Raw genomic sequence first — 144,179 nt, 5'->3', positions numbered from 1 at the left:
AAATCTAGATTCTGAATCTATGATACATACTGACAATTTCAATCAATGAAATTGATTGCCAAATTATGGCAATCCTCATTGTAGTCAAGTTATTTCAAGTTCGCATGTAGGTCCCCTCTTCTAGGAAGCCTTCCCTCATCTCCTCTTGTCTTATTGTTTTTAAAATCCTATTTCTGTAACTAGGGTGGCCAGATGTCCCAGTTTGCCCAGAATGTTACCAGTTTGAACATGCAGCCCTCACATAATCATTAATAGCACATTCTCCTGAGTATCTTGGTTTGGACAATAAATGGTATGGGTCAGCTTCTCATATCTAACACTCTCAACTTCTCCATATCCTAGCACTAGTTCATCTGCATAATATCTGATTTTCCTAAATCCTTCATTAGACTTCACAGTCTTTGAGGGCAGGCTCCTTTCTTGTCTTGGTCACTGTTGGATCCTCAATATCTAGTACAGAGCCAGGCATACTGTTAATGCCCCCAAAATGTTTACTAGGTAGATGGATAAATGCCCGTAATCTAACTCAGATTCCCAGGGCTTGCCTAGCTGGAAATGCTTCATGAATTGTTCTGAGCAAGACAGAAGTCACACAGAGAAGAAAGGAACGGTCCCCATCCCCACTGTTAGGTAAACTGGTTTGTAGCCATTGGCCACGTCCAGTTCCTTCTGCCATCTGGATGTGGTCTGGGTAGCCAGCCCAAGTTACTGTCCTGTGCAGTCCCTGTTGTGTCTCAGAGCTACTGTGGACTCCTGTCTGCATGGATTACTCCCTGGAAGTGATGCTGTCCTAGGAGGCAAGCAGCTGGAGAACAAGCAGGGGGGCAATGATGACAGAATCCAGCTCTGCCACTCAATGATGGCTCTGTGATCTTGGTCACAGCCCTTTACCTCTCTGGCCTTGCAAGAAAAATGTGCCTTCCAGCTATAGCCCTCTCTGATTCAGTGACTGTCCTGGGATTCACACATAAACAGGAACCATGGGCTGTGAGCCAGGATAATAATAAAATGGGCTGCTTGTCAGCATTTCCACAGAGAGGGGGAGATTGCCTCTGAGTTCTCCACCTTAGTTTCCTCTCCCAGCCTAGCCCACCCAGGGCTTAGTGCTCAGACCCCTTAAACAGCCCCCAAAGCTCTGCCTGGTAGGGCTTCTTGCTCAGCAGGGCCCTTCCCACAGTCCTCCACTCTCCCCTCAGAGCCCCACTGGTTAATCCTTAGGCCTTGGCTCTCCTGCTCTGTGAAGGGCCTGGCAAATGTGGAAACATTCAGGAGTGCACGTTCCCAGGTAACCAGCTGGCCTAGAACAGAGCACCTGGGAGAAAATTCCGAACTGTGGTTGACAAAGAAGGCAAAGGGTGAATCAGAGATGTGAGGTAAAGCCGAGAATAGGGAAAGAGTGTCATGAGATCAGAAGCCAGGAGTATTCGGTACAGTCTGGGAAGCAGAAAGCAAAGCTGGTAAAGGTTGAGAGAGCAGCTTGAATGCTGTGAATCAGGGAAATACATGAGTGAGATGTTTCTATGGGGCTGTGGGCAAGTGGGAGCCCCAGCTGATGAGAAGGATGGGAACATGGCTAATAAGGCTTCCCATGGTACCACAGTTGGGGTTATTTACAAATTCACAGAAGATTCCTGGAGATGCAATACTTTCACTGAGAGTGCTAATTCTCAAATGATAGAATCTCAGATGGTGTGGCAGGCCCAGAGGGGGAGATACTTGGAGCCACTGAAACTGGATCAGAAAGCTACCTTCTCCTAAGGTGTGAGCTCCTAAGATAAAGAGGTACCCGGAGGAACTGTTGAATAAGATGGGTGAAAGACTGAGCAGCTTCTCCATCCTGCAATATTACTCGGATGCTGAGGACAAGCTGGCCACTTATAAGGGAAATGGAAGGTCTAGATTTATAATTGTGAAAGTACCCCTAGTAGCAGAGAAGGGGACAGAGGTGCCCCCAGATTCTGGGACATGCTTTGAAGTGGTTCCTCAAGGAATCAGAGATTCTGGTGGTATCCTCCTACTTGGAGTTGACGGGCTGCTACTCAGACACCGTGAAACTGAGGGTGGAGGATGCTTCTGAAAGGGGACCCCGCCTCTCTGCTTCTTGCACACCTTAGAAACAACACAGTCCCTGGGAACTTGCTGAGGAGCCAGGGAAGCCGGGGGTGGCTTCCTCCCTCCACCTCTCAATCCTGGAGTTTTAGAGTCTCCCTGACAGTGTGGCACCATGTTAGATAATAGCGGCACAGCTAATTTGTTAATCTGCCAGAACCGCATCCAACACCCTTTTGTTCACTGACACCACGGTAATAGGAAGGCACTAGCCCGGCCACTGTTTGTCTGCTGAAACTAAGCCACAGCGCTCTCTGCATAATTCATTTGTGCATGAAATGGAAGCTTAATAGCATAAGTAAAGCACTAAGCAGAAATTGGCAGTAAATGTCTTTTTTAAGTCTTAAAGATAGACTCTACTTCACTCGTAAAGCCCAATTTGGTATTACTTAATGGCATAAAACACTTTTCTCTGAAGCCATACTTACTGGGCGATTTTCGGTGCCCCCTACCTTTCCCAGTCGCTGCCTGCTATGATGGCCCATCAGCCTGTTGCTCCTGTCTGCCTACACAGATGTCTCCTTCTATGTGGCACTGAGCCAGGCATCCTATACTCGCAGGACCCCAGTGCCTCCTCCAGGGCTCACTCCAGCACCAAAGGCTAGAGTCACCCAAGGGCCAGGACAGCCAGGCCTGGAGCTTCGAGCATGCTGGTTACAGAGACAAGGGACTGGCGGCTCTGGGTGAGCATGCAGGAGTATTAATGGCCAGGGCAAGCAGGATATGAGTTGGAGGAGTTAGCCTCCTGTTCTTCCAGAACTGGGAATGGCTCTGGTGAAATCGCTTCTCAACAGGAGTCTCAGGCTGAACTGAGTCTGCTCAGAGCTTGCTAAGTGCTCATAGGAGTCAGGACTCTAGAAGAAAGGACCTCCTATTTGTGGGTCTCTTTCTGGTTTTCTATTGCTACACAGCAAATTGCCCTAAACATACTGACTTGAAACAACCATTTTACTTAACCTGGCAATTGTATGGCTTGGGACTTCTGGAATTCTGCACCTTGTGGGTATCATGTGGGGCAGGACCCATGTCTAAGATGGCTTCCTTACTCCCGTGGCTGGTGCCTCCTGACAACCTGACCTCTGTCTCTACATAGCGTGTTTCATCCTCCAAGACCTCTGCACGTGGCTTTGGCTTTTCACTGCATGGCTTTCAAGACTGGTCCTCTTGAGGGGAGGTCCAAAAGTGATCATTCAGAGAGGCACAGCAGAGAGCTGCAAAGCAACTCTGACTCAGCTGAAGCCCCTGACATCATGTGTGTTCCATTCTATCGCTCAAGAAAGTCAGTGAGTCCAGCCAGGTCCAAGGGAGGAGGGGGTATAGACTGCACCTCTGGATGTGCACACAGAGAGGGAGGAAGGCCATCTCGGAGGAAACTACCCCAGTCTCCAAGTCACTCACGTAGGACAAGGCTCCAAGTTCTACTCACTGGTTCTTGCTCACGGAACCAACACATCTCCACATGTGCTAAGATGCATACCGGCACTCCCAAGTACATGTTGTTGAGTAGGTAAACAGTGTTCACTGTGAATGCACACTTCACATGTTTCATGGGTGCTCAGAGAGTTAAATCTTCTTTATATACGGAGAAATATGTTTTGAAATATACTCGAGTACTTCTGTGTCAGCGCAATGGACCAAGACTGGGGTGCCATCCTGAAAACCAAAAGACTAGATCACGCAGTGATGTGGCGTCAGGCCCCAGGTGGCGATGCCCTTCCTGATGCTGAGAATCATCAGGTCCCAGGTTTCTCACTAGTTTCTGTTCTCACTAGTTTCTGTTGCTGGTGAGGTAGGGATGAGGGGGAGGAAATTTTGAGTTGTAAGGTGGGGGATGGGAACAGGATCATGCCCCTAGTTGATGACTCTGGGTGACAACAGGCTCTCCCCTCTGGTTACCCTTTCCTAGGTCACTCTGAGATATAAAAACAAGCAAACACGCAGACATGTCAGAGATCAAGTCCTGTGAGGGTTAACCAGCTAGAGGCCTTCCTGGGTCTACACACAAGTCACAGCCCTTCTGCCAACAAAACTTTTGAACCTTTTCATGCTGGAAGAATGTTCCTTTGTTCTGACCTTGAGCTAGTTCTCAAGCTCCCTGGTAATAACTTGGCCTTGCAAGACACTATGCCTAATTACCTCTAATTTTTCATTCTTCCCCCACTCCCCGCCCTTTTCCTTAGCTATAGTTGGTGGAGAAAGGCAAATCAACCACAGTGCAATGATTGTTTGAGTCATTTCCTCAACTCCTGATTCCTCTGCTGGACTGTAAGCTCCATGGAGGCAGTGGTTTTGTCTGTTATTTTTCGTTTTTACAAAGCAGTGCGTTAGAGAGCACAGTATCTGGCACATGGTAACACTCATTAAATTGTTTTGAATCAATGGGTGAGTGAATTTATTCAATAATATGCATTCAGCAGCTATCATATGCCAGGCACTGTGCTGGGTGCCAGGGATCTATTAATGAATAAGACAACATCCCTGCCTTCCAGGAGCTCAGATCACGCCTGTATGGGTCCATTGACATTTCTTGGCTATTTCTTCCTCAGCCCTCAGATCCACGCACTGCTCATAAACTATCTGGCCATATGGGGACCATCTCTCTGGCACAACAGCCCAGATGGTGGCTTTACCAGGCAGGATTATTTAGGGGTGATCTTCTCCCAACCTCCTCCGTTCCTAGCTCTCACTTAATTACCCAGCATGCCTCATAAATAAAGTGGGGGAGGGAGGGATTGCCTTCGCCTTGTGAGCATAAATGTTTTCTAAATGATATTGTTCCTGCAGCTTCTGAGAGCCTCATAAACATGCCTGGCCCTGGATTTATTATGCGACAATAATCCCGCTTAGCCAGCTGGTGAGATTCATAGTTCTGACCCCTTTCCCCAGTGCCCCCCTCTTCCTTGCCTCATGCAAGCGAACAGGAGGCCAAGGGGGAAAGGTTGCAGGGCCTCAGGGACTACAACTTGGGACAGCCTCCAGCAGACTGATGCTTTCAACCAGCTTCGAGTACTCCTGCCTTTCCTCCTTATGTCCACTCCCAGAGCACTTCCAACCAGCCGGCACGGCCGCCTCCCCCCCCCGGCGCCCTGGCAGTTCTGCAAGTTTCTCCAAGGAGTTCTGTGGCTGCAAGGCAGGCCCAGTGGGAGTGAGGGGGCCATGCACAGCCGTGCCGCTCTCCTCTGTGCGTCTGTCCCTGCAAAGCCTCTTTAAAGGAACCCGGCCCACATGTGTCCACGCTGGGACTGTTCAGAAGATCACCACAGGCATCAGCAGACAGCTCCAGAATCCTTCAAGTACTTCCTGCCCACCGGGTTTGCAGCATTTCTGCTTTCAAGACCCCCCAACCCCACACTCACTTTGGTTCTGTAATTCAGATTTTCTATCCTGGTATTAGCAGCCCAGTCTTGGCCCAGCTTTCCCAGTGGGCCTGAAAACCTCACTGTGACTTCTGTTTCCTATGATTTAGTTTCAGCAATGAAACCGTGGATAAGAGATCCTGTAAGACAGACCCAGAAGCACCCCCTTGCCCTATTGCTTCCCTGACGGAAGAGGGACCTTGGACTTTGGAGACTGATTACTATGACATTGAGGCCAAGCTGTCACCAGTCCTGGAGTGCACATCCTGTTCACTGTGTGCGCAAATGAGTGTCAGCCAAATATATCTGAGCCATACTGCTGCAGCCTTAAGGCCTGGTTTCATACAGTGTCACATTAAAAAGAAAAACAAATCTAACTCCAAACGCTGTGAAAAAGCAGTTTAATTTTTTCCCCCTAAAGGTTCTTGAGGAGATGGTAAAGGGGAACATATATCACATCACACAGAGAAAACCATTCTAAAATCCCTGTTTACTAATCCGTCTCTACAAGGTCCTACAATATTCAAAAGGAGTAGAGCTGCAATATACAGTTATGCAGGTCGTGCACTGCACAACTCTAGGGGGCACCATTCACATTTGCAGCCATAACAGATACAGATTTATTATAGCACTTTTGTGGCAGATGGTTCTAACCTGTCTTGAACAAGGGATGGCTTTTTCTGTTTTTTGGTATCCCTCTTTTTCAACTCTTTCCCCTCAAATCTCCAATCTGGGTCGGCCCTCCTGCTTTACTTCCATCATTGCCCTCACTCAGTGCATCATCTCACCCCTCAGATCTTCTCTTTGGAGTGTGGTCCATGGCCTCCCTGGGTCTGAGTTTAATATCAGCCCCTTCTGGGTCTTGACTGTCGTCTATCATCACTATTGCCCAGGAGCAGGTCGGTGGAAACAAAGTTTCCCCCTTATGAAATGACATTGCTCTCTCTCCCTCACCAGAAAGCCCCCAGGGGCTGATGTTTTCAAGAAGATTTAAGAATCTAGCAGAGACACAAGAACACACCTCACTCCTCCAAGAGGGGACCATTTGGTCCCACCTTCTACCGTCCCTGCAGCCCAGTGTGTACAGCCAGGTGTGCCTGCCTATTCTGAAAAGACCCCATGGAAGTGTTCCCAGGACCCCCCTCATCCCTCCCAGGATCTCACATCATCTCTCTGCAGTGATTTTCTTTTCTTCCACACGAACCTGAGTCCCTCCGCAGGTGACTTAAGACACAGCCTCTGTTTCAGACCCACAGTGGGGATGAAACAGGACACTCGTTTACCCTCACTGTCCTCTAGCAAGACTTTTGTGTCAGCTGCCTCTCTCCAGACAACAGTTCCCCAAGTACGGGTTGGGAGAGGAAGAAATACCCCTAATAAAACTCCTGATCTGGAGCCACACAGAGAATGGGTGTTGATAACCACCTGCCCCTTCCCTTCTTAGGCATCATTCTTCATCGTTGATTTGTTCTCTCTCTCCCTCCCCATCCTCCCTCCTGGCTGAATCCTGACTGGAGCAGTTCCCAAAGGTTCTCGGACAGCCTGACGAAGAGGCTGCATCGTACCTTTGATCAGCTAGTGCTTCCAGGAAGACTTGACTCCCTGTTTCCCACCATGGTTCTCTACTCTGCACGTGCTGTCCTGGTTGCAGGCACCTGCTTTCCTGGCTCGCAGAGAGTGGCTATTGCCCAGACCTCTGCCCCTCCAGGCCAGCCTCTTCTCAGTACACTTGATCTCCCCCTTGACCCTCACTCAATGCATTAATCTTTCACAGTAACAAGTTCCATAGAGAAAGCTCTCTCCACTGGAACTTCCCAGAACAATTACTACTACTCATGAAGGGAGTCAGGTACTCCCTGATCCCCCAAGGTCTCTTGGGACCTGCTGGTTGACCTCATCCCTACCCTCTTGATCAGTTGTAGGAGAGTGAACCCCAACACCACCAGAGCCTGCATTCACATGAGGAGAGGGGGCTCCTCCCTCTACTTCTTTTCCCCATTCTCTTTTCCTCCGTTCTCCCTGTGCCTCTGTCTTCTCCCTAAACAACACATCACAATCTAACCAAATCAATCACCCTCACTCAACATCGTCCCCAGGGGACCTTTTTGGAGAACGTGGTACAATCTTCCTGTCACTTTATCATCTGCTGGAACCCAACAGTGCTGAGCTGCACTTCCTGCCAGCACAACATGATGGAACAATCTATTTGGGATGGGAGGCAGAGAGGGGAGAGGGCAAGGCAAACACAAGCCCACAGGGATGAGCTCAGCTTTCTAGTCTACCCTTTCCATGTAACACACATGCATATGTCCTACATTCCTTTCCCTAGAGGACTCCAGAACCAGAATTTAAGGTCTCATCCCCTGGGGTTGTTGGGTGTCTCTACTCATCTGTCTTAGGTTCAAAGATGAGATCATCATGGACCACCGAGACTGGGGTGGGACAGAAGGCTGGAGGTGCAGTTAGCTCGGAGCACAGAGGTGAGAAAGTACATGCTAGCTCTAAGTGATGTCTGTTGAGGGAACTGTATTGCTGAAACACAAGCATAGAGGGAAGAAGTGGATGGTCAGTTGGAGATGATTGTAGGGGGCTCAGAGAACTGGCTAAGAGACAGACACTTTACACTGCGGGCAGCTGGGATCCTCCAGTTTTTGGAGATGGATGAACATTCTGGTAGCAGCCAAGACTGCCTGCCCTGGGCAGGATACCCAGTGTCCAGCCCCACACCCCGTGTCAGGCTGCCATGACCCCTTTTCTCCCTGCTTCTCTCTTCCCCTTCAAGCCCTCCCAGACCCTCCCATCATGTAATCCCTCCCGAAAGCAAGCTCTACATTGGTCACTCATGTTTAGAATGCTTCAATACCTCCCCACCGCCCAGCAATAAATCCTTATCACGACTTAGCCAGGCATTCAGGGCCGCCAGGCCTTAATTTTCCTCATTCATTCTAGCCTTATTTCTCTTTTATGCAACCTAGGATCCATCCAAACCAAGCCACTCATTGGCCCACCCTATGATATGCTCAAGACCATGATGCCCAAACCATCCTCACCCTTCCAGGCCCCATTCAGAGGACACTGCCAGCAGGAAGCCTCTCTGCTTTTGTTCTTGCCTTTCTGATCACTTACTATCTGGACTCACGTGCATATCTTACCACCCGAAGGGGCCTACATCTGGATCCTCCAACCCAGGACAGAGCCTCCCATGTTCAGACAATCGGTAAATGCCATGAGATCTATTGCCAGCCCAGGTCTCCCTTATGTCAGAGGTTAGTGGGTGTCAGTGGTCACTTCGGCTTCTGTCTTTGGGAAAAAAAATGAAAAAGAGTGGGGACAAGAAAGATGCAGACATGCACAGGTGCCTCTGAGAGACAGAAGAGTGGGTGTTTATTTCTGGCTCCCTGAGTTGTTTATTATCAGCTTCTCTCAGGTACAGCAAGCCCTTCACATCCTCACCGACAATTACCGAGGAAGCATTCAACTAATTTTCTCAACTTCAACTGCCTTTAGTGTGCTCTAATTTTAACATTACTCTCAGCTGTTTTTTTTTTCAGATGCAATTAAGTTGAAATGACAGGTGCCTGCATGCCCACATGCCTGTTTGCCTGTCTGTCTGTCTGTCTGTCTTCCACAGGGTGGGCCAGGAGATGAGCATACCTCAGGGCCTACTCTGCCTCTGTTCTCCAAAAGCTGGACGGACAGAGCCTAGGCTACTCCCTGGCTTAAACAGGAAGTGACCAAAAAATGACTTGTTTAAACTTTTAAAGCCATGAACCATTTGGGTATTTCTCCACAGAGAGCCGAGAGCTCTGATGTCTACCCCGCGTCAAACACTGAGCTGTTTAATTACACTGGTCCTTGGAGAGGAGGGAGTTCGTGCACCAGAACAGTGAACCGGGAAGGAGGGAAGCTTGAACTAAGAAACCAGCTCCCACCACCAGCAGGGTGAATAGCCAGCCCTTTTGTGCGAGAAGCCTGAGGGTAAAGGGGCCCCTGAGGGGACCTCTGGTTCATTCTCCTGCACCCTGGCAGGACTCCTGGAAGTGAGGGAAGAGAGCCAGCAGGCTTCTTTGTCGCCTGCCCCAGGCTCTAGAACATTCATGTCAAGATTTTTTTTTTTTTTTTTTTTTTTTTTTTTGCTCTGCTTCAATCCTCCTTGCTCTAGCTTCAGCCAACTTGTGCTTTTTTTTATTATTATTTTTTTGTCTCAGCGGAGACAAAGAATTGCTCTTTCATTCAATCTTGCTTTCTATGAAAGTAAGCTTCTGTTAAACAGTTATATATCAACATCCTTCTGTGCACCTCAAATAGCACATATGCTTTGAAAACAAAAGGCACACAGTAAGATACACATTTTTGAACAAGATTTTATATATATATATATATGTGTGTGTGTGTGTGTGTGTGTGTGTGTATATATATATATATATATATATATATATAGTGCCTTCCAATTACTAAGTATTTCTTCTACCTACATTGTCTCATTTCCTCTTCACAACCTCACGAGTCTGGTATCTTTGAAATCTCCTTTTTCTCTATGGAAAGAAAAGTTCTGTAAACTCAAGCAACTTTCTGGTGCTGTACAACTTGTAAACCAGCCTGTGACGGGATTTCGGGGTCCAAAGCCAGCATTTCCAGCACACTAGACTATCTCTCATGAAATGTCCTCTAAAGTTTGTATTTCAGTAAGTAGCACTGGCCTCTCACCATTAAGTGCATCCTCCGATCTTTGGAAGTAACTGTTCCTTTGTTCGCTGGACAAACACTCATGGAACACTACCATGTCCTGGGCACTGGATGGACATTAAATGTTGCCATAAGCTAGTTAGTTAGTCAAATACAATTCTGATCAAAGCTGCATTAGAGCATCTCTACCTGCCACTAGTCACCCTCTGATTTCCCTATGCACTGTCTGCGTAGTCCAACTCTACCCTTGGTCCCTGCCCCTCCAAGCCCTTAACCCAAGTCACAGCCATTTGTCCCTGAGAAATAACATGAACCTACAAATCCACACAGGAGGGTTCATGACTGACAGCTGAGCACCCTGTAAGAATTTCTACAGGGTTAGAGACTGCCAACTCTCCAAACTAGGGTATATATACAAGTATATGGAGATCTTCCAAAAGGACTTTGAACATGGGTACTTTGAAGGGAACCCATTTACACCTCTGTGACATATAACACCCTCTTTCCTGGAATGGCCTGCCATGGAACATGGCCCTATTAAGTTGCTGTTTCTACCTTCCCACATCCCCTTTCATAATTACCTTTCTCCCATTTTGCTAAAGAAAAGCATTCACCTCGGTTATTCTAAATCCTACTATAATGCACGATTTGTGCAAAACTAAAAAACAAACAAAGAAACAAAAAAATCCACCAGATTACCAAGAAAAGACACAATTCAACATATCAATACAGAGTCAGGGTTTAGTGCAGGAAACAGACAAGAACCTAGAAAGGTATTTTAAGCAAGAAGGGATTTAGAGCAAGGAACAAGGAGACTTACAGCAAGGCTGCAAGCACAGATTCTAGGCTGGGTCCCTTGGAATGATTTCCAGAGCAGTGGAGAACTTTTCCTCAGGGAACTCCTCTGAGCTGCCCCTGGAGAAAGGCTCATCAAGGACAAGATTGTACCATCCCAGTCTGAGTAGACCTTGCACACTGGGAAATTGGACATGGGACCCCAAAGCTATGACCAAGAATTAGAGTGAGGTCAAAAAGTGAGCCCACCAGCTAAGAGCAGTGAGATCATCAGTAAGAAATATTAAGGCAGCTTTATTTCATCCAGGTTAACAGATTCACGGCAAGGCACTAGAAGGTTTAAAATGTGAATGTTGACAGTTGATAAAAAGCTGGAAGGGAAGCAGGAATCTCCTATGAAGCAGTCTGAATTTCCATACTTGTTAGTGGCGAGAGAGAGAAGTTGGGGAGTGATGCCTATTCACCCATGGCTCATCCATGTCAATTACATACTTTGTATGATTGCAAGAAGGTGATGGTGAAAAGTCCCATGCTTACTCCAATGGCTCAGTTCTACACCTTGAAGTTATAGGAGCATATAGCAGACGTGTGTCCATACTCATTTTTCACTCGGGCACGATCTCCTTCCTGTAATCAGCCTCTTCTCTGCTCATTTATTCCTTCCGACCAAGAGCTTATGAGATTTACATTAATTTAATGAAAATATATTGTGGGTCTTATTGTAAATAATGCTCCTAACAACAATCATTAATAAGTGTGCTATGGGTAAGTCTCCCACTTACTGGTGACCCAACACCTCTCCTTCTGTTATTAGTGTTGGATCATTAATTAGTATTCACCCATGGACACATAAATTAATTGTAAAAAAGGAGCCCTGTGTCTCTCATTAAGTGATAATTTTCTGAAATATTTTGCTTTGTATGTTTAATATATCACTAAAATTTGTATATATGTATGTTGATGGGTTACATAATAATTATTATAATACTATTCAATACAAAGAAAAATACTTTATGACCTAAAGCCTTCTGGTCAAAACAAATTTTTAAAAATTAGTTTGAATGTACATGGGATAGGATAATCAATGAAGGTCTTTAAGGCATAAGAATATAATATTATGGTAAAATTCTATGAGGAAGCAAAACGGAATTTAAGGAGAAAGAAATAAAATAACATTCCTGGCTGTTAAAGAAAGGCTGGACTTTTTGTTGTTGCCGTTGTTTTTTCAGTACATGCGGGTAGATTCAAAGTGCTATGGTGTTTAGTTTCCTTCTGACACACGACAGGGTGAACCAGCCATTTTATTAGAAAACGGCAATACTTGCAACAACCTGGAAACAGCGTCTTAGGAAACTATATAAACTTATAATAAGATGTTAAATGCCAACTTTAAAATATGCAAGACAATACATGCTTTTTCTAATCTCTTTTAAGGAGTCCGTGAGTAAAAATGTTTCAGGAGCCCTATTCCCAAACCAGCAATGGCCAAACCCATAGGGAAGGAAATGTGAGGGGTGCTGGAGGGCAGAGGGGGAAATACTTTGATCAGGGGCAATTCAGGGAGGGGGTATCTGTTCACCGGGCCTCCTGCTTGCAGTGTCGCGTCTCAGTTCAGTCCTCCCTCACCAAGCCCAACAGGGAAAGCACCCTGTGCTACGAGTGCAGGCTCTGGAGCCAGACGGCCCAGATTCCTATCCTGGTGACACTAGACACATGCCTTAAACTCTATGAGACCTGGTCGCTCACAGAGTTTGGGGAGGACTGGCCCCAAGTCCCAGGGCTGCTGTGAGAGCCCAGCGTGATCGCTCATGCAATATCCTTAGAGTGTCACCGGTCCTGGAAAGGACTCAACGAACACTTGCTATTTGTATCACCACCTCTGTTTTCTGGGGAGGAAACTGAGGCCCAGCGAGGCTAAGTAGCTTGAGATGTGCCCCAGTGGTCCCCACCACACTGTGCTGCCTCCCTTCCCAGACCTGACAGTGAGGGCCACGAGGTGGCTGCCTGTTCCGGCCAGCCAGCAGGCTGCTCTTACTCCTCACACCTCCCTGCCTGCCTTGGTTTCTGTCCCACTTTCCCCTCTCCACTGAGGGAGGTGGCACAGGGCAGGGGGATGGCCAGATGCAACGGGGAAGGGAGAAAGGAGGGCAGGTGCATGACACTCCTAGTGTGCCTGGCAGATCTGTCTGCCCATCTGTCAGTTGGGTTCCGTTGTCAAAATTCACAAAACAGGTGCCTCTGATTTGGAAAAATTTTGCCCTTATGGGCACCTAAACATATGAGTTCTTCATATGTCACCAAAGAGGTGACAAGGTGAAGAGTGAAAAGATGGAGGCGTAAGAAGGTGTTTCTTTCTCACACAATTTATCCCCAGCCCCAGACTCTGCTCCTCATAGACAAACAAGGGTAGCAGGAAGCCCACAAACTCTGGAAACCACTGGCTGAGGTCAGGGGCCGCTGTACCTTCTGTCCACAGTATTCCCTACAAAAGGGGCCTGTCAGAGCCAGCTGAGGGGGTACTGCGAGCAGGAGGGAGATCACTGTTCCTCAAGGTACCTTCAACATGGCCCCCAAATGCCTCAGCCAGCAAGGCTCCAAACCCCACACTCCTGAAACAACGTCCTTCAGCCCAGCATCCTATTTTTTTTCTTCGGCATGTTAACTCAAACCCTTGACAATTTTGTTTGCTTGTTCATTATCTGTACCCTTCCTCTAGAAATGAGAATGTAAACTTCAAAGGGCCAGGGACTTTGTGTGTTTCATCCCTGATTGAGTGACCACTGTCTAGTGCAGTCCCACACATATAGTTGGCACTCAATAAATGTTTAAGTACATGAATGGACTACTGCATAACTGAATGGTGACAGGTCTCTACCTCCTCCAAGTACCTGCACTGGTCAGGCCTCTGTCTCCCTAGTACCTGCGGGTCATGGCTAACTTGGCCTCTTCTCGTCACTACAGCTGAAACGATGTATTCATCCATCCATCCAACCATCCATCCATCCATCATGTCCTTAGTGAATCCTGGGTATGTGCCAGACACCATCACAGATGTCAGGTAGACAGGGAGCTCACAGGACAGGGAAAGACTTTAAACAGGTAAACGGGCACATTTCTATTATTCACCTCTCTGATGGTTTGCGAAGGGAAAGAACAGAGTACTAGGAGACAGAAAAAGGGAATGGTGTCTAATTTAGAATGTGGGACCTTCAAAGACCTAAAGGTGAGCCTAGCTGAGAGGGAGGGAGGCTATTTTGCAGGCAGACAGAATAGTATGTGCAAATGGCCAGAGGCAGGAAGGATGCCCCATGTGGTGGGTGCAAGGTGAGTGAGGGGGCGTGGCATGGCCCAAGACTGGAGACGCAGCTAGGGCTGGGGCATGCACAGCCTCATGTGCTTTGTTGAAGAGTTTTGTTTTTATCTTCAGGGCTGTGAAAAGCCTCACAGAGTTCTAAGTAGGGGAGGCACGTGACTCCGTTTATATCTTTCAACGATCTCTCTGACTGTTGAGTAGAGAACAGATTGCAGTCAGGCAGGAGTAGAGATGCAGAGACTAGTCAGGAAACTCTGGAAAAGGACAGGTAGAGATAGGATGGTGGTAGCTTTGACCTGATTTCTGTCCCTCAGAAATGTATACCCCATTGATAAGACCATTCATTCATTCACACATTCGTTCATTCAGAAACTCATTAGAAAGAACTTTATGTGACAGGTGATGGGGACACAGCAGACAAGACAGATGTGGCCTGTGCCTGTGTGGAACTTACAGTCTGGTAAGGGAAACAGACCACTAAACGCAAACTTCCGGCCTTCTAGCTACATGGGATGGGGGAGGCGCTATGGCAGGGGAAGGAGGAAGGTGGGAGAACACCAGGAGAGGCACCTGACCCTGACCTGCTACGTCAGGGACTGTCAAGAAACACCTGGACCAGAATTGCAGATTCGCAAGTACACATGAACTGACTTGGTGTCCGTCTTCTGAAACAATAAGGGGTCTTGCCTTGTATTCATCTAACTACCCACTGACTAACTCCACCAGGCTGGCTACAGGCAGCTCAGTCTTAAGGTGGCCAGAAGTGAAATCACCTGTGACCCACAACCGTCCCCATGCGGAAACCTACCCCACACAATGGTTCTTAACTCAAAGAATGGCATTTCCATCTACAGTCATCCACATCATACACTTGGGCTTCTCTCTCTTACCCCTGATGTCTGGTCACTCACCAAGTCCTACTGGTCCAGCCTCCCGAGGCCTCTCACCTTCCTCTCCTATTGTGGTTCCCAGGCCGTCCACCTGCTTCAGGCCACCACCCTCTCTGGCCAGATTGCGGCCACAGTCCCTGTCTGCTCTCCCAGCCTCACAAGCCAAGCAACCCCACCCCCATGTGTTCAGGGGCTTTTTAAACATTCACTTCCACCTTCTCCTGGCTCCACCCTCCAGCCTCAGCGTGCTTGTCAATTCCTTCAGGCAAACTCCTGTGACCCCCCCTGCCCTGGTTCAGGGCCCTCCACCCTGAGATGCCATAGCACCACGCCCTTCCCTTGGGCACATGTTGCTGTTTGTGCCTGCCTCCCCATCAGACTTTAAGCTCCTTGAAAGCTCATGTCTCTATATACAACTCCCTGCCTATCCAACAGAAATTTCTGTGATCCCGTGCCTGGAAAACCTGGGAGAGGGTCCTGATGCCCTGTGAACGAGGAGCCCACAACAGGCATGAGGTGGCCCCTCACCCAGCTCAGCCCTGCCGCGCCTGTCTGCCTTTCTCCTTTGCTTTCCCTCCTGACAGAGCTGGCTGCTGTGACCACAGATGGTGAGAGGAAACACAATTTGTATTTCGGTATATGGTTTGGAGTGTGCTGTGACAGACGGAGATAGATGATCTCTCTCCTGATCCCACCCCCGAATTTCTCCTCCCCTGGTTTGTGAATGTTAGAAGCCTACTATCTGAGCAGGGCTGACAGGCAGGTGTGGGAGAGACGGAGAGAGCTGGGGAGAGGGGATGTGACTGAGAGAGGGCCGCTAATGCATCTGTGGCTATTACTAACACGATGACAATGGCAGTTATGGAGACACTTTGATTGGGGAGGAAGAAGAAAGGAGGCAGAAGGGAAACCATCTTCTTATCTGTCAGAAGCAACAGCAAGGAGCTGAGGCCTCTCAATGCCTCTGAAAATCTTTAAGGATCAAAAAACCACTCGAAAACCAGATCTCTGCAAACCTGGGGAGCAGCCAATGGCGCTGGACAGTACGACCCAAGGTGCCCCACATTCCTTTCGTTGCTTCCCCGGAGACTGATACCTGCAGATCTCCTGATAGAAATTGCTAGCTGCTCGGCAGGGTGGGTCTGCTCTACGCCTCTGCCCAGGTGCTGGGGGGCTCCCAGGGTTCCTATTTCTACCCTTAAAGCTCAGGGAATGCATAGTGATCCCTGAACCCCACTCCCTAGTCACCTGAGCCTTTATGCAATGTTGATTTTTTTTTTAACCTTCACTTCAGTGGAGAAAGAGAGAGAGAGATCTTAGAACTGAGAACAATCTGGGAATTAAAAGATACTGGTAGAACCAGCAGTTCTGCAAGGAGAGAACAGCACACGCATATCATAGAAAATATTGAGGCACATTTGTCAGGAGCAGCAAATGACGGTGGGGAGGGGAGGGAGGGAGGGAGGGAGGGGAACAATGATTTAGTAGAAGTTCAGCACCAAGTCTTATTGAAAATGAAGCCACAGCTGGAAAATGCCAGCTGGCTTTTGCTTTACCTGCCCAGACATGGGGGCAGCATGGAGTCAGGATGCCCTGTGCCCTCACCCCCTACTTTGCTTTCTGCCCCTCTTTGGTAGTATTCACTCCGTCCTCGGAGTTAGGCAGGGAGAGGGGCCCCAGACAAGCTAGACCATCTCTGTCAGATTCTGGGCAAAGGCAGGCAACATCTGTGTCCCCTCCTTTCCTTAATGGCTGAGTTCTTTTTATCTTATTTTTTTTAGTTTTTAAAATTAATTATTTTATTTTGAGAGAGAGAGAGAGAGAGAGAGAATATGAATGAATGAATATCTCAACCAGGCTCTGGACTGTTAGTGCAGAGTACGACGTGGGGCTCGAATTCATGAACCATGAGATCATGGCCTGAGCTGAAATCAAGAGTTGGATGCTTAACCTACTGAGCCACCCAGGAGCCCCAGGGGTCCTGATACTCCTACAACTGCTTGCAACCCAACGTAAGTGCACACACACATACCCCTCATCACTACCAGCACCACCAGTTTTTGCCCAGCAGCTGTCTCAGATAGTCTACATCCTGCTCACGAACTAACCAAAGGGAAGATGCTAAAATCAAACCCCAAACCTGGTTGTGTCCCAGCCCCATAAAGGTTTCTCATCTCCACAGTTCTTGCCTACCCCAGAGAATAACAATAATGGAGTTTATATGTATTTGGTGCTAACTAGGGGCAGGCACTGTGCTAAGTACTTTGTAAGACTCATTGTGCATAATCCTCACAACCCCCTATGTCAATTTCAGTTATTAGCTCCACTTTTTGGATGAAGAGGCCAAGGTTAGACGTCAAACAAACCAAGCTAACCCCAAATCACATGTGGTTACCAAGGGTCATAGCTTCTAACAGGGTTTCTCTGATTTCCCATATCTTACTTACAGGCTCCTCTTCTGGGTTCAAGTAGGATCATAGCACTTTTCACATATTACTGTAATTGAAGGTTTATGTGCCATGACCAAATTCTCACCAACAAATGTCAGAGGAAGCTGCACGTGTGTTTTTCAGGCTTGTGTGTACCTGTGATCCAGCTCGAACCAAGCAGACAAGAGCAAGGCCCTACAACAGCCATTTGCAAACTTGGATGTCACTGGACTTGATACACAGCCAAGTTTAGGAACTGCTGCTTTAGAAAATACTGGCAAAACAAGACAGAAGGAACCTGGGTCCCTGGATGACCGCACGGAGCAGAACCTCCCTCCCATGGGAACATTCACCTTGAAGAGTTACATGAGAGAGACATCAACCTCTATCTTATTTACCCTTACAAAGGCCATGAAAGAGACATTTAGGGAGTTAAAAGGAAACCCTAATTGCACTTGGATGCCTGTAATATCAGCAAACGCTCATGAAATTCAAGTTACCAGCAATCACTTGCTTGTACACACACACACACACACACACACACACACACACACACACCTCACATACTTTTCTGCATGGCTCTCTCTTTCCCAGTCACTATTAGGGTGGTAATCAGCTAGAACCACAACTTTCCCAGCTTCCCATCAAACTCTGATTAATGGGGAACTTTCTCTACCTGCCTTCCACCACTCCAAGGCAGGTCAAGCTCCAGCTTCCTCCTTTATATTCTCCTCCTGATACTATAAAACAATTAAATAAAATTTCCTATAGACTCTGCCTTTCCTATCTTCTGTTCTAGAACAGGCTCAGATTCTGTCTGGTTCTTGATTCTCAACTTTCTCCTTTGACTTTAGGAGGTGAGGAGATCTCATGATGCCTATGACCAGCTGTGGGCCTGAGGCTCCAGCCAGGATCTCTGGTATAAAACCATGTAGAATCCTGCCCCACCTGCTGCTTGCAAGTGTGAGGCCAGGCCAACTCAGGGACCTTGGAATAGAGCTTCCAGCAAGCAGGGGTCTGGGGGTGATGAATACTTCCTGAGCAGAGGAACAGTGGTAATCCCCTGGGGACCCAAGCTGGCAGAGCCTGAGTCCAGAACAATGTTCTGGCCTGAGGAACACAAGGACAGAAAGGAAGGCCACTCCCTGGGTACTGGGAAGAAGTTATGGCCCCTCTTGGGAAATCAACACTAGGAAAAGACACCTCAGGCACCATATCCATTCACTGAGAAGAGATGGTACCCCTTGGAATCTGGGGTCAAAACCAGAAATGTCATTGCAAACCATGTGTGCAATGATTATAAGCAACACAGGAAAAGGTCCTAGCCATAAAGTGGCTTTGATCCCATAGGACAAGATGCTATAGGGCTCCATGAAGGAGGGGCTATCACCCAAGTCCTAGTACTGAGTCCCTAGGGCTCCCTACGTGGCCTTGGGCAGGTCAGTGGGCCTCTCCGAACTTTAGTTTGTTCACCCACAAAATGAGTATAATAGTAGTGTCTTCCCTGCTGACTCTATGGTGCAGTTAATAAGATTAAATAAGAAGATGTGTGTGAAAGTAAAGAGTAAAACTTAATTGTGATAAATATTTACATGGTCCGATTTTCTATCGGCTTCAGATTAAATTCCAGTGCTGAGAAGACAGACTTCACTATAGAAGCTACTCATTAACTATTTACTGGAGTATTGTTGATTCTGTTGTTAAAAAAGGAATTGAGTGAACTGAGTGGCTTATATTCAGAAGAGAATGGGAAGACCAGGAGAACAGAAAGCCAGGGGACAGGGTCAGAGATTTGGATCTGATGTGGACCACCAATACTCCCCAGGGGTCTCCTCATTGATACCCTGCTTGATACCTTCCTCTCACAGACAGACAGGCATGGGGAGCTGAGTGAGGGAGAAGAGAAGAATCTGCCTTAGAAACCTGTGCTCCCACAGCTACTAAGAAGTCACGGTCTCTAACTGACTATAGCTGAGTGATAGGGCATCTGACCCAAGGTAACCAATCTATAGACTGGTCAATGACCAACTCCTGATTAATTCTCCCCAAAGGTTAATGACTTGCAGCAATATGCAAAGAATTGGGCAGTTAGCAGTGAACACCAAAGCTGAGGGTCGCAAGGTGAAGAGGCCAGCCAGGGGAGCGTGGTCAGCCATGGGTGGGCCAAAGTTCTGAGCAAGCAGCAGCAGTGAAATAGAAGTGAAACACAGCAAAGAGAAGCCTGGCAGTAGCAGGAAAAGAAATGGATGGACATGGAGAGAGGCAAATTCACAGACAGGAGCTGGGACACCCTGTTAACTGTGCCCTGATGCCGCCGATAAGTTCCAGAACTGGTGGTCTCTGACGGGCCTTCTAGATTCAGCCTCCTGCAGGCCTAGCTCACCTTGGAGTCTGCTTTCTCCACAGCTTGGTTGTTTACCTTCCCCAGAGAGAAGATTCTTGAAAGCACCTGGGAGGCCTGGCTCACGGCTGAGGTTCTCATTTTCTTATTTCCATGGGCAATCTTACCATAAGCCCTATATTACTTCAGAAACCCTGACTGATTCTCTGCTTCTTGCAACCCAAAACATTCAATTAACAGGCTGCCTTTTGGGATCTGGAAGCTTGAGTTTCCAAGCCCACGGCCACTGCCAGGTCCCTAGGTAAGGTGTCTGTCTAACAAAGCTGGGGGAGCTGAGTCCAGCCCTGCAGTCTGGAAGAGCTAGCCTGGAGCACCTGTTCCTGGGGCCCAGGTGGGAGTCCTCCCCAGCCAGAACTGTTGAGAAGTGCACACAAGCTGGCTGCTCTGTGGGCCTGGTCCTTGCCTCTATGTGCTAGTTAACTGGGAGCCTCATGCCACTGCCTTTGTCCTGCCTTGACATGAGGACCATAGTCGGTCAGTTGGTAGACGGTAGGCAGCCTGCAGATAGACGCTCAACCCTGTGTCTTTCTGCACTCCCTTCCCTAAAATGCAAAGCCTGAAGCAAAAGTACAGAGGCCCCCTGCCAGCCCCTTTCTCTTTACACCCCTGGCTCCATCTCAGACAAGCAAGAGTTTCATGCACCTAGGGATGGCCTCCCCGGCCCACAAGCTCAAACTCCATCCATGGGCATTCCCAGCCCCTCAACGGCCACCCTTTGATCAACCCTAGGGGTGTAGAGTCTAGTGATGAAGTCTACCTTTGGAAGGATGGACCCAGGAAAGACGCTTCCTTTTCAGGTAAGCCTTGAAACGTAGTTCACATCTCTTTGGTCTAGGGTCCCAAAACCTTGAATATGACCCAGAAGGGGATATGGATGTAGGGTAGGCACTGTCTTTATTCTCCCTCTACAGCACCCAACAACAGCAGCTGCTTTGCTTCCTGGATCATGGATAAGAACAGCTCTTATTTACAGAGAGCTTGCTATATGCCAGGCACATTCTAAGCATGCTTCTCATATTAACTTATTAGATGGTTGAGCAACTCTGAATTATCATTATTCCTATCTTACAGATGAGGAAACCGGGGCAGAGAGAGATTAAGTAACTTTCCCAGGAGGGCACAACAGACAAGTGACAGCAGCAAGGTCTAACCCGGGTGGCCTGATGCCTGAGTCTGCATCTCACTACACGGCTGATGAGGGCAGGGCTTCCACATCACACTCCAGGCTGGGCCCAGGTAAGGCCCAGAGACCACTCTCCTCACATCTCCCTTTCTGTCCATTGCTCTGAACACAACATCCCACTCTCAGCCTTGTCTGTCTGAGAGCCTCTGCAGGCAGCCCATGGGCATGGAGGACAGGCAGCCTGGGAATCCTCTCCCAATCCTCTCCTCAGAGGGGGGACAACGCTAAAGCTAACACCTGCCCTTCCGCACTCAGTAGTTGGCCTACACAGCATTTGAGCCCTGTTCTGTCCGGCTCTAAGCGAACGGCACCTGGCAAGTCCCAAGGTGTCGAGGGGGGCGGGGAGAGGGAGAGAGACAGAGAATGAATGAGAGAGAGAGAGAGAGAGAGAGAGGGAGAGAAAGAGGGAGAGGGACAGAGAATGAATGAGAGAGAGAGAGAGAGAGAGAGAGAGGGAGAGGGAGAGGGGCAGAGAATGAATGAGAGAGAGAGAGAGGGAGGGAGGGAGAGGGAGAGAGACAGAGAATGACAGAGAGAGAGAGAGAGAGAGGGAGAGGGGCAGAGAATGAATGAGAGAGAGAGAGAGGGAGGGAGGGAGAGGGAGAGAGACAGAGAATGACAGAGAGAGAGAGAGAGAGAGGGAGAGAGAAAGAGGGACAGAATGAGAACGAGAACAGACAACCCAGCCGTTGCTGAAGGGGCTTCAGACTGGCACCCTGGCTGTGGCCTCCCAGAACTATGGAGATCAGTTGTGGCTCTCCCTGATTATACCCCCTGCAACAGCTATTTAAGAAAAAAAAAATCTACAAATAAATATTTGCAAAGCAGCTTAGATACAGCCTCCACTCACACAGACACAGCCACCCGGGTGCCCTCACGTGACTCGGAGCTTCAGTGACTCTCTCGCCCCAAAATGCTGAGCCGGTAGAGACTGGGCAGTCACTGTGGAACTAACTGGCCAGAGGCCCGGGAGCCTGAGAGAAAGACCCAGTGGTATTTCCAGGTCCCTCTGAGGGCTTTTTCTAGGGCTGCTGGCTCATTGGTCCCAGGATGAAAGGTGTGGGGCATTTTCTCAACCACATACAAGGAAGCAGCAGGCCACCTCCGAATGTCTGAGCTGAAGACTTTCGTGACTATATCCTGTCACCCCGTATTTTACTAAACCTCCAGAGAGTCTAAAGCCACAGACAGTTCAGATCTCACCGAGGTTTGGCTGAGGGTAAAGGTCAGGGGGTGCTATGGCTCTGGCAAACCACCTCACGCCCCCAGCAGCTTAACACAGTAAGGTACTTCTCCCTCTGGAGCAGTCCTCAGGGTCGGCGCTGGCAGGTGGGAGTGTGCAGGCCCCTGGCCCTCACCGTCCCCAGCAGGGTCATCACGAGATGGAACAGGAGGTGGAAGATCTCGGGGGAGGTTCCGACGTGTGCCCCGCTCCTGCCCGCACCCTGTTGGCCTGGACTCATCCCGTAGTTGCACTGAACTGCCAGGGAGGCCCCAGAGGAAGAGGGGACACAATGCTGGGGAGGAGTCTCCACTGCCCTCTGGAAGGAGGCCTGATTTTCTTTCGTTTCCTTTGGAAGTTCCTGCTCTTACTCTCTCAGACAGGTATTAACAATGAAAACAACAATAAATAAATAAATTAAAAAAACAATAAAAAAACAATAAAAATTTAAAAATAATAATAATTAAACGCAGTCGGTTAAGCGTCCGACTTCAGCCAGGTCACGATCTCGCGGTCCGTGAGTTCGAGCCCCGCGTCAGGCTCTGGGCTGATGGCTCAGAGCCTGGAGCCTGTTTCCGATTCTGTGTCTCCCTCTCTCTCTGCCCCTCCCCCGTTCATGCTCTGTCTCTCTCTGTCCCAAAATAAATAAATAAACGTTGAAAAAAATTTTTTTTCTTTAAAAATAATAAACAATAAAAAAAATAGCAGGCTTAAGCAGTCACTGTGTGTCAGACTGTGTGCAGAGATTTTCACTGAGGCCTTGCAGTAAGTGAATGCCAAGGAACTGGCATTATTTCTACGTTACAGGGAAGGACTAAGGCTAAAAGAGGTTTAGTGACTTCTCTGAGGTCACACAGCCTGTGAATGTTCTGCTGGGGTTTGGGCTCACTAGTTCGTCAGTTGTTGAGCACACCCAAGATGAGGGGCTAAAGACAGCGAGGCTGGTCCCAGCCACAGGTGGGTCATGTCACCCTCTTGTAGACAACAGAGGCTGGACCACTGTCACTGACAGTAGCCCCCTCGTGCCCACCCCAAAGCAGGGGTGGGGAAACACCGGGCAGCTCAATAGCACTCCCCCTACACATCGCAGCTGCTTTTAAAAAGCACTTGCTTCTTAAGATCTACTTCAGGATGACATGCAGTGTTCTCCAGCAGATCCCCTGCCCTTTTCCCATCACCTCCTCCCCTTCTTTGCCCCCCTTCCCTGAAGCTGATGCTTTCCTTGTGGGTGCAAGGCCCCTGCTGGGCTCAGGATCTTCCCCATCACTGGGAGGAAGCTGGCCCCACAAGGGGGGCGGTCGGCCATGCCCGGGCTGTGCTCTGGCTGCCTACCCTTCCGTGTTGCCCCTAGTCCCACAGCCCCGAAGCCTGCCAGGGCCTCTGTTCCAGGCCACCACACACTCTCTGGGATCATGGATGAGGGGGTCAGAGAGGCCCGACTCTCAAGCTGGCACCACAACTTCTATGTTAGCTGTGGCACCTTGGGCAGTAATTAATCTGCCTTGCTTTTTCCATTTGTAAAACGTGGCTAACAACCATCCACAAGACTGTGGCAACGAGGAAGTAAAATAAAGCCAGTCAAATTCTCAGTCCAGCACCTGGCATGCAGAAAGACTGAAAATGCTCATTGCTGTTGTTAGTCCTGGAATAAAATTTCATGGATGAGTAGATTCCCAGTAAATTCCTCCCTCATCACCTGAGTAAGAGGGTGGCCCCATTGCTCAGTTCCCCACTCCTTCTCCTCCCAGAGGGGTCTCCATGTGCCACACTAGTTCCTGAACCCTGGTGATATTCGCTGCTGGGAAAGCCCCAGAAAGGACTCAGCCCTTCCTCAACCCCAGGCAGAGTTGGTCTACAAGATAAATGGAGAGGGGACAGGAGGCTAGTCCAGGTCCTCTGAGAAGCAAACACCAGGGTGGCACTAAATGTGCGTGGATTTTATCAAGGGAAGGCCTGTGGGGAAGGAAACAGGGAGGCTGCTGGATAAGCCAGGGAAAGCAGACTCCATGCAGGTCTGGCCCCAGTGAAAGAAAGGAAGAAAGTGGAAAGCACCTTACTCTAGCTGGCTTTGCTGTCCAAGGAAGGTGTAGCCAAGCCAGCGAGAGTTCTTGAGCTGCAGTGGGCTGACAAAGGGGTTCCCTGTCTTCCAGGCTGGAGTCTGCCTGACTATCCCAGCCATATGCAATCAGCAGTGGGGAGCAGCCCATGGAAGCATAGCCTTGATGCAAAGGTGGCCATGGATTTCAATGTGCAGCAGCCAGGACCCTTGGCCAATGACCGAGGCACGTTCTCCTGGCCACCACAGAAGGAAAGAGTGAGAAAGAGATCCATGGGCAGAGGCTAAGGCGTGAACAGCTGGAGGGCACTATGGTGTGAAAGACTGCAGAGTGCGTGGGGATAAGAGCACTGAGAACATACAAACTGTTGGAAATCACAAATTAATCTCAAAGTCTCTTGGGAGTGAAAAGTTACACATGGGGAATTCTTTTTATTATTTTTGGCTACCTGGGCTGTGCTCTGCCAAAAGTGATGGAGTCTGAGACTAGTTCTAGGATTTACCAAATCATTTTATAAAATATGGTGCCTACGATGTAGAAGACTTGGTTCTCAGGGTTTTATAACTATTAGCTCATTTGATCCTCACAAACTGATGATGTGGTTGGGTGTGACTGTCACGTTCAGTTTACAGGTGAGGAGCTGGAGGCACAGAGTCTTCACAGCCAAGAAGGGGTTGAGCTGGGATTTGAACTCCAGAGTCTGTGCGCCTGCCTGGTATCAGCTTACCCACCCTGGTCACCCCCGTGTCCCTGGTCCCTTCTTCCCACTCCTCACCCATGTATTATAGCCTTGCCTTGGCACACAGCCCCTCCCTTCTCAGATCCCAGATGGGCCCCACTCCCTGGCGCCCTCTGAAGCACTCAGCACAGGCCAGCCCATACATCACTACTATCTGCAATTCCTGGATTTGGATCATCTTCTGGGGCATTTGCACTGCATAAGCCCCAAACTCTGCTTAGGCATTTGGGTTTTGCCTAGCTCAAATCTGGCTCTTTAAAAAAAAAAATAATGTTTATTTATTTTTGAGAGAGAGAGAAACAGATTGTAAGCAGGGGAAGGGCAGAGAGGGAAGGAGACATGGAATCCGAAGCAGGCTCAAGGCTATGACCTGTGAGCACAGAGCCCAATGCAGGGCTCAAACCCATGAAACACAAAATCATGACCTGAGCCGAAGTTGGATGCTTAACCGACTGAGCCACCCAGGCTCCCCTCAAATCTGGCTCTTGAGTAGGATTAAGGTTTGCTCTGGGTGAGGAAGAGGAACATTTCCACACGAGGACATGGCATAACCTTCAGCGGTCACCAAACCAACACCCACAACCTTCTGATGGTCTAACCACTCCTTCATGTTCCCAGATCATTCCTTTTTCTAGCCTCTTAATAAAGTCTTCAGCCTTCTGCTTAAATGTAGGATTGAAGGCTGCACTTATGCCCACATGCCTAGTTGCTACCAGGTGGGGCCCCCAGGCACATGGGAGGGTCTGCAATGGCCAGGAGTGCCCCTGTGCCTGAGGCAGTAGAGCATGAAATAGCAGATAAACGACACCGTGACAGGGTGAGAGAAGTGTTTTCTATTTAAGAATCTTTAAGAGGACCTTCCACCTGGTTTTTGAACAAGGAGCCCCACACTTTGATCTTGCACAGGGCTCCACAAATGATGCAGCTAGCCCTGTGTTCACCTCTCAGGCAGTATGGTACTTATTTTTTTTTTTAAGTTTATTTATTGGGGGTGGGGGGTGGGCAGAGAGAGGGAGAGAAACAGAGTCCCAAGCAAGCTCCTCACTGTAAGTGCAGAGCCTGACGTGGGCCTCAAACTCACAAACCATGAGATCATGACCTAAGCCAAAGTCAGATGCTTAACCTACTGAACCACCCAGCGCCCCGGCAATATGGTACTTCTGCCCACAAGCCATCCCCAAGAGCTTTGAGCAGAGAAGCAGGGCCAGGCCCTTGAGGACAGGCACCTCCAGGATGCAGTGAAAGGGGCAGGTCAGCATCCCACCCTCAGCCTCCAAGCCCCCTGCCTCTCTCTGCCCACTTCTGTGGGCTCCAACAGCATCTGGCCTCCTGCCACATTCTGCCAGCCTTTCTGATTCCATGGCCCTGCCTGCATCTCTGCTTGCTCCTGTGCTCATTTTCTGCCTCTTCATGCTCCCACCCCTGCCATAGGAGGTGCTAGTGCTTCAGTCTCTCCTCTCTCTGTCCCTAACTGACCATGTCCACCCCTCGGCTCTCACCTACCCCTCTGGCACAGGGTGACTCCCAAAGTCCGTCCCCAGCTGCCCTCTTTCGGCACCTCCTGTCCCCTGTTCACAGAGCTAGTCAATTGTGCAAATCTTTCTTAGGTGCAGGTGCGAGGCTCTTGGCTCCTCCCAGGACAGGCTGTCATCTCAGATTCAACATGTGGAAAGTGGAAGTTACTCATTTTCCTCCTCAAGTCAGCTCTTCCTTCTGACTTGTCTATTCCTGGATGTGACGTCCTCATTCTTAAAATTATCCAGGTCTGAAACTTCCTTCAGGCTTTCACTCTTTCCTTTCCTTCACCCTCAACCTCCATCCGAGCTCAAGATCTTGTCATTCCTTCCTTAAAAATGTGTCTTGCATGTGTTTCTTTCCTGTTGATCCCTACTGTTGCCGAGAGTCTAGTTCAGACCTTCATCATCTCATGTCATGATAAGGGCTTCTGGCTGACCTCGCTCCCCACCAATGATTCATGTAATGGCTCTAGGAATAAGTTTATTAAAAATTTCTCTGCTGATGGTATCATTCTGATACTCAAACATTTTCAGTTCATCCCTATCAAAAAGCCTGGCAATCTTCTCTCACTTACCAGTCAAAATAATTGGGCATGTCAGAAATAATCATTCACTGGCCTACTAGAAACTTCCTGGCTTTCCATTGCTCACAATAATCCTTAATATGACTTAGACACACAGACTTACAAACACATACGCACTCTGCCTTGGTAATTCCTACTCATTTTTCTGAGCTCAGCTCACTGATCAGAAAGGGTTATGGTACTGCATACTTGTCTTAAAACCCTTACCATTATTATAATTTAACTGTGTAATCAACAATTTCATGTTACTCTTCCCTACTAGAATACAAATTTCCTAAGGTCAAGACTGGATTGGTCTTGTTCAGACAGACCTCTCTCCTTGCCTGATGTATGGGAGACATTTAGTAAATATTTGTTGGATGGATGAATGAACTACCATTTATTGAGCACCAGGGTCTCTGTCAGGTTCTTCATCTCACAATAGCCTGTTTGATATTATTTCCACTCCAGAGAAACCTACAACATCAAAGGTCATAGCCATTATAGTCAAGAAGCCATCGGCATCCTGACTAAACAGATCTTCCACCACTGGCCAAACACACCTTGTACTTTCTCAATGCCCTGCCTCTCTGGCTTTGCCTCCCCCTGAAGCATCCCTTCTCCCTTAATCTGCTGAAATCCTCGCCACCTGTTAAGGTCCTGTCTCAAAAGAGGCTTCTGCTACCTTCTCATCTGGCATTAAATACTTATACTTGATTGGAACATGGGCCCTGGAATCAGCCACTGGATTTGACACTAGATTTGAATTCTAACTACTCCCCCACTTACAACCTAGTGACTTTGACCAAGTGACTTAAGCTCTGTTTCCTTATGTACAATATCATATTAAGTACCTTCCTTGTGATATTTAAAAATTTTTTTTTCAACTTTTTAATTTATTTTTGGGACAGAGAGAGACAGAGCATGAACGGGGGAGGGGCAGAGAGAGAGGGAGACACAGAATCGGAAACAGGCTCCAGGCTCCGAGCCATCAGCCCAGAGCCCGACGCGGGGCTCGAACTCACGGACTGCGAGATCGTGACCTGGCTAAAGTCGGACGCTTAACCGACTGCGCCACCCAGGCGCCCCAGCTTCCTTGTGATATTTAAATGAGACCAGGTGTTTGGAGGGTTGAAGTCAGAGCCTTGTTTATAGAAGGGGCTAAAGCAAGATTAGGTCTTCTCATTCTACCCTTGTTTCTCCTTCTCCTTGTTCTCTCCTTTTACTTCTCTTCGAAGTCTACTCTGATTCCTATTCCCATTCCATGGACTCATAGTTACCTACCAGGCCTGCCCACACCATCAGGGAACTCACCAAACCTCCTTACAGCATTAATATCAGTGATCATTAGCAACATCTGCCATTAGTCATTGGTAGAACACTCCACATGGCCCATCTGTGTATGCTCCTTCTGTTTGCCATGTGGCAGCAGAAGGGATAAATCATTCTTCACCCACCTCTGCACCTCAAATCTGTGATTCTTCTGCACTAGAACCTTGCAAAAGGTCCTCAGGAACCCAAGTCAGGCCCCAGGTCTCCCGGTAGGAAAATATCGAATGAAAGTTGAGTATGAAGGGATTCAGAGGCTTGGTTTTCAAGGTAGGTAGTGCCCTGCTAATGTTGCACTATCATTCAACTTAGTGGGGATTCTCATTGGGGAAGGTAATGGGAAAGGCAAGTTTACAATGTTGATTATGTGCTCTGTGCCAAGTCCTGTGCTTGACAATTTACATACATCGGCATCCTTAACAAGCCCACTAGGGGAGGTAGACCACATTATCTCCATTTTAGCTCCACTGAGGGGGTAAGAAAGGCTTTCTAGAGGTGGTCACTTCCTTGTTGTCTCCTCATACTTTTAGAAAAGTTTTTAAAAAATCATCACCACTAGATAACTCTCCAAGAGAATCAAGGGTGTAATACTCCCATCTACCCAAGGTAGACCCCATGGGGAGAACCCCCAGAAGGAAAAGAGGCTATTTCTTTTGTTTGGGCAAAGGCATCAAGGCCATTAAGAGGTGGATTTAACATCCAATTTTCCCCAGACCCCTCAGCCCTACACAACACTTTGATCAACCTGACAAAGCTAAGCAGGCCCAGTGCTGAACACCGCAGTCCACATGGTGTAGCAGGTGATGCAGCTAATTCATCAAGGAAGCTGATTGCATTTTTGGCTTCCAACAGATTATTATAAGCAGCCAATAGGAAAAGGAATTTTTTTTAATAATAAAAAATCACTTGGGTCCCAGAACCTGCTGTGTTGTGTGTGCATATTTCCAAAGCACTTAGAATGTATGAGAGGTGTTATTTAAGGCAATAAATAACAACATTTATAGGCTTTCCTGGAGAGTGTGATCATCTTTGTATAATCCCCTGAAACTGTTCTCAGCGTGGATGTCCATGTTGGGGAACAGGTCTCTCAGAGTCTGAAGGTGGGTCCTGATGGAGGGTGGGGCCCATGGTTCGCAGATCTGAGCTCCCCAAACAGGCTCCCTTTGGACCTGCTGCTGGGCTGAAAACCCACTCCCCTCAATGCCTCCCACCAAAGGGGAAATATGTTAGCGCTTCTGTAGTCATTAACACTATAAAGATAAATCAACTAGCTTTTTTCCATGATGGTAAGTTCCTGGGAGGCCCAGAAGCAATGGGAATTTGGACTGGAAGGAGGAGTCTGAAGGACAATGTGGCAGGAGGAGAAGAGGGTCAGATTTGATGGGCACAACAAGGACATGCTTCTATAGACAGAGAACAAGGGAGGAGAGGAGATGAGGGTATAAGCCTGAAATCTTCACACCCTATTACTGGCTTCTGGAATCAGCCCTGTCAGCTTCCTCACCCAGTGGCTGTCTCCTTTCTCACCCCAGCTCAGCCTGGCCCTGGCCTTTCCTCCAACTTCAACTATTTCTTGGCAAGTCCAACCATCAATCTTTTCCTCAATCTCAAAAACCATCCCATATCCTCTCCAGTGAGCATCCTTTCTTGTTAAAGGTTTTTAACAATTAAACAATTAAATATCACATTCAATTATGTTCCACTTAAGATGTGAGCCTATCTAATCATCTTGAAGGATCCTTAGGGCTCTCTGATTATGAGAAACCAAGAGCCTCTTCGGGAAGACTTCATCCTAAAGGAGGTGCAGGAGACATGAAGAGATGACTCTCTTGGAATCAGAAGAGCAGAGTGATTCTGCACCCAGACCTACATCTGTTCCCCAGAATTCATGCCCGAGCTCTGGGGCATGGAGCCTGTTGTAAGAGAGGAAGTCATCATGATGGTGATGATAATGACAATAATGATGGTGGTGGTTATCATGAAACACAGCTTCACTAGTATCTGCACTGGGCTTAGGGAGGTATTAGCGTGGTAGCATGGGACATGGGGCTACTACAACCTTGGGTTGGTGGGAGCCGCATTAGAGGCCTTCATCCTGTGTGGACACAAGTGGACTTCAGCAGCAGCTCTAGATGAAGGCCATGAGGAAAATGTCTGACCCACCTCAGAGGGATCACAAGGTCCAGACTGTGGAAGCCTTGTTATACCTGTGAAACATTCTCTGTGGACTCCCAGAACCATTTAGGAGGTACAGGAAGGAGGTTGGAATTACCAAAGAATCAGAGGGTGCAGTGGTAGAGAAATCCTGATGGTGCTATTTCTGCCCCCCACCCCACAGCGTGCCTTGGCGAGTTAGGTATCTGACTTTTGAAGGTAGAGTGTGCCTTAAGGAATTTTGTAGTTGCTCCTACTCACAACTCTGTCTTTATACAAAGATAATTTTTTTTTTTTTTAAGAAAGCTGTTGGGAAACCCTCGGCAAAGGCTCTAAAGGAAAAATGGGATATGTTTTCCCTTTACCCAAAAGCATCACACAACACTCACCAGCTTCCCGACCCACATTGACACCTTCTTGGCAAAACCCAGAGAAGAGTCAGCTCATGGTACAAATGTTCAAACATTTTCTTTACCATAAAATCATAATGTTTCCCAGATGTGGCGTGGTGGGATTGGGCGCTCAATCAATATAGATGGAATTAGTTCATTACAGGCTCAATGATCTCAGTTCCTAAAATTGTGGGGTAGCTTATAAAAATAAAACTCTTCTCACTAGCTGGTGGTTTCTACGTTTCACCAAGATGATGCTGGTTGTGAGGGATCGGTTTCAGGTTTAGACTCAGGCTCCCATTGTCTAATTAGACACCACCAATCTCAGCATGAAACTCTGCACTATGGTTAGAAAACAAGAATAAAAAGAGTATTTAGCTTCAGTGAGAGGCCTTCCCTCCTCTTACCCTTTGGAATGCCCACAACCCAAATTATCTGTGATGAGGTCAACATAACCTTGTTTCCTCTGCATTTCCTCCCCCTTTCTGGGGGCACTGCTTGCCCACTCTGTGTCGGGGGTGTCTCCCTGAGAGCCGAAGGGAAGGGAACCAAACACCACAAGAAAACTATTCTGCTGTTGTCACCCACGCATCTTCAAAGAGCTCTTACTCTTCCTGCCTCTCCATTTCCTACTGAAACCTCTAGTCAGAAAGGACTCTGGGGCCTTCTCTCCTGTCTTCTGTGCTCCCAGACATGTCATTCACCTGTATTCGGTGACCATGCCAAAGGATAGCTTGGGGGGCCTTCAGCCTCATCTTCCATCAACCTCTCCAAACCCACCTCCGATTTTAAAAGGAGACTATTACTGGCCAAGGACAAGTGTTATTTCATCAATGAGACATAAACAGCATCTTTACCAAATGCTACTACTCTTACTGATCTGATACATATACTGTGAAACAAAACAAAGCAGCGTTCCACACAAATGTTCCTTCAAGACAAGGCCCTGGACCCATTTCTAACCAGATCCTCAGCTCTTGGGCAAATCTCTCATCCTGCACAACAAACATACTTCTGCTCCAGCATAACACTTCACTCCTTTATGTAACTTGACCCTTGGTCTGCCTACTAGTCGAATCCCCAAAGGAGGTGGGAATAATATGTCCTATTTTCTTCAAGCCTTTTCATCGTTATTGCTATTGTCGAAGAGAAGAAAACAGTACCCTCTGTCAACCATTCCAGTGGCATCTCCCACAATTCATTTGACATATACCTTTCAGTTCACTTGTCAAACATATATTGCCATATTTGCAAACATATATTTATATCCATAATAAAAATACTGTTTTATGTGGCTTTAAATTTACCGATATGGGATCATAATGTAAATTTCATGCCACAGCTTGATTTTTTTCTGTCATTATTATACGTTTATATTAATAAAAACGGATGTCTTTCATTCCATTTCACTGAGAGTATAATCCCAACATGCTACATTTCATCTACCCAATTGCATACTGTTGGTTCATTTAAATGGACTACATTTATTTTTCCTATTAAAAGTGGAACAGAGAGACTGGTGCTTCCAGTCAAGCTAACGTGCCATGGACTGGATTTGCATTCCTGCCTGAAACAACTAAATACTAAAAAAATTGTACAAAACAGTAACTTTGAAGACATTAAACATCTGGCAATGAAGGGAGTCATCCCTGGGAGATGGGAAACAATGAAGTGAGCCTGAAGACTGTCCCAGCATACTGCTTTGAAAGCATTCCAAGCACAGAGAACTCTCTGATTTGAGGAGATGAAGCAGGGTCCTGGGTACAAAAGTGGCCAGAGTTCATAGGGCAGAGCCCAGGAGAGGGAACTCTGAAGATCTGCAGAGGGCTCACCTGAGTCCTCAGCAGAGAGGTGATTGGTAAATGCATATAAGGAAACTACCACAGGCCAGGAAAGAACCACCAAGAGGATTAGAAGGAACAGTGCTCAGTGATCATACAGGGCTTATAATAGTATCAGTTCCCCCTAGCCACACTGGAAAATCTTATAATTCATGGGCCATTGGGTTGAATATTCAGAAGAGTCTTGCTGCAGTATTGGGGAGTAACTATCTTTAAATTAAACACTGCCCCAGTCCCATCTAACAAATCTTAAAAGCAAAACGAGAAAGCATTAATCTGTGTCAAAGTAGCTTAACTGCATCCTAGGAAAAAAATCAAGAACATTTAAATAGATCTCAAACTATCTGGCACCCAATAAGGTAAAATTGACAATGTCTGCCTTTCAATAAAAAGTTATCAGGCATCCATATCTTAGGTCATCAGGGAATTGCAATCTACAAGAATGACCAAAATCCAAAACACTGACAACATCAAATGGTGGCAAGAATGTGGAGCAACTGGAATTCTCATTCATTGCTGGTAGGCATGCAGTGTGGTACAGCCACTTTAGAAGACACTTTATTGGTGTCTCACAATCTTAAACACACTCTTACCATATGATCCACCAATTATGCAGCTTGGTATTTACCCAAAGGAGTTGAAAACACGCCCACACAAAAACCTCGGACTTGGGTATTTATAGGAGCTTTACTCATAACTGCCAAAACTTGGAAGCAACCAAGATGTCTTTCAGTAGGTAACCAACAAACCACGGTCTATCCAGACAATGGAATATTAGTCAGTGCTAAAAAGAAATGAGCGATCAAGCCATGAAAAGACATGGAGGAACTGTAAATTCACATTAAAAATCGAGTCTTAAATGACTACATACTGTATGATTTCAAAAATATAATATTCTGGGGGTGGCTGGGTGCTTCAGTTGGTTAAGCATCCAACTTCAGCTCAGGTCCTGATCTCAGGTTCACAAGGAGTTCAAGCCCTGTGTCGGGCTCTGTGCTGACTGCTCAGAGCCTGGAGCTTGCTTCAGATTCTGTGTCTCCATCTCTCTCTGCCCCTCCCCTGCTTGTATCTTTGTCTCTCTCTCTCTCAAAAATAAATAAACATTAAAATAAATAAATAAATAAATAATTAAATAAATAAATGTGTGTACATACACACACACACAGTGTTCTGGAAAAGAGAAAACTATGAAGACAGCAGAAAGATCAGTAGTTGCCAGAGGTTAGGGTCAGAAGAAGGGAAAAATCATCAGTGCACAGAGGATTTTTATGGCAATGAGACTACTCTGTGTGATACCATATGATGGATGTATGCCATTGTACGTTTGTCCAAACCCATATAATGCGTAACAGTAAGAGAGAACCAGCTAAGAGTAAACTATGGACTTCAGGTGATTATGCTGTGTCTGTGCAGGTTCATTAGTTGGAACAAATGTACCCCTCTGGGGGAGGACGCTAATAATGAATGGGGGAGGCTATGCATGCATGAGGGCAGACGGTATAGGGGAAATTTCTGTATTTTCTTCTCAATTTTTTGTTAACATAAAATTGCTCTACAAAATAAAGTCTATCAAAAACAGTTACCAAGCATGAGAAGCAACAGAAAAATCTGGCTTATAATGAGGAGGTAAATCAATCAATTGAAACTGAGCCAGGACTGACATAGATGTTAGAATTAGTAGACAAGAATGTTAAAACAGGCTTTATAATTGTATTCCATATGTTCAAAAAGCCAGAATAAGAAAAAAAAAAGCTATGGGAGATAGTGAATATGTGGAATAAAGACATGGGAAAGGCCCATATCAAACCTTTATAGATGAACACTCCAAGGTATTAGATAAAAATACACCAGATGGGGTTAATATCAAATTAGAAATTGAGAAGTGCCTAGGTGGCTTAGTTGGTTAAGCATCTGACCTCACCTCAGGTCATGATCTCATGGTTCGTGACCTCAAGCCCTGTGTCAGGCTCTGTCCTGATAGCTCAGAGCCTGGAGCCTGCTTTGGATTCTGTGTCTCCCTCTCTATCTACCCCACTCCCACTTTCACTCTGTCTCTCTTTGTCTCTAAAAAAAGAATAAACATTTAAAAATTTTTAATTAGAAATTAAAGAATAAAATATTAGACTAGTGATAAACACTATCAAAATGGAACACAAATAGAAGACTCATAACGTGAATGAGGCATCAGTGAACTGTAGAATTCCAAGTAGCCTAATACACATATAACTGATAGAACTAGATGCTCCAAAGGAGAGCAGTGGGTGTAAAAAATATTTGAAGAAATAATGGTCACAATTTTTCTACATTTGATAAAGAAACTCAGTGAGACCCAAGCATAGGAAACATGAAGACAATAGCACCAAGGCACATCATAACCCAGTTCAAAACTAGTGATAAAAGGAGAATCATAAAAGCAGTCAGAGAAAAAAGATACCTATGTACAAAGGAACAGAAATAGATACTTCAAATGTTTTGAAGAAAACAACGCAAGTAAGAAGACAGTGGAACAACATCTTCAAAGCACTGGGTAAAAATCTCTCTCCAATATGGAGGAAAAATACAAACATTTCCAGTCACTGATAAGCCAAAGGAATTCATCAACAGCTGATATGCACCACAAGAAATGTTAAAGGCCACCTTTCAGGGAGAAGGAAAATGATATCAGATGGAAATCTGTATCAACACAAAGGAATGAAGAACAATGGAAGTAATAACCTTGTGGGTAAAACACATAGGATTTTTTCCTTATGAAAATCTCTTTAAAAGCTAATTAAGTTGCTAATGCATAGAATCGTGGAATCACTATACTGTACCCCTCAAACTAACATTACACTGTATGTTAATTATACCAGAATTAAAGAAAATGTTTTAAAAAAGTAATTGTTTAAATAGTAATGATCATATAACGAGCAGTTTATAATATATACAGAGGTAAAACGTATGACAAAATAGCACACAATATAGAAGGGGAAAATGGAAGTATAGCTGGAAGTCTCTTATACTACATGGGAAGTGGTGTGCTATTACCCACAGGACAGTATGCTAGGTTAGAAATGTGTGCTATTAACTCTAAAGCAACTACTGTAATAACAAAACAAACAGTTATAGCTAAAAAGCCAGTAAAATATATAAAGTAGAATATTAAAAAATAATTAAATCAAAAGAAGTCTTCAAAAGAAGAAAAAGGAAAAATAATGCAATGGATGGGACAAACAGCCATCAGGTTGGTAGATTTAAACTTAACTCTATCAATAATCACATTAAGTAAGGTCTAACAACTCCAGCTGAAAGGCAGAGTACAGCATGGAGAATATAGTCAATGATATTGTAATAGCATTGTATGGTGACACATGGTGGCTACACATGTGGTGAGCACAGCACAATATATAGAAATGTCGAATCACTATATTGTATATGTGCAACTGAAGTAACATTGCGTGTCAACTATACTTCCAAAAAAAAAAAAAAAAGATCTTTAGTGGGATTAAAAAACAAGATCCAACAACATGCTGCTTACTAGAAACTGACTTTAAATACAATGAGAAAAACAGGTTTAAAATAACCTATTATTCCTTCATTATTATTTCATGGAAAAGGTATTATCATGTGAACACCAATCAAAAGAGAAATGGAAGACCTATATTAACAGACAAAGCAGACTTCACTGCAAAGAATGTTAACAGGGGTAAAAAGAAAGAAAAAAAGGACATCATTATAAATGGGTCAGTTTTTTTTTTATATATATATATATGAAATTTATTGACAAATTGGTTTCCATACAACACCCAGTGCTCATCCCAAAAGGTGCCCTCCTCAATACCCATCACCCACCCTCCCCTCCCTCCCACCCTCCATCAACCCTCAGTTTGTTCTCAGTTTTTAACAGTCTCTTATGCTTTGGCTCTCTCCCACTCTAACCTCTTTTTTTTTTTTTTTTCCTTCCCCTCCCCCATGGGTTCCTGTTAAGTTTCTCAGGATCCACATAAGAGTGAAACCATATGGTATCTGTCTTTCTCTGTAGGGCTTATTTCACTTAGCATTACACTCTCCAGTTCCATCCACGTTGCTACAAAAGGCCATATTTCATTTTTTCTCATTGCCACATAGTATTCCATTGTGTATATAAACCACAATTTCTTTATCCATTCATCAGTTGATGGACATTTAGGCTCTTTCCATAATTTGGCTACTGTTGACAGTGCTGCTATCAACATTGGGGTACAAGTGCCCCTATGCATCAGTACTCCTGTATCCCTTGGATAAATTCCTAGCAGTGCTGTTGCTGGGTCATAGGGTAGGTCTATTTTTAATTTTCTGAGGAACCTCCACACTGCTTTCCAGAGCGGCTGCACCAATTTGCATTCCCACCAACAGTGCAAGAGGGTTCCCGTGTCTCCACATCCTCTCCAGCATCTATAGTCTCCTGATTTGTTCATTTTGGCCACTCTGACTGGCGTGAGGTGATACCTGAGTGTGGTTTTGATTTGTATTTCCCTGATAAGGAGCGATGCTGAACATCTTTTCATGTGCCTGTTGGCCATCTAGATGTCTTCTTTAGAGAACTGTCTATTCATGTTTTCTGCCCATTTCTTCACTGGGTTATTTGTTTTTCGGGTGTGGAGTTTGGTGAGCTCTTTATAGATTTTAGATACTAGCCCTTTGTCCGATATGTCATTTGCAAATATCTTTTCTATAAATGGGTCAGTTTTTATAGAGGACATAATTTTAATATGTATGCACCTAATGACAGAAACTTAAAATATATGAATCCAAAACTGAAAGAATTTTAGGCAAATCTGTAATTCTAATGGGAAATCTCATACCCTTCACAATAGTTGATAGAATATAAGAAAGTTACTACTATCAAGCACCTCAAACTAACTTTTATAGAACACTCCAGCCAACAAAATTGCATTCAAGTGCATGTGGAACATTTACAAAGACAGACTGTATTCTGGACCATAAAACAAATTTCAACAGATGTGAAGATTTAAGTCAATCAACATATTAGTTATTCGGGAAAAACAAATGAAAACTACAATGAGGTTTCCATCTATTTGAGTGACTAAAATTTAAAAAATCGACCATACAATGCACACCAAGTGTTTGGAAGAATGTGGAGGAACTGGACTTCTCATACACTGCTGTTGTAAATGTTAAATCATACAATCATTCTCAAAGACTGCTTGGAAACTCCTTAAAAAGTTAACCATATAAAAGAATATCCAGTGGGAAAAAGACAGTCTCACTGACAAATGGTGCTGGGAAAATTGGATGACGACATGCAAAAAAATGAAACTGGGAACACTTCCTTACACCATCACAAAAAATAACTTCAAAATGGATTAAAGACCTAAATGTGAGACCTGAAACCATAAAAATCCTAGAAGAGAGCACAGGCAGTAACTTCTCTGACATCAGCCATAGCAACTTCTTTCTAGGTATGTGTCCTGAGGCAAGAGAAACAAAAGCAAAAATAAACTATTGTGACTACATCAAAATAAAAAGCTTCTGCATAGCAAAGGAAACCATCAACAAAACTAAAAGATAACATAGATAATGGGAGAATATGTTTGCAAATGACATATAAAACTCAACAACCAAAAAAACAAATAATCCAACTGAAAATGGGTGGAAGACATGAACAGACGTGTCTCCACAAATGATTTCCAAATGGCCAACAGACACATGAAAAGATGCAAACCATAACTTGTCAGGGAAATGCAAATCAAAACTACAATGTGCTATTACCTCACACCTGACAGAATGGCTAAAATCAAAACCACAAGAAACAATTCATGTTGGTGAGGATGTGGAAAAAAAGGAACTCTCGTGCACTGCTGGTGGGAATGCAAACTGGTGCAGCCACTGTGGAAAATAGTATGGAGTTTCCTCAAAAAGTTACAAATAAAACTATCTTATGATCCAGCAATCACACTACTGGGTATTTACCCCCAAAATATAAAAACACTAATTCAAAGGGATACATGCACCCCTATGTTTATAGTAACATTATTTACAATAGCCAAGAACTGGAAGCAGCCCAAGTGTCCACTGACTGATGGACAAAGAAGATGTGATGTGTGTGTGTATACACACGCACAGACACACACACACACATATACATACAATGGAATATTATTCAGCCATAAAGAAGAACTAAATCTTGCTCTTTGCAACAACATGTACGGAGCTACAGTATTATGCTAAGTGAAGTAAGTCAGTCAAAGAAAGACAAGTACTATATGATTTCACCCAAGAAACAAAACACCAAGCAAAAACAAGAGAGGAAGAGAAAGAAAAAGAAAGAGAGAGAAAGACAAAGAAACAGACTCAACTATATAGAACAAACTTAGGGTTACCAAGGGGTAGGTCGGTGGGAGGATGAGTTTAACAGGTGATGGGGATTAAGAAATGTACTTGTTGTGATGAGCACCAGGTGTTGTATGGAATTGTAGAATCACCATATGTACACCTGAAACTAATATAACACTATGTTAGCTGGAATTAAATAAAAACTTAAAAAAAAAAAGTTAATCATATACCTACCATATTATCCAGTCATTTCACTCTTAGGTAAGTACCCAAGAGAGATGAAAACTTATGTCCATACAAAGGCTTGTACACAAATAATCATGGAAACTTTATTTATAGTGGACCAAAATTGGGAATGATGCAAATGTCCATCAACATAAGAATGCACAAACAAATTGTGTTATTCCATGGAAAACTACTGAACATTAAAAAGGAATGGACTATTGATTCACACATGATGAATCACAAAATAGTTTTGTGTGAAAGAAGTCAGACCAAAAAAGATTACATACTGCCTAAGTCCATCTATACATAATTCTAGAAAATGCAAATTAAGCTATAGTGACTGAAGCAGATCAGTGGTTGTCTAGAGAGGGAAAGGGCAGGGGTGGGGGAGGTGGGAGAAAAGCATTACAAAAGAACGTAAGAAACCTTTTGGGGGTGATATGTTCATTATCTTGATTTTGATAATCAACGTTGCAGTGAAACCAAAATAATGTTGCAGACGCAATTAAGGTTGCTAATCAGCTAACTTTGAGATGGGAAGAGAGCCTGAGTTATCCAGGGGGACCAAACTGAATCATGTAAGTCCTTAAAAGAGAATCTTTCCTGGATGTGTTCAGAAAGAAATGTCAGCATGCAAAGAATTTGACACTCTTTTGCTACTTCTGAAATGGAGAAACTCTACAAAGATCAGAGAGAAGCTTCAGGAAGCAGAAAATGCAACTATCGCCCCTAAAATTAGGAAACTAGGTCTGATAAAACCTCAAGGAAGGAATGCGTAGCTACCAACACCTTGATTTTAGCCCAGAGAACTGTATGAGGCTTCTGACCAGCACAACTGTAAGACGATAATTTGGGGGCTGTTTTAAGCCAATAAATTTGTGGTGATTTATTATGGGAATAATAGAAAACTAATACACTACACTTATCCTCTAGCGTTATAACCTCATACTTTAAAATTTTTGTGATCTGATGGGTGAAATGGTACATGTTTTTAAATATGAATTTCCCTGATTACTATTGAGGTTAGCCTGAATTCATAAACTGTATTAATTGTATATTCCAGTCATTCAATGATCTTTAAAGATTTTGTAATCTTGTTGATTAGTAAAAACTTTTATACATTGGATACTATTCTTCTATTTATTTTATGTGGCATAAATATTTCCTCCCTGTCTGCTCATATTTTAAAATTTTTGTAGCATCTTTTGTCAAAGAGAAGATTTAAATTTTAGATTCAAATTTATCTCTTTAAAGAAAATTTGTGTGTATGTGTGTGCTAAGAAAATCCCTCATTATGCAAAGGTCTTAAAAAAAAAAAAAAAAAACTACCATATTTTCTCCAGACAGCTTTAAATGATAGAGTTCAGGTTGTAGGCATACATCCTTTATCAGGTATAATCAATTGTCTCAACTTCATTTACTAAGTAATTCACATATTTCGTTCTTACTAATAATCTCACATGTATCATGCATCAAGTGCATGTGTCTCTCTCTGCTGAATAAGCCAATCACATTGGTTTAAGGGCCCACCCTACTCCAAAATGCCCTCATCTTAACTAATTACACCTATAATGGGCCTGTAAATTCACATCTTGAGGTACTCACATCTTGAAGACTTCAGCACATTTTTTTGAGAGACACAATTTGACCAATAACAGAAGTATTACATCTCTTCTTTTATTCAAGTCTTCTTTTTTGTCCTTCAATAACAATTATAAATATTTCTCCACAGATCTTAACCATAATTTGTCATTTTATTTCCAGGTAACTTTATAGGTGTTTTGCTAGGGACAATGAGATAATTCTATGGCCTTTCATTAACTGATTAGTCACTAATGTGCACAAATTGTATTGATCTCTGTATTTTGATGTTTTATTCAGCAAACTTGTTAAAGTCTTTTTGTAAGTGTTAAATGATTTATTAAACGTGTGGAAACATGAATTTTAAGTTCCATATTCTTTAATACAGCCATGGCTAGAAATAATAGTGGACTATAGAAAGTACAGGCTTGGTTGGCAATTTAAGGGGAACGTCTGAAAAGTACAATGCTGATTTATGTGCTTACAAAAGACAAATACTCAGCTAGTTATTACATATTCCTAGATGATAAGTAAAAGATTACTGAATATTTACAAATTGGTTACATTATAATTTAAGTTATATTAGGTTAAGAGCTTGCAAACAGAAATTCCATTTTATTTCTAATTTGCTAGAAGTTTTAAAAATGATTTATTTTGAACTTTTAGTAAGGTTCCTTTTTCTGCACTTATTACTGAGATGATTATATGTTTTCACTCTTCTAATATATTAATACAAATTTTATTGGCAGAATTCTAATGCTAGCAATTGGATTTCTGGGATAAGCTATATTTGATCCGTAGTTTTTATTTAAAAAATAAACTACTGAATTCAAGTTGTTAATGTTATACTTAGAAATTTTTGCAGGTTTGCTTTTGATAAAATTGGTCTATAATTTTCTTGTCTTGTTCAATGTTTGTCAGTTTAGGTATCAAGATTATACTGGTTTCTAAAGCTAGTTAAGCTCTCTTTCCTCCTATTCTCTGGAAGAATTTAAGTTATGGATTATCTGTTTTCAACCACTCCAAACCACCCCTCCAATTTGACCCTCACATCTCATCGACTTTTGCACTAAAATATGCTTATAAATATATTAATTCATCCCGTGGTTTCTCTCCAGTTTTTATAAATATTCTGCCATTCATTAATTTGCTTACCATGAGGCAAAGTGGCTAAGTCCTTTATTCAAGGAACTCAGAAACTAGTTGATATAAACTGTTCTTCTATAAACTGTTATCTTTCAAGACTGTAGTTCAAATATTTTCTTTGCAACAGAACACAAAAACGCAACCATAAAAATTCTGTTTCTCAACCTTAATTGTCTTATATAAACTGATACATCCTTTACCTCTAATAACTTTACACTCCTTTCTGTTCCTTTCTTTTGTACATAACCCTATTGCAGGCTTGATTTAGAGATATTTGGGGATTCCAACTCAAATCAAATCTTCTCCTTCTCACTGTTGGTGGTTCAGATATATATATTTCCACTTTGGGGAATATAGTGAGAATAGCTTCCAGGAAAGAACTTCTATTGTGTTGACTACTGCCATTTAGACTACTGGGGTTGGTGGGAGAGGGTAAGATTCCCTTGGTTCAGTTCAGTGAATACTAGAAGTCTTTGATGTTGAGATTCCCAATACTATAAATGAGTGTACATGTGTGTCTTCCACTGATTTATGAAGAGTTTAAGGGCAAGACCCAAACTGAAGTTGAATAAACTAAGCCTTACAAACTGGGTTTCTAATGTCATGTTATTTTCTGCTTCTTTTCTGTTCTCTTTGAGCTTTATGTTCTAGCCTGATTGTACAGGGGCTATGGGTAATTAGAAATGGGCCCTGTCCTCATTTAGAGGGAGAGCAATACCTTCCTGCCTAGCCCTGGGTATGGTGGTGGCAGCCAGGTTAGTGAGAAAGCAGACTCTGTGGTGCCTGAGTCAGAGACTGTGAGGCACAGTGATCTCCCCTCACATGGAGAATTGACTCTGTATCCAGGTTCCACTCTGGATGATCTGGGCGTGACTTTCCTTAGGAAAGGGGAACTGTTGCTTTTCTTACATATGCTTCGGTCAACGTGAATATGGACAAAACAGGTTACAGCAGGTCTTCAAATGTTTAGAGACTTTCAGAAGAGCAAAGGAACTCTCTTCAGGGTCAGTGCACTTGATCTGAAGCCCAGGGAGAGGAATCTTTAAGAGCCAGAGATGTACATGCTGGATCCCTTCAGGATGTAGGGGAAGCTAGAGTAGAGACCTTTATGAGCAAACCCTACTGTCAGGATAAAAGCATGCCCTGAGAAAGGACTAGGAAGCTGAGTCCAAGAGGAGCTGAAACGCCCACAGGCTGGCCTATCTCTTCCTACCCTAACCTGTCTCTTCCTGGGTCTGTGGTCTGGATGGCTAAGGAAAGACCAGCAGACTTAGATGTCCTGTGAATTGTGGCATAAGTGTGCCTTTAGAGTTTGAATCAGAAATCTGAATTCTCTAAAGCTCTTGCCTATAGGTGTAGGATTTTTCCATCTTGTTTTGTTTTCTCATATGTTAATGTTTTTCTCTTAAAAAATATTACATATATCCTTTGCTACAAGTGGAATAAATCCTGGATGCAAAGTAACAAGCAATAAAATATTTTTCTTACCTAAGAGAATGTGTAAGGTAGGGGGATTCAGTGGTTCAAGAACATAAATTCTGCCATTTTCGTACTTTTCCATCTTCAGTAGGTCAGCTTTCTCCTCAGATTAGCTTCTCTTGTGGTCACAAAACAGTTACAGCAGTTCAATGATCACATCCAACAAGTCAACGTGTAAAGGAATGTGTCTCTCTATGAGAGAAAACCTTCATAATGTGTCTTTCTTATGAGAGAAACTGTCTCCCAGAAGTCTCCAGAGTTCCACTCAAATTCCATGGGCCAGAATTATGTCACATGCTGATGCCTAAACCAACAACTAATAAGGGGAATAAGACCACCATGTCTGGCTTAAAACAATCAAGACTGGGTCTGCAAGTGGGGCAAGGCTCTCTTGACGCATATGACTGAATGTAATAGAGAGTGAATATGAATAAAATCAGGTGTCTTCTTGGGATGGAGGAAGGGGATGCCTACAAGCTAGGCAATCAATAGTGGAGGTACTACATCTCATTTCTCCTAAATAAGGGGGTTTCCCAACCTGGGTTCAGACTAGAAAGAGATTAATATTTGCTCTGGTGGTATTTGGAATAGACCAGAGATAGCCATCACAGAGAAAAGTAGGTGTTCCAGCAGAGACAGAGATAGAGATCAATATGGCACTACCCATGGGCATTGGCTCATTTCCACGAGGGCCATTTCTTCAGCATTAGATGCTGCTGCCTCCATCTTCCTTGCAAAGTCTAACTTAATAAACCCAGAAGCCACTCGCTTTAAAATTGCTGTCATGGGGTCTTTGGCTCTTTTCAAATAGCAGGATTAACAGAAACCTCAGGAAACTGCCCCAACAAGGAGCCATTAGCCAAAAGCACTGACAGCTGGATGGCTGGAGTGAGGCCAGCAGGATGGATCTCTCCAGTTGTGAGAGGGTTGGATACGATTGTACATATTTGGGCTTGTTGAAATCTTTAAGCAAAGCTGACCTCAGGAACAGGAAAATATTCTGCTCCTACTCCAGAGAGATGAGGCTAACCTTGAAATGGGGCCAGTAGGAAATAGAAGAAGCAGGAATTAAATTCAAAAGGTCACTCTTTAGTGATTTAGATTGCTTTAGACTACTTCTACTAAAAATGTCCTATCACTGATATCATCATCATCAACTGGGAACTTGGTGGAAATGCAATTTCTGAAGCTACACCCCAGACCTAATGAATCACAATTTCTGGCTTAGAGGCCCATGAATCTGTTTTAATAAGCTCTCTAGAAGGGGTGCCTGGGTGGCTCAGTCAGTTAAACGTCCAGCTCTTGATTTCGGCTCAGGTGGTGATCTCATGGCTCATGAGATCAAGCCCTGCGTCAGGCTCTGTGCTGACAGTGAGGAGCCTGCTTGAGATTCTCTCTATCTCTCCCCCTTTCTCTCTGCCCCTCACCTGTGCCCATGCTCTCTTGTGCTCTCTCTGTGTTAAAATGATTAAATAAGCTTAAAAAAAAAAAGCCTCTCTACAAAATTTTTCAAGTTTAAGACGCATTGCTTTAGCTCTGTTTTGTCCCTATGGGTTTTCTTACAACATTGGTAGATCTGAAAGGGGTGGGAATGGTTAGGGGGGTAGTAAGGTCCCAGACAACCGCCTTTGGAAGAAGAAGGTTAACTAGCTGGAAACAAAGGTGGTGAAGACAAGCAGGGCCTGGAAGAAACAGATCAGTAACTTACTCTGAATGGGTGTTTTTTGCACTGGAGATGCCACTGATCTGCAGTAAACCCATTGTGGATCAGCACTGTGGTAGACACTACATGGAAGGACTTTTATGAAGAAAAAGCTCTATACTCAGGGCCGTTGTCTATGTTTGCTTGGCCATGCATTGTACAATTCCAGAAGTAACCTGGGTACCGTTGATGCTCTAGAATTGCACAACATGGAAGCCCTGCTGATATATCCCCGAGATCAGAACATTTTAGATCTAGAAGAGACCATAAATCTCAATCCTTCAACGTACAGACTAAAAGAAGTGAAATGACTTGATCAAGATCACATAGCCAACTGAGCAGCAGACCAAAGACTTTGAAATCTAAATTTCTACCTTAGGACATGAATCTTTACATAATAATTCAAAGGAGATAAAAAGCTGAATGTTGAAAAATATTAGTTTCATTTCAAGAATAAAAACAACAAAAAACCAATACAAGCATCTAAGAAGGGGTTGGCTAAGTAAATTACATTAAATTCACCAGATAAAACATCATATAATGGTTAAAATTACATTTATGGAGTAGATTATATATATATACATATATGTACATGTTTGTAAATACACATATATATGTTATTTATATAAATTATGTGTGTATAAATGTGTACATTACCAGTCATATAAATGAAGGAGCTATCTTACACATTCCAGCCTTAACAGATGTTCCTTATCTCCAACTGGAGACAGATCTGGCACCAAATGGTTGTGATTCTTGATTCTTTTCCTCTGCATAGCTGGTGGCATGCATACAGTTATACATATATTTATGTGTTTATTAGTATATATACATATAGTTATTATGAAATTCTTCTTTCCTGGCCCCCTCTCATATCAGTGAGTGAAGGGTGGAAACTAATGATGCAAAGAAACATAAGCAGCTGTAGTGTAACATTTAACACAACAGATTTCTAAGGTGTATGGCCTTCAGGTGAATGTCTCTGCAAGTATATACCAGCGTGTATGTACTCTCCGAGCAGTCCAGAAGAACATGTAACCCGCCACATTAGAATGAAATTTTGCTCAACTAGTTTTGCAGGATGGGTACAGAATACACTGCTGTTTACCTGGTTTTGATAACCTAATACAAGTCACCTGAATTAGGTATGTGATGATGCCAGAAGTGGTCTTTAGCAAAGGATTTAATTAAGACTATGGAAAGAAATGTTAAGCTTTAAACCAAAATTGCTTATGATAGAAACATACATACCAAAAAGCTACAAAACATTAGAGTGAGTGAGTAACAGAACAAGGTCTGGCTCTATCTGAACCCTGCTTTAGTTCCTGCTCTGTAGATCCACTTCCAGGTATAGGATAGTGCCTGACACACATTTCTTTTTTTTTTTTTTAATTTTTACTTTTTTTTAATGTTTATTTACCTTTGAAAGAGAGACAGAGTATGAGAGGGGGAGGGACAGAGAAAGAGGGGCACAAAGAATCCAAAGCAGGCTCCAAGCTCTGAGCTCGACATGGGGCTCGAACTCACAGAACCTGAGATCATGACCTGAAGTTGGACTCTTAACTGACTGAGCCATCCCAGGTGCCCTTGACCCACATTTCTTACTAGAGAAAGTTCCTAGTCTTTGCTTAAGCCATTACAAAGTAGAGTCTTTAAGAACTAGTTGATTTACTTGGAAGATGTGATTTCTCTACAAAATGACATGTAAGATGCTGGGGGACCTGTACCTTCTGTTAATCCCAAGAATGGGAATGGCTTTCCTTTATGACCCCGGGTACTGTTAAAGCATCTGCATTCCCCTTGGTCTCCATAAGTGTTCTCAGAGGAAGGAAATACCTAAACTTCCTTTGGCAAGAACTGTACCTTCAAGGTTCAACCTGGAGATGGCATTCCATTACATGCTCTATGTAATGCCATACACATCTCCTTAGAAGCAGCTCAGTGACATAAAAGCATAGTTGCCTCATACCCACTATCGTGTGGATCGCATGTATGCCATGTACAACTATTTATATGAAAGACTAGAAAAACTACCACAAAAATAATACTATTATGGAAGAATTACAGGTGAATTTCTTTTACCCAAGTTTGCCTACAACTATTTTTGCTTTTAAAATTTAGGTAACATAAGAAATAAACCTGTGTTATTTCCAACAAATTCTACTACCTCTGATATTCCCTCTTTGGATTCATTGAATACAGTTCTCCAAAGGGGAGCTCGTGCCTTCCCATCTACTGAATTCCAGGAACAAAAATTTTGGAGAACATATTCCTACTTTCTTTGATCTCCTGGTTATAATGAAAAATTATCTACGACAATCAGTAGCAGTAGGCATCTGGCTGGAAGTGCTCTGTGGATCTTCTGAGTAGGTCTGGGTTGTCACACTTTGTTGAAAACAGCATAGAGAACTTCATACCGGGGGATGAAGAGTTTTACTGACACTAAGCCAAATACTGTCACCTTGCTGGAAAGGTAGAAAAGGCTAGGGGATATCCTCAGCAGGGTCTGGGATTTAGAGCCAAGAAGTTCCCTTGAGAATTGCAGAGTTTCACAACATCATCTCTACAAATAGGTCAGAGCTTTATATTATTTCTCCAAAAAAACATGTTGGAATTCATTAGAAAGGTCCTTATGGCTGTTTGATGAGTGTGCTTGACTCAGCAGACCAGTTCCCACTCAAGTGCCCAAGTGATTTACAGACATCCAGGGGAGTAATATAGAAACAGAGACTACAAAATATACGCCTCTTGTAGGTAACCCTCTCCACCTATTAAAGTAGGTTTTGCAAGCATTGCTGTGCTAGACTCTCACAAAGTAGACTGTCCAACCTTTCATCATTGCTGGTCATGGGTATGGCTATAGAAAGCACTTGTGGGTTGGTTGCCCAATTCTCAAAGACCTCCACTCTCTGGGAGAACTCTCATATAGAGGGGTAGCCTCAAAGGCTTTATTGGTTCTATAGGACCCTGACTCTGAGCCCACTACTCCATCCAAGGATGAGCACCTGACCAAGCTCGACTGATCAAAGTCCTTCCCTGGGATGTAAGGGACAAAGATCATCTTTTGCTGATGGTGGAATCCAGGATGTGAGGCTTAAGAACTCTGTGACTATTTTGTCCCCATTGCAGAGGAAATCCCTTTATCACAAGAGACAGGAAAGAAGTAGAAGCTGGAGATAGAAAAACTCCCAAGGTCATTTAAGTCCTTCATTTCAATGATTCCTGAGGCCCCTTTCCTCTTTAGCTGTATAGACATTTCAGTATCCATTCGATAAATTCCCCTTTGTGCCTAAGATGGTTTCAGTTGGGTTTCTACCACTGGCATCAAAAGTGTCCTAATATAAGGACCTTTGGTGGTGGCAAACCACACCAATCAGTTATGCAGGAACCTCCCCATCCTCTGCCTCATCCATGTTGTGAGAGGGACAGATGGGATCAAGAGCTACTGGCAAGTGTCCCCAGTTATCTGTTAGGAAAGGCAGAGAGAGAGAGCACCCTGCACTCAGCATGGATCAGTCTTTGGGTGCATGTGTTTTTTTGTTGTTGTTATTGTTGTTTTTCTTTTGCTTTGCTTTGTTTTTTTGTTTGTTTTGTTTTTTGTTTTGGTTTTTTTTTTTTTTTTTTTTTTTTTTTTTTTTTTTTTAGCTCACGTGAAAAAGGAATTCCTTCCCACCTTTCTGTCCCAAGAGAGTCCTGCCATCCAGGTACCAGGCCTGGAGAAAATGAATTCTTTTGAGCTCACCTGGAGAATCCTTTTTTTTTTTGGTTTTATTTTGTGTTTTTTGTTTTATTTTTTTTAATGTTTGTTTACATTTGACAGAGACAGACAGAGAGAGTGTGAGCAGAGGAGGGGCAGGGAGAGAGGGAGACACAGAATCCAAAGTAGGCTCCAGGCTCTGAGCTGTCAGCACAGAACCCAATGGGCTTGAACCCACGAGCCGTGAGATCGCGACCTGACCCAAAGTCGGACACTTAACCACCTGAGCTACCCACGCACACCTAGAATCCTTCTTTTGAGCATTACCCTTTCCTTCACGTTTTCACATGTGTGATCACTGGGGTTGGGAGAAGGGAGAAGCAAGCAAGGCACCTAATACACAAACTTTTTAAGAGGTGTCCACTCTCAGGGCCTCACAAATACCCTAGGCTCCCTACTTGCTGCACCCAAGTGCTGGCCCTGATGTGCACACATACTGCATCTAGGTTCGTGACATAGGATATAAACATTCAGTGTGCAGAGATATAAAACAATTAGACTGAGAAATAGAAAGCAGAATTTTCATCCTGGCTTCATCACTGACTCACTGTGCTATTAAAACAACAACAACAACAACAACAACAACAACAACAACATCACCTCTGCAAGCTGTTTCTCTGTTTTTAATTGGTAAATTAAGGATAACCACCTTCACCCTAGTTACTGCCAAAGAATATGACAAGAATAACATAAAATTGTGCACACAGAGGTTAAGAGACTGGTCTGAGGTTGTAAAATTTATTTGCTGGAATGCTAGACCTAACCTCATAGGCCAACACTGGGTTTACTTGTTTAATTAATTAAACAAATGTGTAATGCCTACTGTGATCCAGACACCCAAGAAAAATCCAACAATATGCTCTAGTTGGGTAAAAATAGAATAAAACTGCCACCGCCATCCTTATATCCTCATGCCCAGTGTGATCCCTGTGGCCCACCTGCCTTCCACACCTGGATTCGAGCCTGCCCAGATCTCTGAAGTTTGACTTGTTACTCAAGGTCTATCCTGTCCAAAGGCCAATAAGCAGGAGGCCCAGGGTAGTAGCTGGAATGACCCCCACTATAATTGCCTTAGGTAAAAAGGAATCAGTCCCAAGAACACACCCTTGATTTACCTGGAGCCTCTTGGTCCCAGATCCATGAGACAGAATCTGGTGATGAGCAGCTCCCAGTGAAATTCTTTATGGCTGTTTTTGTTCTTTCTTGACCTTCAGGGACATAATCTTATATTTTGAAGTCCAGAATAATTGGAAATAAAACGAAACCTCCTATGTTCAGAGTTCATAGCCCCTCTGGGCAGTGGCTGGGGACCAGAACTGCACTGTATATTTAATACTCTGCATTAACAGACAAGGTAGAAAGTCCCCTGCAAATCCCTGCTCCTGTGCTGCCCTATCTGGAGCAAGAGATGGCACCAATTTAACAAGCACAGGATGTAAATCACGTATTGAAATCTCTCACCATGGAAAGATGAAGATTTTCTGAAAGAATGAAAAAAAAGCCACCCAGCACTAGGCATTTAGGAGTCAGTGTTCGTGTTTAAATGTTAAACATTTACATTTTACAACAAAGTGACATTTTTAAATGGGTTATATTGGCCATTTGCAGCCGTTACTCACTGCTGGCCATAGGCTTGGGGCTGGATCTGGGCGATGAATCAAAGACACCCTTTGTGTCATGTCACTAAGCAACTCCCTCCTCTTCTGTTGCTCGCGGAGCCTGGGCTGGGCACACAGCCTGTGTCATCCACATGGTGGATTTACAGGTCTCGATTTATGCCAGCCAAAGCTTCCCGAGGAAAAGACAGCTGGGGCTGGGCGCTGGCCATGTCTCAATGATGTGCTAGGAGTAAAGCTTGGAGAAAGTGGGGACATTCTCAGACAAGGTTAGACCTGGTCCTTTGTTACAGGTTCCCAAATCAACTGTCTAGAATGATGCTTTGGTCTACAGAAAGGAAATACATAGCATGCATGCTATTGTGACCCCCTGTGCCACCCAAAACACACATCACTAACTGAGCATGGTGCTCTTCCCTGCTGAGCCAGACGTGGCCTCTGATGTGTACTAGGCACACATTCCCAGCAGCCAATCCCAACTCGGTCAGCTGGCATATGAGATGAACCCATTTGTCATCCCTCGATCTATGTGCCCGAGTGTATCTCTCATCTCTGTTTCTACAGTAGCACTGCAGGCTTCAGGATTTCTCTGTATAGAGCAATCTCTGATAAGAACAATAGTTGTAAAGTTAACTTTTGTGCTATTTGTGGGCCGAATCTTTACATGCATGAAATCATTTATTCATTACAACCCCAACAATATCAGCATCATACAAAAATAGTATCTGTCATTTATTAGATACCTACTGTGTATTGGGTACCACATGTGATGCTCTCATCCCCATATATTCCCATCTCAGCATGAACTAAAAACTCAAGAAGAGTAAGAAAGTCACCCATAGCCGCAAACAGAGGAAGAGCCTGGCTCCAACCCAACAGTGTCTAATTCCAAAGCCTGTGCCCTCAAATAAGCACAGATCTTCACCTTATGGTACATCAACTCACTATTTTGACCCTCTCAGTTAGTCTTCTTCTTTACTGCCAACGTTGGGGAGGGGGGTTCTACCAGAAACTGGCCCCAGAACTTTCCCTAATTTGCTCCTGCTTCTACGGCAGCACTCTTTTACCCTCCTATCCTCAGCATCCATTCAAATAGATGAAGCAGTAAACTTTGAGCAGGGACAGAGAATTGAAGGCACAGCCTTGATAAAGTTGAATTAAAGACATTGTTTTAGGGGCACCCTGGTGGCTCAGTCGGTTAAGTGTCCAGGTCTTGATGTCAAGGTTGTGAGTTCACACCTCACATTGGGTTCAATGCTGGGCATGGAGCCTACTGAAAAAAAAATAATAAATTAATTTATTAAAAATAAAAAGATAGGGGTGCCTGGGCGGCTCAGTCAGTTAAGTGTCCAACTCTTGACTTCAGCCCAGGACATAAACTCACAGGTTCATGAAATCAAGCCCCATGTTGGGCTCCCTGCTGTCAGCACAGATTCTCTCTCCCTCTCTCTCTGCCCCTCCCCTGATCTCTCTCACCCTTTCAAAATAAATAAACTTAATATTAAAAAAAGGCATTGTTTTATTCAGAATGTGATACTCTGCTAGCAAAGAGGGATGCTCTGAAACCCCCTGATGGACAATTGGACTGGAGAAACTGGGGACTCCCTAAGCTTGATGCCAGGAGAGACAGCTCAGCTTCTCTTGTGAACAGAGAGGAGTGAGCCACTGCAGCCTCACCTCTGTCCTCTCATGCTGAAAACTGGGGCCATGCTGGGATCCTGTCCGTTTCGTAAAGGTCTTTCTTAGGTCTGAGCCTTTATACCTGCTGTTTATTCTGCTAAGAACTGTTATCTGTCCCCTCCTCTATGAACTCTCTCTCTCCCAACTCTAGCACCTTTCTCTGGCTGACTCCCACTCATCTTCATGTTTTAGCTCACCTGTCCTACTTCTTTTTGGAAAGCTGAGTTAGGTGCTAACTTAATGTTGTCCTTAGCACCTAGCACTTCCTCCAGACCAGCATATACCACACAGTCTGCCTCCTCTACTTGACTGTCAACTTCGTAAGGATGGCTATGTGTCTGACTTACATCCCCAACAGCCAGTACTGTAGTCTCTGATCTGTACTTAAAAAACAAATGGTGAATAAATGGATGGTTGAATTGATGGATGAACCCACTATTGGGAAGCTAACTGGACTAGCATGCATAGACAGAGTCTCCCTACCACACATCTGTGTCCTGTTAACTGTAACTGGCAGATTTCCCCAGGACTGGTGGAAATGTGAGAGCAACCAGCACATCCCATAGGGAGTTCAGTGGGGAGATCTAAGGGTGACGGGAAAACATGCCCAAAAACATTGCTTTATTCAGATGCTGTCTATCAAATAACTTTGGATACAAAGGAAAGCAAGCCTGAGTGATTACATCTTAGTTTCACTGCTTAGCACAGCCAAAATCCATACCTGATGCTGAAAGAAAAGTCCAAAATTTGACTTTGGCATACAAATGTATATCGATTTCTCATAAATAGATATGTGTTCACCCATACAGGACTATGGGCACCAAATGAGAATATTTACAGAATCTAAGGACAGGATTATTAAATGTCAACCCCTTGCCATAAAATGAATAAGATTTTCCAGCTCAAGCAAGATAAGAAGGGGAGTTGGTTGATTCACATAACTGGGAAGAAAGGGTGAATGGGCCTCAGGCATGGCTGTACCCAGAGACTCAAATTACATCAGCATCACTTATTCCCTCTTGAAGCTTTGCTCCTTTTCTACATTGGTTTCCTACTCCTCTACTATTAACAGGCTTCCTCCATGGTCTGTATGCCCACAGACAGCCCAGGCTTTCATCTTTCTGGCTTGGGAACCCTGGAGGAAAGACAGGGTTCCTCTCTGTCTATAAACTCCTAGGAAGGATATCAACTGGTGCTTCTGGGACCTTAAGCCCCCCACCCCTTGACTCAAACACTGTGGTCAGGGGAGTGGGCACAATGATTGAGCAGACCTGGGCCATGTGCCCAGCTGTGGCATAGTAAGAAATATATATATGGTCTCTACCTTCAGTTTGTGACACAGAGCTCTAAGAACCTTTGTAATTTCTAGAATGATAGGAGTGAAAGGCGTACAATATTTGGTCCTAATCCCTGGTTCCTTAACCAAGAGTTTCTAAGACCCTTGAAACCTCCAGAGCGGTATCTTTTTGTATGTTAACAAGAAGACTGGTGGCTGGAGTCTCTAAGAGAGCTTCAGGATGGGGTTGGTTGCCAGAGGCACCAACCATGTAATTAAAGGACTGGAACTTTCAGTCATACCCTCACATCTAACTTCCAGGGATGGGAGAGAGGCTGCAGACTGAGTTCAATCACCAATGACTTAATTAATCATGTCTACATAATGGAACTTCCATAAAGCCCCTAAACAATGAGGTTCAGAGAGCTTCTAGCTTGATTAGTGCATTCATGTGCAGGGCAGGGGGAGCATCCCAAAGTGCATGGGAATAGATGCTCCTGCACTTGGAACCCTTCTTGCACTTGGAACCCTTCTGGGACTTGCCCTATATACCTCTTGACCTGGCTCTTCATTTGAATCCTTTACAATTAACCAGTAAGCATAAGCAAAGTATTTCCCTGCATTCTGTGAGCCATTATGGAAAATTATTGAACTGAGAAGGGAGTCATGGGTACCCCCAATTTGTAGTCAAGTTATACAGAAGTATGGGTAGCCTGGGGACACAGTACTCATGACTGGTGCCTGAAGGCTTCAGTCTTATAGGACTGAGTCCTTAACCTGTAGGGTCTGTACTAACTCCAGGGAATTAGTGTCAGAACTGAATTGAAATGTTTATAGCAGCACTTTCAACAATAGCCAAATTGTGGAAAGAGCCTAAATGTCCATCAACTGATGAATGGATAAAGAAATTGTGGTTTATATACACAATGGAGTACTACGTGGCAATGAGAAAGAATGAAATATGGACTTTTGCAGCAACGTGGATGGAACTGGAGAGTGTTCTGCTAAGTGAAATAAGTCCTACAGAGAAAGACAGATACCCTATGTTTTCACTCTTATGTGGATCCTGAGAAACTTAACAGAAGACCATGGGGGAGGGGAAGGGAAAAAAGTTAGAGAGCGAGGGAGCCAAACCAGAAGAGACTCTTAAAAACTGAGAACAATCTGAGGGTTAATGGGTGGTAGGAGGGAGGGGAGGCTGGGTGACGGGTATTGAGGAGGGCACCTGTTGGGATGAGCATTGGGTGTTGAATGGAAACCAATCTGACAATAAATTTCATATTTAAAAAAAAAATCACCTCTTCCAGGGAGCCTTCCCTGATTTCCCAAATAGACTTAAACACCACCTCCACACAACCTCCACTGGTCCTTATGTCTCTATTATAGAATGAATCATAATGCTAAGATTATCTGTTTAGCTGTCTCCCACACTATTCTATGAGCCTCTGGAAGGCAAGAACTATGTTCCATTTTTTTTAATGTTTATTTATTTTTGAGAGAGAGAGACAGCGTGCAAGCAGGGGAGGGATAGAGAGAGAGGGAGACACAGAATATGAAGCAGGCTCCAGGCTCTGAGCTGTCAGCACAGAGCTTGATGTGGGGCTTGAACCCACGAACCATGAGATCACTACCTGAGCCAAAGTCAGATGCTTAACTGACTGAGCCACCCAGGTGGCCCAAGAACTATGTTCCATTTGACCACTGTATCCAGAAGAGCTGGTGGAGTGCTCAATATACAGTAGAAAATTTAGTTCTGATAAATTTAGTTCTGTGTAACCATTACCACAATCAAGATAACGATCACTTCCACCATCCCCCAAAGCCTCTTTATAGCTGTTATACCACTCCCAGCCCTAGACAAGTACTGACTTTCTTTCTGTCAATGTAAATTAGACTTGTCTTTTCTAGGCTATTGCATCTTGTATCTTTTGGAAATCAGGGAAGGATGCTGGGCTCTGAGTATGGGTCAATATCTGTAAACTGGAAGTTTCATGTACATGATCAGAACATAAATAAACAGCATAAATTAATGATATGCATAAGCCAGAAGCTAGTGTAATTGTAATATCACAACTCCTTTCTCTCCTACTCTCCCAAAAATTAGCAAACATCTTGGGAATGGCTTTAGCTTCCTACAGGTCATGGGATGTAAGGATAAATTAACTTCATTTAGACTTTTAAGGGGTAAAGAAATCCCAGTTGGCAGGTGGGCAATACATCCAAATTTAGTTCAAGCAAAGGACTGGAAACCAAAGAACTTTATTTATAAAGGAAAATGAACAGCTTCTTGGAAGGGGCAATGTTTGAGCTGGAATAAAGTATCTGAACAGAGAGTAGTAAAGGGTATCCCAGGTATTAACAACTTAAGTAAGTCAGTTAAGTAATGTAAAAATGGCATCGTGTGGGTGGGAAACACAGTTCGGTGCTGCTGGAGTGTCAAGTGCAAGGAGTAGGGTGGAGAATGAACCTGGAGAACTTACCACAAGGCTCCTGGTGAAGTGTGTGGAGCAGGTAAGAGTGTGGGGAATCGCTGAGCAGTGCAGCGGAGACTCAACGGCAGGAAGGCATGCCCCCTTTCTAGCAATTCTTCCTTTCCTTCTGACTGACAGGAAACCTGGACCTGCTTTGGAGAACAGCCAGTGGCTTCCAATCACAAAGCATCACCCCGGGTTCTCAGTGGTGTTCTCCAGCGGAACGCTTCAGCCAGGGGCATTCTATGCCTCCTGAGTGGCACCTTGCTGGCTGCCTTGAAATAGGTGACGAGGAAGACCTTTTGCTGGGTTTATCATATACATCCATACGGCCAGACTACTTTCAAAAATCTCCAGGGAGCCCTAGGACTCTAAGGAGCACAGTCTGACACCATCAAACAAAGTGACCTCCTAGGACAAAAGGTCTGTGTCTGCACGATCCCCGGGACCTGGATCTGCAGGGATGCCCAGTGAAGGGTGCCTATTACTAAGACCCAGCGTGGTCTCTTTGGCTTCTCTGTCCCTGTGTTAGTTCTCTGTTTCTCTCTGTGCCTGCCGAGTGGGAGGCGAACTTGGTCCCAGTCTGCTCCTCTCTCCCTACTCACTGTGGTTACCTCCTTCTTTCCAGAATACATCTTGCAGCATGTTCAGTGTCTTGTATACTCAAGCTCTCTCCTGGATCCCCAGCTGTCCTGTGTCCACCCAGCAGGCTTTAGGTTTCTCTTTGCTACTTTACTGGAACACATGGGCTCTGACCCCACCCCTGGAGAGCCTGACAGAGAGTGTGTTAGTCCCTTGAGGTCCTAGTGTAATTAAAGGTAGGCAGTGGCCGGGAGAGCCCAGCACAAGTGGGTGAGGGAGACTGTCTCCAGTTGAGCCTGGAGACCGGGGACACATTAGTTTCACCTGATGCACAGGGGACAGTTTGAAGCTCAGCCTATTGCTCTAGTGAGAAAAATATCTGCTCCTCCAAAGCCCTGACTTTCCAAACCTGAGGTTCCAAGGATCACGTATGAAAGAGAGAGTTAATTGGGCCACGTACTTCTTTGTAAGAGATTTGCCTTTCTCATCTCTTATATGAAACTCAAACTGAAATTTTATTCTCTCAGAAGTTCATTATTTCTAGATTTATTTGTTCCTTATTTATACAAAGAAACACCATATACTGGAATAACTGATGTAAGGGCATGAATCTTACTCCACCAATTCAGGTGTGCAACATATTCACACTCTTTTATTGTATTTTTTTACTGTTTTTATTTATTTTTCAGAGAGAGAGAGCACACACACAAGTGCAAGTGGGGGAGGGGCAGAGAGAAAGGGAGACAGAGGATCCAAAGCAGGCTCTGTGCTGACAGCAATGAGCCTGATGTGGGGCTCAAACTTGCGAACCATGAGATCATGGCCTGAGCCAAAGTCGGACGCTCAACCAGCTGAGCCACACAGGTGCCTCTATTTTATTCTCTTTTAATCTGAGTTCACTGTAGTCCTGCTCCTGGGAAATTCTGTCCTGGGCATTGCTGCTGCTGTTCCTGTGCTGGCCTCAGGGTCCTAAACCACCTCTATAATAGGCTTTGCTTCTGGCTCTTAGAAAAACTCTCCACACCCTGACTCCAGGAAACCTGCAATCCCAGGATCCCGCAGATCCCTCCTTAAGACTCCTGACATGGTTTCAATTATCTCTCTCCTCTATTATTATAAGCCTTTTCTGCCCAAATAACAAAAATAGAGACCATTTGTTAAAAAGTCTCCAAAGCCAGGTAATGTGGTGTTTGCTCACAGCATTACCTCACTTACATGGCAATGGCCTCAAGCACTCCCAGGGTGGACGCTGGAGTGCTACAGCATTATCTGCTTCCTTGTATAGATTCAGAAATGGAGGGAAGAAACCACTCTTTCAAGGCCACGATGAGAGCACTAGCAGTCCTGCCTCTCTATGACTGCCTACCAACCTCACCACCCTCACCTCTGCCCTTTAAGGCTATGTCACATCTCCCTCTCAATGTCCCTCAGCATCTGGGCCATTTCTCATGTTGTGGGTCAATCCAAGATACATTCCCAGGACGCTGGAGCATTTTGCTTATAAGCATTCTGCTGTGGTACTTCCTCTATTTCACTGCCCTCCTTCCTTCGGCCCCTCCCCCACTGGCTCTTTCTGCTGCTTGCCTCCCAGGCCCACCTCCCACTCATTCCCAGCCTGTGCCATCTGACTATAATGCCAAGCCCTGCTTATTCTCCAAGACATTTCTCCACCACCATTCAAGCTGCATATTTTCTCCTTCCGGAAGTGTTTCCAAATCAGCCTGATGGGGCCGACAGCTTGCCCAGCTAGGCCAGGCTCTTCTACACATGAACACCAAAACCCTAAGTTCGTGGAGTTTGGGGAATATGTTAAATCAGGAATTCTAACCTTCTTGTTTTACACAAAGGGAGACCAACTGAAGCTCAGAGAAGGAAATGGATGTCCCCTCCCAAAGCCAGGTAGGGTCAGGCAGGACAGAGCCCTTGTCTGCATTCATGGGTGGGCTCACTGTCCATTCATTCCTTCATGCTGGCCCTGGGTGTGTGTGGGGTGGGGGAGCAGCCCATCTCCACTTCTTCAGCCCAAGGAGGAGAGGCCCAGGAGTGCCCTAAGACCCGGAAACTAGATAACAAATTAGATACCCCACACCACTTCCCCTTTACCATGAAACACCCCCAAATGTCAGATATATAATTAAATATTGAGTTAACTCAGTTGCCTCTGGATGACAGTTGAGAGCACGGGGGGGGGGGGGGGGGGGGGGGGGGGAAGAGCTTTGTAACAAATTTGGAGAAGTTCTAAAATTGGAATTGGTACACAGTATCAAACTAGTAACATTTCAACTAATCACAGAGACAAAATCAGCACAAATTCTAGACGAAGCCGCTGGAGGACTGACATACATATAATTTATCTGACAAGCATAGACTTTTTAAAAAGAGAAAACCACTATTAAATGTTACCAGAATCACTTTTGATTTGGAATGTGACAGCCCACTCATCACTTTCGAGGTGCCAGCATGGCCACGGCCCAGGCACTGGCAGACATACCCACTGCCTCAGGCCCCTCACCCCTCCTGCCATCTCTCCTTGGTCCACCAAGCCATGTTCAAGGGCGCACCACGTTTTCCCCGCAGAGACTCAGCGCTCGATATAATTATAGTACTTAACGCTTACTGCGTCCCTACACGGTGCAGCATATGCATTATCTTATTTAATCCTCAGGGCCAGCCTACCAGGCAAGTGCTGCTATCATTTTACACAGGCGTACATTGGAGATATTTTGGGTTCAGTTCCAGACCACCACAACAGAGCAAATATCTCAATAGAGGGAGTCAAATGAATTTTTAGGTTTCTCAGTACCTGTAAGTTATACTTATACTACACCACCGTCTATTAACTGCATACAGTGTTATGTCTAAAAACACTATATACCTTAATTAAAGAATACTCTGTTACAAAACAGTCATCTGAGCTTTCAGCTAGCGATGACCACGTATCGCATCTTGCCACAACAAATATAACAATAATAATGAAAAAATGGAAATATTGGAGAGTTACCAAAATGTGAAACAGAGACACACAGTGAGCAAATGCTGTTGGAAAAATGGTGCTGGTAGACTTGCTTGACACAGGGTTTCCACAAACCTTTCATGGTAAAACACACAATATCTTCAAAGTGTAGTAAAATGAAGTGAGTCTGAGGCCAACTGAAGACACACACATGCCACAGTGAGCAGTAGAAGCCATCAGATGCCAGGGCCTGTGGTCTTAGTTACTCTGCCATAATACCTACTTCACATGGCTAGATGAGGGAGGAATGCATGAGGTGACGTGTGCAAGAAGTCTGGCACACACTGGTTTATAATATATGTTAGTTCCCTTCCTGCTTCTATCATCTCTCTCTCTCTTTCCCACTATACTGTCCTTTCCCCCACCCCACCCCCCATTAGAGATGTAACGCTTCAAGTTTTTAAGGAAGGGAGCTTTAATGATTCCAGGGACGTGTGCTTTGAACATTATCGTTGACTTATCAAATATTTTTAAATAATGGCCAGAATATAACTACTTTCTTTTGTCTATGCTCTAGTTTCCTCTGGTCACTATGAACACAAACACAGTCTATTTTGTGAATACTTGCCTTGGATTCAGGGTCCAGGGATATAAATGTTTATGAAGATGGGATTCCATGTGAAGGGAACGGTGAATATAGGTAGGGTCTTGGTTAGCTCATCCCCTGTGGGACTCTAAGAATCTATGGGCCTTTCCAGGTAAAGCCTTTGAATAAAGAAGAGGGTTAGGCCAGATTGGGTCATCGCGAAAGTCCGTTCAGCCACCTTTTCCATGGGCCCAGGTGTACCAACAGCCTAGTGCCAGAGCCCACGGGCTCTGGAGCGGAGTTGCCTCTGACATGGCAATCAGCATTACCTGGCCAAGCGACTTGATCTCTCCTGGTCTCAGTTTCCTCACCTCTAAAACGGGGATAGTAATAACACCCATATTGCAGGATCACTGTAAAAACGAAATGGAATGATTCACGTGAGCACTCAGCACAGTGTCGAGTGCACTATGCTCTGTAAATGTCAGCTAGAGCTATGAGCAGTAGTCATATCAACAGGTGTAATGTGGTCCTAGGAACAGCATGCTCATAAGGCACAGTTTCAACAACAGAAACAAGACATGGAGCAAGTCAGATGAATCCCAAGCTATGATTTCAACTTGAAGGGATCAATTAGCTTTCTGATGTACATTTTATTCACAATTTCACCCCAACTCACCCTTCAAAAGAATTGGAGACATTACAATGAGACATTGCTAAATTAGAAAATCAGAAATCATGTTAAAGGAGGAGAGAGGAAATATTAGAAACTCCTGGGATTGAATCTCACCTTCATTCTGACCTTCCCAGCGGCCGGTACAAAAGGGAAGACAGATGGGCTATGACATACTCATTATCTGATGTTTTGTGCGTATCAGTCTAGTGTGAGTCCAGATTAGCAAAGTTATTTTTCTTGGAACTCACCATACAAGTGCTACTAACAGAAAGCGATTTCATCAGCTCCCTTTGTATTGAACATGCCCATTTTCCCCCAGCGCTCTGTAAATTCCTTGAGGAGGACCTGCACTGTTTCATATTTTTATCTCCTAAGCATACTACCTGTCTTCAGAACATGCTTAAGGAAATATTAAACGATGGCACAAATTGTACAAAAATTGCTTATCCTTCAGCCTGGTAACTTGACTGGTGTTTATATAAAGTCACTAGCAGATTTTGAGTCCAGGTCTTTCTGACCTTCAGAACCCACACTCTTTTCTCATGTTCTATTGTCCTAGGTAACTATTTCTATTTTACAAACTATGCCAAAACCTAGTTGCTTCCAAATAACAATGCAGTATCTTACATAGCTCTGTGGGGTGCTCGGGCTCCACTAAGCTGTTCTTGCTCAGGATCTTTCTTGAAGCTGAAGTCAGGTGTGGCTAGCGCTGAAGCTGTCTGAAGATTACTTCAATCACCTATGTGGGGTCTGAGTGTGTGTGGGAGGGGGGGTGGATAGCTGGAGTTGCTGTGGCTTGTCAGGCACCCCTCTTTGCACATAGCATCTGTGTGGCTAGCTTGGGCTTGCTCACTGCATGGTGTCAGCACAGTCAGATTGCTCACATGTTGCCTGGCTTATTCCGAAGTGAGCATTCTAAGGGACCAAGCCAAAAGCTGCAAGACTTCTTCTGACTTCGTCTCAGAAGTCACATAGAAACATTCCTGCCAGATGATATTTGTCAAAGAAGCCACAGGTCCACATGAATTCAAGCGATGGAGAAATAGACTCCACTTCTTCATGGAAGAATACTTGCCTGGTTCCAAGATTTAAGCTGTAATAATCCACACAGTAAGCTGTTTTCAAGGCAAAGTGACAGTAACCAAGACAGTCTTCTATTGGTATTATAATACACATGAAAATCAGTAGAAAAAAATGGGTCCAGAAGTAGACCCATACATTTATTTACATTTGACTGACCTTTGACAAAGGTGCAAGAAAGTACAGTCTTTTTGACACATGATACTGGAGCAACTGACTATCCACTTAGAAAAATATTTAATATTGATGCATAACACAAAATTTAATTTTGTAATACACAAAATTTAATCTGAGACAGATCATAGACTTAAATATAAAAGCAAAAACTATAAATCTTCTAAAGGAAAACATGGAAAAATATTTTTGTGATCTAGCTGTAGGTATATTTCTTAGACAAGACCTAAAAGCAATGCCAGGAAAGAAAAAAATGATAAATTTGACTTTCTCCTTCTGCTAATCAAAGATACAATAAAGAAAATTAAGGGCTCATTTCCATAGATGGAAAAAAGCATTTGACAAAATGCAACATCCATTCATGTTAAAACCTTCAACAAAGTAGTAAAGTTCAGAGAGAACATACTTCAACATAATAAAAGCTGTATATGGAAAACCCACAGCTAACATCATAGCCAATGGTGTATCACTGAGACCTGTTTCCCTAAGGTCAGGAATAAGACAAGGATGTCCACTCTCACCACTTTTATTCAACATAGTACTGGTAGTCCTAGCTACAGAAATCAGACAAGAAAAAGAAATAAAAAGCATCCAAATTGGTAAGGAAGAAGGAAAACTTTATTTGCAGATGACATGATACTACATACAGAAAACCCTAAAGACTCCACCAAAAAACTACTAGAAGTGATCAATGAATTCAGTAAAGTCTTAGGACACAAAATCAACATACAGAAATCATTGTATTTATATACACTAACAATGAAGTCACAGAAAGAGAAATTAAGAAAAAAGTCCCATTAACATTTGTATCAAAAATAATAAAATACCTAGGAATAAACTTAACCAAGGAAGTAAAAGACCTCTACTCTGAAAACTGTAAAACACAGATGAAAGAAATTGAAGATGATACAAAGAAATGGAAAGATATTTCATGCTCATGGATCAAGAGAACAAATACTGTTAAAATGTCCACACTACCCAAAGTAATCTGAGGATCTAATGCAATCCCTACCAAATACCAACAGCATTTTTCACATAACTAGAATAATCCTAAAATTTGTATGGAACCACAAAAGACCCAAATAATCAAAGCAATCTTGAAAATGAACAAAATGAAGTATCATATTCCAGATTTCAAGATATACTACAAAGATGTAGTAATTAAAAATATGTTACCAGCACAAAAATAAACACATAGATCAATAGAACAGAACAAAAAGCCCAGAAATAGACCCACAACTACACAATCAATTTTTGAGCAAGGAGGAAAGACTTCTTTACAATATACAATGGAAAAAAAGACAGTCTTTACAACAAATGGTATTGAGAAAACTAGACAGCTACACACAAAAGAATGAAACTAGACCACTTTTTTATATCATCAACAAAAATAAATTCAAAATGGATTAAAGACTTAAATGTGAGACCTGAAACCATAAAAATCCTAAAAGAGAGAACAGGCAGTAATTTCTCTGACACTGGTTGTAGCAACATCTTTCTAGATATGTCTCCTGAGGCAAGGGATACAAAAGCAAGAATAAACTATTATGACAACATCAAAATAAAAAGCTTCTGCACAGCAAAAGAAACAATCAACAAAAAACAACCTACTGAATGGGAGAAGATATTTGCACATGACATATTTGATAAAGGGTTAGTATCCAAAATATATAAAGAACTTATACAACACAATGCCAAAAAGTCCCCAATAATCCAATTAAAAATGGGCAGAAGACATGAAGAGACATTTCTCCAAAGAAGACATACAGATGGGCAACAGACACATGAAAAGATGCTCAACATCACTCATCAGGAAAATGCAAATCAAAACTATAATGAGATATCACCTTACATCTGTCAGAATGGTTAAAATAAAAAACACAAAAAACAAGAGTTGACAAGGATGTGGAGAAAAAGGAACCCTCATGTACTGTTGGCAGGAATGAAAACTAGTATAGCCACTGTGGAAAACAGTATAGAGTTTCCTCAAAAAATTAAAAATAGAATTACCATAAGATCCAGTAATTCCACTACTGGGTATTTACCCAAATAATATGAAAACACTAATTCAAAAAGATCTATGCAGTCCTATGTTTATTGCAGCATTATTGACAACAACCAAATTATGGAAACAACCCAAGTGTTCATCCACAGATGAATAAAGAAGAAGTGGTATGTATATATTATATTATGTATACATAATATATACATACACACAATCAATGTTACTCAGTCATAACAATGAATGAAATCTGGCCATTTACCACAACATGGTGGACCTAGGGAGTATAATGCTAGGTGAAATAAGTCAGAGAAAGACAAATACCATATTTCCCTCATATGTGGAATTTAAGAAACAAAATAAATGAACAAAGTAAAAAAGAGACAAACAAAAAGCAGACTCAAAAACAGAGAGCAAACTGATGGTTACCAGATGGGGGTGGGTGGGGGGATGGGGGAAATAAGTGAAGGGGAATAAGAGTACACTTATCATGATGAGCACTGAGTAATGTATAAAACTGCTGAATCACTATATTGTACACCTGAAACTAGTATAACACTGTATGTTAATTATATGGGAAATTTAAAAAAAAGAAAAAAAATGAAAATGTAAAGGCAAGCCACAAATCTAGAGAAAACATTTGTACATGTATATATGTGTATACATATGCATATTGTATATTTTACATATACATGACAAAGGACTTGTATAAAAACTATAAAAAAAAACTTTTACAGGGGTGCCTGGGTGGCTCAGGTGGTTAAGCAACCAATTTTGGCTCAGACCATGATCTCATGATTTGTGAGTTCGAGCCCCACATTGGTCTCCCTGCTGTCAGCACAGAGCCCACTTTGGATTCTCTGCCCCCTCTCTCTCTGCCCCTCTTCCACCTCTCTCTCTCAAAAAAAAAAAAAAAACAAAAAAAAAAAAACAAACAAAAAAAACATTAAAAAGGAATACTACAACTCAAAAATAAAATGACAACCCAATTTTAAAATCAAGCAAAAGGGGCGCATGGGTGGCTCAGTCAGTTAAGTGTGCAACTCTTGATCTTGGCTCAGGTCATGATCTTGTGGTTGAAGGGATAGAGCCCTGCATCAGGCTTTGCACTGACAGCACAGAGGCTGCTTGGGATTCTCTTTCTTTCTCTCTCTCTCATAAATTAATTAATTAATGACTTAATAAAATAAAATAGAGCAAAAGGCTCGAATAGTCCTGTCAGCAAAGAAGGTACTTACATGTCCAGGAATCATGTGAAGAGATATTCAACATCGTTAGGGAAATTAAAACCACAATGAGATACCTGGGTATACCCCTAGAATGGCTAAAATTGAGGACTGACAACATCAACTATTGGTAAGAATGTGAAGCCATAGGAACTTTTATGTATTGCTGGTGGGAATATAAAATGAGTATAAAATACTTCAACCATGTTAGAAAACTGTTTGGCAGCTTTTTATAAAGTTAAGTACACATATATCCTGTGACCTAGACATTCCACTTCTAAGTATGTGTCCAAGAGAAATAAAGACACGTTCACAGAACACTTATAGACAAAAGTTATTAGCAACTTTACTCATAATGATTCCAAATGGGAAGAACCCAAATGTCCATCAACATGAAAATAAACAAATTATCATATAATAATACAATAGGATATTGACCAGCAACAGAAAGAAGCTACCAATATATTCCCAGCATGAATTAATCTCAGAAACATTGTGCCAAGTGAAACTAGCCAGACACAAAAGAATACCATTCAAGTGAAGATCAAGAACAAGCAAAATCACATCAATAGAATTTTTTTTTTTTAAAGATGCAGGTAATATGGGAGGGAGAGCTGGGAGACTGGCAACTAACAGACATGAAAGAACTTCCTGGGATTACAGAAATGTTTTCTATCTTGATTTAGGTGGAAACTACATGGGTGTAAACTGTTGTCAAAATCCATGGAACTGTACACTTTAGATTACAAGGTTTTCTTCTTAATTATACCTTCAAACACCTACCCAAAAGTCGGCAATAAAATACGAAACTCAAAAGGTACAGCAGGCAGAGAAATAGAAAGCATATGGTAAAACAATAGATTTAAACCCAAATCCAGTGACCACTGTATTACATGCAAATATGCCAGATGCTCCAAATAAGAGACAAAGATTTATCTGACTGGATTTTTAAAATTCCAGTGGTTTGCTGTTTAGAAGAGGCACCTCTGGGGGTACCTGGGTGGCTCAGTTGCTTAAGCATCTGACTCTAGATTTCAGCTCAGGTCATGATCTCGTGGTGATGAGATGGAGCCCTGAGTTGGGTTCCGTGCACATGTGAAACCTGCTTAAAATTCTTTCTCTCCTTCCCTCTGCCCTCCCTGCTCCTTCATGTACTCCCTCCCTCCCTCCCTCCCTCCCTCTCTCTCTCAAAAAAAAAAAATAATAATTTTAGAAGAAACACATCTAAAACAAAAGCTACAGAAATCCTGAAAGTAAAAGGATAAAACTAACCTACACAAATTTTAACCAAAGAGAAGCTAGTGGAGCCATATTATTATTAACAGACAATATAGCTAAAGAAATTACTAAGGAAAAAGAAAGATTTCCTAATGATCCAGGTTTCAATTCATCAGACAGAACGCATAGCAATTCAGAATATATATGCATCTGGCTTCAAAATAGTTAAAGCAACTAAGAGGAGAAAGAGGTAAATCACAATCATAGTTGAAGATCTTAACTCACTTCTTTCAGTAATTGATCAAAAAGCAGCTCCCAAATCAATTAAGAATATGCAGTATCTTAACACAAAGTATAGATTTAATCTTGTGAACAAACAGAACACTATATCCCCAAGCTGAATACAAATAATTATCAAAAGTTTGTGAAACATTTACAAAATTGATTGTCTGTTGGGTTACAAAACAAATCTCAATAAATTTCAAAAACTGAAATTGTGAATTCATACTCTGACAACAGAGGAGTTAAGCTAGAAATCAACAGTGAAAATATAACAAAACTTGCTATATGTATTTTTCAAATACACTTTCAAATAATCTACAGGTCAAAAATTAATCACACCCAAAATTAGAAAAGATTTTAATTGCAAGGTAGTCAAAACTTGTAGAATGCAGGTAATATAATGCTTAAAGGAAACTTTATGCCTTAAATTAATTTATTACAAAATAAGAAAGGATTAGAAGAAAACAGTGATGTAAGTTACTCATCCCAATAGGTTAGAAAAAAAGCCTCAGCAAATTAAAACTTGAGCAAGAGGAAAAAAATGAAGAAAAATACGGGCGCAGACATTGATGCAATCGAAACAAACCTAAAATAGGACAAACAGAACCCAAAGCTGGTTCTTTGAAAGGAGTTATAAACTTGATAAATCCTGGACAAAGCTTTAAGAAAAAAAGAAAGAGAAGGTACCAATGTCAGGAATAAAGATGACGTCCTGACATATGGTAAAGAGATATTAAGAGGATTATTATGAGCAGTTTTATGCTAAGAAAGCTTGAAAATTTGATGAAATGGACAAATTCTAGGAGAAACACAACTTACCAAAATTGATACAAGAAAACAATTGAGAATCACATAATTATTTAAGAAATTAAAAATGTAATTGAAAATCTCCTGTAAAGAAAATGTAAAACGTTCCCAGTCCCAACCAGCTTCAACGATGAATTCTGCTAAGTGTTTAATAAAGAAAAATATGCCAATCCTATATAAATTCTTCCAGAGAATAAAGAAGAGGCAGTGTTTCCCAACTTGTTTTATAAGGCCAACATAATCTTTTTTTTTTTTAATGTTTATTTATTTTTGAGACAAACAGAGACAGAGCATGAAAGGGGGAGGGGCAGAGAGAGGGAGACACAGAATCCAAAGCAGGCTTCAGGCTCTGAGCTGTCAGAACAGAGCCCAACGCGAGGCTCAAACTCACTGACTGCAAGATCATGACCTGAGTCGAAGTCGGACGCTCAACCCACTGAACCACCCAGGCGCCCCAAGGCCAACATAATCTTAATACCAACTTGACAAGAGCATTATGAGAAAGGAAAACTGTAGGCCACTACTGCACTCAGAGTATAAGAACAAAAGCCTAAACGAAATATTAGCAGATAGAATCAGCAATGTATAAAAGAATAATACATCAGAGCAAATTGGATTTATTCCAGGAGAGCAAGGTTAGTTTAACATTCAAAATTTCAATTGCCCTAATTCCCATTGACAGAACAAAAGGGTATATTTGTATGATCATCTTGAGAGACAAATAGAAAGCAATAAAAGTCATCATCCGTTCATCATTAAAATAAATAAAAATCACTTAGCAAAGGAGGAAAAAAAAAAGGAAACTTGTTAGCCTGATAAAGTAAATCTACAAGCCAGTAACAAACATTAATAATGAAATGTTGAAAACTTTCCTTTTGATGTAGAGACTGAAAGATGTGAATAACACAATTAGCTGGCCAACAGCACTCCTAGTCCATACTGACTGGAGGTCCTACGCATACAGTAATGCAAGGGGAAAAAAGGCATAGGAATTAGAAAATAAGTTTACAGATACAAGGTCAACATATAAAAATCAATTGATTTCTATCTAGCATAAGGAAAATCATAAAAAAAAGATTCCTGTTTATGGTATTATTTAAAAAAATCAAGTGTGTGGGGCACCTGGGTGGCTCAGTCGGTTAAGCGTCCAACTTCAGCTCAGGTCACGATCTCGCGGTCCGTGAGTTCGAGCCCCGCATCCGGCTCTGGGCTGATGGCTCGGAGCCTGGAGCATGCTTCCAATTCTGTGTCTCCCTCTCTCTCTCTCTGCCCCTCCCCCGTTCATGCTCTGTCTCTCTCTGTCCCAAAAATAAATAAACATTTAAAAAAAATTTTTTTAATAAATAAATAAATAAATCAAGTGTCTAGGAATAAATCTAATAAATGCTGTATAAAACCTTTATGCAAAGATCTCTGAAATATTACTGAAGGAAATGAAAGGAAACTTAAACAAAAAAGGGGGGGAGAGTCTACCATGCTCATTAACTACAACACTCAACATTATAAAGATGTATGTTCCTACTAAATTTATGTGAAGAATCAGGGGAATCCAAATAAAAATTCAAAGGTGTTTTTGGGGATCTTGACAAAATGTCGTTTTAACATTTATAGGAAATAGGAAAGATCAAGACTCTTATAGAAAAAAGAACAAGGTGGGAAGAACTGCTGTACTATAAAGCGAGATTCATGGTAGCTACATTTACAGTGAGTATAGCACAAGGTACAGAGAGGCTGAATCACTATGTTGTACACCTGATACTAATGTAACGATGTGTATCAACTATTCTCAAATTAAAATTTTTAAAAAAGGCTTATAAAGCCACACCCATTAATAACAGCGAGGAATTGACACAAGCAGAAACCAATAGATCAACACAACAGAATGGCTCTCTAACCCCAAAACAGACCCACAAATAGAGTGACGCTCCACTTTTGACAAAGGTGCCATCACTGAGGTAAAGATTTTTTTCAAGAAATAATTTCCTATATTAACTGGATGTGGGGAAACACTTTAAACTTGACCCCCTACTTCACGTTGTATATAAATACATCATTATCAGGTGGATATGAAAGACACAGACCTTACAGATGAAAATAAAATTACAAGGCTTCTTGAAGAAAATATAGAATATCTTCATGACTTTGTGTCTTACTAGAGCAAGACACAAAAAAGACACCAAGAATAAAGGAAAATATTGATGAACTGGACATTAAATTAAGAACTTCTGTTCAACGAGACACGAAGAAGCAAGCATCTATGGGCAAAGATTCCACAACACACAAAACTGACAGATATTTCATACCCACAATGTAAAAAGATACCTGATGAATCGGTAAGGAAAAGATGGAAAAATCTTGATGGAAAATGGGCAAAAATCACCAACAGGAACATCACAAAAAAAAGGATATCAGATTGCCCACTAAATACAGGAAGATAGAGTCGACCTCATTACTCATCAGAGAAATGGAAAAATACGCAAATCGAATACTTCCCAGAATGACTAACATTAAAAGAAATGACCACAATAAGTATCGGCCAAGAGGTGGAGCAAGGAAACCCTCATGCAGTACCTGTGGGAGTGAATCCAAGTGTTATGATTCCTTGGGAGAACAATGTGGCTGAGTTTCCAAAGCTAAGCACACATATAATACTATGATCAGCTATTCCACAGGGACACCAAGAGGTGTGTTCAGTAATAGTTATGACAGTTTTTTTGGTTTTTTTGTAATAGTCCCAAACTAGAAACAAACCAAATGTCCATCAACAGTAGAATACATAACTAATTTGTGGTATTTTCATACAAAAGAGATTGATATGGCAATGAAAATAATGACCTCCAGCCACAATATGTATGTCAGAAACATAACATTGATCAAAACAAGCCTCATACAAAAGCATATAGTATGATTTCATTTTTTATTCTAAAAACTATAGTAGTAAGAGATGCCTGATAAGGTGATAAGACTCAAGAAATGGAAGTGATTACCATAAAAATCTGACTAGTGGTTATGTCCAGGTTGGAGGGGAGGGTTTTTTCATCTTTTATTTGGATTGATGGTTCTGTGGATGTTTGCTTTGGGGTAATCAATTAAGCTCTACATTTCTGTTTTAAATCACTTTCTGTATATGTGTTGCATTCAGCAATAAATAGTTAAAAAACAAAAAACAGGACTGGTGACACAAAATCTAGGGAGCCCCAGGGAGATCACCTTCTGGGTAGGTATCAATCTGCTTGTTACTGTTTTGTAGACTGAGTGGTACCCCCCAAAACCAAGGGATTATAACAGGGAAATTTAGTGTCAGGATCCAGCCAAGTAAAAGCCTAGCTTGCCATACAAAGTGGAGGTCAAACTAGCTGGGTCTTCTTTTCTTTCCAAGTGGCTAGGCTGGTGATCAGGTAAACACAAAACCTGCCTGAGAGCAGCTGTGGAGAAGGCTCTGGTGGTTTGGAAGACAGGGCAGTAGATGAGGCTAATTACAATGGTGGCCTCTTCACAGCCCGGACCAAGAACTCCAGCCCAGGGCATTTAGAGCAGCAGAGTAGAGGGAGGCTCCAGGAGGTGGAAGGGGGAGGTGCCTGAAGCCCCAGCATAGACACTGGGAGGCTAATGCCTCCTCCTTCCACAGCTGGGGAGGGTGCTGCTGAGAGGAGCCAGTGGGAGCTCCAGGAGGCATCTGTGCTTCCTTAGCATCCCAAAGCCCCCGGGATGATGGCTAATTCTGTGTCAACTTGAAGTGACATGGGGTGCCCAAATTAAATCTTATTTCTGAGTGTATCTGTGAGGATGGGTCTCATGGGATGAGCATTTGGATCAGTGGACTCATAAAGCAGATGGCCCTCCTCAACGTGAATGGGCGCCACCATCCAATCTATCAAGGGTCTGAAGAGAACAAACAGCAGAGAAAGTAGGGACTCACCCCTATTTTCCCTGCCTCACTGTTTGAGTTGGGGCATCTAATCTCATCTTCTCTTGCTCTCAGACTGGGACTTACACCATCGGCTCCCCCTGGTTCCCAGGCCTTCTGACTCAGATTAAGTTACACCACTGGCTTCGCTGGGTCTTCAGCTTGCAGATGGCAAGTCGTGGGACTTCTCAGCCTCATGATCACATGAGCTGATTCCTCATAATAAATCTCCTTTTATAAATATCCCACTAGTTCTCTCTAAAGAACCCTGACTAATCCACCCCGTCCACAAGGCATGCTGCCTGCCTTGTCACTGATCCTCTCTCCCTCCTCTGTGTTCCTGGCTCCAGACCTTCTTCCAGGGAAGCTGTGCTCTGTTTAGTTACAGCCTGGGTCCAGAGCTTCCCCCACCACACCATCTTTGTGAGGAGGCAGACTCCCTGGTGTGCTGACTTTAGCAGCTGCTGTGCACCCTGTTTTACCTAGGATGAGGGTGGCATTTGGCACTGGTGAAGGAACTTCTGGATGAAATAATTCCCTAGCTTGGTCTGGTGGAGAAGGCATTGCCTCCAGGGCTATGCTGACCAGGGTTTGAAGCCAAGTTTGGCCACTTCTTGGCCGTGAGCTAGGTCACCTTGGTCAATTACTAGGGATGTGAGTTTTCACTAACATTGCAAAGAAAACAGCTAGCACCATGTCCAGCATAGAAAGAGAAATTCTATCTTTTATTATTATTACCATCATAAAACTATTCTTAATCCTATTTATTAAATTACATATTAATAATTAATAATAAAGTATTATCATCATTGGAAGCAGCCTATGCAGAAAGGCACTGTGTACTCGCCGTAGAGAGATGAAGTGAGCCCACTTAGGAGGAGGCGGGAAGCATCAGCCTCTCTACACACTGAACCTTTTGACCCCAGGTCCTGGGACTGTGAAACAGAGCCTGGGTCTCAAGGAGTGAGGGGAGAATCCTTGGGCTGGCACCTTATATGTAGATTTTTCCACAAGAGAAAGTCAAAAGGACGTATAACAGGTGTCACCTTTTGCAACCTTCTGTATGTGCCCATATTTTCCATCACTGTCTCCATCATTCCATCATGAACTCCAGCATTGTCAGGGAAACATATTTCCTTTAAAATTATGTTAGAAAAGCATCAGTTTGGATGAATATGCTTGGAAAGAATGACCACCATGGGGCACCTGGATGGCTCAGTTGGTTAAACGTCCAACTTCAGCTTAAGTCATGATCTCACGGTTTGTGAGTTGGAGCCCTGCATCAGGGTCAGTGCTGACAGCTCAGAGCCTGGAGCCTGCTTTGGATTCTGTGTCTCTTTCTCTGCCCCTCCCCTACTTGTGCACATGCTCTCTCTCTCTCTCAAAAATAAATAAACATTAAAAAATATTTAAAAAAATGACCACCATTATTTTCAATGTGAGTATGAGAAGTCATGGAGAAGAGGCAAAGGGCACTGGGAGGACCAAAGAACATGAGCAGGAAGAATCACCACTGAGTCTAGGAGGATGGAGACGGCCAGAGCCAGCAGATTCCTCCAGGCAGCACTTGAAGAAAGGGGCTGGGGTAGAAACTGGAGCAGGAGAAGTTGGTAGAGTGTTTGCAAAACTGTGCACCTACAATCCCTTCCATCTACACACATGTGTGCTGCTCTTCCCATCTGGAAGTAGTCTATTTTCCCTTCCCTTAAATCTAGGCTCATCCTGAGACTTGCTTTGATCCACACAACGCAGCTGAAGTGATGCTGCATGACTTCCAAATCCTAGTACGTAACATGGCTTGCAACTTCTATTTTCACCCTCCTGGGATCCAACCAACATGCAATGAAAGTCATGCTAAACCACCAAATGAAGAGAGGCCATATGGAGAGCAAGAATGGCCCAGCCAGGCTCAGCTGTTCCAGCCACCTCAGCTGAAACACCAGGTGTGAGCAAAGCCACCAAGGACGTTCCAGCCCACCCGGCTCCCAGGGGAAGGCAGCTGCCTGAGTGGCCCTAGCCAACACCATGTGGAGTAGAACTGCCCAGCTGAGCCTGGTCAACCCACAGAATCATGTAGAAATAGTAAATCCTTGCTGCTTAAGCCACTAAGTTTGGCCTAATGTTTTATGCAGCAATAGATAACTAACAGAATTCGACTCAAGCTATCTCTCAGACACTGAAAGGCTGCTCAGTTAATATCACTATTTCACTGGCTTCAGAACATAATGCTTATTGATCTTTTATGCTTTTAATAAAACTTCTGTTTTAAATATACACTGTGGCCAGCGTGCTTGCAAGTGGGAAATCGGTGCCAATAACAGGGCCTTCCCACATGTTTCTAATCAGAGATGAGCCAAGGAAAGAGTGTCATAAACAGTGATGGGTACTATCATTTACTGAGTGCCTCCCTTGGGACGGGCCTTATATGGGATGCTTTACAGTCATTATTCCATTTTGCCCTTCAGGGGAAGGAACTGTAAAATGTCTCACTTTACAAATGAGTAAACTCCTGAGGGTTATAAAGCAGAAGCATTTGCCTGGGACCAAACCATGAATGAATGGCAGAGCCAGTATTTGAACCCAGAGCTCTGAGTACTTGACCTCCAAGCTACTGCCTTTCTTAAACCAGAATATCCTAGTTGTTCTTTGGTTTCAGCTGCCTCTTCTGATTGTGGGAGGGGGGTTGGGAGCTCCCAGAGATGGCTCCTTGGAGAATTTCTTTCCCTCTCTGGAAGAGACTGCTGGCCCAGGAGGCCTAGCATGGAGGCAGGGATGAGTATGTCTTTCAGGCCACTGGGGCACCTGGCATGAGAAGGCACAAGGGCTCTCTCTCCCCAGAAGCAGCACATTTAACATTATGCAGTTTCACATTCTGTGCTCTTTATTTCCAAGAACGGAGCTTCCCCTTTGAAAGCCAACAGTAGCCCCAGGCCACTCAGAGAGGAGCTCTGTGGAGTTTCCCCTTGTCCTAGAAGGAAAGAGCTTCATTTCTACCCTCTTTTAATCTTGGAAGCCTTCCTGCGAGAGTTTAGCTTTGGAAGAAGTGAGGGAGGCAGCTGGATGAATGTTAAGTAGGACATTTTTAGTTTGAACAGTGACTCTTGAGACACTGCAGTGAAAATCTCAGTAAAGTGAAGAAGGAAGAAATAGTTTGTGTTGTGTGCAGCAAATTACAATTCAGAATAATTTTGATGGGTTTCAGTGTTGAGCCAAAATCAACATGATAACCTTTAGCAGAAATAAATGTAAACTCCCAAATGTAGATGCCAACGGTCATTTAAACAATTTTAGGGTGGGGAAGAGCTGACTTGAAAGCAGTTCATGGGAAAACTAATTGGGGTATGCTGGAACACACAAGAACTCAGAATATACCAACAGTGAGGTGCAGCTGCAAAAAGATCTAAACCCATCTTGACTTGCACAAATATGTGTTTACTGTGCCACTCCAGGTTGAGAGACATGAAAATGACCAAAGACAAAGTCTGGGTAACCCTCTTTTAAAGAGATGCAGTCTGGGCTTCCAGGGAGAGTACAGATAGCTTGTACTTTGCTCCAACTGTGCTCCCCCAGCCCTGATTGGGATCAGTCAGATTCAAAGGAACTGAGCCATCTTATAAAACGATGAAACTTTTGGGGCACCTGGGTGGCTCAGCTGGGTAAGGGTCTGACTTCCACTCAGGTCATGATCTCACAGTTTGCGAGTTCATGCCCCGCTCCAGTCTTTGTGCTGACAGCTTGGAGCCTGGAGCCTGCTTCAGATTCTGTGTCTCTCCCTCTCTCTGCCCCTGACCCACTCATGCTCTGTTTATCTCTCTGTATCAAAATTAAACATTAAAATAGATAGATAGATACAGGGCGCCTGGGTGACTTAGTCGGTTCAGTGTCCGACTTCAGCTCAGGTATTGATCTCTCTGGTTCGTGAGTTCAAGCCCTGCGTCAGGCTCTGTGCTGACAGCTCAGAGCCTGGAGCCTGCTTCAGATTCTATCTGTCTGTCTGTCTGTCTCTCTCTGTCCCTTCCCTGCTCATGCTCTGTCTCAAAAATAAACACTAAAAAAAAAATTCTTTTTAAATAGATAGATCAATAAATGAATGGATGAAACTTTCAAAAGAAGTACTACACCCTGGCATCTGAGTGTGGTGTCTCTTTTTTGTCTGTCCAGACCAGGGCTTGCTCCCAGCCATCTCTCCCTCAGATGGTCTTCCTCCTCCCTCCTCTAAGATTAAGGTCCTAGGACCACTGATCCAGCCCAAGATGACCTGAACTTGGAGGCCAAGGCCATTCTACTCTTCACAGCAAGGTCTCACTCTCTTTTTGCTCCTTTTCTCCTGCTGCCGTAAGTGGGGTTGGATCTGCCCTTTCTCCTGTTGGAGGCCAAGACCTGGGACTCAAGTGTGAGTGCTCAGAAGGCAGAGACCCAGTTAAACTTCGGGGTCTGTCCCAGTTCTGAATGTAGGTGGACTCTGGCCACTGCCCTGGCAAAAGGAGTTGTCTACCCTTCTGGAACCTGGCTCTGATGAGCTCTGCACAGGGGTCAGCGGATACTCCCCTAATTAATAACAGTCTGCTTCATCTATGCATACATTTTCTTTGGGAAACTACTATGGGTAGAACAGTGTCCCCGGCAAATTCATGTGAAGCCCTAACCACCCCCAATGTGACAGTGTCAGAGGGCCTTTGTGGGGGTGATCAGATTTAGATGAGGTCATGAGGGTAGGGTCCTCCTGATTTGATTAGTGTCTTCTATGAAGACCTCTTTCTCTTCCCCCCACCTTCCCCACCACGTAAAGACATAGCAAGAAGGTGTCCATCTGCAAGCTAGGAAGAGGACATTTGCCAGTAACCAAATTGGCTGGCCAGCACCTCGATCTGGGACTTCCCATCCTCCAGAACAGTTAGAGACAAACGTCTGTTGATTATGCCACCCTTTCTATGGTATTTTGTTACAGCAGCTTGAGCAGACTACTAACGAAACTCATTCTATCTCAATTTACAAAAGGGAGGTACTTTATAAGAAACAAAGAAATCAACCAATCTATGGAGATAAGAGATGATTCGAGGGCCATGTCATCTGCCATGACAATGCGATCTCATAGCATCGATGCAGTCACTATTCCTAACACAGATGGGTTAGAGAGTAGTTGGAGGGAAGCTTTCTGGCAGGAGGGACGTGAGACCATGGCATACAAGAATGATTTGGGGGCTGGGGCAGCTAACCTTGCCTGAGAGGAGGGCCGGGGCACCAAGGAAATCCTCTCAGTGGGGCCACTGTTTAGGATGAAGGTGGGGGGTGGCTGCTCCCTGGTTCAAAGCTGCTTGGAGAAGCAAGCTGCTCACCAGACACTGGGGAACAACTAATGGCAACATCTTCTGGGTGAGAAGCTAAGAGGGAAAAGTTAGAAGAAAGCAAAGTGTTGCAAGATAGTAAACAGGAGTCTTCAGTGAGGCTCCTGGTTACCATGTTGGCAAGGGGGGCAGAGTTACAGACCATGGACTATGTCGTACAGAAAGATAGAATTTTGCAACCTCACCATTTTTGGTTTCTTAGTCAGCTCTGGTCAATAAAGCAGAATAACTCCTCGTTTCTTCTGCAAGGCTAGGGGTGGGGACGACCCATTAAACACAACAGAGGGAACTTGAGGGACTAGGTTCCACTTTTTACTGCCCAGGTTTTGGGCAAGATACTCCAGCTAGAGTGGGCAGAGGCCCCCTGGAAGCAGAAGAACAGGCTGAGGCCAGGGCCCATGGGGAAGAAGAGATGAACAGTAGTGACAAAGAAACGGGGTAGTGTCACTGGGGTAGCACAATTGGCTGAAGTGGCAGAAAGGCCATCCATCTCACATACCTGCAGGGCTATCCTTAGAAGGTGGACCTATGTGGGAGAGTGGGGACCAGTCAGTAAAGTCACAGGAAGATAACGCTGGATTTCACCTGGGCAAGACATTGCTAAGCCCCAGAGCTGTGCAGCATAGCAGGCTATGCCTCTGGAGACGGTGTGCTCCTAAACACTGGAGTTGTTGAGAAGTTGACGAGGATGAGAGGTTGGGGTAATACTAGAACCTCTCCAGAGTTCCTTCCAGCAATGAGCTAAGAAAAACTCCCTCATGGAAACCCAATGACCAACCTCAGCTCTCTGGAGCAAGCATGAGAGAGGTACTATGTGCAGCTGTATAACGATTATAAATGCCAGAGAAACATCCAACTCTCTTTCTGATGATCATTTTCTTTCCAACTCATCTAGAGTTGATGTCATCTGGTAATTGGACAATCATTGTGGCCTGCTGCCTACCTGGCCTCGTCTCCCTGCCTAGTCTCTGCTTATCAGCTGGGCTCATCTACAGGAGTTATAAGCAGAAAACTCAGATATGAAATGAGGGAGGCAATTTCATTCATCCACAAAGATGTGGAGGGTCTTCTCTAAGCACCGTGCCATGCACCAAGAGTACACAGAGCAAAGAAAGCCCCCGTTTTCAAGAAGCACACAGTCCATAGGCAAGGTGGCCATGTGGACAACAGACCATTGGAATTCAGTTACTCATTTGATGAATGTTTGCTGAGTATGAGCTCTCTGATAGGCACTGGAGATTTAGTAGGGGCAAGAAGAACATGGCCTCTGCTCTTGGAGAACATTCTAGAATATTCCCATGGGGGAATTAGACAACACACAAGTCACACATAAAGGAGATCATGACCCAATGTGCAGAGTGCCAGGAAGGAAATGTGAAAGGTGAAGGAATAGAGGCAGGACCTGCTTTAGAAAGGGTGATGGTGGGGAGAACCTCCCCCCAAAAAACGACAATTATGTTTCCACCTGAAGCTTGGGAGGTAGCCAACTAAATGAGGATGATACGGCAGAGCATTCCAAGTAAAGGGGACATGTACCACAAAGGCGGGGAAGAGCGTGTTGTGAAATGAAGCAGAAAGAACATTTCTGTGCCCAGCTATGGTAGGGAACGATAGGACATGGGCTAGCAGAAGATGAGGTAGGAAGAAAGGCATAAGGAAGATCCTACAGGGCTTTGTGGGATTTGAAGAAAGATTTTATTCTAAGTTCAGCTCAAGATCAGCAGACCCAGTTTGGGGAATAAGGATTTTAGAAGAGCCAACATCCAGATCGGCTAGGATCTCAGTCGCCAGGACTCTGATGCCCTACTCAGAGTGTGACCTGCCCCTCTTCTGCTCAGCCTCCTGGCTCTGGCCTGCCTTCATGGAGGAGCAAAAGGAGATGGGCTTTTCCAGGGGAGGGAGGAGCTTGGATGCTTTGGAGCCTGCCAGGCAAGGGTCTCTGAAGGAATCGGAGGTGGCTCAGGAGACAGCAGAAAAAGAAGGTACTCATGAGACAAGATCTAGGACTCTGTGTCACCTGGTCCCATTCTCCTGGCAGTCACTGATGGGGCTCTTTCTCTCTCTTCTACCACCTCTGGCCCTTCCAATCTTCCCAGAGGAGAGAGAGCTGTAGAAGTCCTCCAGGAAGGTTGCTTTCTTGGAAGGCCTGGGCTTCTCAGAGCCAGTGCTACTGCAATAACATTTACCACATCAAATCTGGAAAGGAAGAAGCATGGGAAGCTGGGCCAGGCAGAAGGCAGGAAACTTGGGAGCTTCTCTGGTTTAATCTTTTCTTCTGTTTTATTTTTAAAAATCCACTTTGCAAAGATATATGGTCTCCAAGTTTCTGAAAAGGGAAGCAGCAAAGAAACTCCTTCTGGTGTGAATGAAAAGAATTACATAAACCACAGTAAAATTAGTATGAAATTACATTGCCAGCCCCAGAGGAGAAAGATGCTTTTCCATCCTGCATTAGCCATGTTCAAAGATCCATTATTCTGAGTTCCCAGTCTGTCCACACTTGAAGGGACACAGTGGTATGTAGGCCTGGCCCACCTCATAGGATGGAAGCTGCTAGAATATGTTAATTATTTGACCTTCCTTAAGGGTGTTGGGTTTTTACAGAAGTTTCTCTTTGTATTTGTATACTTGTGTCTTCTTTACTTTCTAAACTGGGACTTGAGCTCCTGCTGATTCCTGGGCTCCATTAGATCAGAATTTTCCTGCTTTTGGTGATTTTCATAGTTCCAACACTTCCTGACATCCAAGGAGGAGCACAAGGAGGAAGCTTCTAAGCTGAGAGAGCTCAATGCTTCAGATATGGGTTTCAAGTCCAAGGTCTGCCAGGTTCCAGCTGTGTGACCTTGGGCAAGTTATTTAACATCTCTGTTTCCTCACCTATAAAATGGTAACAGTAGAAACCTTCTCAGTTACCTCAAAGAACTGTTGCGGAGTTTAGCTGAAGAAATGTATTTGTAACACTCCTGGCCGATAATAATTTTTCAACAAAGGTATACTCAACTCCTATTTCAATTGTTCTAATAGTATCTATTGTCACCCTCTTGAGATACTAATTTTCCCCCAAAGGATGGTGAGTGTGTGGCCCTCACAGTGTGGAGTCCCAGCTAAACATACTTCATTCATCCATTAAATAAAAATTTATTGAGCTCTTGGGGAGCCTGGGTGGCTCGGTGGGTTAAGCGTCTGACTCTTGATTTCGGCTCAGATCATGATCTCATGGTTTGTGAGTGTGAGCCCTGTGTCTGGCTCTGTGCTGACAGTCCAGAGCGTGCTCAGGATTCCCTCTCTCCCTTTCTCTCTCTGCCCCTCTCCTGCTCACACACTCTTTCTCTCTCAAAATAAATAAACAAACGTTAACAAAAAATATTGCTCTCTTATAATATGCCCAGAGCTGAAATAGATTCTGCTGATAAAAAGAAAAATAAGACACTGTCCCTGTCCTTCCTCCATCTTAGGAAGAAGAACAGCGGTGCATAGGGTCAATACAAGAGACTAAGCATCTTTTGTTTGGGAGACCTGGCATTTCCTAACAGGACGATTGCCTTACTGAATGAGCTCAAGTTCTAAACCCGGTTGGACATTTGACTGCTTTTTCCCACCCTTCCCACATTTTCTGGGAAAGAAGAACAGATTATAGACAATAGAGCTCATTTTCTTTCCCATCTGAGTGATACTACAGCTAAATTTTGTGACCCTTTTTCACTTATGTTATGCCCAGCACCTAGCACAGTGCATAGCACCAAAGTGACACTTGATAAATGCGACAGGTCCACGTGGTATAAAACAAACAGTGAGGAACAACAACAAGTCCTATCTGCCTCTTTGGGTCCCATTTCCAAAAGCCATAATCAAGTCAATGTGCATTTTTTGTATCCAATACAGACCTGGGCCCTTGCCCATTTGTTCCCTGTTCTTGATGCCTGGACCACACTCAGACCCTCACTGCTCTGGAGGAGGGGAGAGAGGCAACAGCCCTCTCTGGACCTGGTGCCAGCATCCATTCTGTGGCTGGGAACTTAGTTTATTTTAAACCAAGTTCCCGATGACAAATCAACTCTGCGTCCTCACAGGTCCCCACCCTGGCCACACACACACTCCAGACACACACAGCTGAGCTGAGATGCCATGTGGGTATGGGAGCTTTCGGAGGGCAAGGGTCTTGGCTCTGATTCCATGATGGAGAGGAGCTGGGGGTGGGATGAGAAAGACCCACGTCTCTCCTGGGGAGAGACTTTACCAACATGTGTAGCCAGAATCAGCTGTCCCCTTGGGGCAGAGACAGATGGGGAAGGACAGTTCCTGATCCCAACCAGAGAAAGATTTTATTTCTCACAAGTCTCATGATTTCTCTTGGGTGTGTGTGATAGTCTGTGTCGCCTGCCTGGGGCAGGTGGGAATGTAGGGAGGGCAGGGTGCTGAGCTGTGTGGATGACATCATGGCAGGAGAGGGGAGTGCTGCGGTATCACAGACATGTGGGGACTTCCTGGGTGAGAAGTCTGGAGGAGGACGACAGAGTTCGGGATCCTATTTCTGGCTTTAATAACAGCTCTGGTGACAACCAGCCACATGAAAGGGATGCAGGCAGGCGGGTCTGTCAGGGAACAGTGGCACCTCCTGCATGGAATGAGGGTTTTCTATGAGGTCTTGGTGGCCTTTAATGCAGGGGTGGGGTGGGGAATGTGGGATGCATTTTTAGTCGTGAGAAGGCGCAGATGCATGAGAAAGAATGGAACGTGGTAGAAAACTGGTGCCAACCAGGGCTTCAAAGCAGCCGCTGAAACACGGCTGAGCAGACTATGTGAGTACGGTGGAGTGGGCAAGAGTAGACACGTTGCCACCTCCTTGCTTATGTCCTTGGGAGATTTTCTTAACCTTTCTGGGCCTCAGTTGCCTCTTCTGTAAAATAGGGATAACAATAGCACTTTCCTGGCAGGACTGTCAAGATTAAATAACACATACTTGTAAAGCCTAGAACGATGCTTTTCCTGTAGTATGTGCTCAAGAAAGTTACCTTGTAAAGATTAAAATGATACTTTGCATGTAGCAGATGCCCCAAGAAAAGGTGACAATTCTTCTGTTGGAAAGAAGCACTGGAGTAGGAAGGACAAAGAAGACTCGGTTCTGGTGCTGACCACCAGTGACCAAGTCAATGTCTCTTTGGGCCCTGGTTTCCTCATTTGCAAAAAGAAAATATGGCACTAAATAACATCAACCTTCTCTTCCACCTCTACCATTCCAAGACCCTGACCTTGACTTTGTCGTCTCTGTTGAGTTGATACAAGTCCGCTTTCCTGCAAATTATCTTGGGCATGCCAGTGTCTACAATTCCAGCATTAGAGGTGTAAGTCTTTGAGTGAAGTATTTAATCTTCTGCTCCCTTCTTCAGAGAAAAAAAATGCTGGGAGTGGTCGGTGGATATTAAACGAGTAACACGTGTGAAGGAATTAATTCCTCCAAAAATAAATGGTCCCTGAGTAACAGCAGGCCAGATAGTATGGCTCAGAAAGAGAAAAATGAGGAATCATGAATCTAAATTTCTAGTATACAATGTTGTCTAAGATAGTCGCTGTTCTAAGTGACTGTTATAAGAAAACATAAAGACAAAAGCAATTAGAGCATGAATAATCTATTAGATACAATGAATAGAATATGAAGGGAACGGGGCGCCTGGGTGGCTTGGTCGGTTAAGCGTCCGACTTCGGCTCAGGTCATGATCTCACGGTCCGTGAGTTCAAGCCCCGCGTCGGGCTCTGTGCTGACAGCTCAGAGCCTGGAGCCTGTTTCGGATTCTGTGTCTCCCTCTCTCTCTCTCTGCCCCTCCCCTGTTCATGCTCTGTCTCTCTCTGTCTCAAAAATAAATAAACGTTAAAAAAAAAAAAAAAAAAGAATATGAAGGGAACAAGGGTGCCTGGGTGGCTCAGCTGGTTGAGCATCCAACTTCAGCTCAGGTCATAATCTCGCAGTTTGTGAGTTTGAGCCCTGAATCAGGCTCTGTGCTGACAGCTCAGAACCTGGAGCCTACTTCAGACTCTATGTCTCCCTCTCTCTCTCTCTGCTCCTCCCTGCTCACGCTCTGTCTCTTTCTCTCTCAAAAATAAACATTAAATAATTATTTTAAAAATATGAAGGAAACAAAATCATTGAATAGGAAACTAAGGGAGGTGGTGACTAGGTGATGGATGAGTTCTTGAGGTTCTGTCCATACCTCTAAGGGGACCTTGGGTCATTCATGCTTCCCTGGGGATGGACATCTGAACGTCCCAGGTAGAGCCTGTCCTTCCTGGGCATCTTGGAAATCCTGTGGCCTCTGGAGTGAAAGCTTAACTGGTCTTCCACAGAAAGCTCAGGGAAGGAATGTTACATAATGATTCAGAGGAGCGCTCCCTGCTGGGCATTGCAAATTGAGCTCAGACAATGATCTAGAGTCATCAGGCAGAAATTGGAGTGACTCAGAAGACAGAATTCTTGTCATACAAGCCAGAGGCTGAGTACCCAGCAACTGGTCCAGAGAGTGAGGAGAAGGGAGTGGGCGGGAGGGAAGGGAAGAGGCATGTGGGAATTCCAATGGCTTTTCGCCTGGATGCCACCTCTCTACAACTCCAGCCCAGGAAAAGACACCAGTGGTAGAAGTGGATCCTAGGGTCACTGTTCAGATGCGAAGGACAGGAAGAAGCCAAGGAAAGTGAGATTCTTTTAAATATTCTTGGTCTCCCCTCACTGGACAGAAATCCAGGGTAGCAAAGTAGTCTTCCCTCCCCTCCTGGCAAAGTATGGCACAGACCACAATCCAGCTGATGAAGATCTGTCCCACACAGGAATCTCAAAAGAGGGTAATGGTTTAGAAGTATTCATATAATTATTCACTCATTCCTTTATCCACATTTATTGAGATTCTACTATTTACCAGGGGCTTAGGACACATAGAGAAATCAGCCCCTATCCCTGGCAGGTGACACGCACAATACAGTGTAGAGTGGTAAGACAGGGGGAGGCCAGGAGCATCTGCCAGACCTGAGGCTTGGGCAAGACCATGCTGATCAGAATCTTAAAGGAGGAGGAGGAGTAACTGGGTGGGCGACGAAGTTGTGAGAGGACCTTTTGGGCACATAGCACATAAACGAAAAGGAGTAGAGATGCGGAAGATCATGTGTGCATGGGGAACTAGATGTGCAGGGTGCACGTGGAGTGTCAAGAAGCAGAAGCTGGAAAGTTCTTGAAGGGCTGCATGCCATGTAGGGGAGGAGGGTGTGGGCAAGAGAGGGACTGGTCAGCACTGCCCTTAGAGAGAAGGTGCTGCTGTTGTGCGGGGATTGCATGGGAGAGGGGTGGGCTAGAGGCACCTTAGCAGGCTTCTAGGGGGAGCTGAACTAGGGAGGTGGGTACAAAAAGACAGTCATGAAATATGTAGGACTGTAATCAATATGACCTGGTACTCACAAGACATATGGATTGAGGGTCAAGGACAAGGAGAAGAGCAGGAAGAGGCAAAATGGGGTGCTGAGAAGAGGCAAGGAAGTGACTGGAGGTGTGTGGAAGGGACATCTTCTTCCTGTTGGGGGGTGGAAAACTGGCTGTCAATTCTCAGAATCATGGACCACAGTCTGGGTTGGGAGGGACCTTCCAGGTGACTTACTCTGACCTCTCTACAGCCATCTCCTCTGCAGGCATCTCCTCTACAACTCCCTCCTGGTGCTCAGCCACCCAGCTTCTTCATTCATTTATGCCTTCAACACCAGATAGAGTGCATGTACCATGTGCTGGCACTGTACCAGGCCTGGGGGATATGATGGTGTAAAAAGGCCAGCAGGGCAGGATGAAGAGTACAGAGAAGAATGAAAACATTGTAAGGCCAGCAAATAAAATTTTAAAGAACAAGGGCTATGTGACATCTTCACACGCATACCCTAGAGCAGAGATGCCCTGTGATACTGTCCCAAGCTGGGACAAGGAGGCTAGGTGTGTATTAGCACCCCCTTCAGTACGGGGTTCAAGCTTCCCTTGGAAGGAAATATGACTTTGGCAAGACCATCCATAAAAAGCTGAGGGCTGTCTTCTGGCAGCACTTCTGGTAGTCGGGACAGTGAGTCATTTGTTACTAAGGAAGACCCGGGTGTTGCATCCCAGTGCCCAGCACAAAAACTATGGATTTGAGAGTACCCTGAGTGTGTTGACATGTGTCTATTGGTGTGTGTGTGTGTGTGTGTGTGTGTGTGTGTGTGTGTGTGTGTGTGTATGCCGGTATATCTGTTAGTGTGTCTGTGTATAGGGCTGCCCTTTCTTGGATCAGGAACTGTGACAGCTCTGCAGGGGACTGGGAGTTAAGCCCTGCTCTCTGCCACCTGGTCATCCACACTGCCTTGGTGGACCCTCCAATCTCTTCTTGTGTCCTGTCCAATTTGGGCCCGATGAAAAGGTGTGGAATATGGGATTCACAGTGGGGCAAAGGAGTGTCTGTGGACTCTCTATTAAGAATCTGTTTCTATTCTCACTTACTGAGAGAGCATGAGAGAGGAGAGAGGACTATCTTATAAGATTCCCTTGTGCAAATTAGAAAAAGCACTCCTTGCTAGTGGTTGCCATGAGAATGAATGCACAGCATGGCCAGCAGACTGGACCAATCCAGCCCCCACTAGACTCCTCTACTGGCCACCCTCAAGGGTCGTCTTATCTGGACTATATTTCCTTAGCCATGATGGCATGAATAGGGCTTTGGAGGCTATGTCTTCCTGAGGCATTCTTTTCCATCCCCAAGACCTGAGCTTACTATCACTGTCAGAAATCTGGATGACAGTACCTTCCCTGAATCCAGGCTCCTGGTGCTTACTTCTTTCCAAAGGCATCTCAAAGTCTTGGCCCACCAAATTCATGGCAGAGGACAGTGTAAGGATGACCTTGGAGAGAAGTGATGCAGGTAAGAAACGGAGCATTTCCCAGAGTGCCTACATCTGTCTCCCTCATCAAGGGACACGCATCCAGCACAGTGTTTGCACACAGCATGTCCAATGACCAAACGCAAACAGGAGGAGAAATCAGCAGGAATGAGGATCCATAACCTGACTCTGCAGATATGGGAAAACCAGGTCAACGGACGCTCTGGACCTTCTCACTAAATCCAGGGCAGATTCTATCAGTGGTTCACCTAAACTTTGTAACTTGACACTTCACCAACTAGTTTCTCAAAGAGCCTGTAATCACTGTCACGGAAATGAGACCCCTCTCTTTCTAAAGGTTTATGTGGTTGTATTATCTCACACATGTAATTATTGGCTATGGCAGACTGGAAGGTTATAGGGCAGAGTCGCAGGAAGTTTAGTATTCTTGAATTCCTGAATGCTAGAGCTGTAAGAAGCTTGAGATATCCCATGCAACGCTTCAGCTCATGTGCAGGAGATGCCCTCTCTAACTTATCTCCTAATGCCAGCCTACGGTACCCTACCATTGGCCTGGAGGTCATGGGTGCAGTGATTTGCCCAGGATACACAGCTGCTCAGAGACAGGTTCAGGATCAATGCCTAGGGCTCTTAAAGCAGAGCAGTGCTCTCTCAGCCCTAGGAATCTCCTGTTATCTTTTGATCTACATGGACAAGAGGTATGACTGAACATCATGAACTTATTTGTTACCTTGATGAGGTAACAACTTACACAAGCCCTCTTCTGCCGCTTATACATACGCACGTTCACACAGACACACACATGTGTACGCACAGGCACGAGCTTAGACTTCTAGACTACAAGAAGTGTCTAGGTCTTATTTTATCATTTTGGATTCCACCTAACTCAATGGCTGGCAGGCTATTGCTTCTCAATAAATGCTTGTTGAATGCATAAATGAATGATGAATCTTGATGGATATTTATCTTCCCAAGATTCCTTTGGCCTTCACCATAACCTTGATTCAGAGGCCCAATTAGACCATTTCACAAGGGGGAGGGAAGAAGAGGAACAATAAATTTATTAGTACTGTTCCAGGTACTTAAATGTATATCATCTCAGCTAATCTCATTTTAAAATAAGTAATCCCAAGTGAGCAGACATGCCCCCAAAGAGGAGTGATCCCACTGTCCCCTGGTGCCCATACACAAGAGCTTTAAATACAGCAGCCTTACGACTCCTGCATCAATTTCTCCTTCTACTTATCCCCAGAAGATCTGAAAAAGAAAACATCAGAACTTCTGAAGACCAAAAGCTCAGAATCCTAAGCTTGCAGCCTTCCCTTTTGTGAGACAGAGAAGCAGGAGAATATTAAGAGGAGTGAGTGCAGGAAGCTAAAAATATCTTCAAAGCTTATGTAAATTCGGCATACATAGAAGCGCTGGCCTTTGGGCTCCAGCTGTTCTCGGGACTGACTTAGATGCCCTTGACACAGAGATCCAGACATTCTCAGAACCCTCCCACCATTTGTAACCTTTTAAAAATCTTCCTAATTGTGTTCCATGTTCTTTAAATTTATCACCCTTGGGAGTTGAGCTACAATATGCTAATGAGGCCATTGAACAGGCCCAGACGCCCCTCCTCTCCCAGCCTCTTGGGAGAACAGTGCGAGGTCAGAGACATCCATCCTTGGAATAACAGGCGCCTGTGAGAGGGGCTGTACCCCTAACCATTAGCATGTTAATAGGGAAGGAATCAAAAGATCACTCAATCAGCACCCAATGAGGGCATCATTTCAATCAATAGCACAGCTCATAAAAGTCCCGATGCCACTGACACTGCATAAAAACAATTCCTAATTGAGAATTAAACAAACTTTTATCTGATGCAATTCTGAACTTCAGCCTTTAAAATAATGCCAAGTTCAGAAACACATTTGGCCTTGTGATTCAGTCTGGCGGCTTGTGTACATTAGTGGGTATTTTTCCCTCACAGCTGACACTTTCCCTTCCTGGTTCACATAGAAAACTGAGACGGGTGTCACTTTCCCCAAAGGTCACAGTGCTAAGTTAAATGTTTCTGGGTAGGAAGGGGGCTCTAAATGAGCAAATATTAACCTGAGGTGACCTATGGCAGAGTTGGGTCCTGACTTTCCAGATTTGTAACCAACACTTACTAAGTGTAATTCAGCTCTTGGGTACTCAGGATTCTGGCTGCCAGTCTGGGAGACAAGCAGCTTTTAACGCACTGATGACACAGTCTCCCTGACATGAGAGGCATGGCCATGAACCAGGTGGCCAATTAGTTTCAGAAAGAACAGCTCAATATCAACTGTGCTAAATTCAAATGGTCATATTCAGCAGAGGCTATTCAGCATCCAGATGGACATAACTGAATATCTCCCTTCAACAGGGCAATCCATTTCACTCCATGCAGAATCCTCCCCTAGCCAGCTCATCCTGCTAGGCCCAGGAAGACCAGGTCGTGGATAAAATTAAGTGTATTCAGCAGGAATATTAAAGTGAAAGCAAGAACCTGAAATCTTCCAAGTCGACACCATCTCACTGTTACGTTAGGCGATCACAACTCTTCAAATGCCTGTTGAAAATCTGGTCAACCTTATAAACAAATACAAGCAGCTTCTTTGGAACAATCTTGGCTCTGTCTACAAGGCTTCTGCCACCTTGCAGAGCTAGGCTGATCTCCATGGGAGAAGGCGATAGGTGAACTCCCTTAGTGCTCGCACTGAACGTCACCATTGCCCCCTCTTTGTTTGGTTGTTAAGATGTGTGGCACTCCTCTCCATCAACCCTAGCAAGCATTTGCACATGCAATGCTTACCTCAGTCTCATTACAAAGTACACAGCTAACACATTGGAAGCAGTCCCCCAAGGACCATACCAGCTACTGTTTTCTACATTCAAACATAGCGAATTGAATGCCTACTGGCTGAATTCATCCACAGATGTGTGCGCAGCGTCTCCTCTGCCCCAGCTCTGTCACACACCACATACACAAACACACCACATGCACATCCACACCACACAAACACACATATACACCACACATACAGCACACACACTACATTCTTACACACACACAGACACCCCACACTGTGCTCTTCAAAATGTAGCTTTAAATGGCTTTAGACCTTCTCTTTGCAGGTCACCACAATCCCCACTAAGTCTCATTGCCACACACGTCTTTGGCTTCACTCGCTTACCTTACCTGTCTAGACATTGAGAACATTTGAGTTTGTAAAACCCTGACGGAGTCTGTAAATTTTAAACCATATTTTAAGTTTTATCACCCGGAGGTGTGTGCACTGGAGCAACAGGTAGTTCCTTCTGGGTGACACATTAGGATTATAGCCAGTAGGCAAATTAATAGCAACCTCAGACCATAGAATTTCTTTGATTCAAAAGCTATGGGTGGAGTTGCAGATGGGGATTCTAAGCCCAGCTCCAACTCTTACTTTTCTGTTGCTCTTTTCTAGTGACGTCAATTATAAATTGTCCCTTGATACTCACTGTTTCCACCCCCTGGGACTGTCATGACAGAAGACCACAAACTGGTGGCATAAACAACAGAGATCTATTTCTCAGTTCTGATGGCTGGAAGTCCAAGCAAGATCTAGTTGCCAGGGTTTGATTTCTAATGAAGTTGCTCTTCCCAGCTTGCAGACTACCACCTTATCACTGTGCCTTCTCATGTCTTTTCTCTACATGGAGTGAGAGAACATCTTACAAGGACACCAGTCTTATCAATTAGAATTATACTTATGAACTTATTTGACCGTAATTACCTCCTCAAAAGCCTGACCTCCAAATAGAGTCACATTGGATGTTAGGGCTTCAACATAAGAATTCTGGAGGAACACAAGTCCATAGAAAGTACTAACTAGAAAGTCCCTATGCAATTGTTGCTAACACCCCTCTGCTTTTGTGCCAACATCAGGGATGACAAGTATTTTAATATTAATTGTATCAATTAATGGTATTTAAGTCCATTAACATATGGACATTGATTATATTAAGTATAGGAATTAATTCTATTAATTACTCGGATCTCACATCTCTGGCAGACATTGCTATTGGATAATGATACTCTTTCCTACTGGGTGTAGGTGAGACCTCAGAAACCTTCTCAACACAGTGGTGTGGCAGCTATTACCAACTGAGCTTGGTTCAGGAGATATGATGAACTTGACACGTATACTCCACAGGCCTCCTCCATCTTGGGTAAGTATACAGGAACTAAATCAAACTCCAGCATTGGCTGGTGCATACCTGTATTGTGGACCTGCAGCTTTCCACTGTGCTTTCGTGCAAGGCAAAGCACCTGGCCCACAGGGACTTTAGGCTGACAAAGCCTTGCTGGAAACTCTCTTTCCTTGATTCTGCATCAAGCAACTAATCCTCTCACAGCCCTTCCCTTTTTACTACAAAGCTCTAAGAAGCTCTAATCCACCTTGCTTCCTGATTTGGGGAGGAGCTGTAGTCTCAGAAATGGTTTCTTCCTGGCTGCCACATAAACACAATTTGAGAATGCTTTTCCTCCACTTTTCCTGGAATTTTATTCTTGTCGCTTACCTATTCTGTTCTCCAAGGACCTCTGTCCCTGGAGATAAACTTCCCCATCTCTATCAGTTGATTGGCCCTTCTGTAGAGGAGGCAAAAGAAAGGACTTGCAAGAGGTAAATAGTACCACATTGGCTCTTCATAGAAATGTCTTCAGAGAAATAGGAATTCACATTATTAGCTTAGTTTCAATCAAAGAATCATATAAAGAATGATATTAAAAAATAAATTAAAAACTAAAAAATGTTTAAAAATGATATTTGGTCTTTTATAAGGTAAATTTTGAAGGTGCTCTTCATATTATTATTCCTTGAGTTTTTTCTTGCATTAAATGCCAGGGAAGCAGACTGTTCCTCCTGATAAATGGGACAATCTGCTTCCCCAGCATTTAAATCAAGGAGGAACTCAAGGGATAATTAATAAACCCATCATGTTTTCCTACTTTCCTTGGCTGCCAATAAACTCACAGTGATGTTTTGTGTTCAATGGCCATTATTATTCTCAGCTGAAGGTTTCTGATTAACTATTTTATCCTTTCATTGCTAGACTCTCTTACCCTTAATGTGTATGTGTCTTCTATCTAAGCCATCTCTTCCCTTATGAAGTAATTGGGGGTACTTTTAATAAATAATACATAAGAAGTTGAGTCAGGGACAGATCACCAGAGGACTGGGCTTTCAGCCCAATTCAGTCCACCAATCATCTGTTGGCCACCATTACTGGGTGGTCCCCAAGCCCTCACTTAGTGTTCTCCAGGAAGAGATGCTGCATCTTTTGAAATGATGAAAGGCTCCGCAGTTCAAAACTGAGCAAAATCCTGTCAATAGTTGCCATGCTCTATTTTAGCACAATAACAAATCCCACGCCCCAAAACCTGCATAATTCAAAACAATGAGAGCACCCTTGATTTCAACTTCCCCTTCATTTTCAACCTCTTCCCCAACCCCCGGACCCATATTTCCAATTATGTCTTGGATATCTCTTTTTGAATATTCCAAAGAACAAAAGTCAACCCTATCCTTCAAGTGTATCTTCCTACAATCTTGTTTCTTTCTCTGCGTCCTCTATTTCAATTAACAGAGCCACTGTTCACTGAGCTTCCCAAGCTAGAAGCCTTGATGACTTTACCCCCTCACATTCAGTTGGTCTGCAGATGCTTTGGAATAAGCTTCTGAACCTGAAACCACAGGGTCAGTGTCCTAGTGTAGGGTTTGCTTTTCTCCCTCCACAACCAATGCAACAACTACCTGAGTCTTTCTGCCATCCAGTATTTCCCTCTACTTCCTAACTGCCACCACTGTCATCCTGCTCACTTCCTTTGCTGGCCTCTCAATGCCTGTAACATAAACACTGAATTTATAAAGCAGTGCACGAGGTCCACTGCCGTCTAACCCAGGCTCCTCTCTCCCTTTCTATTAGGGCTCCTGTGGTCCACTCATACCAAATTTCTCATTCTTTTCAAAACAAACCATTCCTGTTCATGACTCTGTGTTTTTGCAATCATTATTCCTTCTGCCAAGAGTACTGTTTACATGGTCTACTTTTCCACCTGCAAAGTAATTTTTTCTTTTTCATGAATTAACTCAGATATCAACAATACTCTGCCCACCTACCCTGCAATTAAATCTTTCTTGACCTTTCTACTTTCCCTCAGCTGCTTTTCCCAAAGAGTTCTCTAGAATTTATCTAGGTGTACTTAAATTGCTTGTTAACAGGTTTATCTCTGCCCATCACTCTGAGCTAATGTATGTCAAGAACCATATTTTTTATAGGCTCCAGTACCAAGCACACTAAATGGCACAAGGTTGGTGCTGATGAAATATTAATTAAGTGGGCAGTGAAATATCAAAGAGGAGTAGGTGGCAAACATGGGGTGATGAAAGATCTCCACTGAGCTGTTCTATAAGTTCAGGGCCCTTTATTCAATAGCTGTGGACTCTTTGTGGTACAGAGTAATAAAGAAATGAGCAAAGGCTGCTCTAGCTTGTTATCTTAGTCACTCTGGGGCTCAAGATGCCTTCTACCTCTTGCTATTCCCTTTCAGAGTTCCTTCTCTGCTTTCACCATGACAACCCTATCTTAGAATGAGCAACAATCTTAGAAGATGCAGGAGGGACAAGCCCAATCATGCAATTTTTGCTCATAATTTGGAGTAAACTTCACTAGTCTTATCCCATGATAATGTCTTCTTGTGGGCCTTTTGTATCTCACAGTAAACCCACTTGTCCACAAGCACAAGTGTTATAGGTCATGTAGCCAATTGCAGTTTTCAACGTGGCTGCAGCATTATCTCCTATCTCCCTTACTGTTCTATAGTGTGACCTTGCCTTATCCCATCACTCTCTTCCCCTGTAATCTAGGAAGTCTTGTGACTGCTTTGCTCAATAGAGATGAAACAGCCTTGAGGACTTACTGAGAAAAAGACCAAGACCGGGCGGGGCGGGAAGCGGGGGTGGGGGTGGGGGGTGGGGGGGGTATAACCCTTGTTATACAGCGGCAGAAAGCTTGGCAACATTGTTGGGTTTGAAATTCAACTGTTTTTGTAATGGTATGAAAAATAAAAATAAACCCAACAGTCAGGTACATGTGGCTAAAGAGATTTCCAAGCAGTTTGCCACAGTGGCGACTGAGTTATTTTACCCATATAAACAGAACCATTCAGTGCTAAATTTAAAGGAAATAGGATCCAGGACTTCTTGGGTTTGAAAAGAAAACTATTTATCATCTCCATTCTCTCACAGAAGAAAATTTTCAAAAGCAGAAATGGCCTTAGGGTGAAGATCAAATCCAGGGTGCTAAAATATGAAAACATCTCAGGGTAAATATCAAGCCAAAGCTGTGACAGTAAAACTCCATCTTGGAACCTTAGAGATTAAAGCTGATGTAGCCTAGACTTTTTCAAATAGACAAAAGGACTTCTAAGTATCTTAAGGGCATTCCTTGCAGTTCTTGTCTATTAAACACAGGGTTTCTGAGACTCAAGGATGTTGTCTCATAGCAGCCTCAGACACATCCCAAGGTGGAAAAAAAAGGGGGCTCATCAAAGAAATTTGTGGGTATGGGGTTTAACTGGTGAAATACGTTCATATACAATAAGCCCACAAATTTTTTTTAAAGAATTGTAGCAGCTTAGACTAAAAAGACAGAAAAAGTACAAAATGAACAGAAGCCTTTGAATCCCTAAACTTTCAGGGGCACCAAGCAGGGTGAGAAGTCTACTTAGCTACAAACACAGAAGCTTCTGTATAGAAAAAAAGGATGACACAGAGGGAGGCTGAGAAGGCATAGCCAATAGTCCTGGAGGATGACTCCAGGGAGTAGGACTGAGTCTTAACTAAGGAACTAACAATCTGTGCTTAGCTGGAGTTTTGAATCACTATGAACCAGTGACTACTATGTGCCTTTCACTTTTCCTCTTCTGGAACAGGAATACAACAGCTATCAATCCCATACTTGTCTCACTTGGGTGTGTGAGGATAGGAGATGGATGACTGTCTTTCTAATTCACAGATCTTTAGAGAAAGAACTAAACCACAAGAACTGCACCAGAGAAGCCCCCATTGTCACCTGGACCTATTTTAGTTAACAAGATTTTAGATTTTGAACTGATGCCATAATGAGATGAATCTTTGAAGGTCTTGGGGGAAGGAATGACGAATGCATGTGAAGGTGGATACAATTTTCTGTGGCCAGAGGCAGACTAGGGCAGATGTTTTCCAAAGGTGAGTGTAACAATATCTCACATTTCGCATGCACTTTTGTAATATAACCTTGATAATATGCTATCAAGGGATGGAACCTAATTCCCTTCCCTTGGATCTCGGTGGGTTTATGACTCTTTTAGCCAATAGGGTGAAACAGAAATAATAATTTGTGTCTTCCAAGGTTGGGTCATAAAAGATGATACAGTTTTGACCTTGTACACTGGGACACAATGTAAGAAGTCTACCTACCTTGAGGTCACTGTGAGAAAGCCCAGGCTATAGGGAGAAACCATGTATAGATGCTCTGGCTGACAGGCCCATATGAGTTCTCAGATGATAGCCAATATCAACTGCTAAATATGTCAGTGAAGGTATCTGACAGATATCTGATAGATGATGATTCTACCCCTCAGCCATCAAGTCACAGCTAGCCACTGAGTCTTCCAAGCCCAGGGGCAGGACATAATGAGAGACAGATAAGCCAACGTCTTTGTGCTCTGTATGAAGTCCTGCCTCACATAATTCAAGAATATAAAAAAGAAATTTTAAAGCCATTTCACTTAAGATTTTTTTTAATGTTTCTTTATTTTTGAGAGAGAGAGAGAGATGAAGACACAGAATCTGAAGCAGGCTCCAGGCTCTGAGCTGTCAGCACAGAGACAGATATAGGGCTTGAACCCAGGAACCATGAGACCACGACCTGACCTGAAGTCAGACACTCAAGTGACTAAGCCATCCAGGTGCCACAAAGCCATTCCATTTTAAAGTAATATATTACAAAGCAACAGAAACTAGACTATATAAGCATGGGCTCTCTCAAAATTTTATCACTTATACTATTGCTAAAGTCCATCCCTTGCCCAGCATGCACAGAACAAATTGAAAAATTATAAATCCTAAAAGAACATAGAAGGCACAGCTCTGTAAAAGAGTGAGAATGTAGGGGCACCTGGGTGGCTTGGTTGGTTAAGCATCTGACCCTTGATTTCAGATCAGTTCATGATCTCACCGTTGTGAGATTGAGCCCTGTGTGAGGCTCCAAGTTGAGTGTGAAGCTTGCTTAAGATTCTCTCTCTCTTTCCCTCTGCCACTCCCCTGTTTGTGCTCTCTTCCTTTCTCAAAAAAAAAAAAAAAACACACACACACACAAAAAAAAACAAGAGAATGTGGATTATTATCTCTATATATACCTATTTATTACATAAAGAAAAGATTAGAAAAATTATCCAGAGAACTAAGAAGAGTGAAATATTGGGGTGTCTGGGTGGCTCAGTCAGTTAAGCATCTGACTCTTCATTTTGGCTCAAGTCATGACTCCACAGTGAGTTCTAGTCCCTCATCAGGTTCTGCACTGCCAGCAGAGATACTTGGCAGCGAGCATGGACCCCACTTTGAATTCTCTCTCTCTGTCCTCCCCCTTACTTACACACACTCTTGCTCTCTCTCTTGCAAAAATAAATAAATAGACAAAAAAAGAGTGAAATATTAACTAGACAGAGCTGACTCCCCAGTCCTGACACCTCAGGTGGTACAATTTTTCCTTTAGGTCTTCAACAGTTTTCCTGACATTAAAAATCTGTCAAAAAATATTTCTGCTTCTAGCAAAAATGGAGTAAGAAATACCAGAGTTAGCAAAATTAAATGTAGACTATATATATCTCTGCTGTTGCCTAATAAGTCTTAAAAGACTAAAAAGGATGAAAGTATTTCCAAGTAACTGAACTTTGTCCCAGAAAATCAAAAATATTTATAAGAATGCATAAATAGATATCCAGCCAGCACTTAGCAAGGTACAATTCAAAAACTTATAGACATAAGTAAGAAAACATGACCCAAAATGAGGAGAAAAATCAATCAATTGAAACCAATCCAGAATAGACACAGATGTTAGACTAGCAGAAAAAGGCATTAAAACAGTTCTTATAACTTACTTCCATATGTTCAAAAAGTTAAGTAGAAACATGGGAGATATTAAAAAGATCCAAATAAAACTTCTACAGATGAAAACTATGATATCTGAAATATAAACTATACTGGATTAACAGTGTACTAGAAATTGCAGAAGAAAAGATTAGTAAACATAAAGATATAGAAAAATCACTATCCAAAATGAAACACATGGAGGAAAAATGATTTTATGAACTGAGCTATGAGATAATTTCAAACAGTTTATTGTGCATTTAACTGGAGTCCCTGAAGGAGAGTGATCAAAGAAAAAAATATTTAGAAAGATTTTAGACACTTTGTTTTCCAAATTTGATGAAAACTATAGACCCACAAATATAATAAGTTCAATAAACCCCAAGCACAACAAATATGAAGAGATGTACATCAAGGCACATTGTAATCAAAGTGCTCAAAGTCAAGGCTAAAGAGAAGCAACCTAGAGGTGGGGTTTAGGGAGACACCCTACATACAAAGAAATGAAGGTAAAATGATAGATTTCTCATCATAATCAACACAAGGGAGAAGACAGTAGAGCAAAATAGTGAAAGAAAAAAAAAACCTGTCACCTAGAATTCTATACCCAGTGAAACTATCTTTTAAAACCAAAAATAAGATTAAGGACTTTTTCAGAAATATTAAGCCAGAAGAACTTATCATTAGCAGACTCAGACTATAAGAAATGTTAAGTCCTCAGGCAGAAGGAAAATGGTACCAGATGGAAATCCTGATCTATACAAAAGAAAGAGAAACACTGGAAATAGTAATGAGATAGTTAAAATATAAAATTTCTTTGCAATTATTTAAATCTCTTTCAAAGATAACTGTTTAAACCAAAATTATAACAATGTTATAGATTTATAACATAGGTATAAGTAAAATTTATGACAATAGCCCAAAGAATGGGAGGAGAGAAATATAAGTAGACTACTTTAAACTTCTCTTAAGTGATATATTATATCACTCGAAGGTAGACTACATTAGCTAAAGGTACATATTATAAACCCTAAGGCAAGCACTCAAGTAACAAAAGAATGAGTGACAACTAACAAGCTAAAAATGAGACATGATGGAATTATAAAAAACATTCAGTTCAAAACAAGTTATAAAAATTGAAGGCAACAACAACAAAAACAGATGGTACAAGGAGAAGAAAATAGCAAGATGATAGATTTTTTAACATAACAATATATTTTTTAAAACTTATATATGTATTTATTTTGAGAGAGAGTGACCACAAGCTGGATAGGGGCAGAGAAAAGGAGAGAATCCCAAGAAGGCTCTAAACTGTCAGCAAAGAGCCCAATGTGGGGCTCAAACTCATGAACTGTGAGATCATGACCTGAGCCAAAATCAAGAATCAGCACTTAACCAACTGAGCCACTCAGGCACCCCATCATCTGACTCTTGATCTCAGCTCAGGTTGTGATGTCACAGTTTTGACTTCAGCCTTGCATTGGGCTTCATGCTGGGCATGACACCTACTTATTTTTTTTTTTTTAAAGGATTGCTTAAAAGAAGGAAAAGGAGGAGGAGGAGGCAGCAGCAGGAACAGCAAAGATGACATAGGCTCAGCCTACAAAACCTAAAATATTTACTACCTGGCCAAAAAGTTTGCCAACCCCTTGTCTAAAAACCCAAATGAAAAGGCAGAGATTGTCCAATTAGATATAAAAATAAGGCTCAACCATATGCTACCTACAAGAAACCCTCTTTAAGTGTAAAATGCAAAAAGGTTAAAAGTAAATGGATGAAAAAATATACCACTAATCAACACTAAGTATGCTATCAATGCTTGTACTCATCAAAAGACAGTTGTTGTGGTTCTATTAGTATTAGAAAAAGTAAACATCAGAGCAAAAAACACTACCAAGGATAAAGAAGGTCATTTTGTAATGGTAATGGGGTCAATCCATCAGGAGGCTATAATGGTCCTGATAATGCTGATGTACTTAATAGACTTTCAAAATACATGAGGTAAAAACTGATAGAACCATGAGGACCAATAAACCAATCCCTAATCGTCATCAGAGATTTCAATACCCATCTCTCAATAGTGAACAAAATAAGAATACAGAAGACCTGAATAATACAATTAACCAATCTGAACTTACTGACATTTATAGAACATTGCATTCAAAAAGAAGAGGACACACCTTCTTCAAATGAATACAGAACATTTACCAAACTATACTATTATTTTGGTTATTGAAAAGGTCTCAATAAATTTTAAAGGATTGAAGCCACATATATTACATTTTTGTCCATAATATAATTAAATGCGAAACCATTAACAGATTTCTGGGAAAAGCTCCAAATGTTTGAAACCAAATAATATACTGAGTCAAAAAAGAAAAATTAAAATTATTTTGAACTGAATGGGAAAAAAACATATTAAACATACTAAGAGTTGCAGGACACAGTTAAAACAGTACTAGGGTGAAATTTCGAGTACTACATGTCAATATCATGAAAAAAGAAAGGGTTCAAGCAAATCGCTTCAGCTTCTATCTTAACAAGAAAAAGAAGAGCAAATTACACTTATAATAAATAGGATAAAGGAAATAAATAATACCAGAATGAAAATCAATGAATGAGAAAACACAAAAACAATAGGAAAAAAACAGTAAGATCTCCGGCCAAATTGATGAGGAGAAAAAAGACAAGAACCAAATTAGCAATATCAGGAATGAGAGAAATACCATCAATACAAATTCTACAGATATTAAAGGATAACAGGGGACCATTTCAAACTCCTCTACGCCGATAAGTTCAACAACTTACATGAAAAGGACAACTTTGAAAGACACAGGGGCCGCCTGGGTGGCTCAGTTAGTTAAGCGTCCCGCTCTTCTGGGCTCAGGTCCTGATCTCATGGTTTGTGAGGTTGAGTCTGGCCTCGGGCTATGCAATGATGGCATTGAGCCTGCTTGAAATTCTCTCTCTGCACCCCCTCCCCATTTGCACACTCTCTCTCAAAATAAATAAACTTAAAAAAAAGAAAGACACAAAATACCAAAGTTCATTCAAACAGCAACAGCCTATTATATAGCTCTATAGCTACTAGAGAAATTAAATTTGCAATCAAAAACATTTCAATAATGAAAACTATAGACCTAGATGGCTTCACTCATGAATTATACCAAATGTTTCTGGAAAATGGAGAGGAGGAAACACTTTCCAAGTCATTCTATTAGGTCACCAGTACCCTGATTACAAAATCAGATAAAGACTTTAGGAGAAAAGAAAATCATAGACCAACGTTCTTCATGAACATAAATATAAAAAGTTTAAACAAATTAGCAAACCAATTAAAAATAGACCTACCGTATGACCCAGCAATAGCACTGCTAGGAATTTATCCAAGGGATACAGGAGTACTGATGCATAGGGGCACTTGTACCCCAATGTTCATAGCAGCACTCTCAACAATAGCCAAATTATGGAAAGAGCCTAAATGTCCATCAACTGATGAATGGATAAAGAAATTGTGGTTTATATACACAATGGAATACTATGTGGCAATGAGAAAAAATGAAATATGGCCCTTTGTAGCAACGTGGATGGAACTGGAGAGTGTAATGCTAAGTGAAATAAGCCATACAGAGAAAGACAGATACCATATGGTTTCACTCTTATGTGGATCCTGAGAAACTTAACAGGAACCCATGGGGGAGGGGAAGGAAAAAAAAAAAAAAGAGGTTAGAGTGGGAGAGAGCCAAAGCATAAGAGACTGTTAAAAACTGAGAACAAACTGAGGGTTGATGGGGGGTGGGAGGGAGGGGAGGGTGGGTGATGGGTATTGAGGAGGGCACCTTTTGGGATGAGCACTGGGTGTTGTATGGAAACCAATTTGTCAATAAATTTCATAAAAAAAAAAAAAAAAAAAAAAAAAAAAACAAATTAGCAAACCAAATCCAAAAAGATACAAAAAAGTTACTACAGCAAGACCCAGTCAGATTTGTCCCAGAAATGCAAGGTTTGTTTAATATTTGAAATAAATTCACTATATTAAGAAAAAAAGAAAAAACCTTATATGATCATTTCATTGGGTGAACCAATTGACAAAACCCCTTCATGATAAAAATTTGTAGCAAAATGGAAAAGAAAATTCTTCAATCCATAATGATACTATCGAAAAAAAAAAAAAAAACCACAGCTAACACCATACTTAATGGTAAAAGACTGAATGCTTACCCTCTTGAGATCAGGAACAAAGCAAGGATATTCACTCTTACTGTTTCTATTCAACATTGGCCTAGAAGTTCTAGCTATTTCAATAAGAACAAGAAATAAAAAGCACCCAAACTGGAAAGGAGATAATCCTATCTTTTTTCTGCAGATGACATGATTGTCTAGGTAGAAAACACAATGGAATATGCCCCCAAAGAGCTACTAGAATTGAAATTTTTGTATCATGTGCAATAGAATAAAAAATATAAAATACTTAGAAATAAATCTAACAACAGATATGCAACACTTGAACAATGAAAATTATAATACATTATCAAGAGAAATTAAAGACCTAATTATATGGATAGATAATACTATGATCATGGGTCAAACAACTCAATATTGTTATGATGTTAATTCTATCCAAATTGATCTATAGATTCATGCAATCCTGAAGAAATTCCAGCAAGCTAGTTTTAAAATTCTTAAAAAAAAAAAAAAAAAGTTTATTTATTTATTTTTGGGAGAGAGAGAGAGAGAGCGCGCGCGTGCGAGAGAGAGCAAACAGGGGAGAGGCAGAGACAGAGGGTGATAAAGAGAATCCCAATCAGGCTCTGTCTGCACTCTTAGCACAGAGCTTGATGTGGGGCTCAAACTCAAGAACCATGAGATCATGACCTGAGCCGAAATCAAGAGTGAGACTGAGACACCCAGGTGTCCCTGATTCCAAAATTCTTATGGAAATGCAAAGGACTTAAAATAGCCAGAACAACTTTGAAAAAGAGCAACAAAGTGTGACAATTAACACTACCTGATTTCAAGACAGTTTGGTATTGGTGCCAAGATTAACAAATAGATCAGTGAAACTGAAGAGACAAGTCAGAAACAGACACATGCATGTATTAACACCTGATTTTTGACAAAGGTACAAAGACAATTCAGTGGAGAAAAGGTAGTCTTTTTAACAAAAGACACTAGAGTAATTGCATATCTATGTATATTCTCCCCCACCAAAGAAAGAACTTCAATCCATACTTTCCATTATTTAAAAACAAATTAACTAGGGGCACCTAGGTGGCTCAGTCCATTGAGCATCTGATTCTTGATTTTGGCTGAGGTCATGGGATTGAGCCCCACACTGAATTCTGAGCTGGGTGTGGAGCCAGCTTGGGATTCTCTCTCCCTCTCTCTCTCTCTTAAAAGAAAATAGAAATAAAATTTTTTAACATATTAACTCAAAATTCAGCACAGATGTCAATAGAAAACCTGAAACTACAGTATTTCTAGAAGACAATATAAGTGATAATATTTGTGATCTTGAGTTAAAGATTTAATTACGATGCTGAAAACATGATCGAAAAAGGAAAAAATCAATTATATTTCATCAAAATTCAAAACTTCTGCTTTTCAAAAGACACTGTGAAGAGAATGAAAAGACAAACCACAGAATGGAAGAAGATATTTGCAAAACATATACCTGACAAAAGACTTATATCCAGAATATAGAAAGCTCTCTCAAAACCAAGAAAAGAAATGAATGAATGTCAAAAGAGTTAAATGGACATTTGAGCAAATCATACACAGAGATATCAAACATGCACATAAAATGATGCTTGACATCATTGTACTCTATAAAACTGCAAATTAAAACCAGGACAAAATGCACCTCCAACTATTAGAATGACTAATATTAAGAAGACTGATCATGCCAACTGTTGGTAAAGATGCATGGAAACTGACACTCTCAATCATTGTTTGTAGGAGTGTAAAGTGGTGCAGTTACTTTGGAAAATAGCTCGGCAATTTCTGTAAAAAATAAATATATACTTATCATTTGACTCAGCCATTCCATTCCGAGGTATTCACCCAATTTAAGTGAAAGCATATGTCCACACTAATACTTGTACATGAATATTCACAACAGGTTTATGTGTAATAGCCTGGAACTGAAAAAACACCAAATATCCATTAATGTGTGACTAAGAAAACAAGCTGTGGTATATTCATGCTTTGGAACATTACTCTGCAATGAAAAGGAATGAACTCTTAACTCTTGAGACAACATAACTGTATGTCTCAAATAACTCAAAATAATTATGCTGAGTGAAGGAAGCCAGACAATACAACAGAGTACAAAGGGGCACAGAAGTAACTTCTGGGGGTGCTAGATTCATTACCTTGATTTGTGGCTTTGGTTTCACAGATATATGCATGTCAAAAGTTTTCAAACTATACACTCTCAATGTGTACAATTTTTTATTTATGTGTGTATACACATATATACCAATTATACCCCAACAAAATGGCTTCAAACATTTAAACGCCAAATAAAAACGATCAGAAAGTTTCTGCACCATTCTGTGGCCCTTAATCTTGAAAAGGCAGCCTGCACAAAGACAGATTTCTTTCTATTAGATGAAGGCAGAAAACCTTGGTCTGTGAGACACTGCTGGGAGCAGAGATGATGCCCAGTGTGTCAGGCATGTGGGGATTATTAATGCTTTTTTTTCTCTCTTCTGCTCCTGTCACTTGGCTTAAATGGGGGCTATAGAGTCTCCTAGGAACAACAACTGGACCCCCATCTGTGAAAGGCAAGAGATCATCAGGTATCCAATGCACTGGGGGTTTCCCAAGAGAAGTGAAAAAGAAGATGGGACCCAGGAGAGAGGGGGCTGTCACTGCGAGCCAGATGTAGCTTTAGGACTAAAGGATGGAGGGGAGTTGGTGACTCCAGATGCATCTTGCAGCTGTTATGGGAACTCAGCCCATGCCAGCCACCATGGTGCTGTGTGTGCCCTCCAGGAGAAAGGGGACAGTGTATGTGAACTGAAAGGGCTGATTCACAGAATTCGGTAGCACTCTGGGATCCGAGCCACCAGCTGAGACATGCTGTCTGTCTGAATCATAGCACCCTTGCCACTGAGTATAACAGTCCACCTCCTGGTAGAATGGGGAGCTGCCATGGCCTTGCCAACATCAAGGGCATCCTCTGCCTTTTGTGGAGCTCCTGCAGAGCTACCCCGAGGTGGAGCAAAGAGAATTCAACCCAACTCAACGAGATGGATAGCACTGGCCTGGGCTACACAGAAGTGAAAGGACTCAAGGCAGAGGAGAGATCTGGGTCAAGCAACTCTAACAAGGGAGTCCAGGCAACAATCCTGAATGCTTCCCACCACCAAAGCCCTCACTGGAGTAAAATGTAGAGAGAAATAATAATCCCCACTTTCTTCCAAAGAAAGCATTATTGCCCAGGTGACCCAGAGGTAGACTGCTCTGAGGAGGCAGTGATAGACTTACAGTTCTGCAGCAGGAAGGCCCCAGGGACCTGGAACAAGCAGTCATGGTATAGATGACCAGCACAAGGCAATGCTCTCACCAACGGCTCAGGAGGCCTGGGCAGGCTAACTTAGGCCAGTGAGGACCGGGGCTAATGCCTGACGCATTTAAGGCAACCTCTGGAGAATCCCCGGAGACACCTAGGAGCAAGAACTACAAATCAATCCATACATCTTAGATACAATTATACGGTGACCATCAAAATTGAAGTTTTAGTATTAGTATGATGCATTTCTAACCACAGGATAGAAAATAACTGAAATTAACCTGAATTAGTACCCCAATTAACAGGAGTATATTTTCCTCCTATAAGAGAAAAGGAAGTACAACAACAAAACCCTCCCAATGTGGTGGTCCATATTCAGAGATACATGCCTGGAGATCAGAATAGATTCAGACTGATCTCCTCCAGTGATAATTCTGCAAAATGATATAATATACCCACATAACATCCACACAATCATCCGTGGTTTAAACAAAAGTATAAACTAAAACTTCTCAAGTATTTTCATTATGAGTTTTTTTTTTTTAATATTTGTCTATTGGGTCCTCTACACTTAAGTGACCCTGCAGGCCCCAGTGAGTAAAAGATCTACCGTGTGTGGGTATTAGTGATGGAGGGAGTTCCTGCTCACTCTTTTGTTAACAGGATAACAGAATAAAACTTTACCAGAATTAGACAGCAGGAGAAACACATGATGGAAAGAGGCAGAAAGCCCTGGAGTTGTTGTCGACGTGACATTTTAAACTCTGTGCTTTTCGGGAGCACCTGCCCAGTGGAGACAGAACCATCTCCAAACATCCTGACAGTTCAAAGTAACATAAACAACAAAAACTGGCACTGCAATACATCATTCTCGTGCTTCCTCTTTTATCCCTAAGACTAAATATTTTTGAATATCCATCTGATGTGCTAACGAATGAACGCAGTCCATTCTTTCCATAAACAAACGGTTTTGTTAAGAATTCAAATCAGACATGGAAGAAACCTCCCATTTGCTGGTTGCTAACATAGCTTCACCACGACATATATTCTTACACAATCCAATTCAGCAAAGTCTCCTTCTCTTAGCTGGAGATGCCAGGTTTGGATGGCGTATGTTTAATCTAGCCAAGAGAACATATTTCTTCCCTGAAACACGGCCTTGACAGCAAGGCAAAGTGTGATTAAGTTGTGTCACAAATAGGTGCGGCTCAATCCATCTGGCAAAAGGGAGTCTATGCTGCCTAATTAGAAAATTTAATGATCTGATCTGATCAAACATCCATTTACAGTTTTGATAAGTAAAATCGCCCAATTAGATTACTGCAAATGGGTGTGAGCTAGTGTCCTAACACAACTCCCAGAGCCAAGAGTATGGACCTTGGGATGATGAGATTTGTACACATTTAGGTCAGCAGCACATATTATAGCAAAGGAATGATGCACGACTTTCTGAAGCTTCTTGGCCAGTAACTTGTGAAATGCTGATCTGATTTGCTTGGAAATTTTTAAAATAATTGGCTCCTGCTGGCTGAGGCCCCATGCCAACACCGCATGGTAATTCATTCGTGACATTCCTAGAAGAGAGAATCTGCCGGAAGAGCTGCAGTAATATGTTTAGGGAATAATCATGCCACCTCCGAATAGGATGCATAAAAGGAAGCAAACAGCAGGAGGCCAGCAGAGAGGCCTCTGGGTTTCCAGGGAAAAGATTCTCAATTTAAATGGAAATTGTATGACTGTTCCTTCTTTCTCCCTTCTCGAACTCCAAGTAAGACACTAGCTGGGACCATTTCATGATCAAGTATACAATCCCAGAAATAATTATTTAGGTCTCCTGGATTTGCTATTTATTGCCCAAAGCTCTGGAGACTATGATAGTGACTTAGCAAAGAATCCATTTGAGGCATCATGTTCTGAGCTTTTATAGATGTCGCTTGATTCTTTGGGAAGCTTTGCAAGAAAATGCAGGCACCCTTTAAGAAACAAAGAAAACCACCGAGGTAATCAAACTCCTCTGGAAATAGTAAGGATTTATTGTAGCTCAGAGCTGGAGTAAGGGAATTCACAGAGAAACATGTACCCAGATCATGAGTGAAACAAATAACAGAACTAGAATAACTCTCTTGAAAAATGAAAAGAAGGGTGGAAGGGAGGGACAAAGCAAGCTTCAAGAAAAGAGTCAAGGGAAGAAATGTGAAGAAAGGCAGTATCAGAAACTCTGAGTGACAGGAAAGTTCAAGGGAGAACAAGGTTGTTCCAGTACCACACTGAATGTCTGAATAAGGCATTTCATGCCAGTTTTTTAAAAAAATATAATTTATTGTCAAATTGGTTTCCATACAACACCCAGTCCTCATCCCAACAAGTGCCCTCCTCCATGCTCATCATGCCAGTTATTCTTAACAACACACTGCCAGATGCCCATTTTCAAATTCCATCTCTTGGGGTTTCCCATCTATAAGAATGAAGAAAGAACAGTAACCAGTGGTCTAGGGGTAAGAAAAACAAGATGGAATCTGAACATTGGAAATGGCAAGAAAAACAGCCCATTCTAATAATGTCCCAAAGTAAATGACTTAACTGGTGGACCTTCAGCTCCAAGCACACTGGAAGACCAGTACAAGGAGAATGGAAGAAATGGTGACTGGAACTCTAGCAAAAGCTGGCCAGAGTTGAGGGTTGAGTAGACCAACTAGGACTAGTCATGACCACCCAAATGTGAGAGACTACAATAAACTCCATCATCGGTTTCTAAGGAGTCCTATCTGGTGGAACAGACAAAAACATCTCCAGTGGCTTGTAGGCAGGGACAATTCTTGGGAGAGGTAGTTAAGGTGACACAGATTCTGAGTTAGGGTAGATGCTGGACTCTTACAAGTAGAACACAGCAACCAAGGGAAGAGGAGTCCCAAAATATTAGGTGATTTAAGATTAAGGTCCAGGATTACTGACTTGGAATCAGAGCCAGGCTCCAAGACAAGGGTCCTGGGAGGAAACTGGCCCCCTACATTGTGATGTGTAAAGGAGGTAGAGCTGGTTGCTTATCTAGTGCCTAAAGCTCTGATAATTCCTTTTTGAAGACAGGTGGTCTGACCTGGGGAGTGGAATGCCTCCCCTCACCCTCAGGGAAAGGAGTTTTCAATACATCCTGAAACCTGGTTCTTAAGGCTCAAGGACTGGATAAGGCTGAGCACACAGCAGGCATGTTATTATTGCTGGCAGATGGCTAGGCTGATTCAGGCAAGGAAGCTAATAAGAATCTACACACCAGGAGTCTCCAAATTCCCCCAATTTGGAGACAGCTTCTTAGAGAGATAAAGTTGAGATATATATACACAGGACCTGGGGTCTAACAGAGACTTTCTTATTTATTTATGAATGCAACTGCATGAGAAGTATTACAAAGGTATAAAAATCAGATCATATTCAATTATGTATTTAATGGGTAAAAATGTAATGACAGGAAATTCATCCTGTCCCAGAAAATCCACAATATAAAGAGGCAAAACCACAGATCATCAGGAAAATGATACCCTAAAATGTCATTAATTAAGAAAATAATAAATATTCAGTGGCCATTACTATGTGTTAAATAGTGTGCTAGGTTATGTGGGAAATTTAAGAATAAATAAGATGTGATTCCTGAACTCAAGGGACTTTTAAACTAATAGTGAGGAGACAGGGGTCAGGGAGGAGCTAAAACATATTAAGCACTGCAGGTTCTGCCTGTGCCCCTCGGACCCCTTGTGCTCAGGCTGGAACCACAGAAGGCCACTCTGCCCACGTGTGCAGCAGGCTAGCAGAGCTGAGGAATAACCCCCTGGGAGCAGCCCTTAGCCAATGACTCCTAGGAGTTAACGTATAAATATCCCAACTCCTTTGCCCCTCAGGTGGGAGAACTCTGAGGCATGTGTTTTGTACTGCGTCCAAGAGTTTCCTCATGGGCTTAAGCTCCAGGCAACCACTGTGATCCTGACTTATTAAGAGCCTTTACTGTCTGTCTGCCTTCCTCCACTCCATTACTGGTACCCTTGCATTTCCCCAATAAATGAATTGTACTTGAATCCTTGTTTTAAAGTCAGCTTCTCAGGGACTCCAAACCAAGACAAGCACCTACTGTGTACTATACTAGATAATTTACATTCATTAACTCATTTCGTTCCTTTAGTAAATAGCTAAAGAAAAATATCTCATTATAACACTTTACTGCTTGAGATTCTGCGTTAGTCCTCTATCACACTGAGGACTTAGAAAAAATAAAGGTGTATCATCGTGTAGTGGACACAAATGAGGCAGCCTCCTGACCCCTAATCATTCCCCTAGTGGCTATCTTAGCTATCAGCCCCTCCTTTGGGTACCCGCATCTCACCCATCTCCAAAAAGAGGCTTTAAAGGGAGCCACCAATCACAGAATCCTGCTTCCCCTGCACATGGTGTGGGTATGTGACTCAAGAAGGACAGATCAGTCTTTGGTGGGTAGTTTTACATATACCAAGAAAAGCCAGCTCCTTTCTCTGCCATGGTGAACTGATAAATGGTGGATGCCTGGAAGCACTAAGGCCACATGTCTAGGCTCAATGAGACAAAGTTCATCTTTGGTGAGGAGGGCCGAACCAACACGAAGAAAAGCAGACAGAGGTAGCAGATGGAGAGAAAGGAAGTTGTAGGGGCCGTTTGCCTCTGAAGCCAGACTGACCCCTGCCCTTCTTTGGTTTTCACTGTAAGACAATGATATTTTCTTAATCAAAGTCAGATAAAGTTGGATTCCTGCCACTTGGAATAGAAAGATACCTGCCTAATGCACGCAACATCACATAGACTATGGAATGACTTGCTCAGCATTTATCCTGACATGGTATAGAAGGCAGAGGTTGGAAATAAAATCATAAATTTCCCAGGATCTCTTATACGTGGAGCTCTGGATATGACTTAGATACCACTAACCAGAACAGCCAAGGGAGCCTTTGTTGCAGAACTGAGCTGAACAGGAAGAAAGAAGCAGGATACAGAACAACCACTTGTGGGTGCTGATTAGACAGAGGTAAGGCTCTTCTACAGTCAGTAGCTTCTTAATTTGGGAGGTGCTTCCTAACTCAACAGCTTTCTGAACTGGGGAGGCAGTTTTCCTGATCATGCCAGCAGCTGAGTGCTTCTAAGACTTGACCATTATTCCTTGCAATAATTTTGTAGCACCTAACCTCCTGTATTAAAATCCTTCCTGCTTGCACTAAATAGAGAAGATTCCATTATTGGTATGTGAGCTCTGACGGATACACTTGGCCCTTCATAGCCTCTTGCTGTCTACTTCTTATTCTCTGACCCTTCCTCCCCCCTCTCCTCTTCCCTGTTCCAGCCACAATGAATGACTTGGTGTTTCACAAACATACCCATGTGGTGATGCCCACTGGATAATGAGAAATGTAGGTCTAGCTTTGAGAAGGGAATTGTAGGCTAGAAAGATTCAGGAATCAGCTACATGGAATGATACATAGTGTGGATGGACTTCAAACAGAGGATGAGATGTCTGCAAAATAAACTTCAGGGAATGTCTGCATTTAAGGAGCACAAAGACAAAAAGAGAAGTTGAAGCAAGCCCTGAGGGTGGTCAAAAACACTGGAGGAGAAGACACGGTCATGGAAACCAGTGGAGACCAAGATCCACAACAACACCACTACAGAGAGAGAGGTGAGGAAAGACATTCAGCAGGCAGGGTAGGTTTCTGATGATGTTAGTGAAGGTGGTAAGGATGGAGCCCAAAGAGATGGGTAGTGAGGAAGCAGAGGTAATGTGTGGAACAAAGGGAGAAAGAGAGTGTCATCACAGGTTTTACTATTTTGTTAGAAAGAGATTCCCTCCAAGCACTACCAGCACCACACCTGCCTCAGTCTGATATACTTGGTAGAGTCCCCAGCCTAACAGTTTTCGTACATGTGAAATGTGTTCCCACCTCCAATAAAAAAAGATGAGGAGGAAAAGAATAGCCAAAGACAAAAATTTTTAGATAAATTTAAAAAATAAAATCAAAAAAGTTTAATAAAACAGTTAAAGGGAGAGAAGCAGACCATGCTCTCTGTTCAGTCCCCCACCTCCAGGCTCACACTCTTTCTGGCCCCGCTACTATTCTTCTTCACAAAAAGACCTATAGTTCCAAAATGCCTCTCACTCTCTCAGGACTGTCACAAGTAGGGCTGCCTTCTTGTGTGTTGGCGCTTGAAAGACCACCGCCCTGTGGGTAGAAATGTCTCCCTTAAAGATGATGATCCTGGGGTCAACCACAGGCAAGAACCAGCACTCACACAGGTAGGACTCGAGAAGGAACTTCGGTCTGAGACTCAGCCCCCAAGATCTAGTCTCCAGCGGCAGGAGCACCTGCCTGAACCACACCTGTGCTCCTGACAGGTACTGACTACAGATGGCCTCTGCTGCACAGGGCAGAGATACGAAGGTGAATTCACTGTATCTGGACAGCAGATCATCTCATGGTCTTCATTCTCTGTCTCTCCTTTGTTCCCCCACCTGTCTCAGCCATGCAGTGAGGCTCTAATAAAGGGTCCTGTGTCAATTCTTGGACTGCTGTGAAAGGGTTATGATTTTACCCAAGGACAGGTCAGAAGCCCCCCATACCAGTGGACTTCTAGCCCTTGAACTGCGCCTCCTCACTCTTTCTCCAAATACCTTCTGATGTCAGAGCATTTCCCTTGCCCAGTACCAAGGCAAGGGTACTGCCTTGTCTCTTTTGTCCTCTCTCAAGGGCCTGTTCAGCGAAAAGCATCACAATCATACATACATGAGGGTCAGAGTAACTCTATGTTCCATATATTCCATACATCAATTTGTTCACTCAATTATTCACTCAATTTGTTGAGAATGTTCTCCATTTGAGGCATTGTGCTGGGACATAATGGCAACAAGGCACATTTCTTCGAGAAAGTTTCATGAAAAAAACTTCAAGAAGTTTCTCCATCTAGTGATGTCCCAGAATCTTGTAAGAATAGGAAGACTATAGTAGCCCCATCCATGCTTCAAACGCCTCTCTCTACAAAGTTGCTTTGAATGACGGGGGGTGAGAAGTGCACCTGTGAGAGGTGTGCAGTCAGTCGACCATGACCAGTTTCCATTCACTGGAGCATATGCACATTGGCTTTGTGGTCATTCAGGAATGACCCACTACCCACCCCGGGCCCTCCTACCCAGGGAGGATGTGCTGCCCACAGGGGTTAACTATGAAACACTATGAAAAAGGTGTGTACAAAGCCCTGGAGCTAAACTGAGACTATCTTTTCCTGGGGGAGGAAATATAAGGAAAAGTAATCCTAAACAGAATGTTTACACACAAATTAAAATTAGTGTGTTTTCACAGAGAGCAAACATTTTAAAATGTGAGCCAGAAAGGAGGTAACTAGTGAGTGGAAAATCTGAGGCATGTGGGGGACAGATTCCAGGTCCAACCAGAATCTGAGGGTACCTTTGGAGAGAAGGAGGGATTCGTCTCCTCTAGGGACCAAAAAAATAAAAGGAAGACAGAGAAGGATGGCCCTACCACCCCAACAGATTCTGATTGGAAGAATACACATTGCAGGAATTCAGATACAAAGGGGTAGTGGACACTGCTGAATTTTGGTTGTACAAAAAGTCCAACAATCTTTCCAGTTAGTGGGCTTCCGTTTGTGTGTAGTGGTAGCTGAGGCAATGCCTGCCCCTCTGCTACTGAAGAGGAAGAGGGGAAATAGCCTCCCATCACCTCACCCTATTCCACTAGTTCCTGAAAGCCAGGGTATGACCCATGACATATGTTCAATCAGAAGCTCCTCCTCGTTCTTTCAATGAGGTGAGTGTGACCTAAAAGTGAAGGGGAGACATATTAGTTACCTATAGCTGCGTAACAAATTACCCCAAAATTTAGTGGCTTAAAACAACAAATATTTATTCTCTCAGTTTCTGTTGGTCAGGAATTCAGAAGGGGCTTAGCTGGGTGGCTCTGGCTCAAGATCTCCCATGAGACTTCAGTCAAGATTTTGGCTGGGCCTGCAGTCACCTGAAGGCTTGACTCAGGTTAATGACCTACTTCCAAGATGGTGGACTCACATGACTATTACCAAGGGCCACAGTTCTTCATTGGCTGTTTGTAGGAGGCCTCCTTTCCTCTCCATAAGGACCACTCCATAGGGCTTTTTGAGTGACCTTATGGCATTGCAGTTGGTTTTCCCCAGAACAAATGATCCAAAAGAAAGGCAAAAACCATTATGTCCCCAGGAAGACATACACTGTCATTTCCACTATATCCCATTGGAGACACAGGAGAGCCCTATCCAGTGTAGGCAGGATTGCCAGGGGTGTGAGAACCAGAGGTGAAGATCATCAAGGGCCATTTTTGAAGCTGGCTACCATAGTCCCTCATGGTCACTGGCTGTCCAGCACAAGTGTCCTACAGGTTGCAGTAGTGCCACAAACAGCAGCCACGGGAGGATCTAGTCATACTCCTGCAGCCCAGCCTCCAGACCATCTGTGAGTTTTGCTTACTTCCCAAGCTTGCTCCTCCAGCCTCTTATGAATTCTGTTGGTCTCCACATCCTTATAAACCTCTTGTCTTGCTCAAAGCAACAAGGCTACTTTCCATTGTTTGTGATCAAAAGCTAAATGGAACAGATTATGGCCTCCAGGAAGGTATAAATGAGCTCATGTGAGAGTAAGGGAGACGACAGAACTGAGGTCAGAGCTGTTAAGTTTAAGAAAGCTCGCCATGGGGGATACGAGGGGGTATCCAAAAGGAAAATCTACGAACGGTTGAGGACCATGGGGACCAACAGGAATTTGTGTAAGACTCCATTGAGAAATCAATATGCAATAGATTGTTCTTTTTTGTTTTACTTAAAACAGCAAAACACCCTCCTCCCCTTTTAGTGGAGGTCTCCTAGGGTCACTGAGGACTGTACAAACTGCAGAGCCCAGACTAACTCAGAAACTTAGGAGATTTCACATTTTTATTAATTTATTTTGGACCTCAGGTGCAGAGGATTAAGTCATACTTCTTATATTTTCCATTCTAACCACTATCTTATGCATTTATTCTCTTTTATTCACATATTCACCTCCCCACTCCCATCCCTACAGTTAGTCATCCTAATGGTTCAATCTATATCTGTTTACTTATATGTATTAATGCAAATGGGTACTGTTTTGTATGCATCCATTTTTAATTTGTGTAAATGTTGTGTTATACATCTCATTCTATGTCCTACTTTTTTCACAAGCTCTGTTTTTAATTCATTCATCTATGTTGTTATATTTACATCTAATCAATGGCTGCTAACTGCTGCAGAAGCTTCCATGGTATATATGCACCACATGTTACCTTCCTATTCTCTCAGGAATGGATGCCCAAGATGCATTTAACTCCTCACCATCACAACAAATAACTCTGCTGTGAGCCATACATGTCCCCTTTGCAATATATCTCTTGCACTGGAATGAATGGGTCATAGGGTATGAGTATACTTAATTTGATGAAGCCATGCCTGATTGCTCCCCAGAATGCCTCCACAAGTCCACTCCCACTAGAGGTACATGAAGGTTAAAAGTTTAACTTAAAGATTCATGGCCAGTATTCTGGCATCATAGGAGCAGCCTCTGGGTGTCTCCAACCTTGACTAAAACTATCTTTTACTTAGAGTTATATGTTCAGTTTGTGCTCTCGTTACAACGTTTTGCCTGCCCCCCCCCCCCAGTGCAGTGCTCGCTCCTTTACCATCACTAAACACATCCCATAATAAGTCTCAGGATAAAAAGGAAAGAACAGAAGTCTACTGATGGAACTTTTGCCTCCAACTTAGTCCCACCTACCTCATTGCTCCCTTCTTCTGAGCTCTCAGATTTTCAGATGCACGTAGACCACTAATGAGCACTGAATGAGAAGTTTTCTAATAAAAGCAAACTTCCCTCAACTCCTAACTTGGCACTAAGTACATTGCTTGAGTCCTCCTTTTCACCCAGCATCAAAAAACTAGATGACCACCAAAATTATATGTTCTCCATTATATGCTCCCAGATTTATCTGGGGAAAGGCAAAAGCAAAATGATGAAAAGGTCAAAGGAAGGGTAGGCCAGCACAACAGGCTTCCCAGTTAATGGGTACGGAAATGTAAGGTTACAGAGAAAAAGTGGATTATCTGATCCTGGAAAATAAAGAAGATGAGTCAGCCAAAGCAGATTGGACTTCAAACCACCACCCCACATAAGCAGAGAGCCCAAATAGCTTCTCCAGTTATAATCGATGTTCCATCATGAATAAGTTAACATTAGATGGGGTTTATAAAAACCCCATCTAAAAAAATTATACTTTTACAAAATAATCTTACCATTTCCTAACAAACTTCAAGGAATTAGGACAGCTATACCTCATACCCCCAAGTTATGACAGATGGAACTCAGGGTCAAAGAATTTTTAATGACTTGCCTGCGATCACATTGGTTAGCTGTAGAGCTGAAAACCAAATGCAAATTCCAGTCTGGGATCTGGAAATATGATTTGTAACAATGCAAAATTCCACTGTTGTAAAAGAATTTGGAGTCCAAGTGGAGTTTAATATAATGGAATCTGATTCACATACAATATTCATTGTTACAAGAAACATTTAAAGTCGGACATTTATGCCTGATGCTTCCAATTTGGGGGTACTGTGTACTGGAGGAGAAAGGCAAGAGGAGGTAATAGTTGTTTCTTAAGGAAAATCTATAGTTCTTTTCCTCTTTCACCTGTTTACTAGTCAACAGACGAGGTAATCTCCCCCAAGGCTTTAAATAGATTATCTCGTGTCCCCCTCAAGATCAGAAGAGGCTGCTTCTCTTCACACACTGCTGTGCACACACATATCCAGCAGTTCTGGGAGCTCCCCAAGGGTGGGCGCAGCCTCCTTGGACCCCCAGTGTTGAGACAAACAGGGCAGGGCTTCCAGGCTGGGGATCTGCAGTCCATGCTGAGAAGAGAAAGATAAAAAAACACCGTGGTTCTAGGAGCCCAGGCAACAGTCTGTTGCAGAAGAGAAAAAAAAAAAAATGTGTTTGATTGTAGAGACAGAAGAGACCACCTGCTCTGAAGATAGGCAGTGTCTTGCCATAACTCCTCCCTGAGCCCTGTGGAGTAATTTCAGGTCCAAATCCTGCTGTCTGTGATGCTACTCCACATACTTCACTTTGGGGACTGGAAGAGAAGATCCTTCTCATGGTTCCTCCCAGCCCCAGGAACCCCTGATGCTGACCTCGACCTCTAACTTCTGGCCACTCACTACCCATCTACCAGCAGAGTCCCTGTGGTTAACAGAGACCAGCTTAGGCGTGAATAATCACCCTTGATGTCTTCTCCAGGTTCCTACAGTTTTTTTAATGATGAGAAAGAATCTGTTTGAGAGGTGATGCAGGTATAACAGACGACAAATAAAAATAAGCTTAAATTGGACATTAGAATCATACTTGATCAGTATCACCTCCCTGCTAATGACAAAGATTGCTGAGTAAGGGCCTTTCCACACTATTCACTTTCCCTGGACATGTATTATCATTGCTATTTGCATGGCTAGTAAGTATATTGGCTTACTGTGGCTGACATAGTAAAATACCACCAACTGGGTGGCTTAAACAACAGAAATTTACTGCCTCAAAGGTCTGGAGTCTGGAAGTCCAAGATCAAAGTGCCAACAGGACTGGTTCTCCTGAGGCGAGAATCTGTACCAGGCTTCTCTCTTACCTTTGGTGGTCTGCCTGCTATTTCTGGTGTTTCTTAGCCTGGAGAAGCAGTCTGTATTCATCTTCAGAGGGCATTCTCACTGTGTGCATGGTCTGAATTCAAATTTCCCTCCTTTATAAGGATGTTAGTCATACTGGATTAAGGGGCTACTCTGTTCCATTACGAGCATGTCTTAACTAATTACTAATTACTAATAGCAATTAACTAATTACTAATTATTAATTACTAATTACTAATTAACTAATTTTCAACAACCCTATTTCCAAATAAGGTCACATTCTAAGGTACTGGAGGTTAGGGCCTCAAGATATTAATCTTGAAGGGATGCAATCCAATCCACAACAGCTGGCTTTCCCATCCTTCAAGATGTAGGAGAACATCACATCCCCAGATAAGCTCCTCTATCTTGTCCAAACCTTCTCCACTACCAAACCCTGCTGGTCTCACTGATCACAACTGTCAGTCTTTGATGTTTTCTCATCCGTTTCTCTGTTCCACTAGGATTGGAAGTTTCACTAACAAGGGGTTGGGGGTATGTTTGTCCTGCTTTCCAATGGACCTCTTGGTGCCAAGTGCATTGAGTGCTATCTATATGCTTTGCTGTGCTAAGTCATATTGGAACCTGAGGTGAAAAGAGAAATCAGTAGTGTTCATGTATTCATTTAAATTTTGGGTATTTTGTTCATTGAGATTTTTGGCATTGATTTTGATTTTATAAATCCTGTATCAAAATATCATTTACCTTGGTGGCTGAGTCTTTTGGTGCCCCTTATATTTCATGCTACAGGCAAAAAATATCACCTCGCCCTAGTAACACTGAAAAGGAACAGAAAATGAAGCAGGCTACTTTACCAGGAGAGACTGAGTGATTCTCTTTATTATGAAAAGCAGCAGAGTGACAAGATTCTCTGCAATAAAACTGGATAGAAATGGAATAAAGGAAACTGAGGCAAGAATTGGGTCCTGTACATACCATGTTCATGGAATGGATGAATTAATATTGTTAAAATCTCCATACTATCCAAGGCAATCTAGATTCAATGCAATCCCTATCAAAATACTAATAGTATTTTAACAGAACTAGAACAAAAAACTCATAAAATATATACTAAAGTACAAAAGACCCAGAAGAACCAAAGCAATCTGAAGAAGAACAAAGCTGGAGGCATCACAATCCCAGATTTTAAAATATACTACAAAGCTATAGTAATCAAAACAGTATGGTACTGACACCAAAACAGACTCCTAGATCAATCAATGGAACAAAACAGAGAGAGAGAGCCCCAAAATAAACCCACAATTAATGGTCAATTAATCTATGGTAAAGGAGGCAAAAATATACACTGGGGAAAAGATAATCTCTTCAATAAGTGGTGTTAGAAAACTAGACAGCTAGATGCAAAAGAAGGAAACTAGACCATTTTCTTACCCTATACACAAAAATAAACTCAAAATGGATTAAAGACCTAAAGGTAAAACCTAAAACCATAAAACTCCTACAAGAAAATGTGGCAGTAATCTCTTTTCTTACCCTATACACAAAAATAAACTCAAAATGGATTAAAGACCTAAAGGTGAAACCTAAAACCATAAAACTCCTACAAGAAAATGTGGCAGTAATCTCTTTCACAACAGCCTTAGCAACACTTTCCTAGACATGTCTCCTCAGGTAAGGGTAACAAAAGCAAGAATAAACTATTGGGGTGATACCAAAATAAAAAGCTTTTATACCGTGAAGGAAATCAACAACAAAACAAAAAGGAAAACTAATGAATGAGAAAAGGTATTTGCAAATGATACATCTGCTAAGAGGTTAATATCCAAAATATGTATATAAAAGACTTACACAACTCAACAACCAAAAAACAAATAATCCACTTAAAAAATGGGCAGAGGACCTGAATAAATATGTTTCCAAAGACATCCAGATGGCCGACACATGAAGATATTCAACGTCACTAATCATCAGAGAAACACAACTCAAAACTACAATGAAATACCACCTGTCAGAATGGGTAGTATCAAAAAGACAAAAATAGCAAGTGTTGGCAAGGATGTGGAGAAAGGAGAACACTCCTGCAATGTTGGTGGAAAGGTAAACTGATGCAGCAGCTGTGGAAAACACTATGGAGATTCCTCAAAAAATTAAAAATTGAAATGTAATCCAGTAATTCCACTACTGGGTATTTATCAAAAGAAAATGAAAACATGAATTCAAAATGACATATGTACCCCTATGTTCACTGTAGTATTATTTACAATAGCCACATTATGGAAGCAACCCAAGTGTCCATCTACAGATGAATAAAGAAGATGTGATGTTTTTTATACACATATATGTATATATAGGTTATATAAGTATATATGCAATGGAATATTACACAGCCATAAAAAAGAACGAGCTCCTGCCACTTGTGACAACATGAGTAGACGTACAAGTTATTACACTAAGTGAATTAAGTCAGGTATATAATGACAAATACCATATAATTTCACCATTATGTGAAATTTGAAAATGAAAACAAATGATCAAAACAGAAACAAATGGTAAATACAAAGAACTGATGCTTGCCCGAGGGGAGGCGAGGGAAGGGAAAGGGGGATGGGTAAAATGGGTGAAGGGGAGGTAAAGATACAGACTTCTAGTTATGGAATGAATAAGTGACTGAGATAAAAAGTAGAGCACAGGGAATACAGTCAATGATATGGTATAACATTATATAGTGACAGATGGTAGCAGCACTTGTGAGTATAGCCTAGTATGGACTTGTCGAACCACTATGCTGTACCCCTGAAACTAATGCAACATTGTATATCAACTGTACTTCAATTAAAAACAAAATTGGGTTCTGGAAACCTAAAGAGGATACATCAACCTTTTCCATCCCTATTCCTCATAACAAGGATTGCTTTGTCTCTGTCCTAGACAACCACCCTCTCCTCTTCCCCTATGGCCTCAAAGCTAATCCATGGAATGCAAACATCATTGCATTTCTGCCCAGCCTCAGCTCCAAAGGGTCATGCTGAAACCCAGGGCTCCTGGTGCTATGAGATCTTTTTTCTCTGTCTCCAACACATCCCGGGTAGGGCCAGGGCTTCTAAAACATAACTGAGTGGCAGGGATTGCAGCAGAAATGTCTAAGGACTGTTCAACTCCCAAGCAAGAGAGAGTTGACACATCTTCCCAGGCCCCGGCGCCTCATCTAGTAAGCATGCACTGCCAATTTCTCTGCAGGGCCTCTTGCATTCACTCAGTGTTCTTCCTGCCTCACCTCCAGCCTGCTTCTCTCCCCTCCTTGCCCCTCCCCGGCAACCAGAATGAGACACGGCACCTTAGGGACAGGTTTATTCTTCCAGCTCCCCACAAGAGTCATTTCTGCGTTAAACATCTCTCCATAACCCTGTTTCTGGGTGATAAATTACCTGGAAAGGGGAAGAGTGAGGAATAATATCTCCCTGGTGCTGAAGTGAGGCTCCAATGCCAGTGATGCTGGTTGCTGGGAGGAGGGTGAGTCCCTGCTAAGTCATTGCTAGGGGAGTAAGCTCTGGCCAACCTGATCACTTAATGTGGGACATGTTCACGTAGCAGCCTGGGACATTGGCACTGGTTCAAGGGCTGCATGTGAAGGTGCTCAGCAGGCCGTGGGTGGGGGCATTACCTTCAGTGGAGGAGCTCTTATAAAAGTATAGGACCAACTTGTCTCCTTTACCAGAACCAGCAATTTCTTTGTTTTCTTTTTTTTGAATGTTTATTAATTTTTGAGAGAGAACGAGAAAGCGAGCATGAGTGGGGGGCAGGCAGAGAGAGGGAGACAGAATCTGAAGCAGGCTCCAGGTTCTGAGCTGTCAGCACAGAGCCGGACGTAGGACTTGAACTCACGAACTGCTAGATCATGACCTGAGCTGAAGTTGGACACTTAACTGACTGAGCCACCCAGGCGCCCCCAGAACCAGCAATTTCTTGAGCACTTAAGGGCCCACAGCTGCTTCCAGTGGGCCTGATGGTTAGTCTCTCTCACAGATGGGTCTTCTTAGATCAAAGTACCAGTCCTACTTGGAAGGAGTTGGGAATTTGAATTACTCTGTCTTTAAAGTTCATGCTGTGTGAAAGCTAAAGGGGAGAGGCTTCATGATGCCCTAGACCTCGAGCCACAGAACCGCTTAAACCCTCTGAAAATCAGTTTTATTGATTCTCAAATGGTAACAGTGCCACATCCTCTGACTAAATTGTTGTGAGGGTTAAATGTGTGATATGCCCAAATTGCACATGACAGGAGCTCTGAATGCTACATGCACCTACCCACCACCGCCCAAACACACGCACACACACATAGACACAAAGACAGACAGACACACACACACACACACACACACACACACACACACACCCTTCCAAGGGAAACAATGGGGACAGTCACACCACAGGGACGTGGCCCAGCTGGAGCCTTCCACTCTCATGCCCAACCCAATTTCCCAGATGTCCAGGACCTTCTTGTCCCTTCTACTTCCTGTGCCCATGTGTGACACAAGACTTTGCAGGTGTATATACCCTACCTCTTTGTTTCTGGGCTGGGCCATTTTGGATGGTGCCTTTCAGAGGTGAAGTTTATACATCTCCAATTAGGAACCAGCCCGCCTTTGCTAGGCTTCCACCATATTTGAAGCAAACACATTCCCTGCCCAAAACAGAGGTGGGAGAGAAGTATTTAATTTTCTCTTTTTGTCTCCAGCCCCTATCAACTTATAGCCTTTTTTTTTTTTTTAAGATTCTAGACCCGAAGACATGAATAGACATTTTTCCGAAGAAGACATCCAGATGGCCAACAGACACTTGAAAAGATGCTCCACACAACTCACCATCAGGGAAATACAAATCAAAACCACAATGAGATACCACCTCACACCTGTCAGAATGGCTAAAATTACAACACAAGAAACAACAGATGTTCACGAGGAGGTGGAGAAAGGGAAACCTTCTTACACTGTTGTTGAGAATGTGAACTGGTACAGCCACTCTGGAGAAGACTATGGAGGTTCCTCAAAAGGTTAAAAATATAATTACCCTATGACCCAGGAATTGCACTACTAGATATTAGCCCAAAGGATACAAAAATGCTGACTCCAAGGGGCACATGAACCCCAATGTTTATAGCATCATTACCAACAATTGCCAAACTATGGAAAGAGCCCAAATGTCTATCAACTGATGAATGGATAAAGAAGATGGGGTGTGTATATACATACATACATACAATGGAATATTACTCAGCCCTCAAAAAGAATGAAATCTTGCCATCTGCAACAATGTAGATGAAGCTAGAGTGTATTATGCTAAGTGAAACAAGTCAAAGAAAGATAAATACCATATAAATTTACTTAAATGTGGAATCTAAGAAACAAAACAGATGAATATATGAGAAGAGAAAAGAGACAGGGAAGCAAACCATAAGAGACTCTTAACTATAGAGAAAAAACTGAGGGCTGATGGAGGGAGGGGGTGGGGAGTTGGCTAAATGGGTGATGCGTACCAAGGAAGGTACTTGTTATGATGAGTACTGGGTGTTATATGTAAGGGATGAATCACTAAATTCTACTCCTAAAACCAATATTACACTATATGTTAGCCAACTAGACTTTAAATAAAAATTTGAAACAACGCAAAACAAAAAAAGATTCTAGGCCCCAACGGGTTCCTTCCATTGCCTGACTAGTCAAGGAAGAGAAGACTGAAAAAAAAAAGACTTGGAGACTCGTGGAATGCCCAGCCTCCTGGAGGAAGCTGACTTTGTCTTCAAGAGATCAAAGCACAAGACTCTAAAGGAGACAAATGGAAAGGAGTTCCAGAAACCCCTCCTGGGCCTGGGCCAATAGCACCTCTGCCAGTGTCTGTGCAGCACAGGGAAGAGAGAAGCATAGAGTCAGAGGTTGGAAAGCACTTTGGGAGTCAGCCAGTCAGCCTTCTCATCCAATGGAGAAAGCTATTTGTTATTCACTCATTCGTTCAACAAGCAACTGTTACTTATCTAATCTCTGTGTGCAGATCTGGGGAGAGAAAAGAAAGTTCACCATGCCCCATGGACGATCTTCAAACACAAAGGAGACCATTTTGGTTCATCAACATTTTCAAAGATTTCCCCAGAGAGGAAACTCCATGAACTCCAGGTTCATGTGTGGTTTGCTCCTTGCTGGATTTCTTGTGCCTAACTCATCGTTACCACTCAATATTTGATAACTGAATGAATGGATGATTGAATGAAATACTCTGATCGCAGAAGACAGCAAAGTCATACCTCCAGGGCTCTAGAAAGAAGTATAACCTGAGGACTGAGCAGCAAGAAAAATAAAAAGCAGAAAAAAAAAATTGGAAGTCACAATTGATGCAATTCATGCAAAAATGACACCTTGTATTGAAATAGATCCTTGTTCACTGTGTTAACATTAAGTGATGTTTTAGATTACTTATTAGAGAGTACACTATGTGCAGACCTCGTGGTTTTGCTCCAGGCACAATGCCACATGCCTCTGGTGGTACATTCAGTCTTGTTTGGGAGCCTGGCACTGGGTGATTTCCTGATCCCACTCCTGTATCCTGTTGCACATATCCTCCATCCACCTTCCTTCCACCTCACTGGCACTGCATCCGTGTCGGACCCCTCACTCGGATCTAGCCCACTGCAGGCCTAGGTTCTGCTCTCAGAATAAGCGTCCCAGGTGGCAGCAGGAGGTAGCACTCTTCCTGCCATTTTTGCTTTCAGAAAACTGTAGGTGAGGCTATTGAATAATTGGTTCTTTCTGGAGAAGGACTAATAATCTGTCTCTCTTGGAGCTATTACCAGGCTGGCCTGCCAAGCAGACAAGTGTTAAGAGGAGAATATGGGGCAGTGGCCAGGGTGGGGAGTAAGCTCCAAAAAATGGAGTCAAGACCTGCAGAGAGGTCCCCTCCTGGCAGCAGACTATGAATCATGTCCTTCCTAGAGACACTCAAAATTCATAGCCCTCCTGCCCTCCTTCTGCAGCGGCTCCATGGGGCTGGCTCAGCTTTGTCTGGACCTGCAGGTTTTGATTCCCACTTAGCCCATGTATGGACATGCTGCCACCCACTGTGTAGAGCCTGTGGAGGGCCCTGGATGTCCCAGTCAATAAGACCACACCTGTGAATCAGCAGCTGTTGCTGAGCTTATTAGGAACCCAGCACAGGACTGGGGCCTGTGGGCGTGGCTCCTGCTCTCAGAAGCTCACAGCCAGAAAGGCCCACATCCCGCCTCTGACGAGGCCGCCTCAGAATCACTTCTATGGTCCAAGTCTCCCTGTTTGCTCAGGGCTACATGAAAGGTACAATCTTCAGTCCTTGTCAGTGCATAGTGCCCAGAGTTTGCCGAACAGTTTTACGTTATCTCACTTAATCCTTAGAATCTTCCTGTGAATTTATTTCAGAAATAGAAACTTAAGTAAGAGATTCCTCCAAGTTCACCAATCTAGGTAGTGGTGGGCATGCAATTCAAACCCAGACTTTCCTAAGACAAGTGCCCTTCCTCTTTCCTCTGTTCATGCCTGTGGAGGAGAGGCTAAATCTGAGGTCATGAGAGGGCAGGGGCTGTTGGGCTGGGACTGAAAAGGAGGGTCAGCTGGGCAGAACATTGCAAAGGGTGGCTCTGAGCAATCACATGACAGTCTGAGGACCCTAGAAGTCACTAAAAAGGGAGAAGAACCATCACCTGGGCCTGGGACATGTTGGTTCCTATTTCTTCCTGAAAGATAAAATTCCAGGATGGGCATAAAAGGCTCAGGTACCTTAGCAGTAATGACATAGAGGTTAATGAGGTAGTATTTTTTTTGACTTTGAATATATGTGCAATGACCCTGACTGAGCTCCACTATACACAATATTGTACACAATACACAGGTTTCTGCCACTCTCTGAACATAGAGTGTTCTTAAGAAACCTTTTAAGCCAAAATGACATAAAGCAAAAAGTATCCCCCACTTTCTGCAAGTTCCCACTAGGCCACTTTGCTTTTACAAAAGACCTACATTAGTATAGCAATGGCTTTTTTTCCCCTAAAAATGGAAATCCTCTTTGGATTTCTTTTGGTTAGCAAAAGCAGGTACTGATGTAGGCCTTTCATCAAGGTGAAGTGGCCTAACAAAAACTTTTGGAAAGCAGGGGATACTTGCACTGGGTCCTTAGAAGCCTGTGAGTGGGAGTCTGCCATGTGTCTTCTTTCTTCTCCACCAGGGAAGGGCCAAGCACCTTCCTTTGCTGTCCACTGTTATTAGAAAGGTGGGTGCCCTCAATACTCATCAACTATCCCTCTGACAAGGTAGGGGACTGACCAAGTGTCCCATTTGCCTCTAGAAATAATAGATGACCCAGAAGAAACAGTACTGGCTTTTTTCAGGTACACTCTTTTTACCCATGTCATGGATGAGATTCACATTTCCCGTCATTGAGACCCTTTTTATGCCCTTTTGTTCTATGCTTCAGGTCTCTGTTTTGGTTTGGTTTTCCTGGGCTGCTCACCATGGAAGTGCTGCCCTCTTGGTGACAAGGATGATAAGGAGCCCTATAGTGACCTGTTCACTGTGTGTCTGTGTGTGAGACAGAGAGATACCATGCCATTCCTATAGCCTCAAGCTGAGTCTGCAGAGCTTCCTCTGAGACCCTTGAAATCTCCCAGATGCTTTGCTATCAAGCTCATCAGATGGCCAAGGTTGACAGACAATCACACACATGGGCACACGCACAGAATCTGCACAAAGAATGCATGGTTATCCCAACAGAAGCAAGATTGGGTGTGGTGCTGGTTCTAAACTCCCAACAGCACTTCCTCTTCCCCAGCCTATCTCTCATGGAGAAGACCTGAATTCTGTTTCCTTGACAACCCGTCTCCCTCTCTCCCCATATTTTTTAATGCTGTGGTGATAAGGTGTATTTAAACCCAGCAGCCATGTTCCCATGGTGATAGAAGACCCCCAGTAAGTTGCCATGGGAACAAGAGACGGCTTTGAAAGAGGATAAAAGTAAGTCAGCTTTACAAGCGATGACAGCAAAGTTAGAAGCAGAGAGGCTGGAGAATATGGCTCAAGAAGGCATCAGGTCACGTGTAATCGTCCAGCCCTATTCTACCTGAGGCTGGTGGGAGGTCAATGTGGGGGGGCCAGGGGCGGGGCTGGGGGACAGGGAGGTGGGAGATTTGACTCTAAGCTTCCGGCTCTTTCACAAGAAGACTGAGCAAAGCAACATGACTGTTGGAATTTAAAGACAAGGTCTCTTCATTTGCTCTTATTTGCTATTTACTCCTTTGTCTCTCTTCTTCTGAAAGGCTTTTTCTTTTTTTAATGTTTACTTATTTTTGAGACAGAGACAGAGCATGAATGGGGGAGGGTCAGAGAGAGAGGGAGACACAGAATCTGAAGCAGGCTCCAGTCTCTGAGCGGTCAGCACAGAGCCCAACGCGGGGCTCGAACTCACGGACCGTGAGATCATGACCTGAGCTGAAGTCAGACGCTTAACCGACTGGGCCACCCAGGCACCCCCTGAAAGGCTTTTTAGGAAATAAAGGAACTGGGTGGGGCAGCTGAGATGTGAAGACCTGAACAATGAGGGCATTTGTTCTTAGCTGCTCCATGACCTGCAAGAAATAGAGCCCTTACAGCAAGCAGCGTTATCCCTACTGTTTTTCCCCCAACATTTTATTATCTCTATTTCCAAACATACAGCAAAGTTGAAAGAATTTTGCAATTAACACCTGTGTAGCCACCAACCTAGATTGTGCCATTAACATTTTACTGTATTTGCTCTGCTACATATTTATCTGTCAGTTACTCTTTCCCTTGACTGATTTCACAGTTAGTGGGTGAAGTAGGATTCAAACCATTCAGCTCCTTGCCAAAGCCTCTTTTCTTTCCATCCTCCATTTTGGGTGACCCACCACCCCAGTTTGCCAGGAAGTAAGAGGGCTCCCGAGACATGGGACTTACGGTTTTCACATTAGTACAGCCCCCGGGAGGGGCTACCCTACCCCTTCCATGGTATGTTCTGAGAAATTTAAGGTGTGGTTAAGGCACAAGGGGCCCCTGGAGAAAACACATGCAACAACTACCTGTATAAACAGCTGTACAGACAGACAAAACCCAGTGCTGGACAGGGTACTGAGGGAGAGCTGCCACTTCTTACAACCACTTTGAAACACATTTGGAAGCATCTGCTAAAGCTAAACGTATGCATAACCTATGACTCAGTAACTCCAGTCTTAGATATCCAGAAGAAATGGGAGTATATGTTTGCCAAAAAAAAAAAAGAAAAAAAAGAAAAAACAAAACCAGGTAAAAGAGTGTTGAGAGTAGCTTTATCCATTTTAGCCCAATCTACAAACAACCCAACTATTCATCAATATAACTATTTATCATACATTCATATAATGGAGTACTATAGAAATCTACTGACATGCAACAACATGGATGAATCTTAAAAACATACTGTTCGGGGCGCCTGGGTGGCTCAGTCGGTTAAGCGTCCGACTTCGGCTCAGGTCATGATCTCGCGGTCCGTGAGTTCAAGCCCCGCATCAGGCTCTGTGCTGACGGCTCAGAGCCTGGAGCCTGTTTCAGATTCTGTGTCTCCCTCTCTCTCTGACCCTCCCCCATTCATGCTCTGTCTCTCTCTGTCTCAAAAATAAGTAAACGTTAAAAAAAAATAAAAATAAAAAAAAAATAAAATAAAAACATACTGTTCAATGAAAGAACCAGGCACAAAAGAGTACAGAATGGATGATTCCATTCAGGTGAAACTCTAGAACAGACAAATCTCGCCTACAGTGATAGATGTGAAAGATGGGGTTACGCCTGGGCAAGGAGGGGCTGGTGTGGACTGGCGGATGGGAGTGCTCGACGGGTCCTGTAACATGATCTGGATGGGGGTTATGTGGGCGTATTCAGATGAAACCCTTCACTGAGCTGTATGGATAACATTAGTGTGTACCTGACTGTTATATCTCAATTTCAAAGTTTAAAATAAGGCAGACATCAGAACGCCGAAATCAAAAGTATAAATTTTATCAAAAATAAAAAGTATATGGAGAGATCAGTAAATGCAGGAGCTGATAGAGAAAGCTGTAGTCTGGTTGCCAGCAAGCCCAGAAGGAGCTGGAAAACACTGAGCTTGTTACCAAATTATTCTTTTACTCCGGAAATTTGATCCACAAGTCTGTCAGTACCAGGAATTTCACATCGCGTTACAAAGAGCCAGAGCAAGTAGTTTGCAATGGAAAGGTGCTGTAGTTTAAGAACAGAAAAATCATCTTTGGTTTTTAAACAGGAAGGGGCCAAAAGGTTATCTCTCCTGTCTGAACTGAGAGGTTATTTTGGAAACATCAACAACAACAACACAACAACTTAGAAATAACGCTTGGGACAAATTCCAGGAAATTAAAATCTGGAAACAAAGGTAAAGCTGTTTCTGTCTCCCCCCCCCCACCCCAGGAGGAAATCTAGTCTGGGAAATTTCCATCCCCCTAGCAGGGGAGGGGCAAATGCTGCTGGGCACAGGTACAGATGGCCTCAGGTCTCCGTCTGAGTCACCTCCACCTCTGCCTGTCTGGAGCCAGCCCCAAGGGGATAGAAGGGTAAAGACCACATCTGTGCCTTCAATATATGCACAACAAGCTTTCCATGGATTTCCAGGTGCCCTAGAAAGTCAGAGACAGCCATGTGGAGGCTTGGCCATTGCACAGAGATTTCCTCCTCAGGTTTTCGCCTTAAAATGAAAGGGTGTGTCAACTCACTCTACCTTTGGTAGCTTCCAGGTCCCACAGCAGCCGTCCTCTTCAAAGAAAGCCTCTCTTCTGCCACAGAGAGCTGGGGAGGACAAGGGCAGGAGGCAGGTTAGACACCTCCAGCCCCCCGTGGGCCTCTCCACCCCAGTTACCTGGGCTACATCCTTTCTTTCCGTCTGAATTAATATTGCATTGCTGCATGATTCACATTTCCTGTCTGGGTTCCAAAGCCCATAACTAGAGGATCCCTCCAGAGAGGAACACCAATTGTTAATACCTTTAACATGCCTGCTTCTGATGGTGAGAGCAGGAAAAATATATATTTTCATATTACATCTATATCCATCTATATATTTTTAACATGTCATTGTGCCACTTTGTACAGAATTGTCATTTTAAGTGGTTTGGCCTCACTCCAGGGCTTGATGCATCAGGGTCAGGCGGTCTCAAAGGCAGCTGTAATTTTTATGCTGAGCTCCCAGAACCCGATGGGCTAGCTTGGGGAAATTTCACCACATTGCAGAGAGCTGGGGTGAGTGGCTCTCAGTTGAAAGGGCACAGCTTTTAAAGACAAGAAAAGTCTTGTCCTTTTTCCTTCTCTTTTTTCTCTGGTAATGAAGAATAACCCCCTACTTGCACTGATGGATTATTACACGAGAGAATCAAGAAACACTTGTGAAACACCCCCAGCCAAAGATCCTGGGGTCCAGGATGCAGACACTATCTGGAGTCAGAAGGCAAATGGAAACATAGCCTCTGAGCATGTGTGTACCTCAAAGTGACTTAGAACTGAAACCAAGGGCTGTTTGTGGGCCCCGGGACCCTTCGGGGGTCTTGGCCCACACCCAGGTGACTACCTGCCACTCCTGTCACTAAGAAGGATGCTCCCTGAGTCAGGAGTCTTCCAACGTCTCCAGCTTCCTTTTGGGGCCCAAGGGCATATCCACAAAAGCAATGAAGAGTGTAGCCAATGGATTACCCAGACCACAGAACACCTGGCCTTCAAACTAGGCACTCAAGAAAGCAGAACTGGGCTTTAAATTCTTCTGTAGATGGGCACCTGCAGAGCCACTCTCCTCTCCTCTGCAGGAAACTTGGGGACCAGAATCCAGCTCCAGCTTTTCCAGGCTTCCGTCTCAGTCCTCTCTCCAGGCAGGCCTGGCCCCCCAACTCCAGGGCAACTGTTCCTGGCCCCTGAGATCCTCTCCTAAGGCAGAGCTCCCCTCCCTCCAACTGGCTATTTAGAGCCAGGGAAAGAAATGAAGAAAAAAAAATTCTTATTAAATATGTGTATTTCTGCTATTCCTTTTGGTGTCATAATCCCTAACGAACCACAGCTGCAAGAAGACCAACTGAGCAAATGACGGAAGGATATAAATATCTAGAATTACTGTATCTCAAATTCAGTTTTCCTGTTGCAGCCCCAAAGAGCCAGATTTAATTTTTAAAAGAGACTTCAGAGAGGAAACCCAGGCCCCTGGCAAGGCCCTTAGATGCACAATAAACAAAATAAGGCCTTAGGTTCACAGTTAGCAGCATTGCCCTATTGGTGGAGGTGAATGCTTACATGTGCATGTATATGTCTTTGTGCACTTGAACGTCTGCGTGCATGTGTGCAGGTGCTTGGACATGTGTGTCAGCAATCAGTAAGAAGAAGGCTGGAGAGCTGTGAGGCTGAGTTTCAACAAACAAAATTTCTGACTTCCACATCCCTGACATAGGACATTTATTTACATGAGAAAGCGGGAAGGGAAATTAAACAATGATTTTCGAATCCCTCAAGAGCTATTATGCAGCAAATGTCATCCAGCTGTTCTCCACCCTGTTCCAGTTTCCCATCTGCTGCCTGTTTTAGGTGGACTTACAGGACAGGACCACTCACCATCTTCTGGTTGGCAAAGTCCTGGGTAGTTTGGCACGTGGCTTCTATACAGACTGCCCCCTTGGAGATGGAGTTGGCAGGACCTAGCCTTTCCAAGTGGACTGGAATCTGAGTCTATACCATCTGGGTGGTAGGCTCTACACAGCGGGTGACTAGACTTAAGGCCAATATGAGTAGCGCACTGGCTCTCTCAGGGCACAGGGCCACGCTGCTCATGCCAGACACCAGAAGCACTCTCTGGATCCCCTGAGAGCAGTTAAGAAAAGATCAAGACTGGTGACTTGGAAGAGTTCCCAGTAGGCATCTGGCCTCAAGCCATGGAAACCAAATCAAAACTTGAGGCTAGAATAATATGGTGCATGTGTATGCAATTCATTCATCCATTGAACAGATATTTACAGACCCCTATTAGGAGCAAGATATCTATTCCAACTTTCTGGCCTGAGCTATATTGTTGCCTATGTTAGTTTCCTCCATAGTCCCCATAACACAGGGTAGCACAGCCTTAAAAGGTATGAGTAATTGCCCCTTCTGTTCGATGGATATGAAAGAATTCCACTACTGCCATTTCTCAGCTCCTAGGACAGACCTCCCCACTCTCAAGCTTGCCTTCTGTTTTATTGGGCCAACTGGTTTTCAAGAAAAGGCCTTGCCTCCAGTGAGCCAGGTGCTGAGGGGCTTCAAACTTGGTGGATGTGGCTCAGCAGATGGATGGGTTTGGGCACCTGTCTCTCATTTTCCTTGGTTCCAGTGATGCGCACCTGGAAAGCAACTATTCCCAATTCTGGTATCACAGCTGGAGGCTCAAATTATCTGGAGACTCCGGAACCAAGAGAGATGCTGTATATTAATTTTCCCAAAGATCTCTCTGCCATGCCTTTTATCCTACTTCCTATTAGTCGTCTTGTGGGCATACCATGTAAAATCTCACAATGCCTTTTCTCTACCCCTGCACTCTGTATGTTGACTATACATCTCAGAGATAGATGGGGGTCTGCTCTTGATCTACTTTCATTATTGCTCTCTCCTCATTTGATTACAGGTATTTGTTAATCTGACTTGTTCTCTTATGAGCTCCTTGAGGGCTGCTTTGTTCATTCTTGAGGTCTAGCACGGTGCTTTTCATGTAAAAGGAGCTCAATACGTATTCGACAAATGAGTAAAGAAACAAATATATTACAAAAAGGGATACAAATCACACCCTCACAGTAGTTTTGTTTCCAAGAAGTTGAGAGGCCAGATCTGCAAACAAATAAGATGCCACCCTTCCATTCTCCTGGAATCAATAACTTTCATTTTGCATTCTGAGTCTTTCTAAGCAAGGAGGGAAGGCAGATACATTTGAGCTTTATTTGCAAAGATCTTTAAGCCCTTCTTCTGTAAACCAACGCAAATAGGATACTTTTATCTAAGGAACAGAAAGGCCAATTCAGTGTCTGTCAACGGACTCACCTTTTCCACACCACCATGGGTACAAGTAACAGAGATCTGCCAATGTTACTTAAGTCACGGTCTCTGGACATGATCACACACCCTACTCAGTGATCACGAATCCAACTCAACCCATCCCAACCCATATGGTGAGGCACTCAGATTGGGTTTCTGAACTCCTGTATTTCTATTCTTGTTTGGCTTCTCTACCTAGGCTGTCAAGACCATGCAGTCCCTTAAAGACCCCTACAGCATGGCATATGTGATATCCAATGTGCCTGAAAGGTTGTCAAATCCCCTGTATTTGCTTCTGTCACCTACTCACTATCCATTTCTTGTATTCTCCACTCACATTTCTCAGCTCTGTCTCTGATGATGATAATACTTATCAAAAATGCACTTAGGGCTTACTATGTGCCAGACACTGTGTTAGGAGCTTCACACGCATTATGAAACATCTCTCTCACCAGAGCTTTAAGAGTTGGGGTGGTTATGATTCCCATTCTGTGCATGAAGGCAAAGAAACAGAGGCAGGTTAAACAACTCAATCAAGTCACATAGCTGTGGGTCTAAGACTTAGAGTTCAGAGTCAAGTCCTCCTGACTCTAGAGGTCATTCTCCTCACAACACTGTTCTCCAACAATCTGCTTTGATCTTGGAGTACCCTGTTCTAGCTCTCAGAATTCCACTCCATTATCACCTAGTAAGAGTCTCCATCACTGCTTCTCTAGCACTAGCCCTCTACCAATTCCCACAGTGCCCAGCACAGCTGTGTGCTCAGGCTAGCTCATCTCTGCATCTCTCGAGACATGGCGAGTAACAGCAGCAGGCAAATAGAAGATGCCACAAGTAACTTGCTCGCCTCATCGATCAGTGGCATTCTGGTCCTAGTTGGGGGGTCACTACTGTGTATCCTAAAGGGTGGCTCTTGTTCTTCTGCTCCTCTGCCTTTTGCTTGGAAGGCTGTCATCGACCCACCCAGTGCCTTGCCCCCACCTGCCACTGCACAGGCAATGATGCTTCACCCATTCTCCTCTCTGCCTAAGCTATGTAAATCCACCGGGAGAGAATCTGGGAGAGTCGTCCAAGTGGTTCCCCTTTGTGGGGCATTTCAAGGGTCAGCCCATATTGAAGCACCTTTGACTGATTTAGTTCCAGCAATTGCTCCTATAAAGGAAATGAAGGATTTTGCAAAGCACTTTCTTTTTCAGAGTAAATGTGGTGGCCAGGTTAGGCAGAATTTACCTCTCCAGCACCACCTCCTCTTAACAGTAAAGAACCTCTCAAGAACTCAGAATTCAGGAAACAGTCACCCTCAGTAGCGTACGTGGCTGGCTGCACTTCCTTAGCATCATCTGACAGGCACTTCTATCCTGGAGGCAGCCTCAGCCTCTGCTGTCCTGTAGCACTGTTTTCCACTAATATGCTCATATTTCATCTGCTTTAGCATTTTGCTTTCCCAAGCCTCTTAATCCCTCATAATTGAATATATTTTATGCTGATGAGCAATGGTGTTAATCATGCCTCTGGGCCATGCCTAAAGGGACATTTTATTTCATTCTTTCTTGGGCTTTATGCCAACTTGCATTTTTTTCCACCTCTAGGGAATAGACTCTCTCCATGAGAATGGAGTGTGAGCTAGAGGTGAGGAAGGACTTCCCGACTAACAGACTTTTGAGACTCTGGAACTAAGTGCCGATGAGAATTACCTTTAAGAGATAGTTTTAAGAATAGAGATACTCTTTTCCTTTCATTGTCATCCAACCAGCTGAACACTTCACCCGGGAGCCCTGGGGATGAACCAAATGATGCATAGATTCTTCTCCAAGGCTGGGAGTGTGAGCTCTCCCATCACAGTCAGTTTGGGTATGTAGTCAAGGGGGAGACAGAACAAGAGGGGTAGTACCGAAGATTTACAACCCAATTGCAATTCATAAGAAATACAAAGTCAGCTGGGAGCCCCCCACAGATGAAGGATGGGGATGGTTCCCTGTGAAGCTTCCATTGATCCCGCCTCTCTAAAGGCTTTCCTGGTAGCCCCCTTGAACTGCCACGAGCATTGTTTTCCTCAACTTCAAAGCTGGGATTTTGTTAAATTAAAAATGCATAAAGCCACAACCTTGTTTTCTTTCAATTTTAGTGCTCACAGAACTAGAAAGGATTGATATGCCAGTAATAGCAGACAAGAGGGAAAAGAATTTATGACCCCAGAAGTGCTGAGGCAAAGCAATAGAAAGAAGCATTTAAGTCTTTCTATTAAAGTAACTCATATTAAAAAGTAATAGAAGCTGGGGTGGCAGAGGCCTTACTTATTTCATCAGTGATGCCAACAGTCAGCAATTTGTGATGGCTGGAGAACAGGAAACAACCGTCTACCCCACGAATGAGCCAATGCTCAGTGCTGCCTGTCAACAAAAAGCCGATCATCATCTGGGAACACCGGGACAGACAGTTTAAAGATTCACATTTAAGAGAGGTGGAGAGACAGCAGCATTTCTGTTTGGGGCTGCAGAATAGGTAGAATCTAGATTTCCACCTTAGTCCATTTGGCTGCTATAAACGAGTACCAAAGATTGGGTGGCTTAGACAACTTAGTTCTCATAGTTCTGGATGCTGCAGTCTAAGATCATGGTGCTGGCAGATTCAGTTCTGGATGAGGGCGCTCTTCCTGGCTTGTAGATGGTCACCTTCTCACTGTGTCCTCACGGGGAAGAAAGGACTAGTTAGCTTTCTTGAGTCTCTTCTTCTAAGGGTACTAATCCCCTTAGAGACGCTCCACCCTCATGACGTAATCACCTGCCAAAGTCCCCATTTCCAAACATCATCACATTGGGGATTAGGTTTCAACACAGAAATTTGGGGGTGGGGGGTAGACAAAAACATGCAGTCCATAAAAATTTCATTGCCTATGAAATTCCGAAGTTTAAAATTAGCCAAGACGACAAGATTTCAACAGTTAATTTTAGAAAGTTGGGGTTTGTTTCTTCCCAAGTGATATAGCTCCTGGAAAGCTTGAACCAGTGATCACAGGCTTAACTTTCTGAGTCCTCACATCCTTATTTACCAAGGATACGGAGGAATCAGGGTGAACACACTGATGGTTTCTCAGCTCCTCCCCCAGACAGAGAGAGAATGGAGCACAAATAGGCACACATTTCCCTTAGCTTTAATTTAAACAAAACAAAAAGCAACAAAAACCTTCTTCATTAGATAAATGTGTCTCTTTAGCATTACCTCATTTTTCCTTTACACAGAGTTGAGTTCCTCAACTCTCTGTGTATAATTACTGACCCTAGGTCTGCTCCATCCACTTACTATCTGGATCCCTACTGCTAAGTATCAATTCTGATCGAGCAGTTCTTCCCCAGGCCACCAGTCGCTTCCAGGCACAAAGTTCTAAGGCCTTTCACCATCATTCAGTGCTACAGACACTACCTTTGCTTTTTGAAATTCTTCTCTTCACTGACCTCAGAACCAATATCCTGGTTGTCCTTCACACTCTGACCAATGCCCCTCCTCCTCCTCACCCCTAAATGTGAGAGTTCGTCAAGGTTTGGACCTCAGCGCTTAGCTCTTCCATCTCTACCTGCACTCTCTTCTTCACAAATGTCCACATTCAGTTACAGTAATTGTTCCCAATGGAATGTCTATCAAGCCACACTGAACTAATTGAGTGTCTGGGTAAACGGTTTATTATTTTGTAGTATGCCATTCTCCACTCCCACCCCCAACTCCAGTCAACTTGTAATGCCAGCTGGTGGCCTGCCTACATTAACCTCTAAGTTCTTTTCCATTTCCTGGTCTCCTGCCTACCCAGCCCAAACCCATCACTAGCCATCACCCCTACTGCCAGACATACACAAATGCAGGCACATACTCCTACATGTGATGATGCATCCACATTCTGAAGTACTAGGGCTTGGCTCTGTCTTCTAGGATCAGAAGAAGGAGAACAGGAGCAGACCACAAACAATGAAGGGTGAATTAGAAAATAAAGAAATGGAAAGGCCACCAAGCAATAAACAAAGTCCCAGAATATTTTCTTATGATTCAGTGACCACCAAAGAGTGTGAAGGAGAAAAAAAACATCCTACTGACCCTTGGGACCTCCAAACTGCTGTCCAGGCTCTTGGAAGAAGAGACAAGGAGCATGGATCGGGCTGAGGGATATTCTCAGATTACCCAAAATATACCATTTAAACTCACAATGGGACCCTTTATTTCCACCATATTTTGTTGACTGTTCCCCCTCACTTAGAAGTTTCGGTTACAAAAATGAAACTTGGGTCTTGGTTCCTAGAGAAGGATGGGAGTTGAAGCGTTCAGAATAATAATAAAGTCAAGAGGGGCAAGATTAATTCACAAACCTCAAGTGTTTTTTGTGGCCCAGTGCCTGATCAGGACATCAGGGGTCCCCCTTGGGTTATGATATGTATGTATATTTCTTTAACTTGCATCTAGGGATGAACATGACCTCCTACTGCCTCATTTCCTATCATTTATTGATGACTTCAGTACCTCAGTACCTCTGTAATACTGTGACTATGACTAATGTTACTACTATTATTCTTGGGGACTTCAGTATCCATGTTGATGATTCCTCTACTACTCTGGCCTCTCAGTCCCTTAACCTCCTGACTCTAATAATAATGTCCTACCCACACAGCCACACCAAGATCTTAGCATCAACAAAAACTGCACCACCTTTGAAATCTCAGCTTCAAACATTACACTTGCTGACCACAATCTCTTGTCTTTCCAACACACTCTAGTACTCCCATTCCAGAATTTTTATGACCTTGTTGGGATCACTAATTCATGGACCCCACCACTGTTTTTGTTTTTCTTTTTACTCTGCATTATTCCCCTCATATCTTCACCAAGATAATGCCAATTAGGAGTAAGAAAATATTTAAGTATTTGAATTTTTAAGGCTAGGTGGCCACTGGATATATGGAGTGAAGGAAAAGAAGACCCTTGGTAGCTAGCTTGAGTGACTACTCTCAACAACTTAAGTAGGGAATGCATGTTAAGGAAGAAGGGAAGAAATGATGAGTTCAGGTTTGGATGAGTTGAATCAAAGTTGTGTGATTGACTTCTAGCAGGAAGCGGCTGTACATGAGAGAGAAGACGGAGACTGGGAAATCATCAAGGTACAGGCCTTCACTGTCTTTCAGTTATATGACAGTAGCCTCGTAATTCATCTCCCTGCCTCCAGACATGCCCCTTGCAATCTACCTTACATTTTAAAACACAAAATTCATCCTGTCACTGACCTACTTAAGACACTTTACCACTTCCTATTGCTTTCAAATTAAAGGTTGAGATATACTGGGACTTTTAAGATCTAGCCTCTGGTACATAGCCAAGTCTAATCTTCCAGCCATTCCCCATTTGCTTCCAGTTCACTAAATATGAAATACCCTTTCCTGAATTTTCAGTCCAGCAAACTCCTATTCATTCTTTAAAACTCAACTCAAATTCCAACCTCATTAGCAAGGCAAAATCCTTGTTTCTGCCTCTGTGCTCCCACTGTTAGTTGTCCTTATATCTTGTAGCACTTGCCACACACTGGTTATATAATGTGTGCAAACTCATTCTGTGAGACAATGAACTCTGTGGAAAGTGATTTTGCTTTATTTCTCACCATTTCCCCTGAGGTCCAGCTGAGTGTCTAGCACATTGTACATAGGTTCACCACTTGTGCTGCTTGTCTCAATGAGTGAGCCCTAGCTGGCACTTTGGGCCTTGACTCCAGGGTTCTTTCCCCATGGTTTCTTTGCTAGTGAAATAGCAAATCAAAAGTTGGTGATAAAACAATCCCTAAGGATTCTGGGGAAAAGGAGAGGAGAAAATTCTACATTCTTTCTTTTCTTCTAACTCCTCTTTCTTCTCCTCTCTTAATTTCTTATGTGCAAACAAAACCGTAGCTTAGATCAGACCCCTAAGAATCTCTACTATTTCTACCGCACAACCATAGATAATAAGATGGAACAAATTCCTCTAGGACCAGAGATGTTTCTCCGGACTTCTTTGGAATTTCAAGCAACTCAAGAGAACACCTGCTATTATTCTCTATAGCCTCTCAGGATACAAATAAGTGTGTGGGAATGACTGAGACTTCTGACTTTGGGGATTTCACCTCATAGTGTAATTTACCTGTGCTTTGAAAGAGTATTTTGTGTTAAAGGACAGAAAGGTTACTATAGTAGCAGTCTGGAGCCTGCTCCTGTATAACCTGGGGCAAAGTGTTTGCTGTCACCAGGACTGTTTCTCATTTGTAAATATAGAAGTTTGGACTAAATAACCTCTAACACTTATTTCAAATTCAAAAGCCTGTGAGGACTCCAAGTTCCAGTAGGTTAATAGCAACTTCTTAAATCCAAATAAATTCATACATCCTCAGGAAAAAAAAAATCAACTCAAGAGTAAATAAAACCACTCATAACCCAAGACTATAGCACAAGTAAGGAGCCAAGAATAGTACGAAATCAAAATTGTGCACAAGTCAAGAAATAAACCTAACCAGCCGAGTTATCTGGAGGATGCATGCCAAAGAGGAGACAGAATGGTGGATTGGGAAGGGAGGGGGGCACAAGGATCAGGAAGAGAAAGAAGCATCCAGAGTGTGGAAATGATGAGAATCTGTCAGAAACTTGGTGGATGTGAGCGCTGGCCACTGGGGAATCAGTTGGAAAAGACTTGGCGGTGCAAGGGGTCAAAGGTGGCAGTCTTGAGTTGGGGCTACTTTTGAGGGAGAGAAACACGACTATAAAGGAGCATCATTTTGAGACTTAGTGGCAAAAGGAAAGAAGAGGAGGTGGAAATTAATGGTCCCCCAAAAGAGAATCACCAACTCAGAAGGCACTCCAAGCCCTCTCCTGTCTCAGGCTCCGTGCAGTCAAGAAGTTGCATTTCATATCTCAACAAGAGGGTAATTCTTAAACAGAATTCTGGTAAGCCTCCTCCATCCCTGTCTACATATAACTGTTACTTCTAGGCTAGGAAAATAAGTATTTTAAAAAAACAGAAAGTGACTGAGACTATTTACACAAAGTTACTGTAAAAGGTCAAAATTTTTTAATTATTTCAGTTGGTGAAAATTCTCCCCCAAATTCAACCATGAAGCCGAACAAAACCGTACCACAACACCTCAACCTGGATTAAATATCCTTAAACAGACATTTTCCCATATGAAAACAATTGAAACTAAATATTCAAAAACTGAAAACAGAAAGCATAAAAAATATAAATATGTGAAATAGGAGTTGACCAAACTTAGGAAATAGATGGAAAAGGCAAAATCATGTTAGAAATGAAAACTAAATTACAAAGTACCCAAGGGAGAATATATTTAACCAAAAATACAATAAGAGACATTAAGGAAAGACAGTCATGAAAATAAAAATGACACAAAGAAGGTATTTAAAAAACAAATCAGATAAAATGTGATTAATATTGAAGATAAAAAAGATAATACAACATACATAATTGGAGTCTCTGAAGAAGAAAAAAATAAAACAAAGATAATATTTAAACCCATCATCCAAGAAAACTTTGCAGAAATGAAAGACAACCAGAAACTGCATATTGAAATGCCCCACCATGTACCTGGGACAACTGACTGGAACGCTTTCATCTAAGACCCATCTTGATCAAACTTACAACTTTCCCCTAGCCTTGATATTTGAAGCAAAGCCTCAAGGTGAGCCTTTTCAACTTCTGCCAACAATGGAATAGTATTTTCAAGAAACTCAGAAGAAGAGTGTGAACAAAAGATTTTATATCTAATCAAGCTGTCCATCAAATAGCAGGGTTAGAAGAAAGAGTTGTAAACATGCAAGAATGGTGGTTAATCTGTAGTCAGAAACCTTTTCTGAGCAATTTTAGCAGTCGAACTTCATGTAACCAGATGTCTACAAAACATAAAAAGGGGTGCCTGGGTGGCTTAGTCGCTTAAGCATCCAACTTTGGCTCAGGTCATGATCGCATGGTTTGTGTGTTCGAGCCCCGTGTTGGGCTCTGTGCCAACAGCTTAGAGTCTGGAGCCTGCTTCGGATTCTGTGTCTCCCTTTCTCTCTGCCCTTCCCTTGCTTGCACTCTGTCTAAATAAAAATGTTAAAAAATATATATAAATAAATAAATAACATAAAAAAAAAAGGAGTCAGAGCAAGTACCAAATGTGTTTAATTGTTGCTCTAAGACTAAGACCAATATGGGTCAAGGATGGAAGACCATAATGTAAATGCTAAACATTGTATAAAAGTAAATACAACATGAAGTTGAGTGGGAAGTGAGAGAGAAACAAGAAAGTAGAATAAACTCATGGTCACATAGGTAGTAGGGAGGAGTCAAAGGTTACATTTAAACTTAACAACCAAAGTGAGTGAATAAATGAATGAATGTATGAACAAACAAATAAACTTGACAACAAAATAGTAAATGCCTAAATAGGGAGAAAAGGGGGACTGTGGGTGTCATAAAAAATATAAAGTACTGGAACAACCATATACTCTCTTAAATTCTGAAAGAAAAGAAAAGAAAAGAAAAGAAAAGAAAAGAAAAGAAAAGAAAAGAAAAGAAAAGAAAAGAAAAGAAAGAAAGAAAGAAAGAAAGAAAGAAAGAAAGAAAGAGAAAGAAAGAAAGGAAGAAAGAAAGAAAAAGAAAAGAACAGACAATAGAAAAGAGCACTGGAGGAGTACCTGGGTTGCTCAGAAGGGTGAGTGGCCAACTTTGGCTCAGGTCATGATCTCTCAGTTTGTGAGTTTGAGCCTTCACATCAGGCTTGCTGCTGTCAGCCTGAGAGCACAGAGCCCACTTGGGATCCTCTGTCCCCCTCTCTCTGCCCCTCCCCTGCTTTCACTCTCCCAAAAATAAATAAATATTAAAAAAAGAGCACAGAAAATACAACAATGCTTACAATAAATATAACATGAAGATATGACAACTTGGTACTAAACATATTAGTCACATTAATAAATGTAAATATACCTAATTTATTAAAATAAGTACTTTTTCTTTTTTTAAATGTTTCTTTATTTTGAGAGGGAAAATGAGAGCACAAGTGGGGAAGGGGCAGAGAGAGAGGGAAAGAGAATCCCAAGCAGGAGCCACAAAACATGGGATCATAACCTGAGTCAAAATCAAGAGTCAAAGCTCAACAAACTGAGGCACCCAGATGCCCCAAAATAAGGAAATTTTCAAGCTGGCTCAAAGAGCAAAACCCAATTCTAGGGTGAATACAAAAGACACATCTAAAATGAAGTGAATACAAAAGACATGTCAAGAAATGAAGGGATTCTAAAAATAAACTGACGGGCAAGTTATTTCAGGCAAATGGAAACAATAAGAAAGGTTATGATTCCAAAATCAGACAAAATAAAATTCAGACTGGTGGTCTGGAGTATAGAGTGCAGAGATAGCATGAGTACATATAGAGATTTATTGTATTATAAAGCTACTGTCTGAAATCAATGAAAAAAGGTGGACTTTTTAACAAATGGAATTAGAACTGAATTAACTTTGAAAAAAATAAAATTGGCTTCTTTCTTCATATCATTAGCAGAATAAAACTCCAAATGCACAGAAGACCTTAATGTAAAAGATGGAACCATGCAACGACGAGATATGGGGAGAGGCTTTTAACTATAATTAGAGATCCAGCAATAGTAAAAAAGTAAACTAATGAATTAAATTTAAAAATATTTTTCTCATATGGCCAATAAAGAAAAAAAAACACTCCATAAGTGAAGTTTAAAGACAAGTAATAAGCTGGGAGACAAAAAATACAACACGTGTAACAGATAAAAAGCAGATATCCTTGATATGCTAATGTTGAGAATATTTTAAAACCTGATAGAAAAAATATAAATAGCTATAAATAGTTCATCAAAAAAATATACAATGTCCCTCAAAGATAATACAAGATGTTCAATTTCACTCATAATAAAGAAATACAAATTTAAACTAGGCTATTTTCTCACCTAAGAAATCAGCAAAAATTTCAAAAGCTTGACAGCCACTCTGTTGCTGGAGAAGTAGGGGAAAAGTTACTCTCATACAATGATGGTGAAAATGAAAGATATCACTCCTATGAAGTGAATAGAACAGTATCAAATACAGCTAGCAACACATTTGCCCTTTGACTCACAGCCTCATTTTCAAAGTTTACCTTGAAAATACCCCTTCAACAATTACAAAATGAAATCATGAGGTTTTTCTTTGTTGCATTATTTGCAATAAAAAATCATTGGAAATGATCTAAATACTCATCCACAAAAGTTTGATTATATAATTGCTAATACAGGGGCACCTGGGTGGCTTGGTCGGTTAAGCATCCGACTTCGGCTCAGGTCATGATCTCACGGTCTGTGAGTTCGAGCCCCGCGTTGGGCTCTGTGCTGACTGCTCAGAGCCTGGAGCCTGTTTCACATTCTGTGTCTCCTTCTCTCTCTGCCCTTCCCCTGTTCATGCTCTGTCTCTCTCTGTCTCAAAAATAAATAAACGTTTAAAAAAATTTAAAAAAAAAATTGATAATACAACCACATGATGGAGGACTATACAGTGATAAGAGGGAGGAGGATGTCCATGAACAGATATTGAATGACTGATGTATTGGAAACTCAATAAAATAGCAAGATGCACAACACTTTTATAATACACTGACTTTTGTGTAAGAAATAAGGCAAGGTAAGAAAAAATGTGTGTGTGTGTGTGTGTATTTATTTATACCAAACAAAGGAAGATGAGCCAGAAAATAATGAAATTGGTTACACTTCACGGGGTGAGTTGGCATAAAGTAAAAAGTATTAGGAAACGGAGAGAGAATTCTGTGAATACATTTTACTTTTTTTTTTTTAATTTTTTTTTTTTACATTTTATTTATTTTTGAGAAACAGAGTGAGACAAAGCGTGAGCGGGGGAGGGGCAGAGAGAGGAGACAGAATCTGAAGCAGGCTCCAGGCTCTTGAGCAAGCAGTCAGCACAGAGCCTGATGCGGGGCTTGAACCCACAAACTGTGACATCATGACCTGAGCCGAAGTCGGACGCTCAACCGACTGAGCCACCCAGGCACCCCACATTTTGCATTTTAAAAAAAAATATGTTAAATCACCAAACTAACAATTTACATATTCAAAACATAAGCTAAGTCAACAAGGTATCTACCAGTGAATACCAAAAAACAACAAACAAAAACAACAAAGAGCCCTAATTGTATATCAAAGTGACAATACAACCATGTAGAAAAAAAAAAAAAAGAAGTAATTCAACTAACTTTTGAACACAGTACTTTGGCTGAACACCCTCAATGGAATACATTCTAAGGATAAAAGGATCTGCAAAAAATCTTGAACTTTAATTTGTTGGTTTTGGTGGTGTTATGTTGAATTCTGATACAATTTTGTTTGTATTGGAGGAGGCAAATCCTACCTGCCAGAGTTCAATGGAATTGGAATTCAGTATAACAATATAAATTTGTGATTATGTATAAGATATATATATTTTTTTATCCTACATCTGCTCACCGAAATGGCCCAGAAAAACAAGGACATTTTAGTTGCAGTATTGTCAGCTGAATTGTGTCCCCGACAAAGCTATGTTAAAGTCCTAACCCTAATACTTGTGCATGTGACCTAATTTGGAAATGGGGCCTTTGCAGAAATAATCAAGTTAGATGAGATCACACTGGATTAGCATGAGTCCTAAATCCAATGACTGGTGTCCTTTTGAGAAGATAGCCACGTGAAAATACACGGAGGAAAGACTATCAAGTGAAGGCAGAGGCACATATTGAAGTGAGGTGGCTGCAACAAGCCAAGGAATACCCAAATGATTGCTGCCAACAAGCAGGAGCTAGGAAGAGGCAGGGAAGGATTCCTCCTTAGAGCCTCCGCCTACACTGATCTCAGACTTCTAGCCTCCAGAACAATGAGACAATAAACTTCCGTTGTTTTAGGCCACCCAACTTGTGGCACTTTGCTATAGCAGCCTTAGGAAACTAATGCATGCAGCCACCAAATCTTGGTTTCTAAATACCATTTGACACAAAAAGGACAGGAGCTCCTGGAAGAAATACTTGATCAAAAGGTCTGCGGCATCTTATTGTGCCAGAAAGGATCTGGCACAAGGATGTACCCAACCAACACTGATGGGAGTATGATAAAAAGGACCAGTTTAAAGAGGTTCTAATAAGCCAAATTTGGACTAATTTGAGTATTAAAAAGAATAAGGAAAAGTGATTGTGTAGAATGATTAGAGGAATTAACTAGAAAGAGACATTAACTAGAAAGGGAAAACTTTCTGTGGTGATCGAAATGTTCTTTATCTTAATACAGGAATGAGTTACAGGAGTATATATGCTTGTCAAAATTCATCTAACTGTATATTTAAGACCTGTACATTGCACTGTATGCAAATTATACATCATTTTTTTAAATTAATGATAATAATAGATTATAACATATTGAGCTTAAAGTTTCTTAAAAATATCTGTGTCCAAATTGATATTGAAAACAGAAGTTTGGGGAAGGAAAGCTCTTTTATACAAAAGGATGCCAGCTAGCAAATGTAGAATTTCAACCACCAATGTAATAATTGCTTCATGCAAAGATAATCAAAGGATGCTAAAATATAAAGTGAATGATTTTAGAGATCAGAATAATCAAATAGTCTCAAAGTATCACCCCACAGGTAAGGGGAAAGGTGCCTTTGCAATGAAGAAATCTGGCAGACGCCAACTTAACCAAGAGATCACCCCTAATGGTGATAATGGGACAAACTGATTTCATGCATCTTCTGACATGCTCTGATCAGGATGCAGACGACCTATGTACTATGTCAGCCCCAAACTGCTATCCTAAATCTAATCATGAGGAAGCATTCAGACAAATCCAAATCATCGGACATTCTTCAAAGCCAGAAGTCCAAATTATTCAAAAGGTCAACATCATAAAAGAGCACAAGAGGAAGCGAAAATGTTCTAAATTTAAAAAGATTAAAAAGACGTAGTGAACTAAATGCAATGCTGGACCACTGACTGCATACCAAAAAATAAATAGCTATAAAGAACACTGTTAGGACAATCATGGAAATTTGAACATAGGTTACATACTAGATAATAGTATGGTATCTTTGTTAAATGTCCTGCATATAATCATTATAATGTGGTTATACAGAACAATGTCCTTTTTCTGAAAAAAGAAAGCAAAGACGGCAGTAATTATTATTGTTAATAATACGGCAATAATAACTATTAATAGTAACTGGAGAATCTATGAAGAGAACATGGATATTTATTGTACTACTTTTTCCAATAAGTGATTTAGAATTTTTCAAAATAAGATATTTTGGAAATGCTATTTTACTAGGAAAAATTTGTAATTTTTTTGCACAGTACCTTTTGTGTCTGTCACTTTCTCATCTTACTGCCCCCACCCTCGTCAAATTACAGCCAGGATCACTGGATATGTTACCTCACAAGACTTCTTCTCCCTCCCAAAATAATTTTTCTAAACAGAGCCTTTGTAAAGTATTTTGTAAATATATTTCTGCACAAATTTTTCCAATAGGTCTAAGTTATCCTGGGGCTAAATTCAAAACTCTTCAGAATGGCAGTTTCATTAGTTCTGAACGTGTGTTTCAAATTGTTGGCCTGACATCTCCATGTGAAAATTCTAGTAATCTCAAACTTAAAC

Source organism: Lynx canadensis, chromosome D1 (assembly GCF_007474595.2).
Source record: "Lynx canadensis isolate LIC74 chromosome D1, mLynCan4.pri.v2, whole genome shotgun sequence".
NCBI classification, from domain to species: domain Eukaryota; kingdom Metazoa; phylum Chordata; class Mammalia; order Carnivora; family Felidae; genus Lynx; species Lynx canadensis.
This window is presented reverse-complemented; position numbering follows the sequence as displayed.